Raw genomic sequence first — 127,793 nt, 5'->3', positions numbered from 1 at the left:
GGGCTAGGATCCTATTATTTACGGAAGGCCTTCTGCTCTTTCAGGGAATTCCCATGACCTTACAGGAGTCCTCTCAGGAAAGAGAGAAGTTAGATATTGTTCCTCTTTGCAGTTGAGGAAGCATCAAAGTTCTGTGACCATGTCGTGACTGGAACAGAGTGGTTTTTCTGACTCATGATGCAGTCTGGGGCCAAATCAGTCCAGAAGGTAGCAACCCCTGTAATAGAAAAACAAGCCTCTTCCCTAGGCCGCTGGCGGCAGCAGGCCTGGGCAGGAGTGAATACCGAGAACCCAACTCCCTGCGGGCCCGTGGAACAGCTGCCTGCCCTTGGCTGGCCTCCGCCATTCACTCTCCTGTTGGCCTCATTTGTGTTCTCTCTGTCTTTTGTGTCCTGTTCAGGGACCAACTTCATGTTGTGGAGTTACTCAAGGACTGGGTTCGTGTCCCAGCCACTAACATTACCCAATGACTGGCACTCTTCCAGGCCTGTAGAAGGTACTTGCACTTTGTAAATGCACAGTTAATGCTCTGCTCTAGGAAATGAGCCATCATTGCATGCTTCTTAGCGAACTGGGAGGGTTCCACTCATGTCACAATGGTGACACAGTCAGAGCTGGTCGTTAGCAATCCTCTACCTATTTCTGAACCCATTCCTGCCTAAAATTTAATTTAAATTTCAAATTTAAATTAATAACATTAAACTAAATTAAAAACAAAACAGAAACTTACTTACATACTTATCATGTGCCCAGGCATTGTGCTAAGCAGAGCTGCTGCTGACTTGTCTGTAGGCCTTGGCACATAGTGTCTGCTTGCCTAGAAACTTCTTTCTGTCCAGCCTTCTTTCCTCCTAACTTGGACTTCTCTTTCAGGGCCCAGGGGTCATCTTCTCCCTCTCTAGGCAAAATGAAGGTCCCTTGACAGATGGTCTGATAGTCTGAAAATGGTGGGAGGATAGGAACCATTCACTGCTGTGACTTCAGTACCAAATTGTGAATTGGACTCTTACAATGTGCCATGCACTAACACAAGTACCTCATAGATGTGATTGCAATCTTAAGTGACCCAAAGGGGTTTACAGCAGAAGCACTCTGGCCTGTTCTTCACAAAACTAGATCATTCAAATAATGCCACTCATTTCCTCTAACCCATAGACCAGTGTGCATGACACACTTTTAAAATAAAAGTTTTAGTATTATTTAGGTATGGCAGGGCCAACAGATCAGGAGACAATTACCATGGAAAAGACAGTTTGTTATATTCATAGAGCCCAAGAGGAGGGACATACCACACCATGGGAGGCCACACAGGGAAGCACCAGGGTCAAGGCACAGGGGAAACATGGGCATGGAGCTTTACTGTGGGTTTTTGCAGGAAGGAATAGGTGAGGCAGAGTAGGCAGGCTTAGGATCGGCTAGGCTGAATAATTCCAGCAAGCTCTAGGACACAGGGGTTGTCGCTAGTTGTCTGGTACCCAGTCCTGGGTGATTAGGGAAAGGGAGTAGTGGTCCTTAGTGCAAAAACTCAGTGGAGGAGGTTGTGGAGTGTAGGCTCTGGATTGGTTGGTTTGCATATGAAAGGCTTCTCTCAGGAGAGTCCTTAACTAGCTCTAAGAATTGGCTAGCCCTGGAAGGGTCAGTCTCTCCAGGATTAGCAAGACCCCAGATGTTAAAACATCAATAAACACAAAATAAAAAGAGGTGATTAATGCATACACTCATTGCTTAGGGCTTGTAGACTACTGAGTCTTGTAGACACCTGGGTGGCTCAGCTCCACCCAGAGAAGTGATGCTCACCTGAGTCCAACCTGTTCTGTGCATTCTCCAACCTACTTGTGCCAACAGTACTGGTTACTATGATTATAATAAGCTTGTTGAATAGTATGTAAACCAGTGAAATATGAATGCCAAAGGCCTGTTCAAAAGTGCTGTTGGTAAAACTGGATGTCCACATACAAAAGAATGAAGCTGGACCCTTACCTTACACCATCTCCAGAAATCAACTCAAAATGAATTAAAGACCTAAATATAAGACTTAAAACTATAAAATCCTAGAAGAAAACATAGGAGGAAAGCTATAATACTTTGAATTTGGCAATAATATCTTCGGTGTGACACCAGAAGCTCAAGCAACAACAACAACAAAAAAAATAGACAAATGGGACTACACAAACATAATTTCTGCATGTCAAAGGAAAAAAATGAACAGAGTGAAAAGACAACCTACAAAATGGAAGAAAATATTTAAAAATCATATATCTGATAAGGGGCTAATATCCAGAAATATGTAAGTAACTTTGTTGTACAATAAAAAGTAACTTGATTTTAAAATGGGCAAAGCATAAAAAGGAATGAAATAATGGCATTTGCAGCAACCTGGATGGAATTGGAGACCATTATTCTGAGTGAAGTGACTCAGGAATGGAAAACCAAACGTTATATGTTCTCACTCATAAGTGGGAGCTAAGCTACGAGGACACAAAGGCATAAGAATGATACAATGGACTCTGGGGACTCAGAGGAAAGGGTAGGAGGGGGATGAGGGATAAAAGACTACACATTGGGTACAGTGTACACTGCTCAGGTGATGAGTGCACCAAAACCTCAGAAATCATCACTAGAAGACTAGTCATGTAACCAAACACCACCTGTTCCCCACAAACATGTAAAAATGTAAAGCAAAATGGGCAAAGAACTTGAATAAATAACTCTCCAAAGAAGATATACGAATGGAAAGCAAACATGAAAAGATGATCAGCATCGCTAGTCATAGGAGAAGCGCAGATCAAAACTACAATGAGATATCAATTGATATGCATTAGGGTAACCACTGTCAAAAGAATAGGAAATAACGTGTTACTGAGAATGTGGAGAAATTAGAACTCTTGTGCTCTATTGGTGGAGATGTAAGATGGTGCCACTGCAAAGGAGAACAGCATGGAGGTTCCTCACAAAACTATATAGAATTACCAAATGATCCAGCAGTTGCATTTCTGGGTATATATCCAAAAGAATTCAAAGCAGTATCTCAAAGAGGTATCTGCAAACCCATATTCGTCACAACAGTGTTCTCAGTAGCCAAGAGGTAGAGGTAACCAACCTCTTGCTGATGGCAACAGATGAATAAAGAAAATGTGGTATGTACTTACAATGGAATATCATGCAGCCTTTAACAAGGAAATTCTGTCATACATTACAATGTGGATGACCCTTGAGGACATAAGTGAAATAAACCAGTCACAAGGACAAATATGTATGATTCCACTCGTATAAAGTATCACAGAAGCTACGAAAGGTAAGGTTGCCAAGAGCTGGGGGGAAGGGAAATTAGTGTATAGTGGGTATAGTGTTGCAAGATGAAAAAGTTAGGGACCTCTATTGCCCAACAATGTGAATATACTTTACTAAACTGTACATTTAAAAGGTTAAGATGGTAAGTTTAATGTTATGCTTTTTACCACAATTTTAAAAAGTAAGAAGTATCAATAAAACCATGAATTCTCTGAAAAAAAAACTCAATAAAAGCAAATTGCTTTTTTTAAAAAAATGCTATCAATTTTGGTATGAGCAAAATAACTGTAAAAGATTAAGCAGGGTGGGGAGGATAACAGAAACATGGGAGGATTCTGTACTCCATTGGCTTCACAGATGCTGAAGTTCTTACTCCATTTTAAGGAAATCGAACCTGAAATTTGTAGAGAAGACATTATAGGTTTGGTTTTTGCAAGAAAGTGGCAAGAGACTCCAGGCAGCAGACCCATATTCAACAGAAAGGCTTGGGCCTGTGTCAAGAGATTGGTGAATGAATGTGCATGTATATGTTGAGGTGGAAATAAAATGTCTAAGATCCATGGAAGTCTTTTTATGATTCCCATGTTTACCTGACATGTTCTCTTGATTGATCAACTAACAGCCCAAATTGTGTCAGATAAGAAAGTTTCTACTGTTATTGTTCCCATTTTTATAAATGAGGAAACTGAGACATAAAGAAGTCAAATGATTTGCTCAAGATTTGAACCCAAATCTTTCCGACTCCACAGTCTGTGCATGTTCTAAATCATTACACCAGCCTCACTGCCTGAATATGCCAGGCATTTGTTAAGTATTTGTTGTACAGATAGAAAGATGAGTAAGAACTAGCCCCTTCCTTTATGAAATTCGTGGTCTTAAAAGATAGGGAGGTGTATAAATAATTCATTTTATTACTATATAATAAGTAAACTTATAGAAATTCACTGACATAGCACAAACCGTTCTTTGGATTTCTATCCAAAATGTTAAGAAAGTTTTCACTTAGGAGATGCAAACCCAAATTTTAAAATTTTTAAATGAATAGGCATTTACCAGGTAGGAATGGGACAAGATGCTAAGCAAAGGGGATAGCATTTGCAAAGTTAAAGAAAGAAACAACCGTAAGGTACATTCGGAGAATATAAGTGATTCTGTATTCCTGAAGGTTGAAAGTTAAAGGACAGGGTGGTGAGAGTGTTCCCCAGGTTCAGCTCACAGAGATCATGTCAAGAAGTTTGGACCTGATCCTCTAGAAATCTTTTGGAGCCACTGAAAGAAAAATTTGGAAAGTGAATGGCTGTGTTTGTATTTTAGATCACTCTTTCAGCAAAGTAGCAGTGAGACACAAAGCTGGAAGACCAGAGGTGCTGCCTTAGTCCAGATGAAAGCTCAGGGCTCTCAATTGTTAGGGCAATAGGTAGAATTAATTCATAAAAGATTTTAAGGAGAACTGATAGGATTTCATAACTGAATGTGATGCATGGAGGCCAGCCATGGGGCTGGGTTGATACTGGTGCATTCAACCATGATGGACAATACCAGTGAAAACAGAGAAAACAGTGATTTCAGCTTTAGACTCAAGTTTGAGTTTCCTGAGGAACCTTCAAGTGGAGATACTCAACACCAGCTAGATGGTCTGGAGCTTACGGGAGAACTTGGGGTTGGAAAGCTATTTGAGATTGTCAATATAGAGATGGGGAATGAGATGCAGCAGGGTGAGGAAAGAAGGGCTGAAGACAGAACCTTGGAGAAGATTATAATGTCAAGTGGCCTGGAGAAGAGAAACCAGTGAGAAGCAGACTGAGAAAACTTCCAGAGTGGTAAGGGAAAATCCTGGAGAGAGTGGTGTCAGAGGAGGAAGGAAAGAATTGCAAGCAAGTTTGCCAATGGCCAGCCACACCTGGTGCCACAGAAAGACCAGGGCAAGCGAGCAGTGTTCACTGTTGTGACCCAGGAAGGCTGTGTGGATCCATGCCCAGATTTCAGTGGGCTAAAGTGGCCGTGAGAATTAGGAAATCAAATAGAACACAGAACACCAGGAAACGGTCAGAAGTTTGAAGAGGGGAGGGAAAAGGAGGTGATTTGGAACTAGAGTAAAAATTGACTATTTAGTAGGATAGGAGACACTTGAGCTTCTTTATGGGCTGAGTAAGCAATGGATGGGTGTCTGGCCCCAAGGGGGTAGGAGGGATCTGGGGTCTAGGTAAAGGGAACTTCCTGTCTCCTCTCCTCCTTTCTGCCTCTCTCCAAGGCCTATTCTGATCCCCTCCCCTAAACTTTTTTTAATCATAGCTTGTTGTCAACTGACCCTCCATAGGAAATTTAAGGAATAGCCCTTCCCAAGGAAGTGTTCACTTAGAAAACAGGAGATGGCCTAGGATCCCATCTGTTTCTCTTTCTCCTCTTTTGCCAGGAAGCTAAACTCACCCTATTTTGCACCCCATGCTTCTTTGCCTCCTTCATAGAAACCTAGTTCATGCTTTCCTCACAGGTAGGAAGAGTTGTCATCCACCTTGAAAACCTCTTCAGCATTGGTTAACTCATCAGCTCCTGGTGAAGCCGGGCCAGTGGGAAGGAAGAGCAAGAAGGCTGGGGAGTTGGGACCTGGGCTTCATCCTCCATCACTGGGGCCAAGTCACAGCTGGGCCTATGCAAGGCCTCAGTTTCTTCCTTTGTTATATGAGGGAGTTGACTGAGATCACTGTGGTCCCTTCTTGTAGTGTGACTGCTTGGTGTTATACACATGCAGAGGGGAGGCTCAACTGCAGGGCCTCCCTCACGTGGGCAAGTCCAAGCCCTGTGGAATGGTAATCAATTTGACCTGAATTCAAAGAGCTCAAGTGGGGAAAGGGGTGAAATAATGACCAGCCTCCTGCTGACCCCTTAGGGTCTTTCCCCTCCTCCAGCCATTCACTATCGTACACCCTGCCTCCTGTAAACCGTGAGTAGCTAGCTAGAAGGTTTGTTAGACAGAGCTCTGAACCAAAAGTGAGAAGGCAGCCTTAGAATCCTGTCATTTTCTAGCCATGATACTGATATACTCTGAGTCTGTTTTCTCATTTGTAAAATGGGATTAGTAATACCTACCACATAGTGATAAGAGGTAATTCTATAAGACTGTATATGTAACGTGCCTTGCACAGAGCCTGTCCAGTACTCTCCCTCCATCTGAATCAGGAACTTCATTTTTACATTCCTTTCAAATGATACAATTGCAATGCAACAATTCCCAAGGTAAAAGAATAGCTGTCTCTCTTGCTGGCTCTATTTTTTCTTCTCTTCTTCTTTTTTTTTTTTTCTTGACAACAGAAAGCTTCTTTTTCCCCCCAGAAAAGAGGCAACATCACCCTGTCAATGTTAAATTCTGGCAGAAATGAAGCCACTAAAATGGAAAGAGAAAAAAATATTTTGGCAACAGCCAGGAATGAGAAATTGCATAGCATTTACTGGGTTATATATATTCTATGGATACAGGATACTCTCTATTATTGGCAATGATTGTCTCTGTGGTCAATGCTTATTCCTGAAATAATTCTCTTTTCAGTGCACATGGTGGATTGATTGCACTGATGGCTTCAGTTTGTTTGTGTTAATCTCTCCCTTTGCTCTATCACTTTGCAGTTCCCCTCCATAAAGAGGCAGAGTATATATTAACCCATCTCTTGCCTTTGGAGTTGGTCATGTGGCTTGCTTTGGCCCATGGGTGTTAGTGGTCATGGTGTAAATAGAAGCTTTAAAAAATGCTGTTGTGTTTCCAGTAGTTCTTTTGGACCCCTGACGTTACCATGAAAATGTGCCAGTCCAGCCTGCCAGAGAGATGTGAGAGACATGTGGAAGAGAATTGAGTCATCCAAGCCAAGGCCATCCTAGACCATCCAGCTCCTGTCAGCAGGACATAGCCCCATTAACAGAGCCACCTAGCTGACCCATAGGCTTGTTAACAGAAATAAATGTTTGCTGTTGCAAGCCATCAGAGTTTTCTGATTGTTACACAGCAGTAACTACTCCATTCACACACATTTGCTGAAAGCGTTGGTGCCTGGGGGTGACCCCCAACTTCTGCAACTGAAATGGTGAATAAATTCCTGTAATTTGAACCTCACTGATTTTATAGTTAGCAGCCTGGAGAGTTTGTTTGAAATCTCCATCCTAGGTAATTGTTCCCTAAATACAACCGGCACATCCCTGCCTCTGCCTCTGCCTCTGTACGTTGTATTTGTCCACATTGAAATGTCCTTCCTTCTCCTCCCTGCCTATTTGCATCATACCAGATCTCCAAGGACATGACTTTAAAACCAGCCTTTTCTGATTGACCTCCTGCGACTGTTCCCTGCCTTTTCAGCCTATTAGTTCAGGTTATTTCTTGCCTGAGCCATAGATTGGATACCAGACCCATGTTTGCCATATATGGCTGTTGTTTTTTTGTTTTTTTGTTTGTTTGTTTTAATCTCAGCTGTTTGTTAAACTAGATCCCAAGTTCCTGGAGGGCAGGGCCCTCTTACATCTCTTTTATCTCCCAAGCCTTGTATAGTATCTTGAAAAGGGAAGTACAGGGCCTTTCACTTAAGACTTTAATATTTGTAGGTTGACCAGCACTGGGGGGCTAATTGTTACTTATCATTGCTAATGAATAAAACCAGAAGAATGGATGAGTGAATGGAGGGATGGATGGATAGATAGATAGAAGATAGATAGATAGATAGATAGATAGATAGATAGATAGATAATGTTAGATGCTTCCAGACCTGAATTTGTAGAATGTACCCCGTTCTACTATAATTCTCACTAGGAAAAAAAATTTTACTTTAAAATGCCACCTTTCCCCTGAAGATTTTACTGACCTCCCATTCATTCTCTCCAGATTAGATATGCCCTCTTCCTTTCCTGATATCCCTATGTGACAGTCAAGTTCTTACCTGCTCACCTCCACCATGCCACATGTCACAAGCAGCAGCTCCTTGAGATCAAGCTGTAGCTTAATTATGTATGGATGTCCAGCACATGGTAGAGTGCTTACTGCACAGGGAGTACTCAGTAATTATTTGATTATTTTATCTATCCTGCCTCTGTCTTTCTTTTAAATGCCCTACTTCAGCCCCTTATTATTGCTCATAGAGACAACTACAAAAACCTTGTAACTGACCTTCTTGCTTCTAGCCTTATCTCCCTTCTTCACCTTTCAACCTGTTAGCAATGCACACATACGGAATTCAACTTAAAAGGAAAATCCAACCAGGCTATACTCCCACTAAAAGTCTTCATAGCTTCCCTCTTCTTCAAGGTATTAATAAAAGCCAAGCTCTTAGGCTTGGCACGCAAAGCCCACTAAGATATGCCCATCCTACCTGTGTAGATCCTTCTTTCACAACAGCCTCAACTTTATTCCAACAAGATAGTGCAGCCTGTGTGTACTATTCATGCTACACGGTTACTTCCCAACTGTACCTTGGCCCCTGCCTCTCTAGATGACTCACGGACTCACCTGCCCAGCCCAGTCCATCCTGACCTTCCTTCCTGCCCACCAATTTTCCCCACCCCCATAGGTGTTCCACTGATTGTTGACACATTGCATTGTGATTATTTGATTTAAGTGGAAGCTTCCTGAGAACTCTAGCACTAGCGTAGTATTAAATTAGCCTAGGTTCAGGACCGACTGTTGCATTTAGACACTCCTCTGCCATCCTTGGTACCTGGGTTCACATCTGAGTAACAGCCCATTAGCGTTAGTAACTGCCCAGTGGGTTCTCCCTGCCTGCTGTCCAGATAGAACAGATTTATCAAGACAGGAGAATTGCAGTAGAGAAAGAGTTTAATTCGCACAGAACCAGCTAAATGGGAAACCAGAGTTTTATTACTCAAATCAGTCTCCCCGAAAATTCAGAGACTGGAGTTTTTAAGGATAATTTGGCAGGCCAGGGAGTGGGGAGTGCTGATTGGTCAGGTAGGAGAGGAAATCACAAGGGATCGAAGGGGGTTCTTCTTGCAGTCTTCCATCCCTGAGTGGGATCAAAGAGCTGGTGGAGCCAGATCACCAACCTGGATGGTGCCAGCTGGTGCATCAGAATGCAGGGTCTGAAAAATACCTTGAGCACCAATTTAGGTTTTGCAATAGTGATGTTTATCTAGGAACAATTGAGGAGGTTGGAATTGTGTGGCCTCTGGCTGCATGACTCCTAAACCATAATTTCTAATCTTGTGGCTAATTTGTTAGTCTTACTAAGGAAGTCTGCTCCCCAGGCAAAAAGGGGGTTTGTTTCCAGAAAGGGCTATTATCCTCTTTATTTCAAAATTTAACTGTAAGCTAAATTCCTCCCAAAGTTAGTTTGGCCTACAACCAGGAATGAACAAGGGCAGCTTGGAGGTTAGAAGCAAGATGGAGTTGGTTAGGTCAGATCCCTTTCACCATCATAACTTTCTCACTGTTACAGTTTTTGCAAAGGCAGCTTCATAGGGCAGATGAAGATAAACTTCAATGTCTCGTGATGGTGATGATGGTAGCTAATATTCATTGAGCACTTACTATGTACCAGATATTGTTCTAAGTGCTTTAAATAAATGAGCTTATTGGCCGGGCGCGGTGGCTCACGCCTGTAATCCCAGCACTTAGGGAGGCCGAGACAGGCGGATCACGAGGTCAGGAGATCGAGACCATCCTGGCTAACATGGTGAAACCCCGTCTCTACTAAAAAATACAAAAAAAAAAAACTCGCCGGGTGAGGTGGCGGGCGCCTGTAGTCCCAGCTACTCGGGAGGCTGAGGCAGGAGAATGGCGTAAACCCGGGAGGCGGAGCTTGCAGTGAGCTGAGATCCGGCCACTGCACTCCAGCCTGGGAGACAGAGCGAGACTCCGTCTCAAAATAAATAAATAAATAAATAAATAAATAAGCTCATTTGGCATTCACAGTAATCTTATGGGGTACATACTATTAGTATCCTCATTTTAGCAATGAGGGTTAGGAAAGATTAATTAAGTTTTCTAAGATTACACAGCTACTAAAACTAGAATCTGCATGCAAACCCAGGCAGCCTGACTCTAGAGCCTGTAACCTTCAGCACCACGTCGTGTCGCCCCACGTTCATGTTTTCCAGGGGCCTTCTCCCATTTCTCAGTCATTCCCTCTCCCAAGAGCGGAGGAGAAGGAAGGGCCAAGAAGACAACATTTCTCATGGCTTTTTAATTTATTCAGTTTACCTAAATTCTCTCATCATTACTAAATGACACATACTGAGCCAGGTTGAGGCCTATCTTTTCTTAGTTTTATCTGTATCTGTTTACTTAATCACGAAGATAACTTTTTTACTCCCAAATTTGAGTGATTGGTAAAGAGCTATATAATGTAACCAGTTTTGCTTTTCGCAAGCCATCTCTGTTTCAGTGGGCTGAAAACCACACTATTGCTTCCTCTTTACTTTGCAGTGAGAGCACAGCATTTGTCACTCAACCTCTGAATCTTAGTGACATTGCTGGGACGATAAAGGACTGTGCTGGCCCCAATGGCAGGCTTCTCATATGTGGCATCTTTCTTTCTCTTTCTGAGTAAGTTTCATAATCCTTTATGTTTCTCTTGTCACAGGAGGTAGTCAACTCAGGGTGCTAGGTGATGGAACAGGACAATTTGGTCTCTGCAGAAGCAACTATGCCATATATTTCTGATGTTAGCAATGATTTTTGACTTATTGATGACAGTTCTTGGCTTACCTAGACATCCTTGAGTTCCAGGGAGGTGCAATGCTTGGTTGAGTCCCATGCACATGATTCCATTGTTTTTTACATTTGTGTGTGTTGCCAGATCTATCAGTTTTGCTTGGTCCTGGCTTTACTCCTCTTCCTGGGCTGATCATCCCAAGAGACAATAAAAAAGCCTTGTGTGAGGCTGGGCGCAGTGGCTCACGCCTGTAATCCCAGCACTTTGGGTGGATCATGAGGTCAGGAGTTCCAAGACCAGCCTGTCCAAGATGAGGAAACCCCGTCTCTACTAAAAGTACAAAAATTAGCCAGGCGCAGTAGCAGGCGCCTGTAATCCCAGCCACTCAGGAGGCTGAGGCAAGAGAATCGCTTGAACTCAGAGGGCGGAGGTTGCAGTGAGCTGAGATCAGGCCACTGCACTCCAGCCTGGGCAACAGAGTGAGACCCCATCTCAAAGAAAAAAAAAAAAAGCTTTGTGTCCCAAACTGAGAGGAGACCTTAAGGTTTGTCTGATATTAAGGCTTGATGGAATAAATATGCCTTGCAGATATGACTGGATGGAAAGAAAGGTTATGAAAGTACTTAGTAGTTTTAGACTATGCTAAAAGAAGGTTCTAGATTTCATCTGTGAGTGGAAGTGGAAATTGACTACTGAGAGACTGAGAAATGAGCAGGAAGATTCACTTGGCTCTGCTGAGGGCCATGCACAGGGGCTTGTCTGATCTAGGGGCATTTATGTGTGTTAGAATAGGATGGAAGAAGAGGAAATTTGGAGGTAGAAGGGAGAATCAGATGAGTTGAGCAGGTAGTGGAATAGTTTCAAACCAGTTAGCAGGTACTTTTTAATGCTACAGTTTTCATTAACATCTGGTAAAGAGAATAGACCCCATCTCGGAATAATGTGTAAAATGCTTAAAATAAAGTGCATAGAATTATAGAGGAAATCAATCACATTGAAATACAGGTATCAAAATATTTTAAATATGTTGTAATGCAGTAATTTATTTGCTTCTTATTTATGGATTACATAATAAGATCTACAGGTAGGTCTGTTAACCACCAAACTTCAAAGTAATGATGAGTATAAATAACATTTCAATGTATCTTAAGTAGTTGTAATGTGATATGAAGATATCTGTGGTTGTCTACATTCGTAACTGAAGAAAATACTAAATTTCCATTAGAGGTAAAAATGAAAATAAAGATGTAAGATTATTTCTCACCCTGGTTTATGGACCCTTTAATCCTACATGTGGACCCACTTAAGAACTCTTGCTTTATAGCTGGGCATGGTGGCGCACACCTGTGGCCCTAGCTACTTGGGAGGCTGAAGTGGGAGAATCGCTTGAACCTGGGAGGTGGAGGTTGCAGTGAGCCGAGACTGAGCCACTGCACTCCAGGCTGGGTGACAGAGTGAGATTCCATCTTAAAAAAACAAAAACAAAAACAAAACAAACCTCTTGCTTTAGAGAGACTGGATGGAGCTAGTGCAGGGACCTGAATGGCTGAAATGATTGGGAAAGTAAACCAAGCTGTATTTGGTGTGACCAGGACTATGGTTGAAGAATTAAAAGAAAAGAATACAGCATTCAGCACAGAGAGGTTGCTTCATAAACATTGATTGAGTTAATCGTGCTCTTGTCTCTAGGTACATATGATAGTGTGAGGTAAGAGTCAGACCTAGGGCCTGCAGGAGAAGTTGCCAGGACCACTTGCTGGGTGATGGATGCCTGCCAGACTGACTTGGCGGGTGTTGATGGATAGGTGCACTGGTGGGATCCTTTGGGGGCTGGTGTGTTTCTGTTTTTTGGTTAAGTTGTCTGAGTGTGATTCTCAAGTGTATGTGCTTTGTGTATTTGAACTCTTATGTTTGCTACATATATAGGAGGAAACTGGGTTTACATTGTGCAATAATTCATAGAATTGCAAATTCTGTCTCTTTTTTTGGTAAGCAGTCTAGAAGGCCTGGGGGAAGGAAAGTAGTAATCAAGGCTCAAAAAGGGGAAGCTGGAAGCTTTTCCTTAACCCATTTAAACAATTACCTAAACTGGGTTATACATTTACTTCTTCTAAATTCTGACTCATCCCAAGCACTAATTTTGTGTAGAAGCACAGTTTCTATGTGAAGAATACATAAATCAGGAAGTTACTTGAAAAAGCTTTGGAAGTCTGCTGTTTGTCATTACAAATATAGAGGGGAAATGAAAGAAATTATTTAAATAATGATCAATTGATCAATTACATTGGTTAGCAAATGTATACTTTGTCCTGATTTTTTTTCAATAAATATAAGGACTGAACAATCCTGTTAGAAAATGGTGCCATATGAGATTCATGTCATGGGTCATGAGTTCTCGGAGTTAGCAGTTAGCTTTGTCTGCCTATTTCCCCCACCCTAACTAGCTGCCCTACAAATAACGGCCATTAACGTGGCAGGGTTTGCGGGAAGGGCTATTGTCTGTCTTACTGAGATTGCATTCATGAAAAATAAAACAGATTCCACTTAGTATGGATGGAAGCTGTCTCAGCCTCCAATCCAAGCATATAGGGTTTTTGAATGTGTAAAGAGAAAAAAGCTGCTTGTTATGTTGGCTATTCCTGAGGTAGGTTTTGTATAAGGTAGCATTATTTGAAACTGCTCTTTTTTTGGTATCAAAAATGGTCAAGTATGGGTCGTTTTATAAGGTTCAACCTAACTGTTTTCATTCAAATAATACTGCAATGGTAAATTTGACAATTCAAGTGATATTTTTAAAGGAAGTCAATACCATCGAGGAATTTTTAGTGTTTTGAAAGCATGATTCCAAAGTTAGTATGTCAGTGCCAAGCTTTGTACTCATCAGCCTACAAGAATATGAGCTATTATTCAAAAGTAGCTAACCCTCTGCCCATTGAAAGAGGAAGCAAGAGGGCAGTCCTCACAGGTGTTTTTCGGAGGTTGGATGATATGTACTTGAAAAAACTCAGAGAGAATATATTTATAATAAGATCCTTAAGCTTATGCCCCAGTGCATAGCCATTTGAGTTGATCTCTGCCAGTCATGCCTTCCACCTGAAAAATACCTTTGAAATCTCCACACTATTTCTTTCAGTTTTCTGAGAAAGTAGTATGTCTTAGATTGTTTGGGGTGTTGTAGCAAAAGTACCATAAACTGGGAGGCTTATAAACAACAGAAATTTAGTTCTGGAGGCTAGGAAGTCTAAGATCAAGGCACTGGCAGTTTGGTGTCAGTGAGGGTCTGTTCCTCACAGCGCCTTCTCACTGTGTCCTCACGTTGCAGAAGGGGCTAGCGAGCTTCCTGGACTCTTTTATAAGGGCACTAATCCCATTCATGAGAACAGAGCCCTCATGACCTAACCGCTTCCTAAATGCCTCACCTCCTAATACCATCACCTTGGGAATTTGGTTTCTGCATATGAGTTTTAGGAAGACACAGACATTGATACTGTAACACAGCACCCTCCCAGTCATCCCTCTACTAAGACATTACTTCATTCATCCGCCTTGCTGGCTTCACCCATTCTCCATCTCACCCCTTCCTACCGCTCCTCACCTAGCTACTTTATTATATGAATAAATTAGTGTATTCTAAATTATTATATTATAATAATTATTGCAGTGGCTCACACCTGGAATCCCAGCACTTTAGGAGGCTGAGGCAGGCAGATCACTTGAGGTCAGGAGTTCGAGACCAGCCTGGCCAACATGGTGAAACCCTGTCTCTACAAAAATACAAAACTTATCCGGGCATTGTGGTGCATGCCTGTCATCCCAGCTACTCAGGAGGCTGAGGCAGGAGAATCACTTGAACCTGGGAGACAAAGGTTGCAGTGAGCCAAGATTGTATCACAACACTCCAGCCTGGGTGACAGAGCAAGACAATCTCAAAAAAAAATAAAGAAAAAAAATTATTACTAGAAATGTGTGTGGTTGGCTGACTAGTTGGTTGACTGTTGGTTGGCTTCCCAATTTTAGATTGAGCATACATCTATGAGATATATGCACCTGACTGCCTCAGGTGGCCACTTACCTTTTCTTCCCTTTTGCCCTTTTGTGTATTCCCTTCTATCCCTTAGAACTATGTTCATTTCATCCCAGATTCCTATACTCAGTCTTTTTGTGTTCTCTGTAATGTCCTTTTTCCTTTCCCTCACTTTTGTTTTCCACTCTAGTCTCCTTACTCTTTGTCCCTGTGGAGTCACAACATGCAGCAGAGGCTCTGCTTCCTCCTCATCTTCTTATGAACTCTGTTCAGTTAACTCCATAAAGCCAGCAATCTCTCCCTGTCTGGCCCTTCCGATGTCTTCCAATCCTGTCTTTCCTTTTACTGTACCCTGGGCCCCTAGTAAAAGAACTGGCCACCCTTGTGGCATGTCTTTGTCCTTTCTGCAACACAAAATGAACTAGCCTTTAATATCAATCATAGTAAGTAAAGATATGCTTTTGGATTTCTGAAAAATGATCTAAAAAATTTGTCAAATGAAACGTTACCATTTAATCATGTTTTTTTCCTTTAGACCTAATACTTGAGATTTGTTCTAATAGAAAACATTCCCTAGTAGTCCCAACGGAAAACTTTTGGTAAGAACAAAGCTCAAATAAATTCTAATCCCAGAACCTGCTGGATTTTACAGCCATCTATTAGGAGGCTTTTCAGTAAAAGCCTTTCTTTAAGAAATGACAAAACAAAACCAAAAAACCCTCCACAGAATAAAAAGGAAGTGCTGCTGCCTCTTCAGATGCTAATTGTGGCTAGTCTTGCAACAGACCTGGCTAGGAGCTACAAATAGTTCAACCAACCAGCTAGAAAAATCATGGCACCAAGGGCAGAGCCCTAGACTTTGCGTCTCCAGCAACTACTCTGGGAACTGCCCGATGGCACCAGGCACCCTGGAATTTGAGGCTTGAGGAAGTATATGCCAATTTCTTTCAATAAAATAATGTAAAATTGTCATACATTTATTTGCTTTAAAATAAGTACACTTCGATCAGCAGATGTTTTATAGAAGTGGTCATGTTACATTGATGAAGCTAAACTTTTTTTAAGAGACTGAAGATTACTATAGAAGTTAAAGTTATAAAAGAACAATTAACTCATCAAGCGATTCCACTGCTGCTCAGCCTGAAAAAGATGTTGAACATTTGAGTTGATTATAGCTAATAACCTGTGATCTCATTTACCAGAATTGTAATACAAGGAAATACATAATGTGGTACACTGGGAACGGGAACACTAATCTCTTTTTATTCCCCTTTCTTTCTTCTACTTGCAAGCTAAGCTCAGCATTGGCCAGAGAGAAGTAACAGTTCAGAAAGGACCACTGTTTAGAGCTGAAGGTTACCCAGTCAGCATTGGCTGCAATGTAACTGGCTACCAGGGACCTTCTGAGCAGCATTTCCAGTGGTCTGTTTACCTGCCAACAAACCCGACCCAGGAAGTCCAGATCATTAGCACCAAGGATGCTGCCTTCTCTTACGCAGTATATACGCAGCGGGTGCGAAGCGGAGACATCTACGTGGAGAGGGTCCAGGGCAACTCAGTCTTGTTGCACATCTCAAAGCTCCAGATGAAGGATGCTGGCGAGTATGAGTGTCACACACCGAACACTGATGAGAAATACTATGGGAGCTACAGTGCAAAGACTAATCTAATTGGTAAGCTGCTTGTCCACTTCTGCTCGCCAGCCCCTGAGAAGCCAGAGTCTCCACCATCACAATATCTTGCAATGTGACATGGCTTTATATTGTTCCATGTTCTTTGGGAAAAGAGCCCATAAACCCTTGTGGATATTTTGGAGATATGTCACAAGAGGGTATCTCATATTCTCTAAAATTATGTTTCTTTTTCTCAATTATCTTTGCCATATTTAGATGGTGTGTGGTTTTCCCAAGGCCTTGTCCACAGCTATCCATAGATTGCTAATAGCAACAGCATTCAACAAAGCTATGAGAGTTCTCCCTGTGTTGTCTCTGCTTGGAGGCAGAAGAGTAATTTGACAAGAGAGCTGGTACCATAGGTGATAAGTCATTAACTTAGAAATGATTATTCTCTCTACCATTCTCAAACATATTTATATATTGGGAAAGGGTCATAGTCTTTGCAGTTGTCACTTTGTCCCTTTGTCTGGAATATCTGTCACCCCCTTTTCAGCTTAACAGACTCCTACATATACTTCAGGACCCAGTTTAGACACTACCTCTTCTGTGGAACTCATCTTGACTGCTTGGGCAGAATTCCCACTTTTGTTTCTTTTAGATTGTCTGTTCATACCACTACTATCAGCATGCATCCAGTTATATGGTAACTGGCTGTTTGTATGCCTCTCTCTCACCACATCCTCAGCTTCTACTCAGTGGCTAGCACTGAGTAGATGCTCGGTCACACTGGTTGATTAAATCTAAGTGTTGCTTTCATATAAGCTTAGGCTGTGTGATTTCATTTTAAGAAAACAAGAACGGTAGGGTAGTAAGACAGTTACCAAAACTTTAGTAAAGATTGCATTTGGGCTCTAAATGATACATTTGAACAGACATTATTACATTATTACAGAGCCTTATAGAGGAGCAGGTTAAGGCCCAGGGAGGTGACGTGACATGCCCAAGTCCATGTAGTAGGGACGGATGTAGGACCAGAATCTAAGCTTTCTCTGTCCCAGTGCTTTATCCCTTTAAATACATGCTTTGTGTGTGAGTAGCTAAATTGGTTACAGCCTATGCTAATGAATCAGAGTGAGGGTCAACACATTGGTGAGACATTTACTTTGCCAAGTTCCGTAGACTATACATAGATGCCAGTAGAGAAAGCATATGGATAGGAAGGCATATGGCAAGTGGAAAACCAACTCAAAGTCTGTGTGCTTTACATATGGTAGCTTGGGGCGCCATCTTCACCTAAGGAGGCCCACTGGACAAGCACTGGGCCAGTCACATTATTATCACTCCTTTGTTTCCAGTTATTCCAGATACCCTCTCTGCCACCATGAGTTCTCAGACTCTCAGTAAGGAGGAAGGTGAGCCATTAGCCCTCACCTGTGAGGCATCAAAAGCCACAGCCCAACATACACACCTCTCTGTCACCTGGTACCTAACACAGGATGGAGGAGGAAGCCAAGCCACCAAGATTATTTCTCTCTCCAAAGATTTTATATTGGTCCCTGGGCCCTTGTATACAGACCGGTTTGCAGCCAGTGACGTACGGCTCAACAAACTGGGGGCCACTACGTTCAGGCTGTCCATAGAGAGGCTCCAAACCTCAGATCAGGGTCAGCTGTTCTGTGAAGCAATGGAATGGATTCAGGATCCAGATGAAACCTGGATATTCATCACTAAAAAGCAGACCGATCAAACCACTCTGAGGATCCAGCCAGCAGGTAATTATCTTCCTACGAAATTCATGAATACACTAGGATTAGGTAGTGGGTATTTATGAGGTATGTTTTAATTTTTGTTCTCATCCTTTGTTGGCTCTAAAAAAATTGGCTAGAAAGTTTGATTTGATTTTGTATTTTTGTCATCTGAGAAGCATAACTAAGAGGGAGGACATTCAGTTTTGGCTCTGCCCAGACTCTCTGTGGGATAAGGGCTACTCAGTGCTGAGACTGATTCCACAAGCCAGTCATGGAAGTAGTTTTGTTGCCATTTTTGCCAGTCTCTGTGTTCGCACATTATCTACATTATCTAATTTAGTCGTAACCACCACCCTATGAGGCAAGTAGTTGAGTCTCCATTTTAAAAATGAGGACTCTGGGCCGGGCGCGGTGGCTCAAGCCTGTAATCCCAGCACTTTGGGAGGCCGAGACGGGCGGATCACGAGGTCAGGAGATCGAGACCATCCTGGCTAACACGGTGAAACCCCGTCTCTACTAAAAAAAAAAAAAATGCAAAAAACTAGCCGGGCGAGGTGGCGGGCGCCTGTAGTCCCAGCTACTCGGGAGGCTGAGGCAGGAGAATGGCATGAACCTGGGAGGCAGAGCTTGCAGTGAGCTGAGATCTGGCCACTGCACTCCAGTCCGGGCGACAGAGCGAGACTTCGCCTCAAAAAAAAAAAAAAAAAAAAAAAAAAAAAAAAAAATGAGGACTCTGAACCTCAGACATGCTAGATGCGCTGCGTAAGGCCACCCAGCTGGTGAGAGTGGGGCTGGCCTTCAAAGGCAGGCCTGTCTCTCTCCAAAGCCCACTCAGCACAGACAGCTGGGCCTCAGAGTAGCTCCAGTTTCCAACATGAAGCCTTGTCTTCGTCAGTGCTAGGATTTCCTTCCACCTGCCTCCTTTCCCAACTTGGAATGCAGTCACTTTCCTTTTTTATCATTTTTTTAATTAAAAAAATGTTTTTAAGGACAGGGTCTTGCTATGTTGCCCAGGCTGGCCCTGAACTCCTGGGCTCAAGCAATCCTCCTGCCTCGGCCTCCCAAAGGGCTGGGATTTCAGGCATGAGCCACCACACCCGGCCTGCTGTCACTTTTCATAATCTTTTGGCATTTTTGTCAAAGCAAGTATAAAGGCCTTGTCTGTGATTCTTGGTCTCTCCCTATAGGCTTTTGTCCAACAGGATTGGTTACTAAACTATATACTGTATACCCATTGCTAAAAGCAATGATCCAATGGTGGATCATTAAAGTTTTTTCTTTATTAAAAAGAGTGTTACTGTGTTCCACTAAAAATTGTCCTGTTGGCCTCAAGTATCCAAGTTACACTCTTGAGTCCTATGGAGCAATATCACATGTGCTTTTTAACTTCAGAAAATTCTGCTGGATATTCTTAGCCAAAAAAGAGAGTAAGAAATCACAGTTTACAGCAATTCAGTATAAAATATTTAATTTAATATATATATTTAATTTAGTATACCATATTTTAATTTTTAATTTAAAAAGCATACATTACTGTAGGCATCATACATTTGTGCATACATCTTGCTTACTAAGAGTGCCTTCAGAAAACCATGAGTACTGCCCTTCCTGGGTGATTTAAGGAAGAGTCATGAGTGTTTTTTACTCTAAGGATTTTTTTTTTTTTTTTGGTTTACCTACCAGTATAGAGCTGAACTCTCACATAAAATGTGATCCCTGTGGCATCCTTCCAGAGGGTGTCATCTCTCTCTTGTACTGAAAGGACAGAGGCTGTGGGCTAAGTACCTGCCTTGCTTTTGTTTCCCAGTGAAAGATTTTCAAGTCAACATTACAGCTGACAGCTTGTTTGCTGAAGGGAAATCCTTAGAACTGGTTTGCCTGGTTGTAGGCAGTGGCCATGACCCACAGCTTCAAGGCATTTGGTTCTTCAATGGGACTGAAATTGCTCACATTGATGCTGGTGGAGTCCTGGGCCTGAAGAATGACTACAAAGAGAGAGCAAGTCAAGGAGAGCTCCAGGTCTCAAAGTTAGGCCCCAAAGCTTTCTCTCTCAAGATCTTCTCTCTGGGCCCAGAGGATGAAGGCACCTACAAATGTGTGGTAGCAGAGGTCACGAGAACACGCACAGCTTCCTGGCAGGTGCTTCAGAGAAAGCAGTCACCAGACAGCCACGTGCACCTGAGGAAGCCAGCAGGTATGTGAAGTCAAGACCCGGCATGCATTGGGCTGCTTTCAGATGCCCCCTTGTCAGTAGAAGACCCCTTTGTGGATACAATGGGGATCTTCATGAAGAGCAGGTTTCAATCAGATCACGTTGGAGGTGGAGTGGAGTGGAGTGAAGGAAGGCACCCAAACTAGCTGGAGACCCGAGTCCTATTCCTGGGTCATTTACTTAGGCTGCGACCATGAACACACCACTTTACGTCTCTAAGTCTCAGCTCCCTCATCTGTAAAATGATGGCACACAACTAGATGGTCTTTAAGTTCCTTCTTGCTGGCTTAGAGTCTAAGCCCTCTGCCTGTGTGTGTGTGTGTGTGTGTGTGTGTGTGTGTGTGTGATATGAATAGGTTAAGAGTAAAAAGCTACACTTTGTCCTCCTTCCTGGGGAATGAACACCCGTGTTATCCTACCTTGAGACTCTGCTGGCATTTTTCAACTGCCTTCTGTTAATCTCCTACTATGTTGACCTGGTGTGGGAGATAGTACTTAGTCATAATTCTGACTCACAGTAAGAAACGAAGAGGTAATTGATAGTGGGCAGACTCCATCCTCTGCATTTTGCTGTGATGTGGTGAGACGCCGGTCCAAATGGTTCTGAGTGTCTGCAAGCACAGAACTGAGGAAACCACCCAGTTTACCTTTACTTTATGAAGGTTGGGCGACCTTAAACATGTTTGAATAATCATTGCCTTTTGTGTGGAGAAAAACAGACAAATCTACAACTAATATAAGGATTCACTAGGCTGGGTTTAAATTCAAAGTCCAGAAAGATTAATTGCCCCAACATTTTTTTTAATGTTTTAAATGTTCAAAAACTGAGCTGAAAATAAAGATGTCCTTGTTGCACTGGCTTATTGGAGACATCTCCAAAGATAGATAAATTTTCCTTTCATGTTCTCTAATACGCCACTTACTAGGAATGAAGATGCACCGATTTGGCCTGGAGTGGCAGGCCAGGAAGTATGTTGTGTTCGCTTTCACACTAAACATTTGGTCTGACTTTCTAGAATTAAGGAAAAACAATATAGGTGGGGTTTACATATTTATGCAGAGATAAGTTTCTGCTTTATGCATCTCAGCCTTCTCTGGAACATATCTGCAGGCTTTTGTAAACCTGGTATGTGGGAATTTCACCCTAAGGGGAACTTCAGGGTACACAGCTGATAATCCTATCAATAGGGTCATCTTCTAAAACTAAAAATAGTTCTTTGTATAGGCTGGAGTCTACACTGGGCTTACTATGTAGACACAGAAAAAGTTATTAGCAAATTTATTAAGGATCCTGTTTAGCATTCTGTTTTGAAAGTCAAACGTTACTTGAAGTATTAGCAACATTTTATCATTTGTGAATATTTTAATCACCCATTAGCGTTGTGAATGTGTAACTTACACACATTTCGTAAGTCTATTACTTCTTACCAAAAGGCAGTAATGGCCACAATGAACTAAGGAAACATCATTTAAAAAAAAAAAAAATCATGTTAGTTTAAACTAAACTAATCATCACTAAATCACATTACCTTAAAGTGGTGAGATTATGAGTAATAATTTCCCCTCCAATTTCTAAACTTCAGTTATGAGTCTATTTTTAACTTGAAAAAAATTAAATTTGAAAGCAGATTTGCTCTTTTAAAAACATATTTATGGACATTAACCTTCATTCTGTCTTTGTTACTTATGTATATGTATGCATAAAACAGTCAAAGACTGAACTCCTTCCTCCACAGGGAAGAATATATATTTGCAAATTTAGATCCTATTTAGATTTCTAATGCCAATTCTACTTTATTTTCCTCTTTTGCTTTGAATTACTTCTGCTTTTGCCAGAGTCTATCATTAAACACTAATGCTAGCAGCTAACCTTTACTAAGTACTTTCCCTAGCCATCCAGGCTAAGCTCTTTGCATGTGCCATTTGTTCAGTCTTCTCAACAATGCAGCAAGGTGAGCACTATTATTATCTTCATTTTTACAGAAAAGAAAACTGAGGCTCAGAGAGGTCAAATATGTTGCCCAGGGCAATTCTGACTCCAGGAGCTGTGGCCTTAAATTAGTGCTGGGCTGCCCAGAATGTACAATCTCCTGCTGTATCTCTACATTGCTCACAAAGCAACCAGGACAAGACCTTGCAGAATTCATGTTTGTTGAATGAATGTGTTTGTTGAATGATGACTTGAATTTCCTATCTGAGAGTCAAATTTACATTTATGGTTTTACACTGTAGTTTAGACATAAGAAGCCTCTCTATTTACAACAACGTGTATCTATATATATAATGTATATGTATATATACATGTATTTTCCCCCCAAGTAATTGTTTTTTATAGTAATATTGTGAACAGAGATGTAATTAACAATGTTTCTTCCTCATTCAAAACACTTACTAAACCAATTAGCTTGATTAGGGAAAGATAAGAGGAAGATCATTTTGAACTGTGAAGGTCCGAATTCTAAAAAACTAAAAATTTAAATAAACACAGCTTTATTAGTTTCAGGCTCTTATATCTACCCTAATTAATACACTAAAACATTACCAGATGTTTGGCCAACTAGATATCCTTAAGGAAGAGTTGATTTAACAAACTAATAAAAAATACGTGCAAGTGATAAATGGCTTAAGTAAGCTGGGCACAGTGGCTCATGCCTGTAATCCCAGCCCTTTAGGAGGCTGACAGGAGGATTGCTTGAGGCCAGAAGTTCAACACCAGCCTAGGTAACAAAGAGAGACCCTATCTCTGCAAAAAATTTAAAAATTAGCCAGCGTGTTGGCATGTGCCTCTAGTCCTAGCTACTGAGGCACGCGGCAGGAGGATCGCTTGAGCCAAGGAGTTTGAGGTTGCAGTGAGTTAAGATCACAGTGCTGTGTTCCACCTGCACAACACAGCAAGATCCAGTCTTTAGAAATAAATAAATAGTTTAAGGGTAAATACATCCTTCGATATTCTTTCTGCTATCTTGTTTCCACTATTTAAGTGTTTGGCAAATCTTTTGCCTGAGGGTGGTGCAAGAGGAAACAGCCCGATTTGACTTGTCACAAACTAGTCAAGTCCTAATTAATGAGATTTCACTGTATTTTAGAAAATTTCTTATTTACCTAAAACAGTATTTTTCTTCTATAATCTGTAACTCACAGCAAGAAGTGTGGTGGTGTCTATCAAGAACAAGCAGCAAGTTGTGTGGGAAGGAGAGACCCTCGCCCTTCTCTGTAAGGCTGGTGGAGCTGAAAGTCCCCTGTCTGTGAGCTGGTGGCACATCCCACAGGACCAGACACAGCCCGAGTTTGTGGCTGGCATGGGGCAGGACGGCACTGTGCAGCTGGGTGCCTCCTATGGGGGATCCAGTTACCATGGCAACACAAGGTTGGAGAAAGTGGACTGGGCCACCTTCCAGCTGGAGATCACCTTCACTGCCATCACAGACAGTGGCACATATGAGTGCAGAGTATCTGAGAAGTCTCGGAACCAGGCCAGAGATCTGAGCTGGACTCAGAAGATTTCAGTTACTGTAAAGTCTCTGGGTAAGTGTCAGAGGAAGTCCTTTTCTGCACCTGTATATCACTAGATTCATTCTGCAGTGGAATTGGATTGCGTGTTATCCTGCATCCCCCAGTGATGGTATGTGTACCCTAGGACACAGAGCATAGTCTCTGGCTACCCTCTCTGTCAATCAATCTTTAAAGTTTCTTCATCTTTGTAAAGATCATCTTTAGGGTGCAGCTTGTAAATTGTTGTTCAAAGTTAAAAACAAAACCTTATGAATCAGCTTACAGATGAGTATAGCTGAGCCTCATATCTTCTGGCTTTTGAGAGCTGCATCCCTGGGATTGCAGAGCTCATTGGAACATGTGCAAAAAAAAGGGTTCTGATACTGAACCCACGCATGGGGGTAAGGGAAGGAGGCCAGACATCTGGGGTGGGGAGTGCTCCACCCACTCAGCAGCAGCTGTCTAAGTAGCAGATTGGGGAAACACTGCCTATTTGTTGTGGCTGCTGGGAACAGTCTTAGAAGAGGATCAACTTTGCAAAATTGAGGTCAGAGTTCAGGACAGACTGTCCTAAGAATCAACTTCTACTCTATAAAATATGAAACTCCAAATGTACAAATGCATGGTCCTACTCAAAGAGGTGGCAACTAGAAAAACTTGAAAGTGCTGCATTTTAATCTGGTACACATATTAGAAATTATGTTTCATTTTTCTGTCTAGAGTCAAGTTTACAAGTTAGTCTGATGAGCCGTCAGCCACAAGTGATGTTAACCAACACCTTTGACCTGTCCTGCGTCTTGGGGACTGGTTACTCTGACCTCAAGGTGCCACTCACTGTGACGTGGCAGTTCCGGCCAGCTAGCTCTCACGTCTTCCACCAGCTCATTCGAATCACCCACAATGGCACTATTGAATGGGGGAATTTCCTATCCCAGTTCCAAAAGAAGACGAAAGTTTCACAGTCTTTCTTTCGTTCACAACTCCTAGTCCATGATGCCACTGAGGAAGAGACAGGAGTGTATCAGTGTAAAGTAGAAGTTTATGACAGAAATTCCCTATACAACAACCACCCTCCGAGGGCTTCTGCCATCTCTCACCCATTGAGAATAGCAGTCACTTTACCAGGTAAGTGTGACTTGAAATTAATCCCTGCTTTAAAAACAAACAAATAAATAGCAAGCCTCCCATTCTGGGTAAGTGATAACAATAAAACATAAAATACTTTCTCCCATATTTGTTCTGTCTAAGTAAGCACCACATAATGAATGATACCCAGGTTAACATTGAGTTAGTATGCACGGGTTGGCCATACTGGTTGTTAAAACATTGAAACACCTTCCATGCTGGCTAACTGCTGCTCTCTATCCATTCCCCTTTTTCCTCTAAGTTCCCACCATCCAGCAACTAAAGGGTACCACGTGGCACAGCAGGGGGCCTCTAGGACCTGGCTCCAGGGGAGAAGATATGTTTTGGATTGGTCACTGTCCAGGCCTTACCAGTTAGTAAACATTTGCAATGTCTCTGCTGGTGGTAGGGATAAGGTAAAGTCCACTGGAATACATCCACCTACTTATTTGTAAGGTGTTAATGTATAAGAGTCAGAAAATTTATTATTACAATCACATATAATCCATCTCATCAACTGATAATAGAGCACAGGAGTTAAAAGTGAGATACCACCTAGGCAAAGTTCTGCTGTGTCATGTATCTTCTCTCTCATAGTCTGCATTCTCTTAGGACAGAGTGATGGAGAGACATTGAATTATTTAGTTCTGACAATCACTGGATAGCAGGACAGCTTTGGATGAGCCACTTAATCTGCTCAAGCCTTAGTTACCTGATCTGTAAATTGTTAATGTGCAATTTAAATATGGTAACATATATAACATGCCGGGTACCTGACATACCAAGATGATGCTCAAACGTGGTCACTGTCATTCTCGCTGCCGCTATGCAACATTTTTGGTAATAGTAATGATCCCCTTGTTCTTGAATTCATGCTTAATTAATTTGTCCTCTCTGTGGTATTTGCAACTGCTGCCCCAATCTGTATTCTTGAAACTTCCTTTTTCCTTGGCACCATGACACAAGATTTTCTCCTCCACTGATTTATTCTTTAAAGAAAATAGTTTCTCTGGATTTTATTCTTAGCTTTGATCTATTTTCATTCTATACGCTTTCCTGCAATGGACTCATCCCTACCTATGGATACAACCTGTATGTTCACAACTCCCAAATTCATTATCTTGACCAATTTCTCTTCTGATCTCCAGACTCATATATCCAGCTGTCTCCAAGACATGTCTGCACTCATTATGTCAAAACATAAACCCCCCCATTATCATCCAAAGCTCTTCCTTCTACATTGCCCCTTATGTCCCCACTCCCCATCAGTGACCCAAGTTGAAAACCTGAGTCATCACAACTCTTATGTTCACCTTGTATCTAAACCCCCATAGTGTGACATGCAAGGCCCTTTATCATCTGGTACATCTGTGTCTTTCCAGCATCATCTCCTTCAACTTTCCATCGTGAATTTGAGCTTCAGCCACACTGAATTACTTGCAGCTCCTCAATGGTCCATGTTCCCTCTTACTTTCAAAATCTTTGGTCAAGTTGCATCTTTTGTGCAGAAATCCTTAACCTCTTCTCCATCAGAATAATTCCTATAAACCCTTAAGACTCAGCTCAGAATTATCTCCTCCAGGAAGTCTCCCCTCGCTCCTGTATTTGGGCTAGGAGACCCTGCTGTGTGCTCAGATAGGCACTTCTACATACCTCTGACTTAACATGAGTGACATGAGGAACAAAAATTTTACACTGAGGCCAGAGGTGGCTCACACCTGTAATCCCACACTTTGGGAGGCCAAGGCAGGCGGATCACCTGACGTCAGGAGTTTGAGACCAGTCTGGCCAACATAGTGAAACCCTGTCTCTACTGAAAATGCACAAATTAGCCAGTCGTGGTGGTGTGCACCTGTAGTCCCAGCTACTCAGGAGGCTGAGGCATGAGAATCACTCTGCACAGGAAGTGGAGGTTGCAGTGAGCCAAGATCATGACACTGCACTCCAGCCTGCGTGACAGAGCAACAAAACAACCAAAAATTTCACACTTGAGAAAGGTTTCTCAAGACTTATTTCAGCTCCACATTCTAAATGTGGAAGACAGCGATCAGGGCAAATATCACTGTGCTGTGGTAGAGTGGCTGTCTGTCTACAAATGGCACTTGGCACCATCTCTAAGCCTCTGTCCCTGTACTTGTCTCCCTCTAGAGTGTGAGCCACTGAGGGAAGATATCCACAGGGCCTGGAATTGTCTGGCACATAATATAGTGTGTGCTTCATAAATGTTTGCTGAAGGAAGAGTAAAGAGATCTACTGGCAACATCAATAAGCAGTTACAAAAGTAGAGTGGGTGATGTGAGCAAGACGTGAGAAGCAGACTTGGGAACAAGGATTGTCACTCATCTTTCTGACAAAGCAGAAAAGCTGCTGGGGTCAAAGATTAGTTGACTCCACATCCATACGATGTTTCTACAGTTAAGTGGCCGCAAAGATGCACACAGTTTTAATCACTCATGTACAACTTCCTTTTGTTTACCCATGTTTGAAGGCAGATACAACTAGAGTTTGAAAATTGTGAATCCAGAAGTACTCTGCATAGTAAACACACAAACACAGCATTAACAGGGCCACTTTCTCCCAATCTGATACATGAAATATGACAAAAGAGATGCTTGTGCTTAAATACTGAAACAGTATCATGTGGAAAAGAGATACTGGGTTGTCTGTGTGACATTCCCTCTACCACACCACCCCTACCAAGCACAGGTGGTACTAGGACTAGTGGATGGAAGTCATGAAGAGATAAAATTTAACTTGATATCAGAAAGCATTCTGGAGTGGCAGAGCTGTCCAAAGATCAAATGGGCTGCCTTGTCAGCTAGTGATGTTGTTCAAAAGCTGGATGAGCAGTGAGCAGGGCTACTGTAGAGGGAGTTCACCCATATGATGGCGGGAGGATGCAGTATCATACTTGACCTCTAATGTCTCTACTACCTTAACTTTCTGGTTTGTAGCAAAGTAACTGCTTCCATTTTTTAAATTTAGAGAGCAAGCTAAAAGTGAATTCAAGGAGTCAAGTCCAAGAGCTCTCCATCAACTCCAACACTGATGTAGAATGTAGCATCTTGTCCCGGTCCAGTGGAAACCTTCAGTTAGCCATTAGTTGGTATTTTTCTCCTATTTCCACTAATGCCTCCTGGCTAAAGATCCTGGAGGTGGACCAAACCAATGTTATAAAAACTGGGGATGAGTTTCACACCCCATGGAGAAAACAAAAATTTCATACTGAGAAGGTTTCCCAAGACTTATTTCAGCTGCATATTCTGAATGTGGAAGACAGCGATCAGGGCAAATACCACTGTGTTGTGGAGGAATGGCTCCTGTCTACAAATGGCACTTGGCACAAGCTTGGAGAAAAGAAGTCAGGACTAACAGAATTGAAACTCAAGCCCACAGGTAAACCTTGCGGGTGTATCCTCACAATGTCTGTCTGTCTGATGGCTGTTTTCTCTTGGGCAGCTCTTCTATGGAGTGATTATGTGGGAGTAAAAATACGACCTAAAGTCATAGGAACAGTGTCCACCTACAAATGACTGCAGGACCGGGTAGTCCACCAAAGGAGGGGAGGTCACTTAAGGTGATTCAATCTGAGGTTTTGGGGAGCTGAGGTAGAAGCAAGATCCCTTTGATTGGTTCACTTCTCAGCCTGGCAGCCTGGTCTATGCAGCTACCCAGGGTATCGTATCTCCAGATCTCTATAATAACAAGCTGTGTCATTCCAGTGGGGCTGTACTGTAATTTGGCAGAGGAAGAGTAATACGAAGCATATTTCTCCCACTGTGAACAGAAACTGTGCAACTCTATGGGGATGTGTGGAGAAATTGCTTCTCAACATTCAGCTGCCTAAACATAAGGCAAATAAGAGTAGTTAACTGTTGGAACGGCTTACTGAAGGAGTCTCCTCTTCCTCAGGAGATCTTTAAAAATGCAATGGAAGTTCCGCACTGGTCTAAGAGTGCCGCTGTCTAAATGCGAGCAGGGTTGATTAGGTCTCTCAGCATAGGTTAGGTCACCTCCAGCGTTGATTAAAATTAAATGAACGTCACAGCCAAGGTTCGGGAACTGGCCAAGATCCAACAGCACAATGCAGGAAGTTGATCTCATTTGGTGCTTAAAATACTATTTTCAAGGTAATGTTAAAAGAAAAAAAGAAAAAAAAAAAAGGATGATAATTGAGCATTACTATGTATTAGGCAATGGAATACAAAGATAAAGAAGGCACAGCCCTGGCCCTTAAGGAGCTCCCAGTCTGGTGGGACAACAAGGGCAAAACAGCAGCTTGGTATGGGATCTCTTCCTGCCCTCTGGCTTCCCTTCTTTATGTTCTTCAAGTCCCTTCTTCTCCCTGCTAAATGTGTGTGTTCCTCAGGGACAGATCCTGGGCCTGTTTTGCTTCTTATTCTTTGCTTTCCTCAGAATTTCTTAAATACTGCCCTGGTTTCAACTACCACGTTCTAGATGATAACCCTGAGATTTTGTGCTTAGTCCTGATCTCCTGAGCTCCAAGCCTTCATCCCCAACTGCCTGCTGTCCATTTCTACTTGGATGCCCCCATACTCAGCATGCCCTGAATTGCACTTAGCATCTCTGCCATCTCACCATGCTCATTTGTACTTCTGCATTTCCCATCTGTGTGATTGGCATTCTGTCTCCCAGTCATCCATGCCAAACCCTTGACCACATGTGCATGCCCCTCGTCAGGAGGCAGCCACTGCTTAGCTCAAGTGCTTCCCATGTACAAATGTGGACTCCGTGTTGTCAGATCTTTTTGCATATCTACAGATGCCTAAAATCTTTTTTGGTAACATCTCCCAGTTTAAGAATGTCCACAACTAATTCATTCTTGTTTTGTTTCTAACACAGTCTGGCTCTGTCACTCAGGCTGGATTCAGTGGTGTGATCTTGGCTCACTGCAACCTCCGTCTCCCGGGTTCAAGCAATTCTCCCGCCTCAGCCTCCAGAGTAGCTGGGACTACTGGTGGCGTGCGCCACCATGCCCAGCTAATTTTTGTAATTTTAGTAGAGACGGGGTTTCACCATATTGGCCAGGCTGGTCTCAAACTCCTGATCTCGTGATCTACCTGCCTTGGCCTCCCAAAGTTCTGGGATTACAGGCATGAGCCACTGCGCCTGGCCCAGTTCTTTTAAAATACTGCAAGTGTCAAGCAGAACATACCTGTGGGCTTGGCGTGGCTGTGGACTTCTAGTTGTGCACGTCATTTAGGGAACAAGTTAATGAAGAGGCCCCAGAAAGATGCTGAGAATGACTGGTCAGAGTTGTAAGAAGGATATTTTCTCTGAGGTTGGAAAAAAAGAAGTCAATTTCAAGGAGAAAATGGACTCCAGTAACAAAAACCACATAGAGAAAAGGACTAGAGGGTCCCTTGAACTGGGAAATTAGGCCCTGGCCAAGTATAGTGATGGGATTGGAAGCCAGATCACAATAAAATAGGAAGTAATTTGAGGCAAGGAAACAGCAACAGTATCACATAAGCTAATATTCCATGTGCTTCTCCATGAAGGAGAGAGTAAACATGGTAACTAAGAAAGAGTCCAAGATCAGACAGAATTATTCTCTTAAAGACAGATTAATAAATGTGTTAGGGCCGGGCATAGTGGCTCATGCCTATAATCCCAGCACTTTGGGAGGCCAAGGCGGGTGGATCACCTGAGGTCAGGAGTTCGAGACCAGCCTGGCCAACATGGTGAAACCCCATCTCTACTAAAAATACAAAAATTAGCCCCCTGCCTGTAATCCCAACTACTTGGGAGGCTAAGGCAGGAGAATCACTTGAACCCGGGAGGCAGAGGTTGCAGTGAGCTGAGATTGTGCCGTTGCACTCCAGTCTGGGCGGCAGAGTGAGACTCCATCTCAAAAAAATAAAAATAAAATAAATAAATAAATAAATAAATAAATGTGTTTGTAGTATAATTATAGTAATGCATGCTATAATTTCTTTATTTTGTTTGTAACTACTTTAGCCTTCATTCTAAATCCTCACCTGCTGGTTAGCAAGGGGGAAAAAGGTAAATGTCAAAATCTGTTTAAAACTTAGTTCAATCCAATCATCTAAATAGTTCCCTTGGATGGCTTTCTAACACTTGCATCAAATGTTCAGTCTCCCGGATGGCCTCCTCTCTTTCTGCGTCTACACCCAGGTAATATCTGGGTGGATGGGAGGAGAGTAATTTGCTAAGAATGAGGGGTCCTGGTGGAATACATGGCTTGAGGGAGGTGCTAAAAGTTGTAAATGACCACTTTGGGAAGTAGAGGAGGAGTGAATCAAGGATAAATAAAAGCAGCAGGCAGAGGGCCCTGCAGAAGCTGTGTGGTTTTCAATGGCAGGGTCCAGCAGGCAAGCAGTTGGGCTAAAGAAGGAAGGAGACTGGTTTCATTCCTAGCAGTGAATGTTCTGGCAAATGTGAGAGAAAAACAGGGACCAAGGACAAGGATTAAAATGAATGTGGCCGGGCCCCGTGGCTCACACCTATAATCCCAACACTTTGGAAGGCTGAGGTGGGCAGATCACTTGAAGCCAGGAGTTCAAGAGCAACCTGGCCAACATGGTGAAACCCCATCTCTACTAAAAATACAAAAATCAGCTGGGCATGGTGGCACACGCCTGTAATCCCAGCTACTTGGGAGGCTGAGGCAGAAGAATTGCTTGAAACCAGGAGGCAGTGGTTGCAGTGAGCCGAGATCGTGCCTCTGCACCCCAGCCTGGGTGACAGAACAAGACTCTGTCTCAAAAAATAAAAATAAAATAAATGCACTGATGTCTAAAGAATGTAAGGGTTTCCCAGTGAGAACTAGATTTTTCAGAGGTGGTATCCAATCTGAACATCTGCATTCTCTAATTTACTGCCATTTTATTGTCTAGGAAGTAAGGTACGCGTCTCCAAAGTGTACTGGACCAAAAATGTGACCGAGCACAGAGAGGTGGCCATCCACTGCAGCCTGGAGAGTGTAGGCAGCCCAGCCACTCTGTACTCTGTGATGTGGTACTGGAACAGAGAAAACTCTGGAAGTAAAATGCTGGTGCACTTGCAACATGATGGCTTGCTGGAGTATGGGGAAGAGGGGCTTAGGAGGCACCTGCACTGTTACCGTTCATCCCCTACAGACTTTGTCCTGAAGCTTCATCAGGTGGAGATGGAGGATGCAGGAATGTACTGGTGTAGGGTGGCAGAGTGGCAGCTCCATGGACACCCAAGCAAGTGGATTAATCAAGCATCCGATGAGTCACAGCGGATGGTGCTCACGGTGCTGCCTTCAGGTAACCGGGGGTTTATCTACCGTGAGCTCGTGGTCAGGAGGATACATGGCTCTCCTCTTATGCTCTCCCTCTCACCTATCTTTTGCTCCTTCTTCAGACTGAAGACAATTTTCAGGTTCCCTAAAGAAGATGACTTTGCTATCTCTCTCAATAGTAACTCATTTGAACAAACAAGGTCCACATGAGGTTTTGGCACAGACGCTTAAGTATCAGGAGCATCTGACAGGTCCATGTCTTTCTGCTGGGGTTCAAGGAGAAGGTGGGAGGTGAGCAATAAGCTAAGCTTACTGAGGGAAAAGGCCATTGGAGAAGTAGGGGTGTGGTCTTGGTGCCAGACACCAGGAAGCATAAAGGGAAAATCATCAATAAAGGTAACAATCCTGAGACACCAGTTAGCTTTAGTGACACTCCTTGGGAAGGACAGAATGCTGTTGAGAACATATGGGAACATCTAAGATGCAGGGATAGGTGCATCCCAGCCCAGCAGGGCTTCCAGAGGGGAAGGTGAGGCTATCCAATTTGTTCCTTGAGGGGGTCCATCATTGTTTTTCCGTGTTCATTCTTCAGCAAAGTTTTCTCCTGAGTGCCAGGCAGAAATGTTTTTTCTATCAGCCTTTTTTTTTCTTTCCAACAATTACAGGAAGTCCCATACTCGTGAGCACATTCCGTACATGTTTTCCCAGTGGAATTCATAGACTCTGTAGAATCGGCAGGTTTTGCAGTAGAATAAATAGGTAAGAACTGTAAAAAGTATACAGTCTGATGAAAAGCATGTCTTCTCTGAGGCAGATGGATCCTTCACAGCATACATATTGTTAATCTTTGTGAGATCCTTGTAAAACAGGTATATGGTTTTTAAAAGATAAACCTGGAAAGAAAACATTAAAAATTGGGTGGCCTTTGTATTCTTCAGAAAGCCTTTGTCATGACAAACTGAGGGTTTTGAGGGTAATGAATGTTGAGGATTTCCAAGGAAATCCCTGTAATGTAGCATCTGGGCTCCTCTACCTGGCTGTTCCTTTCTGGTAGTCAGGGAGGCAGTGTGGGTGATAAAAAGTCCCAGGGGCTGGAATCAGACCAGCCTAAGCTCAAATCACAGCTCTACTACCAATACCAGCTATGAAATCATACTCTGGTTACTCGTTGTGAGCCTCAGCTTTCTATAAAATGAAGATCATAATATAAATATATATAAAGTATCCAGTACAGTGCCTGGTACATGGTCAGTACTCAGCAAATGTAATCTCCTTCTCCCCTTATGCCTCCAAACATGCGGCACATACATATACACACAGGGATACACACACCTACATGTGTACATCTATGTGACAAAATAATGGTACTTGTTTAATAAATAACTATATGAGGTTCTGAGGGCACAAAAGTGTATATACAGAGTCTGTTCCCACAGAGCTTAGAGTCCAGTGGGAGAAATCAAGTCCAACATAATAGGTGTCTTCAGAGAGGTATTTCCCATAGACTATGGGAACAGAGGCAGGGCTGGGGTGAAGGGCTAGGTAGGGAGGCAATCCGGGAAGGTTCCCCAGAGTCTGGGGCTCATGAAAAGGAAGAAACTTACTTTAGGAAAATGAAAGAGTATGCAAGATGATAATAAGATGTAAAAGTTCATGTTATATTCGGGGAACTCCTGGTCACTGAGAATGGCAGGAACTGCAGTCTCTATGGTACCATGGCAAGAGATGAGACCAGTGAGGTGGAGAAGGTACAGATAGATCCCAAATGTGTCTAGAGTATGAAGCTAAGAAGGAAGAACTTTATCATGACAGTGATGGAGTGTCACTGAAAAAGTTTAAGCAGGGGAGTGACATGATCAGGTTTTCCTTTTAGAAAGTTCCCACATTAAAATGAATTGGAGGCTGGGCACGGTGGCTCACGCATGTAATCCCAGCACTTTGGGAGGCTGAGGTGGGCGGATCACCTGACATTGGGAGTTTGAGACCAGCCTAACCAACATGGAGAAACCCCGTTTGTACTAAAAATACAAAAAATTAGCCGGGTGTGGTGGTGCATGCCTGTAATCCCAGCTACTCGGGAGGCTGAGGCAGAAGGATCGCTTGAACCCAGGAGGGGAAGGTTGCAGTGAGCCGAGATCATGCCATTGCACTCCAGCCTGGGCAACAAGAGTGAAACTCTATCTCAAATAAATAAATAAATAAATAAAGAATTGGAGGGGAGGCCAACAGTGCAGGGAGAAGTATATGAAATGTTGGAAACCCAGTTGGGAAAAGGTGAAAGCCTGAGCTAAGGCAGTACCCATGATGACTAAGAAAAGAACAGGCATTAGGTATTAGGAGATGTCATCTTCAGGATTTAGAGGCTGATTCATTGTATATAGAGGGCAAATGAGCAGAAAGAGAGAATTAAGGATCAACATTTGGATTCTAGCTTAGATGGATAGTAGGGTCATTTACCAAGCAAGGTAATATATGACAGGGGTTTGGAGGGGAAGATTAATTCAGTTTTGAATAAGCTGGGCTGGAATTGAGTTCAGAGTACCTGTGAGTTATTGATAAAGATCTGTCTAATAGACATTAAGACTTCCAAATGGGATCTGCACCAGAGTTGTAGATTAGAAGTCATCCATTGGTAGCCAATAATGATGCCCAAGGGTGGAGCTCTGGGATAAACTACCGTTTCTCAGGGAGTGGAGAGCCTGTGAAGGAGACTGATAGGAGTGATAGGTTGCTGGGAAAAGAATCAGGATTTGGTGGTACCACAGACACTAAAGACAGAGAGGGTATCAAGAGGGTGAGGAGAGTTGACGGACTCAGCTCTTGCAAAGAGGTTGATTAAGATAACAGTGGGAAAGTATCCATTGGATTTGACATTGTGGGACAATTACAGAAAAGTAATCAGGGAAGTCAGACTGCAGCAAGTTGAGGAGGGGAGAGTGGGCCTGTTAATGCAGATTGTGCTTTCAAGAGCTTTGATGTCAAGGGGAAGAGAGAAGAAAATAAAATGGCAAAAGTTATCCAGAAAAAGTGAAAGTGTTTTAGTTTTGCTTTTTTTCTGTTTTGGTTTGAAGATGGTACAGATTTGAGCACATTTATGTTTTAGAGGGGAGAAAGCCAGCAGAAAGAAAGAGAGAAAGAGAGATAGAAAGGAAGGAAGGAAAGGAAGGAAAGGAAGGATTAATAGAAGAGTAGATAGGACTGACAGTCCAACATCTCACCATGCATGCGCCATCTCCTTTCTGGAATGCTCCTCCATGCCATCTTTCCCTGGTCAACACTCTCACCCAGCAACTTAACTGCCACTGCCTCAGAGACTTCCCTTATTCTTTTAGCCCTCACACCTGCAGTTACCTGTTTAACATCTGTCACACTGCTGGACTATACTATAGGCAAAGATGATGAGTGTCTCATTTGTAGCACTAGCACAGTGCCTGGCACATAGGGGATGCTCAAATGTTTACTGAATCACTGTGTAATTGCACTCCTGGTGAGTACCAGGTCTATGTGTTATCAAGATCCAGTTCAAATATAATATGCTACTTATGGTCACTTACCAGATGATTTTCCACGCTCTCTATCTGGCTATCCCAGCTTGGGCTGGGTTTAGGGCCACGCAATAGGATTGTAGAGCGTGTGGCTCAAGTGAAGGCAGGAAAGTTAAGAGACATTTTTTTGGAGAATGGACCTTGCCTTTTCTTCTCTATCTTATTTTCTTACCAATGACTAAGCCATGGCAGGGACAACAGCTGCCTCAGTCTTTTTACCTTACCTTTAGGCCCTAGACATAAATGTCTTATTCTAGAGAATTGTCTGTGATTGATAGGCCAGGCTGTAAGGCTTCCTGGGAACTGAATTATTTGTAGTGGTGTGGTACTTGTTACTATTTCCGAGCTTTTATTAGGGTAAGAGTCTATTTAGAAAGTAGAGCCTTGGGCCAGATGTGATAACAGTGTCTCTACAAAAAATTTAAAAATTAGACACATGGTTGATGCACGCCTGTAGTCCTTGCTACTCAAAAGGCTGAGATGGGAGGATTGCTTGAGTTTGGAGGTCAAGGCTGCAGTAAGCCACGATCATGCCACTTCACTCCAGTCTGGATGACAGAGCAAGACACTGTCAAAAAAAACAACAACAACGAGAGAGAGAGAGAAAGAAAGAAAGAGAGAGAGAAAGAAAGAGAAAGAAAAGAAAGGAAAGAAAGAAAGAAAGAAAAAAGAAAGAAAGAAAGTAAGAAAGAAAGAAAGAAAGAAGGAGAGAAAAAGGGAAAGGAGAGAAGGGAAGGGAAGGAAGTAGATTCTTGAAAGAGCTGTCTGTCTCTATCACATGGAAGTTTTTGGAGATGCCAGGCTACTTACCTGTGCTTCCCAGTGCCTCCAGCAAGGCCTGGCACATGGCATTCAACAAATGCTTAATGAAAGAATGAGCAGGCAAATCTTCAGTTGGGTTGAAAGAGGATGCTGTCAGTGATTCACTTATTCTGGGATGCACTTGTTACCAGGTTACCTTACCCTACTTTTATTTCTTGGCAAGAGCCAACTCCCACATGGCTGCATGTTTGGGGTTGGGTAGTAGGTAAGAGTTGGCAGCCCCCTCTTTATCTCACACCTCTTTTCTTCTGAAGTCAGTGTCTCTGAGGAAATATCAAAAAGGAGTGCTCCTTTTGCTGTGCTTGGCTGTGGGTGGAAGCACATTCTAAACTAAGCCTCATGATGAAGTGCTCTCATTACATTTTTGGCTTTGTTTTGAAGGCCTTGTACTTTGAGCATTGGCCACTTACTCAGATTGATTCAAAATGCCAAACCTTAATGGTTTGAATGTCACTAATTCTAATCCAGATATGGGTGAGAGGCAGATGGTGGGAAATGGTGACTGTGGGATCCAGAGCAAACACTGCCCTCCCAGGAGAGGTGATTTAGCAGCACAGGCGGTAACAGTTGCTAGCTGTTGGCCACTTCAGCATGGTAAGGGGCACACCTTGCCATCCTTTGATGGTAGATTGCGCTAAGCTGAGCAGCCTCATCCCCACCAGGATAGCCAAGCCCTCTGGCTGTTCCTTCATGCTGAAAAGCAGAGTAGTAGATTTATTTCCACCTCCTGTGTAGTGGCCCCATCTCGCCATCATTACCCCACCATTCTAGCAACTGTAATACCTGGTGCTGTGGACTTTCACCTCACAATTCTCTGCCTCCCATGAGTAGAAAAGGAAGTCAGAGCCCCTGGATCCACTTCAGTCTTTGCTGAATGTCACCCAGGTTTGAGGACAGGGGGACCAGAGATCTAAGGGAGAGAGAGCCTGTGGAGGAAGATGGCCAAGCCTGGGGTCCCTATGTGAGGGATCTGTAGGCTCCAGCCCTGTTCTCTCTCTGTTCTCTTGGGAGAAGGTTTCCTGTGATTTTCTTAGCTTTCTCAGTAGCATTCTAGATCATATTTATCGCTTGCTGACTCCACAAATGCTTTAGGCCCTTCATTAGATATTAGATGCTTTATTATACATGATCTCATCACAGCTGTAGAAATTGTTATCCCTATTTGGTTGATGAGGAAACTAATGATTAAGAGAGGATAAGTAACTTGTCCAATGTCAATAACAGCACATTGAAGACTGAGGATTTGAACTCAGCTCTCTTTGAAACAGAGTAGGTGCTCATTCATTACTCTGCACAAATGCCCACAGCCAGTGCTTATAATACCTGGACTCCGTGGCTCCATTCACTTGCATCATTGCAATCTATGCTTCCTTCTCGCAGTGGGCCTTCAGATGTACTCAGATAAGACTGGGGAAGAATAACTGTAGTCAAGCAGGGTCATTGGAAGAGGGGTCAGATAGGATGTGGAGCAGAGGGATGATAAAGAATTCAAAACCTAACTTTATCATTGCTCACCAATTCAAAAAACAAAACCAAATTTAGGATGAAGGATACAAATGAGATCAGAGAAAATCCAGGCCACGAACCTCTGCAGCTCTTTGCCAGCCTCATTCAGAGCTGCCAGCCGAATGTTCAGTGATGATCTGTACTTTGTGTAGCATGATGGCAGCCATCCCTGGGTTCCCATGTGTGGAATGTGCTTGTGCAATTGATTCATTCATCAGGCTCCATTGAGACCCTGTGAACAAAGAGTTGAGGAAGATAAAAAGACACACAAGACACAGGCCCTACCCTCAAGGAGCTCACAGTGCAGGAAGTGAGCGAATGTCTAGATTCATTCTTGACTTCCATCAAAGAGATGTTCTTCAACATGTAAGATTCATCGGCAATGCCAAAAATGGAATTCTTGAAGCAGAAGGTTGGTCAAGATGACCTCTAAACCTCTTTTCATCTCTAAGCATCTATAATCCCATGAATCCTGTAGCGTAACCTTTGAAGAAGAAATTGCTTATGTCATTACAATTTTCCAGTAAAAGCACAGCTACTGTTAGCATTGAATATTTCAGAACAGCCCTGATTTCAGATATCATGTCATAAATAAATGTAATTGGAAGACTACATTTAGTAATTGGTCTCTTTAAGCATGTGTCTTTCTGCTTCAATAGACTGTTCCCTGAAACCTGTGGTGCTTGCAGTCCCCTGGGCCTTTGCTTCCCTGGCTGTGTGGCCAGGAGCCACTCAGGGGCCGCTTGTGTGTGCTCCGTGCGTGTCTGCTGCTAGTGCTTCCCGGCGGACTGCAGCTGTGGGATGATCATATGCTTCAGCATGCCTTTATATAGTATCTTTTGCCCATGTGGTTGCAGTCAATCCAATTTAATTCAGATCAGCAAAAGTTACTGAGCACATGTGCTAGGCACTGTAGGGGATGTAGAAACAAATGGCACTATCAGACATACTCAAGTAACTATAATGAACAAAGGAGACGAGTAAAAGGGAACTAAAGAAACCTAAACAAAGGACTGAGCAAGAATGGGATGGAAGAGAAGAACTGTGCCTGCAGCAAGGTAGGAAGAGCTGGGAGAGTGGGAAGTGTGATGGAGCTAGCCCAGAAGGACCTAGAGGCTCAGATGCATGGAGCATGTCAGGTGGTGGCCACAGCCAGAGCAACAGAGGAAAGGAGTGGAAGGGAGGGGACCAGGGAAGGGGGAGACCCACGGGGAGGGCCAGGCTTGGGTCAGCGGGGTAAGGGGCTCCTCATTGTGGGTGCGATTGTTTTATAAGGGCAGTGCAGAGTGCAGGGCAGAGTGTGTGTATGTGTGTATGTGTGAGAAAGAGTGTGCCTGTGTGTTGGAGAAGCAGCAGTGGGAATAACTCAGTTAAAAATTCAGGACTGGCAACACTGTTGAGAACGAGGGTTGAATTATAGATATCTTTTCTGAGGAAAGAAGATTAAAGGAGAGGTTTTCTTTTTTGTTTTGTTTTTCATTTTGGCTGTTAGTTTTAAGTAGGTCATTGGAACCTCCGGTGGTTGGAAATTGCAGGGCAAGGGGGTGTTGCATTAGAAGAGCCCGTTCCAGGAGCTCTCTTCCCCCGGTGCTCAGTCTTGTGCTCCTCATGATTTCAGGGGCACACTGCTATTTGGCCCCATTATTTTTACATATACTTGCCTGTAACAATAAATCCCAGGAGTGTTTGTAACTGATTAGTACAAATAAGTTGGAGATGAATTACTCTGTTTCTCCCTTCGTTGCAGAGCCCACGCTTCCTTCCAGGATCTGCTCCTCGGCCCCTTTAGTCTATTTCTTGTTCATCTGCCCTTTCGTCCTGCTCCTGCTTCTGCTCATCTCCCTCCTCTGCTTATACTGGAAGGCCAGGAAGTTGTCAACATTGCGTTCCAACACATGGAAAGAAAAGGCTCTCTGGGTGGACTTGAAAGAGGCTGGAGGTGTGACTGCAAATAGGAGGCAAGACGAGGAGGAAGATGAAGGCAACTGAATCCCAAGAGGTACCTGCAGCCAGTAAGGAAAGGTGGGGTTTTTTTAATTTACCGGGGGTAAATCAATCTTGGTTCTGTCCTCAGTGATGACTGCGGCCTTGGGCAAGTTACCTAGGAATCAGAGGGAGTGTTCGCTGAGTGCTTATTGGTTCTACGCACTGTTAGGTGTTCCTTTGTGTCTTACCTCATCCACCTCTTGTATCCCCCCGCTTGGAACCAGATAGCATCTCTTGAAGGTTCAGGTCCCTGGGCTGCAAGGAGATAAGAGGCTCCCTCACACAGCCTCTGGAGGGCTAAATGAGATCCTACAGCTGTGCCCTGGTGGGGCTTCTCTCTCCTTCTTGTGTCAGTTGTCACACCTGCTCTAGGTAATCACTTTCCTCCAGATGAGAGGTGTAGGAAGGGGCCTGATGCCAGCAAGGCAAAAGGAATTGGGAACATGCTCTTTGTTTACCTAAAATCTGTCCCCCCAACAAGATGTAACTTCCTTCAAGGCGGAAATCCAATTTTCTTCTCCCAGCCCGCCTACAAAGGCCCACTCAAGAGCAAGCTCTGCGTAATAGGTGCTTAATTAATATAGGTTCTTTGACAAAATGATAAAACATTTGTAACCTGAGTTTGGGGTTTTTTTTGTTTATTGTTTGATAAGACTTTTTATGAATTAATTGCTGAGCAAAAACTTTTTAAAAACTCATGTAACAGTACTCCAGTCAGCCCCCCAAGGCCTCGTACCCCTGCTTCCCCCCACACCTCCATACCCCCACCAAAAGGTCCATCTGGCTCCTGGTGCTCAGCCAGTGCCTTATTTTCTTTGACCTGACAGCACTGGGTGGTAGGGAAGGTATTGTTTGGAGGAGTGGAGTCGACAGTGCCACCGTTCCCTCATACTCCTGCAGGGCTGGGGTTTAGGGGCAGCAGTAGGTCAAGTCTGGTTCCTCAAGGTTTCCTATTCTCAGTTGCAAAAAGCAGGCGGTGGGGGTGGGGTGTAACAGCTTAAAGCTTTCAACAGCTGTCCCCACTGGGCCTGCAGTCCCCTCATCTTTGTTTCAAAAGCCACTCAGGCCCTGTTGTAGCCAGAATTGGAAATCAATCAGTGCCACCTAACAGACTTGAGAAAACACATCTATTTATTATCTATGTGACCAACCGAGTTGCTTTAACACTCGTTAATTTGCATTTCCAAGGAGAGCAATTTAGTTTTAATTATTTGATCAGGCACACACGTCCTCTCCAAACATAATTAGTTCCTTCATAAGGGGATTATTGGTGGCTATGAGCACTCCTACTGTGGACCTACCAGTTCCTTAAACTCATGTCCCTTCATAGCCTGATTTAAAATACTCCAAATCCTTCCTTAAACATGTCAGCACATTTGTTTCTTGTCATCCAGGTAAGGGAGCATATTTTTACAAACAACAAAGCTGAAATGAAGACTTTTTTTTTTTTGAGACGGAGTCTCGCTCTATCGCCCAGGCTGAAGTGGAGTGGCACGATCTCGGCTCACTGCAAGCTCCCCCTCCTGGGTTCATGCCAGTCTCCTGCCTCAGCCTCCCCAGTAGCTGGGACTACAGGTGTCCACCACCACGCCCCGTTAATTTTTTTTTTTTTTTGTATTTTTAGTAGAGATGGGGTTTCATTGTGTTAGCCAGGATGATCTCGATCTCGTGACCTCGTGATCTGCCCGCCTCGGCCTCCCAAAGTGCTGGGATTACAGGCTTGAGCCACCGCGCCCGGCCGAGACTTCTTAGAAAGTGTGATGACCCTCTGCCGCTATTTTTTAGAAACCTGTATTTTAATTCAAAGGGAAAGAGTGCAGAAGCGAGCCTGGGCCGAGAATCTTGGATGGACTCTGCTGTAGCCCTCTGTGGGAGCACTCTTCCCCCCATCCCTCCTCTCTCCTCACATGGACACCTCCTTCAGCTCAAACACCTCTTCCCCTTTGAATCCAGCACAGACATAGCACAGAGGAGATGTAAGCAGACAGGGAGGGTCTCCTGGGAATGTAGACATTTAACCAACTTGAGCAATCCGCTTGTTTTACAGCTTCCTGCCTCGCTGCCTGTTTCTTCCCAAGCCCCGTGTGCAATGTGGTGACCTAGTCAGCTGGAACCAGCTCCTGAACGACCCTGGCAACTTCTAGATGAACCCAAGTGAACTTTCCTCATTACCATCCTGAAGTCACTACCTCGGGAGGAGCTACAGCTTCATGACCATAACATGTGACCTATGCGCTAGCAGCATGACTCACTAAGGCTGCGCCACTGGGACCCCTCCCTACATGCACCGATGCACTCTCTCCCCTCTCCACCACCCCATGAAACCCTCCTGTCACTTTCCTTCAGAGACACCACTTTGGAGAATATTCCCAGTGCTCTCCTTGCTTGTGACAAGTGAAACAAACTCCTTTTGATCAAAACTCATGTTCTTGTGGAGTCATTTGTTACCCACCAGGCAAACAAACCCCGGTTTTTTTCAGGGAACAGAGACCCTCAGATATGAAACTGTTCTGGCCAGAGCAGAGCATGGGGAAGTATGAGTTCCCAGGGGGTACCTGCTGCATGTCAGGCCCTGTGCTAGGAGCAAGGGGTCCTGTGGTGACTCAGACACAGTCCTGTCCCCCTGGGATGCTCACCTTGTTTGTCCTGGATGCTCTGCTTTCATGAATGGGACTTAGAGCACCTTCGATAGTCTAACCAGCTACATGGCACTGTTTGTCCCATAGGCATCTAAAACCCTCCAAAACTAAAACACCCCCACAGTATTTTCTTCCTTTTAAACTTATAGAATAAAATTTGCCCTGATCCATTTCGACAGACATTTTATGCCTCTTCTCTCTCCAATTACATACTTGTTGACTTTTGGTTTTTGAAACTTACTGGAGAGCTTTATTTTTACTCATTGATTTCAGCTTTTCCATTTCATGCCACCACCTGGTTTTACTTTCGGCTTTTTGTATTATAAATCCTCCTTGGCAAAAGGACAAGCCTCTGTCTCAGTTGACCAGCCAGGACCTATGGGCCAAATGAAGCCCACCATCTGTTTGTTTTTTAAAATATAATATATTGGAATATGGTCACTCCCATTCGCTTACATACTGTCTGTGGCTGCTTTCACAACAAAAATGACAAAGTTGTGTAGTTGCCACAGAGACCATATGACGTACACTGCCTAAAATGTTTATTACCCGGCCCTTAACAGAAAACGTTTGCCAGCCCCTGCTGTCCTGTAATGTTCTGTCTCTCTTAGCCATGTATTATGTCCCTGGGAAACTGATATGACCTCTTATATCTGAATCTCTTACATATCTGATTAATCTAATAAATAATCTTAGGCTTTCAGGATTGGCATCTAGTCCCAGCCATTCTGAACTTCAACTCCGCTGTACCAGGCTCATACTATAGATGGGAAGCTTATCACCCCACAGCATTTCACATCATCATACTGAGTACCTACTTTGTGCAAGATAAGCTGACACAGAGATGATTACGGCATGGTTGCTCTGTTCATTATTTTTATTGTATTGAAATGTATAGAAAAAAACGATTTATGGCAGAAGATGAATACAATGGTATAAAGTCATGTGCCATAATTTCTTACAATTGTACAGGATTTTTTCATCATCTCAGAATTTTACAGCATCTCTATACAAAAGGAATTGTTATTCCTGTCCAACAGGTAAGGAATTAAAGCTTAGAGAGGTTGGGATTTATCCGGGATCACCCAGCTGTATGCAGAAGAGTAAAAGCTCAAATTTAGGTCTGCTGACAAGTCCTGGACTCTTTCCACAATAAACACTATGCTCAAATCCATCGCTATGGGGGAAAATCTGGATATAATAATAGCCACCTTGAGTGGTTGTTATGGTGATCAAATCAGATAAATCAATGGAGATAAGTTTTAAAACCATATCAAGTCATAAATGAATGTCAGCATTAACCCAAGTTTTTCTAGGACTTAACCTATCCATGTATACAAATAAAATATAATCAATAGTAATAATCCAAATTCTACAGGCTTTTCCCCCAGGATATTTACACAGGGTCTTGACCATCTACGGTGTCCTTTAGATATTTCTGGGGGATTCCCCAAAACTCTGGGAATTTTTTTTGTAAAGAGATGAGGTCTCACTATATTGCTCAAGCTGGCATTGAGCTTCTGAGCTCAAGTAATCCTCCTGCAAGAGCCTTCCAAGTAGCTGGGACTGCAAGTACACACCACCACATCTGGCCCGGATTCTGTGAATTCATATGAGCTCACAAGCAAGTCCATTCCCATGTGGTTCCCTGCAGCTCTCTTGGGCTCTGCAGGCTCCCACTGCAGCTGGCGTGCTGGAGCACATGAGATGCCAAGCTGAGTGGTGTTCAGTGGTAAGCAATGAAAAGGGTCTCATTCTCTTCCTGTCTTTACATTACATTCTTCTGTAAGGATACAAATTCAAGATTGTTTGCACCTCTGTGTCTCTAAAGATTACCTTGTGAAAACTGTTCCATTAACATTTGCCCAGTATCTCCTTTCTCCATAGAGTCCAGACACCAGTAAGTCTGTGGCCAGGCTGGGAGAGACTTCATGCTATTCTCTCCATTTCCCATTCCCTGTTCCCAGCAGCCTCTGCACTAACCTCCTCATCACAGGTCCTCTTCTCCTCCAGCAGGAAGGTTATACAATTGTGCTGTTGGGGAGGCTCTACCACTTGGCAAACAGAGCCTGAGAAGTCGGCATTCCCTGTAGGCTCAGGTGGGACTTCTGTTATACTGGCCATTAATTTTTACTCCTAATAAAGTGCTACAGGCCTTTAGAAAACAGAGACAACTTCATAAAGATGTAAGTTGAATTGGGCTTTAAAAATAAGAAAATATTTTGACAGGAGAAGGGTTAAGTAGGGGTCTGGACAGAGGAAGCCCCATGAAAACTGCAGTGCACAGAATAGCTTTGGGGTTAAGTGTAGATGTATGGAGGGAAGCAATGGTAGATAAATCTGGAAAGGTAGTTAGAGCAAAATTCTGGGGTTGGGGAAGGACAGAAGAACAGATCTTGAACACGCATAATATCTTGAACTTCATGTGGTGGACAACAGTGAGCCAGTGAATGTAATGTAGTAGGGAAGGAGGATTGAAAAGCAACAGCAGAGATGATAGGTGGGGTTGGAGTGAGGACGGCAGTGGTATGAAGGTGAGTCAGGGAAGCCAGCTGGAAAACTGTCTTCACTCTTAATTTGTGTAATGGCTATAACACCAATTTTGTGAGCATTTTGAGTATAGAAAAAAATTATCAGAAAGTCTCAAGTATCTTATCAAGCTCACAGAGGTGCCTCCTATATGTTTGTTAAACACAATGACCCATTATGAGACTCTCCTTGTGTCTAATAAATGTCTGTTAACCTAGTTTCTACTAATAAGTGTAGAGATAACAGACAGTTCCATCCATTCATATTAACTGGCTTTCCATTTTTTAAATTTATTCACCTTTACATTTAATTTACTTGTTAAAAATTTGGAGTTTCTACCATATTGTCTCTTAATCCAAAGCTCCTTCTGAACCAGCTCTGACTGCCAAATAGAATGTTTTGAGTTGAAGCATAATTATCACATTAAACCATTTACCGAGACAAGAGACTATATGGGATGAGGACAGTGATTAAGAAGTTTCTATGTTATAAATAACCAGCATAGGAAAATCCAAATTTATTACTCCTATAAGGTCACATTGGCAAGGGCACCAAGAGGCTGTGTGCTTCCATTTTAAATTGGCTTTTCAATAATAGGATTCTTGGTGGACTTATCTCACCCTAGTCCCTTTCTGGGTACCTTGTGCTCCAGCCACACCAAATTACTTGCCAGGTAATTACTCCCCAGGTCTCTACCAAACATGCCCCTGATTTTGTATCTTTCATTTGGAAATTTTCTCCTTTTGTGTGATCCTGTTCATCCCACTCAATTGACTTCAATATGTGTTTATTGCTAAGTGTGTCCACATAAGATACCAGGGAAAAACAATACTGTTTGTTCTTTCATTTGCATCTTCTGGGCTGGATCATGTTCACATAGAAAGTTGTGATGCAAACCAAGATCTCAGAAAGCTCCCTACCCCATCTCATGCCCTTTAGTAATTATAAGATTTTGAGCTCCCATAATCTTATCTCGGGTCCTGTCTCCCAAAACCATACTCTGCTGGGAGGCGTTTCTTGGTGGCCTGATGTGCATGTGTGGCACACAATTACATGAAAAAGAAAGTAATATGGAAGCTATCCTATGGCACTGGTGCAAGTTTAAAGCCTGCTACCTTTTGCCTTTTATTATTTACACAGGTACTTCTTCAGTGTGAGGGGTTTTCAACATTTTCCTCATGATAACAGTCATTATTGAGAGGCCCAGGCCAATAAAACAAATACATACTACGACAATAGCAATAAATGTTCTTTGATGACGGGCATATGTATATATGCAGTGAGTTTCTAATCAAAACATTTATCAGTAATAGTTACTTAGGTACAATAATACTATAGACCAGGGATCATAAACTTAGATGTTTCAGCATCTAAGGTAGGTAAATGAAGAGAAAGTTTCGGTCTGGAGGAAATCCTTAGAGAGGGATGAAGATTAGAGCAATTGGACCATGCATATCTATTGAAAGGCACTTAAGTTCAACATAAGATACAAGACATTGTGCAAGGTAATCAAAACACTTTGAGGGGTGGAATTCTGTTCCTTGTAATCCCTGCATCACATCCTAAAGCCACCAATAAATGCTAAAACTCTGCCACCAAAATAGCATCTGAAGGTTATGCCTGTATCTTAAAATTGTGAGTTATTGGCCTAAGGTTTCTTCTAAAAGCTTCCCTGTCTTACCATTTTAAAATAGTTCTAAAATACATGTCAAATTGATTTTTATATACGGTAATTTTTGTATAAAATATGAGGCAGAATTCTCATGCACTGCTGATGGGAATGTAAAATGATACAGCTGCTATGGAAAACAGAATGGCAGTTCCTCAAAAATTAAAAATAGAATTACCATATGAGCCAGAAATTTCACTTCTGGGTATATACCCAGAATAATTGAAAGTAGGGGCATGAAGAGATATTTGTATACCCCTGTTCATAGCAGCATTATTCACAAAAGCCAAAGGTTGGTAGAAGAAACCCAGTGTGCATCAATGGATAAATGGATGGATAAATAAAATATGGTATATGAAAAAAATACAATATTAGTCATCTTTAATAAGAAAATAAATTCTAACACATGCTATTGACATGGATGAACCTTGAAGATATTATGCTAAGTGAATAAGCCAGTCACAAAAGGACAAATGCTATATGATTCCACTTATATAAGGTACCTAAACCAGTCCAATTTATAGAGACAGAAACTAGAATAGTTGTTGCTGGGCCTGAGGGAGGGGTGCTAGGGAATGATTGTTTAATGAGTTATAGAGTTTTAATTTGGGAAGATGAAAAAACTTCTGGAGATGGATTGTGGTGATGGCTGCACAGCAATGTGATTGAACTTAATATACACTGAGATGAACACATAAAAATGGTTAAAATGGTAAATTTTATGTTACATATTTTACCACATTATAAAAGTGAGATAAAGATCATGGTTTATTTTGCTCTATATGATTATCCCATTGTTCCAGGACCATATTTTTAAAAAGAGCATTCTTTCCCCACTGTAGTGGCATCCATAACATAAATTAGGTGAATGTTATGTTTTTATGTATTGTTCAGGAAATCTTTGCCCATCCACAATAGTCTGCGGTAATACATTAAATCACAACCAATCATGATTTAATAACAATTTACTACTGAGCATGATTTCTTACTACTAAGCATGATTTCTTACAGGGAATGCAAGGTTGGTTTAACATTTCAAATTTAATCTATGTAAATCAGTACATTAACACTTAATCATCTCAATAGATCAATAAAAAAAGAATTTAATAACATTCAACACTTCTGGTTTTTTTTTTTTTTTTTTTTTTTTTTAGACAGACTCTTGCTCTGTCACCTGTCACCCAGGCTGGAGTGCAGTAGCATGATCTTGGCTCACTGCAACCTTCACTTCCTGGGTTCAAGGGAGGATTCTTGTGCCTTAGCCACTTGAGTAGCTTGGATTACAGGTGTGTGTCACCACACCTGGCTAACATCCATATTTTTGGTAGAGATGGGATTTTGCCATGTTGGCCAGGCTGGTCTCAAATTCCCAGCCTCAAGTGATCCCCTGTCTTGGCCTCCCAAAGTGTTGGGATTATAGGCATAAGCCACCACGCCCAGACTTAACACTTATTCTTAATAATACTTCTCAGTAAACTAGTAATGGAGGGGAACTTTCTAAAATTGATAAAGTATATCATACTTAATGGTGGAATATTAAATGCTTTCCCCCATAGTTAGGAATAAGATGATAATGTCAACTATCACTATGTCTGTTGAATATTATACTGGAGGTCCTAGCCAGTGCAAAAAAACAAGACAAATAAATATAAAGTAAAAGGATTAGAACAGAAGTTAAACTCTTTATTTGCAGGTGACTTGATTATATTTGTAAAAAATCCAAAAGTGTCTCCAAACAAGGTTGCTGAATACATGATCAACATGTTGATCAAAAATGAGCAAAAATGCACTATATTTTTGTATATTAAAAATAAAAAATTGATAAAATAATTTGGAAATTACATTTATAGCAGAAAATATCAAATGCATTGGAATAAATTTAACAAAAGATGTACAAAAACTCTACGTTGAAAACTAAAATATTTTGCTGAGATAAAGAAGACCTAACTAAATAAAGAGAGATTCCATTTTCGTGGATTGGAAGGTTCAATATCATTAAGTTGTCAATTTTCTCCAAGTTGATCTATAGATTTGATGCAGTTGTTATCCATGGGGAGGGAGTGGCAATTTTGCTCCCAGAGGACATCTGGCAATTTATGGAGACATTTTGGCATGTCTTTACAACTTGGGGAGTGCTACTGGCATCCAGTGAGTGAAGACCAGGTCTAGTACTGAACATCCTACAATAAATGGCACAGCAGCTCTCCCCAACAACGAAGAATTGTCTGGCCCCAAATTTCAATAGTGTCAGGTTGAGAAACTGTAGTTTAATGGAATCATAATGCAAATCTCAAGAGTTTTTTTTAGAAATTGACAAGCTCATTTAGCATTAAATGGAAATACAAATTATCTAGAATCGACAAAACAATATTTAAGAATCAAAACTTGGAGGAATTATATTCTCAGACTCCAGAACATTCTACAAACTATAATAATTAAGACCATGTGGAATAGGTGCACAAGTAAACAAGGAAACCTAAGAAGCAGAATAGAGTTTAGAAATACAGATACACATACACATTTCCCTTATAGGTGCTACTATAGTGGGGAAAGGATGCTCTTTCTAATAAATGATGCTAGAGTATGTGGATACTCATATGGGGGGAAAACAAACCTTGACATCTATCTCATGTTATAGGTTAAGAGAAAAAATAGAAACATTGGACATCATTAAAATTAAACTTTTTTTTTCATTAAAAGACAATATTAAGAAAGTGATGGCTGGACATGGTAGCTCATGCTTGTAATCCCAGCACTGTGGGAGGCTAAGGTGGGAGGATCACTTGAGCCCAGCAGTTCAAGACAAGCCTGGGTAACATAGTGAGACTTCTTTACTACCAAAAAAGAGTTAAAAAAAATTTAAAAGCCAGACTTGGTGGTGTGTTCCAGCAGTCCAGCTCCTTGGGAGGCTGATATGGGAGGACTGCTTGAGCCCAGAAAGTAGAGGCTGCAGTGAGCTGTCATCACAACAGTGCACTCCAGTATGGGTGACAGAGAGAGACTCTGTCTCCAAAAATAGCAATTACATCACAGACTGGGAGAATTATATTCATAAAACATATCTGACAAAGGCTTATATCCAGAATATATACCAAACTTTTATAAATCAATTTTAAAAGAGGAGAAGCACAGAACTCAATTTTAAAATGGCCAAAAGATTTAAATATGGTTTGAAAAAGAAAGAAAAAAGACTTGAACATGGATCTCAGAATCGCCAATAAGCATACTGTTAGTTCAGGTGCTTTGAGAAGTACATGCCAAGATTACACATGAAAGGGATCTACTGGGGGCAATGCCAGTGAAGAAGAAAGCGGGTGGAGCAGAAGAGGGAAAGAGCCCTTGTCTGTCCTGCAGGTCTGACTTCTGTGAAAGGAAACAGGGAAGGAAGGAGGATTATATAAGAAAAGCTTCAGATTGCACAGCAGTTCTGAGATAATCTGGGTCAAGCTGATAAGGAGTCTCTGAGCAAAGCTTGCTTATTGAAGAAGTACTCCATGGGGCAGACACTGCCCAGCTCTAGTAGCTCTGCCATGCTTAGTCCTTGGCAGGGATCAGCCCAGGGGAAGTGTGGCCTTAGCATAAACATTTGAAGATCTGGATGCTGGAGGCTGTCAACTAGCTATGGTCTTTGCAGCAGGCTCCCTTTAAAGGAGATATGAGTGGTACAGCTCCTCAGCCACAGCATATGAAAGATGTTCAATGTCATTACTCATGAGAAAAACGCAAATTAAAAGTGAGATAACTTTATTCATATACCAGGATAGAAAATATAAAAGACTGACAATATCAAACAATGGTAAGAATTTGGAGCAACTAGAAATAGAGTGCATTGCAGGTGGGAGGGTAAATGTATTCAACCATTTTGTAAAATAGTTTGGTAGTTTCTAATAAAGCTAAACATATACCTACTTTATGACCTACAATTCCACGACTAGCATTTTCCCAAGAGATATAAATGCTTATGTCCACCAAATGACATATACAAGAACATTCATAGCTTTATTCATCATTCCTAAAAACTAGAAACAATCCCCTTGTTTATCGATAGGTGAATGAATAAATTATAGTTTCTACATATCACAGAATACTACACAGTAATAAAAATGAACAAACTACTGACATGCACGACAGCATGAATGAATCTCACAGCATTTGTTGAGTGAAAGAAGACAGACACAAAAAGTACAAAATTCAAGAACCAGCAAAACTAATCTACGGTGACAGAAGTCAGAATAAGGATTTTCACTGACGAGCAAGTATTAACGGAGAAGTGGCACAAAGGAACCTTCTGGGGTAACTGAAATGTTCTCTTTTTTGATCTAGGTTGTGGTTTCATGGGTGTATACCTATGCAAAAATTCATTGAGCTGTCTTTTTAAGATTTGAGTATTTTTTGTATGCAAATAACTCAATAACATATAACTTGTTAATAATACATAACTTATTATATGTAAATAATTTAAACCTGAGGGTTTTTTTAAAGCATTTTTCTTTCAAAAAGTAGTTGAGAACCAAACAGATGACCAATATAGAAGGAGGAGTTTTAATATAGACGGGAAATTGTAAGATTTATGTATTCAACAAGCATTTTTCTGGTACTTAGTATGTGCCAAAACATACGTCAGGAGGTAGGCAGGCAGAAATGACTGACATTGTTTCTTCCTTCAACAAAGAAAGGAGAAAGGAGTTAAGGTTTACTTTATTGAGCAGCCATCATGTGTTATAAGGATTGAATCCTTACGACAATATTGTCAAGAAGCCAAGATTAAACCATTGTATTCATCAGGGTTCTCCAGAGAAACAGAAACAATAGAATATTGTTAGGCTATGTATAGATATATAAGAGGAGATTTATTCTGGGAATTGTCTCACACAATTATGGAGGCCAAGAAGCCCCACGATATGCCATCTGCATGCTGGAGAACCAAGACAGCTGGTGGTGTAATTCAGTCTGTTTGAAGGCCTGAGAACCAGGCGAGTTGATGATGTAACTCCCAGTCTGAGGCAGAAAGCCTGAGAACTGAGTGGGGAGGGGATATAAGTCCTGGAGCCTGAAGGCCCAAGAGCAAGGAGCTCCAAAGGCAGCAGAAAGAAAATGGATGTCCCAGATCAAGAGCAGAGAGAGAATTTGCCCTTTGTCTGTCTTTTTGTTCTATTTAGGCCCCCAACAAACTGGAGGATGTCCTCTCCACATCGGTGAGGTATCCTCACTGATATAACCAAAAATAATATTTTACCAGATATCTGGGCATTCCCTAGCCCAGTCAAATAGACACATAAAATTAGCCATCATAACTATAAATCAGGAAAAAGCAGTTAAATATCATGATCATTAAGTGGCATTAAAGATCATGATCATCAAGCCCAGATGCTTTGATTCCAAAAGCAATGATCTTTCTATCACAGTAGACTCCTCAAGTCATAAAGATTCTACCACTTCATTATGGGCAAAGATCTGTAAACATAAGGTCATGAGAGGACCACTGGGACAGAAAACAATACTAGGTGCTTGTGTTGTCACAGAGTCTCTAAGTGCTAGCGTGTTCTGAAATGGGGGGATAAATTTGGACTCGGGGAGCAGGGACCCCTTTGCACTCTTTGCTCTGGTTTCGACAGATTTCCATTCAGCCCAACACATGTTGACTGAGTGACCACTCTGTGCTGCCTTCTGATGCTGTTCAAATAGACACATAAGAGCATGTTTTGTTATGGTCTCCCCTGACTGAAGGCAGATGCTACAAGTTCTTAAGTCTGTCTTTAGGGAATCTTTGTATTGTTTAATGGTCTGTCTGACAGCAGCTATTTGTACCACTCTGCTGGCAGCAGGAAAATGAGGGTTCTTCTGTTCTTAATGCCCAAGATGTGACCAGCCCAATAAAAGGGTGCTGATGTCAGAAGGGCCTGTATTCTCTAAGCATGGGCCAAATACCTTCTAGCCCTAAAGTTGACAGATGGGGCTGCTGGTGCGGAAAAAAAAAAAAAACAGAACAGAACAGAACAAAACAAACAAACAGAAAACATTGAAGCAAAACATTGAGTGGTGTTACAGGAGTCTAAAGTAACTGGGCTTTGCTTCAATATCAAATAAAGGTTACTGGCTCAGCCCAACATTAGCTCCTAACACACATAAGTGTCCAAATATTTTCCTTGAAGTTCTTTTATTGATTGAGGAAAGGCATTGTTAGGATTAAATGTGGATCATTCAAATGCAGTAAACCAGTAGATTTTCCACCTGGCAACAGAAGGCTCAATGGCAACTCCGGATTTAATAGTAGTCTTTCCATACAAAAGAAACAGTAAATACATGAGCCCTCACCTATCAATGAGATGAAATTGAAGCCACTAACTACTATCCCTTACACTCTTCTACTTAGATTTTTTTTGCTTCTTTTAGATGGTGTGCCAAATGAATACATTCAATAAATTAATACTCAGGAATGTGTGCTCTGGATTCAGACTGCCTGGGTTCAAACTCTGACAATGTCACCCACTAGCTGTGTGATCTTTGCCAGTTAATCTTGCTTTGCCTCAATTTCTTCATCCATAGAATGGGGATAATACCCATTACTTCACAGAGTTGACTGTGAGGATTAAATGAGATCTACATGTGTGGGAGTCAGAACTCATGTTAGGTGTCCTCATCATTCTTAACAAGCTAGCCATTTTAATTCTTCCTATTCCTGAAAAGAAAACGAGATACCTGCATTTTACTTCTTAATTCTTAGCACACTAGTAGAACAGGATGTGGAAACAGAATGCAAGCATGGGTTTTGCCACAAGATAGGATCATTGCTCAGCTCAAAGGATAATTTAAGGGATAGATAAGTATAAAGTTTCAGAATCAAGATATCAAGGCAGTGTGGACACAGGAGCATGTGGATAGAATTATCTGAGTGCTTTACAGTTAAATGCAAAGGTAGGATAGTTTAAGAGTTCCAAGTGAAGATATATAGTATATGGGAATTAATGAGAAATGGAATCACCAGAGACTCCTATTCTGAGGTACATGTTACCTATGTGAATTACCTGTTTCAATTTACATGTAGATTTGAGTGCAAATGACACATTTGGAGAACAACTGTTATGGAAGATACCAAATAATTAGTTTGGTAATCTGTATTAGCCTGCTTGGGCTGCCATAACAAAATACCACTGATAGGGTGGCTGAAATAACAGATACTCATTTTCTCACAGTTCTGGAGGCCGGAAGTCCCAGTCAAAGTGCCAGATGATGTGGATTTTGGTGAGGACTCTCTTTCTGGCTTATAGACAAGCCACCTTTTCATTATGTAGTCACATGACATAGCAAAGAGGGCAAGCTCTCTGGTCTCTTCTTAGAAGGGCACTAATACCATCATGAAGGGCCCATCCTCATGACCTCATCTAAACCTAATTATCTCCCAAAGCCTCCATCTCCAAATACCATCACACTGGGGCCTAGGACTTCAATATATGAATTGTGGGAAACATCATTCAGACTATAGCCAAATTGACAGCATAATTAATGAACTGGACTAGGGTTTGTCCTGTACCTATCCAAGGTGTGCACTCTTCATGTCTGTTAACATAGTTCAGATGGAGTAAGTTATCTGAGTGCTACATGTTTGGCATTTTTTATTGTGCATGTATACACTTAGGTAGGAGGATGTAGAATTTAAGATCAAAACCAGTCAAGTGAACTGAGTAGAATTTCCCCACCTGCCACTTAGCAATGCTCCAGCTCTTCCATCAGAAATAGGCAATCACTGAAGTGTCAGAAATGGTGTCATCATGAAAGAGTGTAAGGATGGAAAGGGATTGCTTAAACATGCATGCGGAGCTCTGGGTGGGAATACAGAAACCCTGGACACTTCCTCCTTCACAGCTGATCATTAATGCTGTTTCTGTCTGCCCTGAACTCAAGGAGAAATGTGGAGGGTTGAGCAGGGAGGAAGTGGGGAAAGCAGGAGAAAAAGAGAAACAAGAGAGAAGAAAAAGCGACAATTAGCACATAAAAGCGAGAAGGCAGAAATAAAAGCGAACAAACCACAGAAAAAAGAACTGACCAGCCTCTGCCCCACCCAGCTCTGCTCTGGGGCTCAAGCGGGTCTCTCTGACCCACCGTGCCAGCGGTGCTCACAGCCCCCGAAGAAACTGCTGGCCCAGAGAAGGAAGAAGGCTGAGTGCTTGCAGGAAGAAACCCTTCAGACACCAGGGGAGGCAGCAAGCCCCACCACACTGAGGCAAGGCCTGTGGGACAGCAGACAGGATAAGTCCTGTCTTACTGTGTGTGGAAAGAGGTGTGTGGGCTTCCGCTTAGAGTTAGGTGGAAGTTCAGTCTGAAAGGGAGGGTAAGAAAGTACTAAAGAGGAACAGAAGAGCTGAGAGGAGCTAGATCTTTTCAAGGGGACGTCTGCTTCTGCACCACGTGACAGTGGAGGATGCCTTGGATCTTCAGCAAAAGAGGCAACTTCCTCTTCTCCTTGAGAGACAGAGCAAATCCCTCACTTACAACATAGAACCTTCCTAGCCTTCATCCAAATGCATGTAAACCTTGAGAGCGCACCAAGAAGGAGAGGAAGGAGGCGACAGATTCTATAAGAAGTGAGACGTGACAGATGTTGTGAGGCAAATCGACGCAGGAGATGGTGGTGTGACTGAATGAATCACTAGCCTAGTGTGAGGCGAGGGCCTCTGTTCTGAAGAGCCGCCCCCCTGAGGTCTCTGGGCTGCTTCCTGTGCTGCTCACCAAGAAAATGCCATGCCAGGCTAGGCGTGGTGGCTCACGCCTGTAATCCCAGCAATTTGGGAGGCCGAGGCTGGCAAATCACCTAAGGTCAGGAGTTCAAGACCAGCCTGGCCAACACAGTGAAACTCCATCTCTACTAAAAATACAAAAATTGGCTGGGCGTGGTGGCGCACACTTGTAATCCCAGCTACTCAGGAGGCTGAGGTGGGAGAATCACTTGAACCCAGGAGGCGGAGGTTGCAGTGAGTCGAGATGGTGCCATTGCACTCCAGCCTGGGTGACAGAGTGAGACTCTATCTCAAAAAAAAAAGAAAAGAAAAAAAAAGAAAATGCCATGCTAAATTAAACTCACTTTCTTTTCTGATGTGCTGCTTTCTGCTAGGCTGTTAAGTCATGGGACGGCTATATCTGTATGCATGAACCGCAGCAAGGCCTTTGAACAAGAGGAACAACATGCACACTACGTGACTGCATGCTTGAGTGAATGACCATACCCAAGGCGTAAAGACCACGGCGCCATGTTTACCTGGAGGGGCTCTCTCCAGGTCTTGCTAAAGCACTCTGCCTTGTTGGGCATTTTTATTGGCAACTTGGAAGAAGGGAAAGAGAGCAGGCTTGTCAAGTGTTCAGTTGACACAGAATTAGGAGATGGCACTAATAAGTCAGTTGACAGGAACAAGATTCAAAGAGATCTAGATAACCTAGAATAATGAATCAAAATTAACATGAAATATAGTTAAGTTTAGGCAATTAGGTGCACCAAGTAGGGGAGATGAGCTCATGCATGAAAAATGAAAACAGTAGGTTTTGGTTGATTGCACACTTGATATACATTATTAGCATAACATACTTATTTAAAAATAGAGAAAAAAGTTTGGAGTTTTACACTGCATATATAAAATGGTCATATCCAAAATAAAGGAGATAATTACCCCACTGTATTTTTCATATTGCATTCTCTTTGGGATGCCTCAAATTAAGCATACATTCATCAAAAAATACTGGTGAAACCCCATCTCTACTAGAAATACAAAAATTAGCCAGGTGTGGTGGCATGTGCCTGTAATCCCAGCTATTCGGGAGGCTGAGGCAGGAGAATCGCTTGAACCAAGGAGGCAGAGGTTGCAATGAGCTGAGATCGTGCCACTGCACTCCAGCCTGGGCAACAGAGTGAGACTCTGTCTCAAAAAAGAAAAAACAAAATACTGGTGAGGGGGTGTCGGGGGGAGAAAAGTAATTGATGCAGTTGGACGAGTTTCTCTGGGGAAAGAGAACACACGTAAAGTGCAGAGAGGATGAAATAGACATATTCATATATTTTAAAGTGATGTAAAAATGGATCAGGTGTATTTTGTTTAACTCCAGATGACAAGAAAGTGGAAGTTTCAGACAGAAAGATTTCTGCTCAATATGCATTAGAATTAACTGACATTTTGACACACTCAAAGTGAACTTGTTATAAACAGAAGTTTCTATGCTGAATCCATTAGGGACGCTGTGGAAGGGATTTGGGAGGACACATTAGGTGGCTTTAGGGTTCCTTCTACCCTGTGATTTCATCCATTCCATTTAACAGATACGTATGGAATGTTTACATGCTGTGTATACAGGGATTAGTGAGGCAAAGAGAAATAAGTCCCTGCTTTTTTTGGCACTTACACGTATAGTCTATGGGGAAAACAGACAATGAACAGGTCAACAGACAACTATGAAATAAATGTTATGTGGAAAGCAAACCGGGTACTGAGAGAGAACAAGGAAGAACCTTTGTAGATAAAGTAGTCAGGGCAAGGCTCACCGAGATGGTGCTTGCTGAGACCTAAGGATGAAGGGCTAAGGTTTTAAAGAACTAAGGAAAGCATTCCAGGCAGAAAGCACAATATAAATGCAGGCCTTAGGGTAATATGAAGCTTGGCACACTGAGGAACAGAAAACAGGTTAGGGTGGCTGCAATATAATGGGTGGGGAGTGGGACGGCTGTCTGTGAAAGGGGAAGCAGGTAGGGACAGATCATGCAATGCCCATAGGAACCAAAAGGATGACTTCACCTTTTTCTCTAAGTGTAACAGAAAGTCACTGAAGAGTTATAAGCAGAGTAACAGAACCTGATTCATGTTTTAAAAAGTTGATGAGTTCTTTAAGGCCATTTTCGTATTAAAAAATAGCAGCAAAAACCAGAGGCTGCTCTGCTCTGGCTCCCAGGTTAACTCAGAAAGGAAAAGGAGGGAGAACCAGGAAGAACTCTGCCAGAGTTTTCTCAGCTATTAAGATCCCAGCATCCAAGGAGGTTCAAAAACTTCATGGCAAAAGTCTTCAGAGCATTGGGTAGTACTGTTTACACTCAACTTGAGAACCTGGAATCCACCTTAGTGCCATTTGTTGCTTTCCAGAAGAAATGCAACTCAGAAACAAAAAGAAAACAAAACAAACAAAAAGAGGCCGGGTGCAGTGGCTCACGCCTGTAGTCCCAGCACGCTGGGAGGCCAAGGTGGGCGATCACTTGAGGCCAGGAGTTCGAGACCAGCCTGGCTAACATGGTGAAGCCCCATTTTTAGTCTCTACTAAAAATACAAAAATGAGCCAGGCATAATGGCATGTGCCTATAATCCCAGCTACTCAGGAGGCTGAGGCAGAATTGCTGAAGCCTGGGAGGCAAAGATTGTAGTGAACTGAGATCACACCACTGCATTCCAGCCTGGACGACAGAGTGAGACTCTGTCTCAAAAAAACAAGGAAAAAAAGAAAGAAAGAAATACAACTCAGGGTGGCCACCAGAAAACAAGTACATAGCCAGGGGAGGCCTTGAGGCTCTGGGTTATCTTGAATGTGTAAAGTGGCGAAGGTTTTAGGGAACAAATGAGCAATGAGGGTTGAGAAGAAGGTTAGAATTAAGTAGAATAACCAGTATAGGGTTAAGGGGAAGAGGGAAAAAACAGCTTGGTATAAAACTTGAATTAGATACCAAAAAATTGGGTAGGAGGGCATGAAGAAAATAAAAGAAAGAAAGGATTAATCAGAGGAAGATTAGGATTGAATAGCTAGGATGAGAACTAGGCAAGTTTAAGAGGTGTTCTGATGAAGGTAGAGACGTGGCGCCTATGACTACTCTACTGCTGAGAGTATAATAACATTATACGCCATATAAAACAATGGGAGAAAAAGAGAAAAGAACATCAATAATCCTACCATCTTAAATAAGCATTATTATTATTATTTTGGTACATCCTCTTTGTTATTGTTTTCTATGTGTTTGCGTTTAATATCTTTATTGGATTTTAAAAATCAGAGCAATACATGCTAGTTGTAGAAATAAAAACTGCACCAATCTCCCAACCCAACCTCCCAGAGGTACATAAATGGAATCATACAATATGCAGTCTTGAAAGTTAATAGTTTGTTGTGACTAAAAATATTTTTCATGTCAGGTACGATGGCGCACACCTATGATCCCAGCCCTTTGGGAGGCCAACGTGGCAGATTTCTTGAGCTCAGGAGTTTGAGACCAGCCTGGGCAACATAGTGAAACCCTGTCTCTACAAAAAATACAAAAATTAGCCAGCTGTGGTGGTGTGCTCTGGTAGTCCCAGTTACTTGGGAGGCTGGAGTGGGAAGATCATTGGAGCCTGGGAGATGGAGGCTGCCGTGAGCTGAGATCACACCACTTCCAGCCTGAGGGACTGAGTGAGACCCTGTTTCAAGAAAAAAAAAAAAAAAAAATTGACATGACTATAGTCATAGTATATAGTACATTGTACAATGTTTGTTACTTAACATTATACAAATGATTACTATGTCTTTCATCTCTTTGTATTAATAACAATTAATGTCATTTTAACTTAGGTTAAAATGTTCCATACAAACATTAAAGGAAAAAGACTTTCAAGACCATTTAAAAAGAGGAAGATGATGGCTAAAAAGCACACGAAAAAGAGTGCCACATCAATAGAAAAATCCAAATTGAAAAAAAAAAATCAGATACCACTTCACACCTACTAAAAAAGGCACACAATAACAAGCACTGTTAAGGACATGAAGAACTGGGAACCCTCATACGGGGCTGGTGGAAATATAAAATGGTATAGCCACTTCGGAAAAGTGGCTTGGCAATTTCTTAAAAAGTTAAACAAACTAACCATATGACCTAGCAATTCCACTCATAGGTTATCTGCCAAAGAGAAATGAGAGCAAATGTTCATATAAAGACTTTAACGTTAGGCCAGGTGTGGTGGCGCATGCCTGTAATCCCAGCACTTAGGGAAGGTGAGGCAGAGAGATTACCTGAGGTCAGGAGTTTGAGACCAGCTTGGCCAACATGGTGAAACCCCATCTCTACTAAAAATATAAAAATCAGCTGGACATGGTGGCTCAAGCCTATAATCCCAGCTACTCGGGAGGCTAAGGCAGGAGAATCATTTGAACCCAGGAGGCAGAGGTTGCAGTGAGCTGAGATCGCGTCACTGCACTTCAGCCTGGGCGACAGAGCAAGACTCCATTTAAAACAAAAACAAAAACAAAAACAAAACAGACTTTAACATTAATGTTCATAGCAATATTATTCCTAATAACTCCAAAGGAAAATGATCTAAATGTCCACCAACTGGTGAGTGAACACAATGGAATACTACTCAGCAATAAAAAGGAGTGAAATACTGATACGTGTGCAACATGGATAAACCTCAGAAGCATTATGTAAGTGAAAGAAGACACAGGCAAGAGTCTACATATTACATGACTCTATTATATCAAATGTCCAGAAAAGGCAAACTTATAAAGACAGAAAGCATATCAGATGTTGCCTTGGGACTAGCTGGGGGTGGCAGTTGGGATTGACTACACACAGCTTTGAGGAAAGTTTTTGAGTGATAGAAATGTTTTAAAACTGGATTCTGGTGGTGATGGCACAACTTCATACATTTACTTAAAAAGTGAATTGTGGGCCGGGCGTGGTAGCTCACACCTGTAATCCCAGCACTTTGAGAGGCTGAGGTGGGTGGATCACCTGAGTTCAGGAGTTCGAGACCAGCCTGGCCAACATGGTGAAACCCCATCTCTACTAAAAATACAAAAATGAGCCAGGCGTGGTGGTGGGCACCTGTAATCCCAGCTCCTTGGGAGGCTGAGGCAGGAGAATCACTTGAACCCAGGAGACAGAGGTTGCAGTGAGCCAAGATCATGCCACTGCACTCCAGCCTGGCAACACTGCAAGACTGTCACAAAAAAAAAAAAGAATTGTGGCCAGGCGTGGTGGCTCAAGCCTGTAATCCCAGCATTTTGGGGGCTCAAGGCAAGCAGATCACCTGAGGTCAGGAGTTCAACAGCCTGGCCAACATGGTGAAACCCCATCTCTACTAAAAATACAAAAATTAGCTGAGCGCGGTGGCACAAGCCTATAATCCCAGCTACTACTCAGGAGGCTTAGGCAGGAGAATCACTTGAACACAAGGGGCAGAGGTTGCAGTGAGCCAAGATCCCACCATTGCACTCCACTCTAGCATGGGTGACAGAGCAAGACTCCATATATATATAATATATTTGTACATTTACAAAAAAAAAAAAGAAGAAGAAGAAGAAGAAGATAAAGAGCCTGCTTTGAACTACTTCTGGAATAATATTTTAAGAACAGTGAAATTTGGAATCTAATACTGAAAAAGTATTGGTACAACAAAAGAATTTGTAAAGTCTCTTGGCTTTACAAAATATAACTACATTTGTTCTCATTACAGTATCATCCTGATTGAGCCTATGTCAAAGGACAAGTTGAAAACAGTCATATGTTTGAAAGGCACGAAATGAAATGAAATGAAATGAAATTGAATTACCATTGCCTATCTTCAAACAAAAAGAATGAAACAGAAGAGGGTGGGCCTCAGTTTGGTTTTTATGTTACTACGCTGCTACCTAGTGGTCATTTATAAAATGGCAGGACTTGGGTTTTTGGTTTTTGTCTTGGATTTGTTTAGCCATGTCTGTACACCACAGCAAATACCTAAACGCTAACCGATGTGTGGGTTAAATATCTGAATGTATTGCTGAATAATTTATGCTTTATAAAAATACTATAGTGGCAAGAACTGGATTGAAAGTTTTGAAAAATGGCTTTCAGTCCCTGATCGGCTGGTGTCAGCTTTGTGACTTTGAGCCAGGTCAAAATTAATCCATGGGTACTATCCTGTTCCACAGTTTTAGGAGCAGCTCTGTAAGGTGAGTTGGCCTTGGGGCCAGCTCCTTAACTGCTCTAAACTTTAGTGTCTTCATCTTGAAAATGGGGATAAACAATCCCATCCCTAGGCTAGTTGTGACAATTAAATGTGACAATGCATATACAAGTACTATCTCAGAACATACCTCAGGAAAAGTTAGAATATGACTTTCCCTCTCAGAATGTGCCTAATGGGGAACAATCCTTTATCTGTCAATTAAAATTAGTTACTCCTTCCCATCGTATCCCAAAGCAACAAGCAAAAACACCAGAAGTTCAGAAAAGTAAATATGATTCTTAAAATGATCCACTGATTTGAAAAATAAATTTGAACAATTTAAAAAATAATCAATAAAGCATAGCAGCTGGAATTTTACAAATCACTTGAAACTTGGAAATGCTAATTATTTTAAAACAGTAAGGTAGTGACCAAGATGTCAAAAGGTGAATGTTCTAGCTCATCCTCTCATCACTGGTATCTTATGGAGTTCTGACATGTTTAAGGTATGCCAGTCAGCATAATGCTGACCACAGAAAGTATAATTCTTTCATTTTCCCAAGAATTTTTTTTTTTTTTTTTTTTGAGGCGGAGTCTCGCTCTGTCGCCCGGACTGGAGTGCAGTGGCCAGATCTCAGCTCGCTGCAAGTTCCGCCTCCCAGGTTTACGCCATTCTCCTGCCTCAGCCTCCCGAGTAGCTGGGACTACAGGCGCCCGCCACCTCGCCCGGCTAGTTTTTGTATTTTTTTTTTAGTAGAGACGGGGTTTCACCGTGTTAGCCAGGATGGTCTCGATCTCCTGACCTCGTGATCCGCCCATCTCGGCCTCCCAAAGTGCTGGGATTACAGGTATGAGCCACCTTGCCTGGCCCACCCTAGATTTTATTCAATATTTCACAGGTCAGAGAACTAGTTTTCTTCTTTAACTGAAGGGTTTCTACTACCACTTTATTTCTTCACCCATTAGGATATTTCCTTAGGATGCCAACATATCTAGATGACTAATTTTAGTTATTACTTTCCATGCAGCAGATAGATGTTTTGGCATTACTTAGTTTTTAAAACAGCTTTATTAAGGTGTAATTTAGATGTCACAGAATTCACCTATTTAAAGTGTAAAACTCGATGAGTATAGTAAATTTAATCAATTGTGCACCCATTGCCACAGTCCAGTTTTAGAACAATTCCAACATATATATATATACTTTACATGTGACCAGCTCCATACTGAAAAATTTATTGGACAATTAACCTGTGCATTTTAAACCATCTAAATCTAGGACCCAGCCTAGACATTATTTTGAATAAATCAAGCTTTAAGGAAAAACAAATTCTAAACTTTACTCAAAATAGAGATCCATAAAGCACATTCTCCCAAGGGTCTCTCCAGGGGTCTGTAGGCTAATTAAGAATACAAATTTGGCCGGGCATGGGGGCTCAAGCCTGTAATCCCAGCACTTTGGGAGGCCGAGACGAGTGGATCACGAGGTCAGGAAATTGAGACCATCCTGGCTAACCCAGTGAAACCCCGTCTCTACTAAAAAAATACCAAAAAAAAAAAAAAAAAAAAACTAGCCGGATGAGGTGGCGGGTGCCTGTAGTCCCAGCTACTCGGGAGGCTGAGGCAGGAGAATGGCGTAAACCTGGGAGGTGGAGCTTGCAGTGAGCTGAGATCAGTCATTGCACTCCAGCCTGGGAGACAGAGCGAGACTCCGTCTCAAAAAAAAAAAAAAAGAATACAAATTTGGGGGCGGAGCAAGATGGCCGAATAGGAACAGCTCCAGTCTCCAACTCCCAGCGTGAGCGACACAGAAGACCGGTGATTTCTGCATTTTCAACTGAGGTACTGGGGCCATCTCACTGGGGAGTGCCGGACAATTGGTGCTGGTCAGCTGCTGCAGCCCGACCAGCGAGAGCTGAAGCAGGGTGAGGCATCGCCTCACCTGGGAAGCGCAAGGGGGAAGGGAATCCCTTTTCCTAGCCAGGGGAATTGAGACACACAACACCTGGAAAATCGGGTAATTCCCACCCCAATACTGTGCTTTAAGCAAACGGGCACACCAGGAGATTATACCCACCCCTGGCCGGAAGGATCCCACGGCCATGGAGCCTCCCTCATTGCTAGCACAGCAGTCTGCGATCTAACCGAAACTGCAGCAGCAAGGCTGGGGGAGGGGCGCCCACCATTGCTGAGGCTTAAGTAGGTAAACAAAGCCGCTGGGAAGTTCGAACTGGGTGGAGCTCACAGCAGCTCAAGGAAACCTGCCTGTCTCTGTAGACTCCACCTCTGGGGACAGGGCACAGCTAAACAACAAAAGGGGAAGCAGCAGAGGCCTGTGCAGACACGAACGACTCTGACAGCTTTGGAGAGAGCAGTGGATCTCCCAACATGGAGGTTGAGATCTGAGAACGGACAGACTGCCTGCTCAAAGGGTCCTGAACCCTGAGTAGCCTAACTGGGAGACATCCCCCACTAGGGGCAGTCTGACACCCACACCTCACAGGGTGGAGTACACCCCTGAGAGGAAGCTTCCAAAGTAAGAATCAGACAGGTACACTCGCTGTTCAGCAATTTCTATCTTCTGCAACCTCTGCTGCTGATACCCAGGCAAACAGGGTCTGGAGTGGACCTCAAGCAATCTCCAACAGACCTACAGCTGAGGGTCCTGACTATTAGAAGGAAAACCATCAAACAGGAAGAACACCTATACCAAAACCCCATCAGTACATCACCATCATCAAAGACCAGAGGCAGATAAAACCATGAAGATGGGGAAGAAGCAGCGCAGAAAAGCTGGAAATTCAAGAAATAAGAGTGCATCTCCCCCTGCAAAGGAGTGCAGCTCATCGCCAGCAACAGATCAAAGCTGGTCAGAGAATGACTTTGACGAGATGAGAGAAGGCTTCAGTCCATCAAACTTCTCAGAGCTAAAGGAGGAATTATGTACCCAGTGCAAAGAAACTAAAAATCTTGAAAAAAGTGGGAATAATTGATAGCTAGAATAATTAATGCAGAGAAAGTCATAAATGAAATGACAGAGATGAAACCATGACACGAGAAACGTGACAAATCCACAAGCTTCAGTAACCGACTCGATCAACTGGAAGAAAGAGTATCAGCGATTGAGGATCAAATGAATGAAATGAAGCGAGAAGAGAACCAAATGAAAAAGAAGAAAAAGAAATGAACAAAGCCTGCAAGAAGTATGGGATTATGTAAAAAGACCAAATCTACGTCTGATTGGGGTGCCTGAAAGTGAGGGGGAAAATGGAACCAAGTTGGAAAACACTCTTCAGGATATCATCCAGGAGAACTTCCCCAACCTAGTAGGCCAGGACAACATTCGAATTCAGGAAATACAGAGAACACCACAAAGATACTCCTCGAGAAGAGCAACTCCAAGACACATAATTGCCAGATTCACCAAAGTTGAAATGAAGGAAAGAATCTTAAGGGCAGCCAGAGAGAAAGGTAGGGTTACCCACAAAGGGAAGCCCATCAGACTAACAGCAGATCTCTTGGCAGAAACTCACCAGCCAGAAGAGAGTGGGGGCCAATATTCCGTTCTTAAAGAAAAGAATTTTAAACCCAGAATTCATATCCAGCCAAACTAAGTTTCATAAGTGAAGGAGAAATAAAATCCTTTACAGATAAGCAAATGCTTAGAGATTTTGTCACCACCAGGCCTGCCTTACAAGAGACCCTGAAGGAAGCCCTAAACATGGAAAGGAACAACCGGTACCAGCCATTGCAAAACATGCCAAAATGTAAAGACCATTGAGGCTAGGAAGAAACTGCATCAACTAACGAGCAAAATAACCAGTTAATATCATAATGGCAGGATCAAGTTCACACATAACCATATTAACCTTAAATGTTAATGGACTAAATGCTCTAATTAAAAGACACAGACTGGCAAACTGGATAAAGAGTCAGACCCATCAGTCTGCTGCATTCAGGAGACCCATCTCACATGCAGAGACATACATAGGCTCAAATAAAGGGATGGAGGAAGATCTACCAAGCAAATGGAGAACAAAAAAAAGCAGGGGTTGCAATCCTAGTCTCTGATAAAATAGACTTTAAACCATCAAAGATCAAAAGAGACAAAGAAAGCCATACATAATGGTAAAGGGATCAATTCAACAGGAAGAGCTAACTCTCCTAAATATATATGCACCCAATACAGGAGCACCCAAATTCATAAAGCAAGTCCTTAGAGACTTACAAAGAGACTTAGACTCCTATACAATAATAATGGGAGACTTCAACACTCCACTGTCAACATTAGACAGATCAACGAGACAGAAAGTTAACAAGGATATCCAGGAATTGAACTCATCTCTGCACCAAGCGGACCTAATAGACATCTATAGAACTCTCCACCCCAAATCAACAGAATATATACATTCTTCTCAGCACCACATCGCACTTATTCCAAAATTGACCACATAATTGGAAGTAAAGCACTCCTTAGCAAATGTAAAAGAACAGAAATGATAACAAACTGTCTCTCAGACCACAGTGCAATCAAACTAGAACTCAAGACTAAGAAACTCAATCAAAACCACTCAACTACATGGAAATTGAACAACCTGCTCCTGAATGACTACTGGGTACATAACGAAATGAAGGCAGACATAAAGATGTTCTTTGAAACCAATGAGAACAAAGATACAACATACCAGAATCTCTGGGACACATTTAAAGCAGTGTGTAGAGGGAAATTTATAGCACTAAATGCCCCAAGAGAAAGCTGGAAAGATCTAAAATTGACACTCTAACATCACAATTAAAGAACTGGAGAAGCAAGAGCAAACACATTCAAAAGCTAGCAGAAGGCAAGAAATAACTAAGATCAGAGCAGAACTGAAGGAGACAGAGACACAAAAAACCCTCCAAAAAGTCAATGAATCCAGGAGTTGGTTTTTTGAAAAGATCAACAAAATTGACAGACCGCTAGCAAGACTAATAAAGAAGAAAAGAGAGAAGAATCAAATAGACGCAATAAAAAATGATAAAGGGGATATCACCACCGACCCCACAGAAATACAAACTACCATCAGAGAATACTATAAACACCTCTATGCAAATCAACTAGAAAATCTAGAAGAAATGGATAATTTCCTGGACACCTACATTCTCCCAAGACTAAATCAGGAAGAAGTTGAATCCCTGAATAGACCAATAGCAGGCTCTGAAATTGAGGCAATAATTAATAGCCTACCACCAAAAAAGTCCAGGACCAGATGGATTCACAGCTGAATTCTACCAGAGGTACAAGGAGGAGCTGGTACCATTCCTTCTGAAACTATTCCAATCAATAGAAAAAGAGGGAATCCTCCCTAACTCATTTTATGAGGCCAACATCATCCTGATACCAAAGCCTGGCAGAGACACAACAAAAAAAGAAAATTTTAGACCAATATCCTGATGAACATCGATGCAAAAATCCTCAATAAAATACTGGCAAACCGGATTCAGCAGCACATCAAAAAGCTTATCCACCATGATCAAGTGGGCTTCATCCCTGGGGTGCAAGGCTGGTTCAACATTCGCAAATCAATAAACGTAATCCAGCATGTAAACAGAACCAAGACAAGAACCACATGATTATCTCAATAGATGCAGAAAAGGCTTTTGACAAAATTCAACAGCCCTTCATGCTAAAAACGCTCAATAAATTCGGTATTGATGGAAAGTACCTCAAAATAATAAGAGCTATTTATGACAAACCCACAGCTAATATCATATTGAATGGGCAAAAACTGGAAAAATTCCCTTTGAAAACTGGCACAAGACAGGGATGCCCTCTCTCACCACTCCTATTCAACATAGTGTTGGAAGTTCTGGCTAGGGCAATCAGGCAAGCGAAAGAAATAAAGGGTATTCAGTTAGGAAAAGAAGAATTCAAATTGTCCCTGTTTGTAGATGACATGATGGTATATTTAGAAAACCCCATTGTCTCAGCCCAAAATCTCCTTAAGCTGATAAGCAACTTCAGCAAAGTCTCAGGATACAAAATTAATGTGCAAAAATCACAAGCATTCTTATACACCAGTAACGACAAACAGAGAGCCAAATCATGAATGAACTTTCATTCACAATTGCTTCAAAGAGAATAAAATACCTAGGAATCCAACTTACAAGGGATGTAAGGACCTCTTCAAGGAGAACTACAAACCACTGCTCAGTGAAATAAAAGAGGACACTAACAAATGGAAGAACATACCATGCTCATGGATAGGAATAATCAATATCATGAAAATGGCCATACTGCCCAAGGTTATTTATAGATTCAATGCTATCCCCATCAAGCTACCAATGACTTTCTTCACAGAATTGGAAAAAACTGCTTTAAAGTTCATATGGAACCAAAAAAGAGCCCGCATTGCCAAGACAATCCTAAGTCATAAGAACAAAGCTGGAGGCATCACGCTACCTGACTTCAAACTATACTACAAGGCTACAGTAACCAAAACAGCATGGTACTGGTACCAAAACAGAGATATAGACCAATGGAACAGAACAGAGTCCTCAGAAATAATACACATCTACAACCATCTGATCTTTGACAAACCTGAGAGAAACAAGAAATGGGGAAAGGATTCCCTATTTAATAATGGTGCTGGGAAATTGGCTAGCCATAAGTAGAAACTGAAACTGGATCCTTTCCTTACTCCTTATACGAAAATTAATTCAAGATGGATTAGAGACTTAAATGTTAGACCTAATACCATAAAAACCCTAGAAGAAACCTAGGTAGTACCATTCAGGACACAGGCATGGGCAAGGACTTCATGTCTAAAACACCAAAAGCAACAGCAGCAAAAGCCAAAATTGACAAATGGGATCTAATTAAACTAAAGAGCTTCTGCACAGCAAAAGAAACTACCATCAGAGTGAACAGGCAACCTACAGAATGGGAGAAAATTTTTGCAATCTACTCATCTGACAAAGGGCTAATATCCAGAATCTACAAAGAACTCAAACAATTTACAAGAAAAAACAAACAACCCCATCAAAAAGTGGGCAAAGGATATGAACAGACATTCTCAAAAGAAGACATTCATACAGCCAACAGACACATGAAAAAATGCTCATCATCACTGGCCATCAAAGAAATGCAAATCAAAACCACAATGAGATACCATCTCACACCAGTTAGAATGGCAATCATTAAAAGTCAGGAAACAACAGGTGCTGGAGAGGATGTGGAGAAATAGGAACACTTTTACACTGTTGGTGTTGTAAACTAGTTCAACCATTATGGAAAATAGTATGGCAATTCCTCAAGGATCTAGAACTAGATGTACCATATGACCCAGCCATCCCACTACTGCGTATATACCCAAAGGATTATAAATCATGCTGCTATAAAGACACATGCACACATATGTTTATTGCGGCACTATTCACAATAGCAAAGACTTGGAATCAACCCAAATGTCCATCTGTGACAGACTGGATTAAAAAATGTGGCACATATACACCATGGAATATATTCAGCCATAAAAAAGGATGAGTTTGTGTCCTTTGTAGGGACATGGATGCAGCTGGAAACCATCATTCTTAGCAAACTATCACAAGAACAGAAAACCAAACACCGCATGTTCTCACTCATAGGTGGGAACTGAACAATGACATCACTTGGACTCGGGAAGGGGAACATCACACATCGGGGCCTATCATGGGGCGGGGGGGAGGGAGGAGGGATTGCATTGGGAGTTATACCTGATATAAATGACGAATTGATGGGTGCTGACGAGTTGATGGGTGCAGCACACCAACATGGCACAAGTATACATATGTAACAAACCTGCACGTTATGCACATGTACCCTAGAACTTAAACTATAATTAAAAAAAAAGAATACAAATTTAAAATATAAATTAAGAATAAAAAATACACAAACACCAATACACATATGTATTTTGAATAGTGTATATTGTATAATTCATTATAGTTTATTTCAATAGGCATAAGTTTTTTTTCTTTTTTTAAGAGACAAGGTCTCACTCTGTCATCAAAGCTAGAGTGCAGTGGCACAGTCATGGCTCACTGCAGCCTCAAACTTGTAGGCTCAAGCCATCCTCCCACCTCAGCTTTCTGAGTAGCCACGACCCCAGGTGTCCACCACTACACTCAACAGGCATAAAAATTAATTTAAAAAATGTTTCCAGTTATGACTATCTTTCATCCAATCTCAAACTTATTTTTTTCAATCTTTTAAATATGATGAGGTGGAATAAGTTGCCCAGAGACTTAACATTTTTATCTCGTATGTTTTAAATTTATGGAAGGAATATTACCCGTTTGTGATTTGGCCGTGCACACTTTTGCGGGGTTGGACTGGAGATGCTGACTTGGGTACTTGCAGGGGAGGTGCTTCTTCCTTAACGCGATATTTAAGAGGCCCCGATTTTGCCTTGTTTTAAAAATTATTCAAGAAATAATTAATTACCATGCCCCTCCTTCTGCAAATCCTGTATTCATGGTGCACTACCTCCAATACAGCATCTATTAAAGACGTACAAATACATCATTGCAAGAATAACAATCTCGGAATAATGAAAATGCCTCTACCTGTTTGTTGTTCCTGTCTTATCTCTAAGTTCATCTAAGTTTCAGAAGGCTAGTTATGTATAAATGAACTCCACTTTGGAAATTCCATTTTTCTCTAGTCCTAGAGAGTTACTAATAACTCCATTCATTTTGACATTTAAATACTATTTTATATTTTTATTTAAGTGTTCAATACGCACTAGTTCAGTCTCCTCAAAATACTAAGTTCCTTGTGGTTAGAATAGTTGTTTCAAACTTTGTGTGTGTAAATGAATAAATTTTACATTTCTCAAGCACCTAGTCCACATCGGGCATAAAAAAGCTATTTAACAAGTACTGTTTAATTAATAAATGATACCTCAGGTTTGTCTCCCTTCCTCCGGATCCCCATGAGATGTACATTTATCACATCGCCCAGATTTACTAGACATTACAGATTTTCTGTTCTACGGCCCCCATAAGAACAGTGCAGGTGCCACACCATATGTCTAGGACATATGGTCCTCAATAGCTGCAATATGAAACTATTTCTATTGCAATAAATCTGGTATCTATTCCTCTCTTTTTGTTTACTAATAGTTTTGATTACAACTTCAAATTTTAAAAATCGAGGATGAAGCCAAATAAAAGGGAACTGTCCCCTTTCTTCTATTTAACCTCATCTTCCACTTTCAAAATTTCAAAAGCATATTAGTAAAAAAAAAGTTTGACAATACAAAATGATAAAGCAAAATTCGCCTTCACCAAAAGTCATCTATTTCCCCTTCCGTGGTTTCCACGTTGAGGCTGATAACTCGGGGCTTCCACTCCGGGCGAGCCTAGAGAACATCCAGTACACACAGGAAGCAGCTGCGCCGGCCAAATGGCGCTGAGACCTGCGCACCTGTCCACGGACCAGCCCACTCGCCAACTCTTTGACCTTGGGTGAGTCTCTAAAATTTGGGTCTCGGGATCTTCCATCTCACCAGGTTGAGTGAGGAGAGCCGTGTATGTGTAAGCACTTTGTGAAATCTAAAGCACGAGGCAAACTTAAAGCATTGGGGGGGGAAGGGCGGGGTCCTAGAGAAGTCTTTGTGCCTGCCTAAGAGAGCCTTTTCAGTTCCCCGCAGCAGCTTCCAAGGACTTCCCACCAAACCCCCGGCCGCTCCGGCTCCTGCATCGCAAATCTCGCGGCTCCGCCTGCAGCTGCGGTTTCCCCCCGCCTTCCCGCCAGCTACTGAGCTAGCAGCCCACTGCGCACGAGCGCCAGCCTGGCTCAGAGAAGCCCGCCAAGACAGGGCCTTTCAGCGCCTGCTAACTGGCGCTAGCCCTAGGGCCGCCTGTCGGTCTTAAACGTAAACAAGAGCTGCCCTTCCCTCTTCCAAGACCTGCAAATCCGAGATTCCTTTCCTCCAGAAGCCCCGCCGCCTTCTAAGTTTCTCCCCAGCCTCAGCCACGCCCCAGCTAGCAAATAACGGGTCCTCCACGCCCCCTCGCTTCGTATTTGATTTCGAGCGCGCCATACCTGAGGGCGGCTGTGATTGGTTGGAGGTGAGCGAAGTTCCTATATGATTGGCTGATAGCGGGTAGGATGGGTGACGGCCAAGGCGGAGAATTATGGGCGGGATTAAGACTGCAAGAGCTGAGTGATGGTTGGTTCCTGAACAAAGAGGGCGGAGTAAAAGGCGGAAGCAGAATTTGGGGCGGGGCCTTGTGGAACTTGGGGGACGCAGCGAGATGGAAGTAGTTAAGTGTCCGGAGCACGGTAAGGGGCCAGGGTCTCAGCGTCCCCTGGGGCCTGTTAATTTAGCGTGGCGTAATCGTTGTTCACTTTCTTCTCTCTTCAGGGACTTTCTGCTTTCTTAAGACCGGCGTCCGCGATGGCCCGAATAAAGGAAAGAGCTTCTACGTGTGCCGGGCAGACACGTGCAGCTTCGTGCAGGCCACCGAGTAGGTCTCGACCTGGGCCCCACTCCCTGTGGCTGCCTCCCGAGAGGAGCTGCCGGCTCCCCGCTGTCGGGGGCCACAGGGACGAGGAGTGGTGGGGCCCTGGTCTGCGGTATCAGGACCCTTTAAGCAGTTGGTGATCCCAGGGCAGCGTGGCGTGTTCGGAAGACGCCCAGCTAATTCTGGCTGTGTGACCCGAGGCTGGTTACTCTCCCTCTCTGGGCCGATGGTCTCCCTACCTGTAAAATTGAAGATCGGTGTTTTCCAGCTCTGGGTTTCTATTCACCTGACAGGACTTAACCACTCCCTTCTCCTGCTCAGACAGTCCCTCCCCCTTTAAAGGAGTAAGGACACACAGCAGACATGGTGGAAAATAATTTGTCAGTGTTTTGCACTAGTTTTAGGCCCGACTGTTTTTTTAAATGTTTGAGCTTAAAACACTCTAGTGATTAGTTGTTAGCCTTTTTATTTTAAAATACGAGTCTCTGCATCTAAATGGTGAAATTGATAATTCAAAGAAATTAGCGCTGGAAGAAACAATGGAGGGCCTGGCGCGGTGTGTGATGCCTGTAATCCCAGCACTTTGGGAGTCCAAGGCGAGCGAATCGCTTGAGCCTAGGAGTTCGAAACCAGCCTGGGCAACATGGTGAAACTTCGTCTCTACAAAAAATTAAAAAAAAAAAAAATTGGGCATGGTATCACACGCCTGTAGTCCCAGATACTCCTGAGGCTGAGGTGGGAGGAGAGAGTCAGAAATGTTAAGCATCTTCTCTAAAGTAAGGAAAGTTAATAGTTTGTCAAGTGTTAATGTTTTCACAATACCAAGTGTCTACATTTTCTATGTGAATTTTAAAACTACCGTCGCATCATTAAACATTTGCTCTCCATTCAGCGGAACTTGTTAGAGAAAAGTTATTTTTCCACGTGTCAGATGTAAAGTACATAATGGATATCAGTATTAGAAAAGTGTCCTTTCAGCATGTACACTAACTTCCCGTGTTTCTGTTTCATGAGTTAGATGATTTACACTGAGCCTCTCAGATATAGTACCCAGGTCAAGTTTTGTGAGATAGAAGCATTTTTACGTTTGCAGGAACTCAGCATTAATGGTGGCATAAGATTTGGTTTTACATTAAGAGAAACACTCTTATTTAGGTCCCATCTACACAAATGCTTTGCTATACAAACTAGTACAGTGGTATTTGAAGACAATTATTTGATAAACTTGATTTATTTGGAATATATCTGATAACCAAAATATAGGCCAAAAAAAGTGCCATAGGTATAGGAGAGTACTTTAAACTTGCACTCAGACCTGTTTACTCTCAAATGTTATATATATTTAAATTTTTTCATAATAAGTTGGGAGTGATTAAAAAACTTACCCAAAGCAAGAAGCATATAGGACATATTATTAGAGGTAGGCGTGTGAATAGCACTAAGTGACAGCTCTCAGGTTATTATAGGGAAAGCATGAAGGAAGAGCCTGGGGAAAATTCATACGGGGCCTTAGCCAGCCCTAATTATGTCATTCATAGAGGATCTTAGTGTAGAGGGTACACAGTGCAGTGTAATTTTAAACTTTGAGTCATCAAGAAATAGTTATGCTTTATCTCAGAAAGTGGGTAAAGATGAAAGCTAGGGACCCCTTCCCCAAAGGAATGCCCACAGCTGTGATAATGTGTGGGAATTACCCAGTTATACATAGATTCTTGATGTAAAAGCCCATGGTTTTGGTTTGACTTTAGGATCTTGATCTCTGTTCCTGACCCAAAAATGTTTTCAACTTTTTTCTTTTCTCTAGCATTCCTGTTTCTCATTGCTTATTGCATGAGGACTTTGTGGTAGAGCTTCAGGGTTTGCTTCTGCCACAGGACAAGAAAGAATACAGGTAAGGGTCCAAAAGGAACATCTAAGTATATTTGCTTTTTTTTTTCTCCCTGAAAGAGTTGCAGCCAGAGATGTACCAGGTATGTATTAGGATTGTTCTTTAAAAGTCATTTTAAAAAACAAACAAAATTTGTGTACGTATTAAGTGTCCTTTGGGCTGTCACTCCGCAACTAGTTAATCTGAGAAGTCTGATTTCTAGTAATTTTCACGTAAATGGCTCCACAGTCATCCCTCCCCAACTGTCAAGTAGCTTATAATGTCAGCTGACCATTGGCCACTAACTTGCACTTAACTTGTCAACCTTCTAATTCTGATAATAGAACAAGGTAACGGGTAAAAATGGCTGACAGGTATTTAGTACTCAATAAATGTTAGTTTCCTTTCCTTTATATGGGAATTTGGGAAGGGCAGAGAAGTCTATAGAGATGGGAGATATTTGTCATGAGTATTTGAAGATAAAGTAGGAATTCCCTAAGTGTTACAGAGAGGACATATTTAATGGATTAATATATTGCATTAGAGTACTGAGGCATGAATTATCATGGTGTTTTCAGGGAAAATTTGAACAGAGACTTTAGGAGATAAGGCTGGCCAGGAAGGTAGGGGTCAGGATGTGATAGTCTTTGTGTGATATTCTATGCACTTCAGAATTTATATATTCTAGATCCCCTCCACCCAATTGAAGGCATTTGAGTACCACCTACAATTTTTACATACCTGAGTACCATTCATACTTCTATTTTTCTTAATTTAGTTATGTGTATAGTAAGATACACAAATCTTAAGTTTTCAGCCAGTTGAGTTTTGAGAATGTGTGTACCTGCTCATAAAACCAAGATCCGAGTCAAAATATTACCCCAATAAGTGCCATCAGTCCCCTTCAAGTTAATTTCACCCCTCCCATCTCTACCCCCATCAGCATCGCTGTTCTGATTTTTATCTCTTTAGATGTGTTTTGATTGTTCTTGAATGTTATATAAATGAAATCCTACTGCATGTACTCTTCTGTGTCTGACTTCTTTTACTTAACAATGTGTGAAATTTATATAATATGTATCAGAAATTCATTTTTATTGTGGAGTTGAATTTCATTTATAAATGCACCACTTTGTTTCTTGTGCCTATTTGCCATCAGAAAATCTCAACGTATCTGTTTAAATCTTTTGTCCTTTTTTTTGCATTGAAATTTTTATCAAGTAGTTTTAGATTCACATACAGTTGTAAGGAATAATACAGAGTTATCCCCTATAGACTTTATCCAGTTTCCCCCAATGGTGACATTTGCAAGGTTTAGAAATATATCACTAACAGGATATTAATATTGGTACAACCCACCAGTTTTATTGGTAAAGGTAGTTTTACCTGAACTAATTTATATGTGTATGTGTGTGTATATTTAAATCTATACAGTTTTATCCTGTTGAGTCATGTGTCTACCACTACAGTCAAGGTCCTGAAGCGTTCCATCACAGGACCTCTCTGTTGCCCTTTCTGTAACCATACCCCCTTCCCTCCCTTCTACCCTCTTCACCCCGGCAATCAGGAATTTGTTCTTCATTTCTAAAATTCTGTCATTGCACAATTGTTACATAAATGGAACCATACAGTATAATTTTGGAGATCTTTGCCTGTTTTAAAAATTATGTTGTCTTTTTTTAAAACTGAGTTGGAAGCGTTCTTCATAAATTCTCTATACAGGTTAGGACAGGCATGGTGGCTCACGCCTGTCATCCCAGTACTTTGGGAGGCCGAAGTGGGCAGATCACTTGAGATTAGGAGCTCGAGACCAGCCTGGCCAGCCCACATGGTGAAACCCCATCTCTACTAAATAAAAAAAAGCAAAAAAACAACAACAAAAAATTAGCCGGGCGTGGTGGCACACTCCTGAAGTCTCAGCTACTCGGGAGGCTGAGGCAGAAAAATCACTTGAATCTAGGAGGATTCAGTGAGCTGAGGGAGGTTGCAGTGAGCTGAGGTCCCACCACTGCACTCGAGCCTGGGTGACAGAGGGAGACTCCTTCTCAAAAAAAATTCTCTATACAAGTTATTTGTCAGTTATTTGTATTGTGACTATTTTCTCCCAGTCTGTGGTATGTGTTTTCTTAATTGCTTTTAAAAAAGCAAATGGTTTATTTTTTTATGAAGTCCAGTTTATCATTTTTGTATGGTTTGTGCTTTTTGTCTGATCTCCAAGAAATCTTTGCCTACCCCAATGTCACAAATATTGCCAAGAATTGTCTAGAAGCTTTGTAGTTTTATTTTTGTTTGTTTGTTTGTGTTTTTGAGAGAGAGAGTTTTGCTCTGTCTCCCAGACTGGAGTGCCGTGGTACAATCTCAGCTCACTGCAACATCCGCCTCCTGGGTTCAAATAATTCTCATGCCTCTACCTCCTAAGTAGTCACCAATAGCTAGGACTACAGGTGCTGGGACTACAGGTGCTCACTAATAATTTTTTTGTATTTTAGTAGAGGCGGAGTTTCACCGTTTTGCCCAGGCTGGTCTCGAACTCCTGAGCTCAGGCAATCCACCCATCTCGGCCTCCCAAGGTGCTAGGATTACAGGCGTGAGCCACTGCACCTGGGACGGTTTTTTTTTTTTTTTAAGTAACTTTTTCACATAGGTCTATTATCTACACCTTAAATTACTTTTGTATAGTATATAAGGTAGTGTAGAGGTTCATTTATTTTTACATATATTACCAATTGTTTTAGCATCATGTTTTGAAGAGTTTCCTTTTCCCATTGAAATGCTTGGCATCTTTGTAAAAAATCAATTGATCTAATATATGTAAGTCTATTTCTGGGGTTGCTAATCTGTTCCATTGATCCATTTGCCTATCTGTACATAATTAATCAGATAAAATAGTGTGACTCTTCTGACTTTATTCTTTTGCAACATTGTGTTGGCTATTCTAGGATCTTTGCCTTTCCATATAAAATGTACAATCAGCTTTTAAAAATTTCCACAGAAAACTCTGTTGAGATTGCATTGAATCTATGTAGATCAATTTGGAGAGACTTGTTGTCAATATTGAGGCTTCCAATCCATGAATGTAGTGCATTTATTTATGACTTTAAAAATGTCGGCCGGGCGCAGTGGCTCATGCCTGTAATCCCAGCACTTTGGGAGGCTGAGGCAGGCAGATCACGAGGTCAGGAGATCGAGACCATCATGGCTAACACGGTGAAACCCCATCTCTACTAAAATTACAAAACATTAGCCGGGCGTGGTGGCAGGCGCCTATAGTCCCAGCTACTTAGGAGTCTGAGGCAACAGAATGGCGTGAACCCGGGAGGCAGAGCTTGCAGTGAGCCGAGATCACGCCACTGCGCTCCAGCCTGGGCGACAGAGCAAGACTCCGTCTCAAAAAAAAAAAAAAGTCTCTGAGTATTGTTTAATAGTTTTCATTACAGAGTTCCTATACATCTTTTGTTAAATTTATTTCTCAGTGTTTATGTTTTTTAATGCTGTTGTAAATGGAATTTTTTAAATTTCATTTTTGGATTGTATTCTGCTGGTACAATGGGGCTGGTAAGCCTTTATTGCATGAAGTTATTATATTCTACTGATACTTAAAACCATTTACGTACTACTGGAGGACCTTTACCATACAGACACTGTGGTAGGTGTTAGGAAGCCACTAACAAATTGGATTTTTGATCCAATTTGCATTAAAAGAAGAACTGTGGAGGACAGATTAGAAAGTGAAAATAGGGCAAAGAGACCACTGAAATACTAGCTACCACTGAAAGCCCACTACATACTTTTTTTTTTTTTTTTTTGTAGCGACAAGGTCTCACTCTATTACCCAGGCTGGTCTCGATCTCCTGGGCTCAAGCAATCCTCCTACCTCAGCCTCCCAAAGTACTGGGATTATGGGTGTGAGCCACTGCACCCAGCCTGTTCATTATCTTTTACCTTCATATAATTTGTTGTGATAGATGTCAATATCCCTGTTTACCAGACAGATGAAGAAACTACCATTGAGACAGGTCAGAAAGGGAATCTTTCAGGTCAGAGGACCCATGGTTATAAAGTGGCATTGCTGGGATTTAAACCCAAGTCCAACTGATTCCAGACACACCAGCTTTCTCTTAAGTGGGTGTCTCAGCTCACTGCGACCTCTGCCTCCCAGGTTCAGGTGATTCTCATGTCTCAGCCTCCCGAGTATCTGGGATTACTGGTGTGTGTCACGATGCCTAGCTAATTTTTGTATTTTTAGTAGAGACGGGGTTTTGCCATGTTGGCCAGGCTTGTCTCGAACTCCTAGTCTCAAGTGGTTCACCTGTCTCAGCCTCCCAGAGTATTTGGGATTACAGGCATGAGCCACTGCGCCTGGCCAAATTGTGTCTTATTTTCATGTGAAACCAGCTAGAAAAATGAATGTGCAGCTCTGAAGAAAGGCGTGATTGAGGCCAGAATTTTGAGAACTTGCTGTTAACATTCTTTGTACTAGATGGATGGGACTGAGAGGGGATTATTATTTTAAAATAGAACAAAAAAGTATGTTACATGTATTTCTCTTAGCCCAAATCCAGAACACTATTACTAGGAGGTACTTACTGGAGCTTTAAAAAGGTTGTCTTAGGCCTAGGTGTGGTGGTTCACACCTGTAATCCCAGCACTTTGGGAGGCCAAGGTGGGCTGATCACTCGAGGGCAGGAGTTCAAGACCAGCCTGGCCAACATGGTGAAACTCCATCTCTACTAAAAATACAAAAAATAGCTGGGCGTGGTGGCGGGTGCCTGTAATCCCAGCTACTCAGGAGGCAGGAGAATCACTTTGAGCCGGGAAAGTGGAGGTTGCAGTGAGCCAAGATCACATCATTGCACTCCACCCTGGATGACAGAGCAAGACTCAGTCTCAAAAAAAAAAAAAGGTTGTCTTAGGACAAATAAAAGTAAAAGGCAGTGCTCAACACACAACAAATTAAAAAACACTAACAACAAAAAACCAGGTACCCTGATAGGTGGTATGGACTGGACATTTAAACAGAAATAGATAAGCCTATATATGGATGATGGCTTCCTTAGTGAACATTGAGGGTGTTCAGCCAGAACCCCTGGAGAGTGACCTAGGGGAGTACCCCCTTTCCCTCAGACAGTCTGGGTTTTCTTTTTAAGAACTTAAGTATTTAACATCCTCTAATTAATATTATTATGTTTGGCTTAATATAGCCAGGAGACAGGTGCAACAGAGTAATGGAAGGGAGGTGTAAACTGAGGTGAAGATGCCCATTTTTTCATCCCTTTCTGTGTAGCTGCATTTGTGTGCAGATCTCTAACTGAAACACCAGATGGCACCACTCACCAGCATTTGACTGGCCGTTTGGCGATGGCTTTCTGTGTACAGGCAGTAAAGGAATCTGATAATCTCAGTAGAACCGGGGGAAGAAATCTTGCATTGACGTGAATGATGTGGCACACCCTGGTATACAAATGTTGGACATTGTCATTGAGCTGCTGAGTTCACATTTTCCTTTCTCTCTGTTTCTCACAGAGCTTTCACTCTCAAGGATACAGGGTCAAAATAAATGGAAATATTTCTTTGCTTAGGTGTGAGTAAAACAAGTTTTAGTTCTTTAAATAATTGGTTGTGGTATCATTCTGAGCAAACTATCGCAAGGACAGAAAACCAAACACCGCATGTTCTCACTAATAGGTGGGAATTGAACAATGAGAACACTTGGACACAGGAAGGGGAGCATCACACACCGGTGCCTGTCGTGGGGTAGGAGGAGTGGGGAGGGATAGCATTAGGAGAAATACCTAATGTAAATGACGAGTTAATGGGTGCAGCACACCAACATGGCACATGTATACATATGTAACAAACCTGCACGTTGTGCATATGTACCCTAGAACTTAAAGTATAAAAATTAAAAAAAAAAAAGAAAAATATTCACTTCAAAAAAAAATTAATTGGTTGTGGTGAGATGTTCAAAATGTTTTACTTTTAATAACCCTTGAAACTTCACATGTCTAGAAAACTCCTCGTGTTGTTGACTATTGGGTGAAATTGACCTGCGGATTATCTAGGCCTAGTATAGTGAGCAGGCTGATGATAGAGAGGCAACCAGGCGTGCACCAGACCCAGCCAGAACCTTGGGCCCCACCAGCTGTGAAGGACCCACTGAATAAAGCCATACTTATGAGGCGGTGTACAGTACCATGCACTGCACTGTGCAATGGGAGCAATCCCTGTGTATAAAGGATAGTAACCCTTTGTAATATGTGGAGCAATTACGTTTTCCCAGTTTGCTTTTTGTCTTATAATTTTGCTTATAGTATTTTCATCATATGGAAGTGTAAACTTTTAAAAACTACTGAATTCTTTCTCACTTCAGTCAAAATTACTAACTTCTTTATTTCTCACCTTCAGAGTTTTATCCCATGCTTAGAAAAGCCTTCACTTTAGGACTACAAGAATATTCATCTCTGTTTTTTTCCTAGAACATTTACAATTTCGTTTTTTACTTTTACATTTTTTTTTCCATCTTGAATGTTCATGTAAAAGAATGAGGTAGAAATTTGACTTTATGTTTTTCCAGAGCTGGAGCATGTAAAGATGTGAACTCATAATCCCCAAGGAGCCTTTGACACAACTGGAGTAAGAGTTAGACGTACTGAGATTGGGGTGCACTCTGCACGTTAGAGTGCTAAATTGAAGACGTTCAGATGCCAGATGGTTCTCTGACTCTAAGACATACAGTTCAGGGCTAGGAAGGTTACATAGAAAGTGGACGCGTTGAGACCTGAAGTTGTCCTTGAATGACCTTGACAGTTTTGATGGAGGAAAGGACAAGGAAGTGTTGAGGCAGAACAGCTTCAGCAGAAGTGTGGATGTAGGAATAAGCAGGGTGATCAGCCAGAGTGAACTTGGCATTTCTGTTGTCTATCAAGACCTTGGTATATATCAGGCTTTGCTCTGATTGTATTTTGTCTTCATCATGACCGTATGAGGTATGGACTATATCATTTTGCCATTTTACAGAAAAGGAAACTGCCACAGGGGGCAGTCAGTTAAGGTGTCTGATGTTTCAGAACTAATTCTATGGTAGGGCTGGGATTCGAACCAAGGAGGTTAGTTCTGGAGGCTGAGAGAACCGCAGCCTTGCTAGAGTGAATGCACTTGGCAATGTGATGTTGAGTTGGACGGTTACCTTTAGGAAGATGGAGGATTTGTGTTTTGGTGAAGAAGTCAGGATTGAAGAGGTCTGGCTTCCTCTGGCTGGTTGCTTCATCGTTATTGCCTATAACCTCTGTCCTAGAAAACAATTAATAAACATACTGCAGAAATTAATGCTTTTCTTTATAGTGGAATTGATATTTGCTTTCTCCGCAAAAATATATTTCCACTGCATTCTTTGTTGATTCACAATGTAATAAAACATACCAAACAAACTTTTTATCCTAAAATCAGAAAAGCCCATCCAGATTGATTTTAATTAAAAATGTAAGGGAAAGCATTTTTAGCACTGTGCCTAGCACATAGCAGATGTTCAGTGTGTTTCCTTCCTTCTTTCTCCAACTCTTGCCCTTCTCCTGAAAGTCTACATGGCTTGAGTTTTAAAGCAGACACTACAGTCATGAGTCACTTAGCAATGGGGACATATTCTGAGAAATGCGTCATTAGGTGATTTCATTGTGCGAACGTCACTGTGAACTTACGCAAACCTACTTGATATAGCCTAATACATACCTAGGCTACAGACCTGCACAGTATATTACTATACTGAATACTGCAGGCAGTTGTAACACAGTGCTAAGTATTTGTGTATCTAAACAAAGAAAATGTACAGTAAAAATACAGTATTATCTCATGGGACCACGGTTGTACATGCCATCCACTGTTGACCGAAACATCATCATGCAGCATGTGACTGTGTGGGGAAAAGAGAGGTCAGCCTGTTACTGTGTTTATATAGAAAGAAGTAAATTTAAGAGACTCCATTTGGCTCTGTATTTGAGATGCTGTTAATCTGTGACCCTACCCCCAACCTTGTCCTTGCAAGAGACATGTGCTGTGGTGATTCAAGGTTTAAAGGATTTTGGGCTGTAAGGAATGTGCTTTGTTAAACAAATCCCTAAAGGCTGCTTGTGGTTAAAGGCCATCACCATTCTCTTAAATCGCAGTAAAAGAAAAACATCTGTCTCCTGCCCGTCCCTGGGAAATGGAACCTCTCCGTGTATCTGTATGTCTTACTGCTGATTTACTCCCTTATCTTTTGAGCAATAAATACTGAGGGAACTCAGAGACCGGTGCCGGTGTGGGTCCTCTGTAAGCTGCGCACCGGTCCCCTGGGCCCCGCTTTTCTTTCTCTCTACTTTGTCTCTGTGTCTTATTTCTTTTCTCAAGTCTCTCGTTCCACCTAACGAGAAACACCCACAAGTGTGGAGGGCAGGCCACCCCTTCATGACTGTACTTATGAAATATTCTTTCAGTAAAGATTTCAAGTACTTGATATGCTTTAAACAACAGCAGGGGTTTGTTCTTGATTTATTTCTGTAAGTAGTAGCACCCACTGATGGCAGCTGGTACTTTGAATTTTATGCATTCAAAGCATTTCAGAAATTGTATTACATATGTTTAATATAATATCCTATTGCAATGAGAAAAATTAAACCAGTAAGGTTTTAAAAATTGTGAACTTGGATGGGAAAATCGTGTTTGTACAAGAGGGAGGGGCTGGACCTATTTTCTTTTTAGCTTAACTTTTATGGACTACTTGTCTATTTGGGCTTGTTCATCTTTGTTTATGTGTCCTGGTGAAGTAGTGGCGTCAAGGGACTGGGACCTGCCCAGGACTCCTGAATTAGGATGCAGACTGTTGTGATTCATCTTGTACATCATGGGACTAATTTAAGAAGTTAGAAAAAGAACAATAAATTACACTGAAGGAAAGCAGAAGGAAGGAATTAATGTTGGTAAAAATTACATTTAATGAGTTAGAAAGCAGTATATAGATAATTAATAAAGAAAATCAGAGGCTCACCTGGTCAAGAAGGATAGCACAAATACATAATATGAGAAATAAGGAGCTGCACCACAGACGTATTGAAACGTATGTGAAATGACGTATGCGCAGTTTCACTCCTTGTGCCACTGGTTTTAATAGTAAAGGATAAGAAATAGGTGAACCGCCCACCAAGAGGGTTCTGGTTAAAGATAACGAAACATCCCATACAATGGAAAACCGCAACTGGAAAAAAAATAATAAAAACAAGGGCCTTCTTTACATATATATTACTATAGAAAAATTTTCAAGGTACTAGGTAAAAGTAGAAAGGCAAGGTATTTAGCAGTATGTATGTTATGCTACCCATCTGTGTAGAGGAGGAAGAAAGAATGTATATTGACTTGAATATGCATTTAAAAATCTCTTGGAAAGGTAAACAAAAAACTAATGAGCAGTTACATGTTGGGAGAGAAGTGAACCGGGCAGATAGAGTGTGAAGGGGCTCCTCACTGTGTTTTTAATACTTATTGATTGAATACATTATCTATTTCAACAAACAAAATATTTATTTTTAAAGTTCTTATTTAATCAATTAAATTTTTTGAGGAGTTATTTTAGGTAATGACATAAATCAGTTCTATTTTATGCAGCAATACTTAATTATGTACAACAGGCAAGTCATAGTTGGGAATAAAGAGATTATATATGGTTTTTGCCCTCTAGTAGCTGAAAATATACCTGGACAGTCAGCTATATTTTATAGCTGGACAGTCAGCTTCATTGGGTTGCTGTAAATGTAATTGTGTTTTTTGCCATTAAAAGTAATGGCAGAGAGGCAGTTCATGGATTCAACAGGGAAGGGAATGTGGGGAAACCTTGCCACGCAGGTATGACTTAAACTGGGCCTTGAGGGACCAGTAGGACTTCCATAGCTGGAGCTGGGGAAGATGGTAGACAGATCGGGATGATGAGGATATCCTTTGGATGGGGAAGATGGTAGACAGATCGGGATGATGAGGATATCCTTTGGATGGAGAGTAGTACCCATGCAAAGTCTAGTAGACTGGAGGGTGCATGGCTTAGTTTGGCAGTGGAACAGCATAGACACCTCTGGATAGCTGGAGTATGGGCTGTGTTTGTGTGTGCAGAGACTTTCTTGCACTGGGATGTTAAGTCTGTATTCGCCTTCTTTTATTGGTGGAAAGAGTGTAAATATATACAGAAGTAAGATAGGGTACTGTAGCATGAACTTCAACAATTGCCAGCTCATGGCTACTCTTGTTCTGTATGTATCCTATCCACTTCACCCCGTAACCCCTGCCCTATTTTGAAAGAAATCCCATATAACATTATTTCATCTGTCAATATTCTAGTATGTACCTTTAAAAGATATAGACTTTTTTTTTTTTTTTTTTTTTTGAGACGTAGTCTCGCTCTGTCCACCGGGCTGGAGTGCGGTGGCGCTATCTCGGCTCACTGCAAGCTCCGCCTCCCGGGTTCCCGCCATTCTCCTGCCTCAGCCTCCCGAGTAGCTGGGACTACAGGCGCCCGGCTAACTTTTTTTTTTTTGTATTTTTAGTAGAGACGGGGTTTCACCGTGGTCTCGATCTCCTGACCTTGTGATCCGCCCGCCTCGGCCTCCCAAAGTGCTGGGATTACAGGCGTGAGCCACCGCGCCCGGCCGACTTTTTTTTTTTTTGAAACCAGGCTGGAGTGCAGTGGCGCAATCTCAGCTCACTGCAGCCTACCCCTCCTGGGTTCAAGCGATTCTTCTGCCTGGGCCTCCTGAGTAGCTGGGACTAAATGCACGCGCCACCATGCTGGGCTAATTTTTGTATTTTTAGTAGAGACGGGATTTCACCATGTTGGCCAGGATGGTCTTGATCTCTTGATCTCGTGATCCGCCCACCTCAGCCTCCCAGAGTGCTGGAATTACAGGCATGAGCCGCCATGCCCGACTAAGATATGAACTATTTTTAAAAACATATTTTTATGTTTTAGAGAAGGGAGTCTTGCTGTGTTGCCGAGGTTTGAGTGCAGTGGCTATTCACAGGCACAGTCTTAGCACATTGCAGCCTCTGGCCTCAAGTGATCCTCCTGTCTCAGGCTCCTGAGTAGAGGGGACTGACTACAGGTGTGTGTCACTGCATCCAGCTGGACTCTTTTAGCATACCAGTTGGTGTACATATTTTCAGTGAACTCATAAAATGTCATAAATAGTTTTAGTAGTTTTTATTTGTTTAAATCAGGATCCAAATAAGGTTCACAAATTGGAATTGATTAGTATGTCTTTTAAGTCTCTTTAGTTTTCCCTTCATCTTTTTTTCTCCCTTGTAACTTATTTGTTGAAGGGATCAGGTTGTTTGTCCTATAGCGTTTCCCACTGCCAAGATTTTGCAGATTATATTCTTCATGGTCTAGTTTTCCGCGTTCTTCTGTTGTTTCTATTTCCTATGAATTGGTCATTGGATCTAGAGGTTAGTTTTTTGTTTGTTTTGGCTTGGTTGTTTTGAGCTTTTTTGGGCAACATTGCTTTATAGCTAGTGTTGTGGCTCCCCTTCAGGGACACACAGTGTCTAGCTATCTCTCATTTCTCTGATTTTAGTAGCCAGTGCTGATCAGTGTTTCTATTTCAGTCATTCGTTACAGACTAAAAAGAATAAACCTGTGTGGGTTCTCTGGCGACCATGCCATATTTATTCTTTGACTTCTTAGCCCCATAAATGTTCTGTGCAGTAAATAATTTTTAAATGTGTACATAAAAGTAATTGGTTTCAAGTGACCTCCCAAAGCCAGTATCAAATAGTTGCAAGATGTTTTCTTGGATTAAAAATAAGCTTATCTCTTGTTCTAATGGATTTTCATAACCTTGAGTATTTGTGTTTTATACTTCATTAGATTGTTCTTCCGATGCATTAGAAGTAAGGCAGAGGGGAAACGCTGGTGTGGAAGTATTCCATGGCAGGTAGGAATTATTCATCTGTTTTCAAACCTGTTGTATTAAGACTTTTAATATGCAGCATCACCTGAAAGTACCTTGAAGTTCACATAAACGAGTTGGTCTTCATCAGACTGTCTTGAAAGATAGTTTTCTTTAAGCAAGGTAGGCCCTGTTGGGACTTTAATTCAAAGGAACATTTGGTTGTAATCAAGATTAATTATTTGCATCCTATTTCACTTAGTAAATAAAAATATTTACTAATACAAATATTTATTTGAGGTATTAAATGCAGTCAGTATTCTTTTACTTAAGAAAAAAAATAGATTTCCTTGACTAACTCTTGTATCTTTTTATAGAGGAATTTCTACTTGATATTGGTATAAGCTCCTAGAATGTTCGAACTAGGAGGAGCGTCTCCTCTGAATAGGAGAAGCACTATAGATATTCAGTACGTAAGGAACTAGAACTAGGGAGGTGATAAGACTTGTTTTGGCAGAGGTATGGCTTGAACTTACGATTCTATATTACCACAGTAAAATCTTCCTAAAGCCAAAATCAAAGCAAGTGCTTTAAGACAATTAGGTTTGGGGAAAAGTTCATCTTTTTTTTTTTTTTTTTTTAATTGAGACGGAGTCTCGCTCTGTCGCCCAGGCTGGAGTGCAGTGGCGTGATCTTGGCTCACTGCAAGCTCCGCCTCCCAGGTTCATGCCATTCTCCTGCCTCAGCCTCCTCAGTAGCTGGGACTACAGGCGCCTGCCACCACGCCCGGCTAATTTTTCGTATTTTTAGTAGAGATGGGGTTTCACCGTGGTCTCGATCTCCTGACCTTGTGATCCGCCCGCCTCGGCCTTCCAAAGTGCTGGTATTACAGGCGTGAGCCACCACGCCTGGCCGTAGTTCATCTTAAGAGAACAGTTTTTTCCTGAAAAGTATACACTGTGGCCATTGTGATTGTAAAAGCACTTTGGTTTGTCACTACTTTTCCTTGAGGTCTAGAAAAGTGTGATCATGGACAGAGAAGGCATGAAGCATTGAAAGTACCGTGAAGAAATTAGTCTTTTGTGGGTTTGGCACGTCATCTTTTCTAGATGTGGAAATAGTATCAAGAATGTTCAGGAAATACTGGACTGCTTTTACTGTGTTTCCATTTCTTCTGCAGAATAACCCTAAGTGAATTAACGCAGGAACAGAAAACCAAATATCATATGTTCTCACTTACAAACAGGAGCTAAACATTGAGCACCCATAAACATGGGAACAATAGATACTGTGAACTACTGGAGAGAGGAGGAGGGCATGGGTTAAGAAATTATTGGGCACTATGCTCACTGCCTGAGTGCGATATACTCATATAACAAAGCTGCATATGTGCCCCCTGTATATAAAATAAAAGATGAGATGAAAAGGAAAGGCATTCTAGATATGAAGTTTGCATTAATATTTTATATGAAGATTAATTATGTTGTCTTTAGGATCCTGATTCCAAAGAACATTCTGTCCCCAATAAGTCTCAGCATGCATCTGAGACATTTCATCATTCTTCCAACCAGCTAAGAAATCCATTCAAGGTACTTGACAAAAATCAAGAACCAGCTCTCTGGAAACAACTCATCAGAGGTGAAGGTAAGGAAAAGATGGCTGATGAGAAGCAAAGAGAAAAGGGAGATCAGCTTTTCGATCAAAAGAAGGAACAGAAGCCTGAATCGATGGAGAAAGATCTCTCATCTGGCCTGGTACCAAAGAAAAAACAATCTGTAGTTCAAGAGAAGAAGCAAGAGGAGAGAGCAGAGATTCAGTGTGAGGCAGAGGAGACTGGAGGCACACACAAAAGAGACTTTTCTGAAGTTAAGTCTCAACAGTGCCAAGGTAATGAGCTTACAAGACCATCTGCATCTTCTCAGGAGAAATCAAGTGGTAACAGTCAAGATGTCCAAAGAGAATCAGAACCTCTGAGAGAAAAGGATGCCCACCTTTTGCCTCAAAATGTTCACAGTCACAGCTCAATAAGCAAGCCCCAGAAAGGGGGACCCCTCAACAAGGGGTACAAGAACTGGGAGGCTAAAGAAACAAAGGCAAAGGATGGCCCTAGCACACAGGCCACCCAGAAAAGCCTGCCTCGGGGGCATTTCCAAGAGCGGCCGGAGATCCACGGTGTGCCTGCTCCTGGAGGACCAGTGGCTCAGGCTGCACCAGCAGCACCAGGGCTTTCCCTGGGTGAGGGCCGTGAAGCTGCCACAAGCAGTGACGATGAGGAGGAAGATGATGTTGTTTTTGTTTCCTCTAAGCCTGGGAGCCCCCTACTCTTTGACTCGACTCTGGACTTACAGACGAAGGAGAACCTCCAATTCCCTGATCGAAGTGTGCAAAGAAAGGTATCTCCGGCCTCAGGTGTTTCCAAGAAGGTAGAGCCCTCGGACCCAGCAGCCCAGCGTGTCTACCTTACAGTACAACTGAAACAAAAGAAGGTAACTGTTGACTCGTGTTTTGATTTTGAGGTCAGAGCATTGCTTGCTATGGGCAGATATGAGATCTCATTGCTACAGAAGGGTTAAATATATTCATATGAAGGTTTTATAGGTGTGTGTTTAGTTTCTGCCTTTTCCCCTATTTATAGTTTCAAGATTGGTAAGCCAGCTGGGTTAAAATTTTAAAAAGGTTCTGGTTTTTACACATATTTAAAAGACTATAATTTCAGAGTTTGGGCATTTCAGGCTATTTTAATCTGAAACTATTCATCTAACAGTGTGAGAGATCCATTTGATGGAATCTGTTTTGCAGAGCACACTGGCATCAGTGAACATCCAGGCTCTTCCAGACAAAGGTCAGAAGTTGATCAAACAAATCCAGGAGCTGGAGGAAGCACTCAGTGGTCTTGCCCTTTCCCCAGAGCAAGGTAAAGCGGCTTATGCCTCAGAACTCCGGGTTTGCATGGACTTTACAAGAGATATTTGGAAGCCCTTTTATGTGTTGATTCATTCACTTTTCCATTTTATTATCTGCTTCTGAGCCTTCTTTCACATTACACCTATGGTTCATAAAAAGCCTTTCTCCTATTTCCTGTGGACTCTACTTTCTTCCCCATTGTTTAAGTAACTGTTAAAATGCTACATTCTCTAGGAATCCTTCATTGGAATGGTGATGATCCCTCTCTCTTGACCTCGCCTCCACACATACGATCCCTTCACTTAATTTGCTGAACTTTAATCTGCTCTTCTCTTGTTTTCTGAGCAGGAACTAATGAGAAGAGTAACAGTCAAGTGCCACAGCAGAGTCACTTCACCAAAACTACCACTGGCCCTCCCCATCTGGTGCCTCCCCAACCCCTTCCTGGTTGTGGTACCCAACCCATGGGTTCTCTAGAACTAAAGTCTGCCTGCCAGGTGACTGCTGGAGGATCTAGTCAGTGTTATCAAGGTAAGACCCAAGGGCCTGGCCCTGCTGTGAATAGCCACCCCTGTGAGTTACGTGCCGCCACAGTAGTCACCTCTTATCCACACTTCCAGTTACCCTTGGTCACCTGTGGTCCAAAAAGAGGTGAGTACAGTACACTAAGATATTTGGAGAGAGAAAGAGACAGAAACCGCATTCACATAACTTTTATTACAGTATATTGTTATAATTTTTCTATTTTGTTATTATTGTTAAACTCTTCCTGTCCCTAATTTATTAAAGTTTAAAATAGGCATGAATGTGTGGGAAAATAAAAAAAAAAACAAAACATCATGTGTATATGGTTCAGTACCATCCACAGATTCAAGCATCCACTGGGGGTCTTACAACATATGCCCTGTGGATAAGGAGGGACTATTGTAGATGTCTTTGTGCCCACATGAGGGGAGAAGCCATTCTCAAGTCAAATCATAAGTTGCCCATATAATAAAGACTGTACAGCTCAGTAGAGCTTTGCATAGTGTTACTTAGCTTTCTGTGAGGGCACAGACTGTGTCTACCTTGTTCACCACTGTATGCTGATTAGCCAACCCAGTGGCTTGCACCTAGGAATCATCCAGTCAGCATTTGTGAATGAAAACTCTAGCTCGCATCATTATGAGGTAGGCAGACCTGCAGATATGCTCTTATTCCTTCGTGTGTGTGTGTAAGTGTGTATAAGACTGAGGAGAGTGTGTGTGTGTATGTAAGTGTGTGTAAGACCGAGGAGAGACATGAGTCAAGACTGAAGACTAATAGATCCACAGAGAGCAATAACACCCTATTAGCTAAGTGTTCCCTTCCTGAACTTTCTAGGCAACTTTGAATTCAGAGGTAACTGCAGAATGAAGATTCCAAGTAGAGCCTGAAATGTGTAATAGGATCAGTTGACAGGACACTGATCAGGAAATAGGAGCTTGGGTTGGCTGGCAGTGACTAGAAAAGCAAAAGCCAGTTGTCTCCCAATAGAGAACTCCGAGAGAAGTGGAAAGTTGAGGAGATAGTTAACAAGGAGGGTAAGAAATAGATACAGGGCCATTTCTAGCTAAGTTCACTCTAAAGGGATAACGAAAACATACTTGTGACATCTTTTAGGTAACACCTATTTGTATGCACGCCATACAAACCAAGATCACGTTCACGCAGTGTGGAAAATCACAAGTGAAGCCATCGATCAGCTGCATCGCTCACTTGAGTCATGTCCTGGTGAGGCGGCTGTTGCAGAAGATCCCGCTGGGCTGAAGGTGAGCCAGGGAAGACTACCGGTGCAGTCCCCTACAACAGTGCTCCAGCAGTCCCATGAAACTGCTGGCAGAGAGACTTTCTGAGATACCTTTCCTACAGATAGATGCTTGAATGCCTTTCCTTGCAGAATCCTCTCCTTTTATGCTTAATAGCCAAACAGTAACAACAAAACTCCTTTTTTAAAAAGTCATAAAGTTACGTATTTCTGTAGCAGTTAAAGATCCATTTGTTGAGTTGGTAGGTGCCACAAGAATGTGAAAGAATTGCTGCTTGGGGCCAGGCGCGGTGGCTCAAGCCTGTAATCCCAGCACTTTGGGAGGCCGAGACAAGCGGATCACGAGGTCAGGAGATCGAGACCATCCTGGCTAACACGGTGAAACCCCGTCTCTACTAAAAAATACAAAAAACTAGCCGGGCGAGGTGGCGGGCGCCTGTAGTCCCAGCTACTCGGGAGGCTGAAGCAGGAGAATGGCGTGAACTCGGGAGGTGGAGCTTGCAGTGAGCTGAGGTCCGGCCACTGCACTCCAGCCTGGGCGACAGAGCGAGACTCCATCCCCCCAAAAAAAAAAAAAGAATTGCTGCTTGTAATGAACTACTTGGGGTGAAAATACATATATAATATATATAAAACAGCAAAGGCTTTAAGGCAGAAATAAGTTGTACCTTGTAATATACTATACAGTACAAAAGGGATTCAGAATAAAGGAAACATCACTCTAGGTCAGTGATTATTTGTTGTCTGCCTACTTTGTGCCTTAAAGGAGTTGAAAGCCTTTAGCTAGCAGAGAGGAAAGGGACAAAACACCACAATTAGAGGAGTGGTGACTAGTGGGAAGATAAAGAGATTGGTATTCAGAAGTGGTGATCAGGTGTCATCAGTACCTGAGCCAGCAGTAGCAGGTGATGTTACTGAGTAGGAGCCTGGCATTGCTGCAGGATTAGATCTGAATAGCTCAAGATATAGTGTGGAATCACTGTAGCATTTAAGCAGGGATGGCCTATGACGATTAGTTTTTCTCACAAAGTACAAGATAAACTGGAGTACAGAAGGACTAGAAGGGGGACTCTGGTCAAAGGGCTATTGAAATTTATGACCAGTAGTGCAGACTGGGACATTGGCTGCAGAAAGGAGAGGCAAATTTAAGAGATAATGAGGAAATGATGAAATGCCAATGTAATGGCTGCTGAAAGTAGGGTCACAGGTCTGTTAAAAGCATAGAGCTGGGCGCAGGGGCTCACACCTGTAATCCCAGCACTTTGGGAGGCCGAGGCAGGCAGATCACTTGAGGCCAGGAGTTCAGGACTAGCCTGGCCAACATGGTGAAACCCCATCTCTACTAAAAATACAAAAATTAGCCGGGCATGCACCTGTAATTCCAGCTACTCGGGAGGCTGAGGCAGGAGAATTGCTTGAACCTGGGAGGCGGAGGCTGCAGTAAGCTGATATCACACCACTGCACTCCAGCCTGGGCAACAGAGCGAGACTGTCTCAAAAAAAAAAAAAAAAAAAAAAGCTGTAGAGATGGATTTTGACTGATTAAGCAGACAAATCAGGACTCTCACTTGGGGTGTAGGGGGACTCTTAATAGAAATGCCGAACATTAGATGCAACCCAAAACAAACGGGCAGACCAGGACAGTATGGTTGCATCTAATGTTCGGCATTTCTATTAAGAGAGGGTGCTGTTAAGGACTTCAAGGTGAAATGAACGGTCTACATGAGGACAATTAGAATACTGAGGGGATCACTTGCAGAAAATAAAAGAGTAGAGTGTAGAGTTGGTGTAGCCAGGCTTGGCGTAGCCTCTCATTAGGAATTTATGCTTAGCATTTGGTTATTACTTTTGTCAGGTCCCTTTGTTACTACACCAGAAGCAGGCATTGGCTTGGTTACTGTGGCGGGAAAGTCAGAAGCCACAAGGAGGGATTCTGGGTAAGTGTGGTACTATAAGAGCCAGCCTTTATTGAATGCTTAGGCATTATGCTAAACACATAGTGTTGTTTTATTTAATTCTCTCAAGAACTCTAGGAGGCAGGTACTATTATTCCTCATTTTACAGATGATGAAAGTGAAGCGTGGAAGTGTTAAGCAACTTGCTCAAGAGTACACAGTTGTAGGATCAAAGATTTTGGTTGCCAGCAGTAGAAGCTGACTGGCTGATTAAATAGAGGAGGAGTTTATTTTTTGGCAGCCCCCACAATCTTTGGGAGATATGGAGTGCCAGGCTCAAGGCTAATTTCAGGAGCCATGGGTACAGCCAACACACAAACAATAGTCTATTGCCTCCCTCTTTTTTTTTTTTTTGAGATGGAGTTTCGCTCTTGTCGCCCAGGCTGGAGTGCGGTGGTGCAATCTCGGCTCACTGCAACCTCCACCTCCCAAGTTCAAGTGATTCTCCTGCCTCAGCCTCCCGGGTAGCTGGGATTACAGGCATGTGCCACCACGCCTGGCTAATTTTTTGTATTTTTAGTAGAAATGGGGTTTCACCAAGTTGGACAGGCTGGTCTCTAACTCCTGACCTCAGGTGCTCCACCCACCTTGGCCTCCCAAAGTGCTGGGATTACAGGTGTGAGTCACTACACCCGGCCTAACAGTAGTCTATAAAAAGCATCATGGCTCCTTTGCTTCACCAAGTGCTAGAGGCAACCAGTGCCACCCCAAAGTCAGTTGTTTCTATAGCCACTCTTTCCTGCAGAAAGGATTTCATAGGGAGTCTCTTTCTAAAGCTGCTTATACCTGAATTAAAGCTGTTTATGAGTACATCTGATATATAGAGCCAGGTCATATTGCTAGTGCCTTAGCTGCAACAGAAACCAGAAAGCAAGTTTTCCACTCTGCTCTGGGGACTTGTCAGGCTAAAATTTTCTAAGATGTTCAGTTTTCAGAAGCCATGATAGATGTCCACTATGGCTGGTAAGTGACTGTGTCAGTGGTCCTCAAGACCACCCCCAGGTTCGATGATTTGCTAGTAGGACACAGCGTATGGTCATACTCACAGCTATGTTTATTACAGTGAAAGGGTATAGATCAAAATCAACAGGAGGAAAAGTCACAGGGGGGCAAAATCCACGGGAAACCAGGTACAAGCTTCCAATATCCTCCCAGTGGAGTCCCATGGGATAGGCTTAATTCTCCCAGCAGGGAGTTGTGACAACAGGCGTTCAATGTTCCCTAGGAAGCTCATTAGAGATTTAATGCCCAAGGTTTTTATTGGGGGCTGGTTACATAGGTGGCTTCAGCCTGGTATATACCAAGTTTTCCTACTTCTAGAAGGAAAGCACATGTTCAACACAAACCATATTGTTTGTACAAAACAATTTAGGCAGAGTAATCAACTCTTACCTCACATCCGAGTTTCCAGAGGCAACCTTGTAAGCAGGCCTTTGACAGGCCTAGGGGCCTGCTATGTTCATTCTTTTTCTGGGCAGTAGCGGAGCCAGAATTAAAACCGAGCCCACAGCCGGGCGCGGTGGCTCAAGCCTGTAATCCCAGCACTTTGGGAGGCCGAGGCGGGCGGATCACGAGGTCAGGAGATCGAGACCATCCTGGCTAACATGGTGAAACCCCATCTCTACTAAAAAAATACAAAAAACTAGCCAGGCGAGGTGGCGGGCGCCTGTAGTCCCAGCTACTCGGGAGGCTGAGGCAGGAGAATGGCGTAAACCCGGGAGGCGGAGCTTGCAGTGAGCTGAGATCCGGCCACTGCACTCCAGCCCGGGCGACAGAGCGAGACTCCCTCTCAAAAAAAAAAAAAAAAAAAAAAAAACCGAGCCCATGCTCTGACATTCTACTTCTGTTACGGCAGAATGATTATTTTGAGTGGGTCAGGATTGCAGTCTGTTAAAATGAGGATAACAGTACTCTGTAGAGTATGAATAATAAATTAGATAAGCTCAGTGATTGTTACAATGACAGTACCCAAAAATGTTCATTTATGTCCTTTTTTGATGAATAAGTTAAGGGAATGGGAGGCTATTGTAACTCCAGGAATGTTCTGGTACTGGTAAAGTAAGTAGTAGGATATATCTACTGGACATTTTTTACTTTTGGAGGTAACGGATCATCAAACTGTAATAGATACTGCACATTGTTCAGGTAACAACATAACATAGGGACTAGAATAAGATTCAAATGGTAAGTTTTAAATTTTACAAGACTTATAGTAAATGTCTTGGACCTAGATCTCAAAGAGCAAGTGCTAGGGTTCCGCTGAATACGGAAGATAAAGGAGCCATTAAGGTAGGCACAGAGTAGTGACTGAAGTGGCACTGACAGCAGAGAGAACAAGGGGTAAATGTCTGCCAGTGGTTTCTCCTCTTGAAGTAGGGTTGATTCTTTGCCCTAAGCAATTAACTCTCTTAATTTTGCTTTCATTTTCTAGCGGATGATATGGGCTTAGGAAAAACCCTGACAATGATTGCACTCATCCTGACCCAGAAGAATCAAGAGAAAAAGAAAGAAAAGGAGAAAAGCACAGCTTTGACGTGGCTCTCCAAAGATGGTAGACCGAAGTGCCTTAATAGCCTGCCATTCCCTATGTCATTTGAGCCACCCAAGAGGGGAACGTTTTCAGCTAAAAAAGGATACCTTTGGTCATATTTAATTACTCTACTGGAAAATCAGTATTAGATTACTCACCTATCATATCATTTCTGATGCTGAGTATACTAATTATAAGTGATCATTTTTTCCCTTTTAATATAAACTAGGCAGAATTTTATGGAGAAAGGTTAGGCTCTAGAACACTTAATTTAAGCATAATAATAATTCTTAGTTTTTGAGACAGGGTCTCGCTCTCTTGCCCAGGCTGGAGTGCAGTGGCATGAACACAGATTACTGTAGCCTCAACCTCCTGGGCTCAAGCGATCCTCCCACCTCAGCCTCCCAAGTAGCTGGGACCACAAGTGTGCACCACCACACCCAACTAATTTTTTTATTTTTTTGTAGAGACAGGGCCTTCCCATGTTGCCCAGGCTGGTCTCAAACAACTGGGCTCAAGCAGTCATCTTGCCTCAGCCTTCCAAAGTGCTGGGATTATAGGTGTGAGTCACCATGCCTGGCCAATAATTATTATTTTTGTAAATATTGGGGAAATAACCACAGGGTAAATTCAAATTAATTTTTTTAAAGGAAGATCTGTCACAGATTTACATTTTAGCCACTATAGTGGAAGCTATTTTCCGTGTTTCTGAAATTCTAGAAGTTCTAGATTTTAGACACTTTCTATCTTAGCAAATGTTTTAAAAATGTAGTAACTTTAGCCAGGCACAGTGGTATGCACCTGTAGTCCCAATTGAGGGAGGAGAGGCAGGAGAATCGCTTGAGCCTGGGAGCTTGAGGCTAACCTGGGCAACATAGCACTGTCTCTTAAAAAAAAATTAAATAAAAAGTTATAACTTTATAAGTACTTTAAAGATTGAATATGTTATGTATAGATAACACTTCATGTAAGTTGCCATGTATTCAAGTACAGTTCTCAGTTGCTTAGATAGATCAAAAATCTGTGGCATCTGTTCTCAGGGCCTCTAATGAGCACTTTTGCAGCTGGGTCCTGTATCCCTTTGTGTGTAGTAGCAGCATGTGTGAGCAGCACAGGCATACACACGCAGAGATGAGGGGCCATGGTATAAACAAATCATCACTAATTGGTTCCAAACCAATGTTTGCTTATTTTTTAAAAAATGTTTCTGTACTTAATTTTAAGGTAGAAGTATAATGAGTTATGCTTTTCAGAAAATATAACAATACTCCATACGCCTCTATAATGAATCAACTCAAGAGGAGTTAGGAAATGATCCAGCTTTCACCTCCGGCCACTCTGTGAAAGCACATTGCTTTTTCACACTGAGGTCATGTGCCACCCACTTTCCTCCCCCTATTTAGCCTCTCTTTCTGCCTGTACTTTTAGCGGAGAAAATAAGTAAGTGTTTCAGTTTAAAAGACCATTTCTTCCATTTCCCATTTCACGATAGGCTCTGTATAGAAATAAGAGCAATGGTTAAACATATTAATTGAAGGAGTACAGTCAGTCCAGAGGAAGAGGTAATGCCTTTAAGTTAAAGGCTGGTCAACCACGGTGACTCACGCCTGTAATCTCACTAAGGGAGGAGGCTAAGGCAGGAGGATCACTTGAGCCTAGGAGTTCGAGACCAGCCTGGGTAACACAGCAAGACCATGTCTCCATATATTAAAAAAAAAAAAAAAGTTAAAAGCCATTTGGTGTATGTAACTAGGCACTGATTTTTTTCCCTTCTCAAGACTCTTCTGACTCGACTTCCCATGGAACACTAATCATCTGTCCTGCTTCCCTGATCCATCATTGGAAAAATGAGGTGGAGAAATGGGTGAACAGCAACAAACTAAAAGTCTATCTCTACCATGGGCCAAACCGGGATTCACGTGCCAGAGTGTAAGTGCAGGAATACGCAGTTGTGGGGGCATTCAGCACCTCTGCTTAAGGGCCTGTGGGCCTTTACTCCCCTCCCGAGATTTCACTTAATCAGGAAGCATATTTGTGAAGGCCAAAGACAGATCTTCAGTCTCGTCACCATACAGCCTTTGCCTTGTATCCTGAGGTCTATTGGTGATCTTTTGCTGTGTCCTTGTCATTGTCCTCAACGAAAGCTGCTCTGTGAGGAGGCCTGAGATGCCTGAGCTGCCAGTCAGGCGGCAGCAGCAGCATTCCCCTAGTCAAAAGAGATGTTTCGCAAGGCCCTCATGGCTGCTGGAGTTCTGATTCCAGGTGTATATAGTGTGAATTGAACCGGCCCAGTTCTATAGAGTGTCTTGATAGAATGCTAATGATTAGTTGCTATAGGTTGATTATATTTTTATGACTTTTTTATATATGAACCATCTTAAGATGCTTTAGACTCAATCATTGAGGATGATTAGAGCTAACTGTAAATTCTTGAAGAGGGATGCTCAGAAAGGAGGAAAGAAAATGCTCCCCCGCATGGCAATCTTAGTCTTTGTCTTTTGGTTTTAAAAGAATTGTTTTCTGTTCTTAATAGCAAAGTGAAGATCTAGGTTGAATACTGGCTGCTGTAGTCAAGGATGAGAACAAAGTTATTTTTGCTTCTAAGCAATTTCTCTCCCCAGCCTCTAATCTGGATATTTTGTCTCCTAAAGAACAAGGCAGCAGTCTTTCAGGAGTAAGTTGTTAGATTGGTGCCCCTCTGTCTTATGACACACCAGTTCTCATGACTGAGAGTCGCTTCTGCAGGCAAAACGCGTCAGGGCCGCAGTGGCAGGCCTGCAGGCCTTCCCTGGCATAGATTACTGTGAGTTGCCTGCCTTTGTTCTAAATTTTTAGTTAGAAATAAATTGAATCTCACTTGATTTGTACTTTGAGCATAACTTGTTTGGTATTTAAAATATACTAGTTGACCAATCAGAATCATTCTCAACTACACTATATGATGCTAGGGTAACTTATAGACACTGCTGCCTCTCCGAATCAGGCATATCATTTTTATCAAAAGTATTTATTGGGGTTCTCTTAGGGCTGGACATGCTGGCTTATGCCTGTAATCCCAGCACTTTGGGAGGCCGAGGCAGGCGGATCACTTGAGCTCAGGAGTTCCAGACTAGCCTAGGCAACATGGTGAAACCCATCTCTACCAAAAATACAAAAATTAGCAGGGTGTGGCAGTGTGCACTTGTAGTCTCATTTACTTGGGAGGCTGAGATGGGAGAATCGCTTGAGCCTGGAAGGTGGAGGTTGCAGTGAGCCGAGATCACGCCCCTACACTCTAGCCTGAGTGACCAGGGTAGGTTACTCACCTATCATATCATTTCTGATGCTGAGTCTGATAATTATAAGTGACCATTTTTTCCCTTTTAATATAAACTTGGCTTGATCTATGATTAGCAGAATTTTAATTACTTTATTTCCATAAAATACTTTATTACTTTACTTTTGAGACAGGATAGAGTAAGACCCTATCTTGTCTCAAAAAATAAATAAAGTATTTATTGAAGTTCTCACAATATTAAGCTTCACTGGAAAAAGATTGGTGTTTCTCATTAAGAATCTTTATATGTAACAAGTATAAGCAAGATAGACTGAAAGCTTACAGCATGCATTTTTTTTTTTTTTTTTTGAGATGGGAGTCTCACTCTCGCCCAGGCTGGAGTGCGGTGGTGCGATCTCAGCTCACTGCGAGCTTGCAAGCTCCGCCTCTTGGGTTCACGCCATTCTCCTGCCTCAGTCTCCAGAGTAGCTGGGACTAAAGATGCCCGCCACCACACCTGGCTGATTTTTTTGTATTTTTAGTATAGACGGGGTTTCACTGTGTTAGCCAGGATGGTCTCGATCTCCTGACCTCGTGATCTGCCCATCTCGGCCTCCCAAAGTGCTAGGATTACAGGCGTGAGCCACCATGCCCTGCCTACAGCATGTATTTTTATATCCTAATGTCAAACTAGATCAGTGAATTTTCACAAATCCATTATAGAGTGGTGGGAAGAAAGCACCATTGATATAAGGTGAGCAGTGCTTTGAGGGTACCTTTCTCCCCTGGACTTTGGTGGCATCCATCTCAAATCATTATTAAACGTTAATTCCCAAGTCTATCCTACTTTCTCTTCTGGCCAGATCATATCAAGCATTATATTATCCCAGCCAGAGATTTTTCTTTCTGACTCACTGGATGGTAAGAGGGAGGCTGTGGTAGCTATAGAGAGCAGGTGGTAAATGATCAGAGGTAAAAGATAGGGAAACCAAGTGGGTAAAATTTACCTCCAAAAGTGTGTGTGTGTGTGTGTGTGGTGTGTGTGTGTGTGTGTGTGTGTTAAGGACACGAGTTAATGAGTTCTGCTGTTGTCCTTCCATTTGTAGACATTTTTATTGAAAGATCAACTCTGTCCCTCTCATTGTCACTCTATAGTGGGACCATTTATTGATTTCTTTGTTATGTCTATGCAGCCTCTCTACATATGACATTGTGATCACTACCTATAGCCTCGTGGCCAAGGAGATTCCCACAAACAAGCAAGAGGCAGAGATCCCAGGTGCAAACCTCAATGTGGAGGTGAGGCTGGGGGGCGGCCAGGGAAGTGGAGTTGGAGCCACAGATGGTTTAATGGGGGTGTTTCACAGCCTCTGTGGTAGCAAGAGGACCTCCCTGGAGGTCAGGAATGCTGTAAATGATCTGTATGTGGAAAGGAATTGTTCTTTCCTCTATCCCATCGCCCTTACTCCAGACAACCACCTCAGTGATAAAGGTCAGCATATGCCACAGGATTCACCTGCCTTTTAGAACGAAAGATGACTACATTGTATTTATAGGGGTAATAATCACCTGAATATAGAAAAGCCTCACTTGCTGCTATTTTTATTTTAGAGTATTTGATATTTTTAATATTGATTGTGCAGACTAGCATTTTACTACTAGTATTTTGATTTTAAGCCATCATTCCCTGCCTCCCTTTACTTCCCAGAAAAAAGGGGTTGCAAATAATAGGGCTATAATGGGCCAGGGCTAAGTGACAATTGTGAAGACCTGAGGGTCTTCTAGGGGGTCCAGGGCAGCCTCAGTTATGTGATGTAGAGGCTTTATCATGGAATTATACTCTGGAAATACAGTGTCATCCCAAGAACTCATCTTTCCGTATGTTATCCTTTTAGCCCAACAGGATATGCACAGGTTTCTTTATTTGGAGAGATCTCTAGAGAGAACATTTCTCTGGCTTATAAACAACTCTAACTTACAGATGATGAAATTTTCAGATTCCTCACGGATTTTCCATTGCTTTTGGGATAAACCCTAAATTTCTTTTCATGATGTATTAGGCTTTATTTATTTATTTATTTGAGGCAGAGTCTCACTCTGTTGCCCAGGCTGGAGTGTAATGGTGTGATCGTGGCTCACTGCAACCTCCGCCTCCCGGGTTCAAGCGATTCTCCTGCTTCAGCTTCCCAAGTAGCTGGGATTACAGGTGCCCGCCACCACACTCAGCTAATTTTTTGCATTTTTAGTAGAGATGGGGTTTTGCCATGTTGGCCAGGCTGGTGTCGAATTCCTGACCTCAAGTGATCCACCCGCCTCGGCCTCCCAAAGTGCTGGGATTATAGGCATGAGCCACTGCGCCCGGCCATATTAGGCTCTTTATGATCTTGCCCTACCTGTATGTGGCTCATCTCTCTGACACCCTGCCCCTCCCCGGGACACCTCGTGCTCAGTCGTACCGATCCCGCCATGCTCTGTCACAAGTGTTGTGTCTGTTCTCCCTCCGAATGAAATGCTTTGTCTCCACTGCTTCTCCCAGGTTAATTTTTTTAAACCTGCTTCAAGAATCTTTTCTGGATCACTCCCTTCCCACCTTCCCCCAATTTGGTTGAATGCCTCTGCCAGCTCCTTGTGCTTACATAAGTTGTAGTACTTTGTTTCTTCAGCAAACGTTGAGTATCTTCTATGGGTCAGGTGCTGTCTCGTCAAGAGCAGCCAGATTCCCACTTCAGGTGTTGAATTAGACAGTGGGACTTACTGTATCTACCTCATATTGTAGTTATCTTTACACTTGTTTTTCTCCCCTGCTAGATTTTGAGCTCTTGAGGGTAGGAACTGTTTTTTATACCTGGCTTAGCATCTCACATCTTTTTTTTTTTTTTTTTTTTTGAGACGGAGTCTCGCTCTGTCGCCCAGGCTGGAGTGCAGTGGCCGGATCTCAGCTCACTGCAAGCTCCGCCTCCCGGGTTTACGCCATTCTCTCGCCTCAGCCTCCCAAGTAGCTGGGACTACAGGCGCCCGCCATCTCGCCCGGCTAATTTTTTTGTATTTTTTTAAGTAGAGACGGGGTTTCACCATGTTAGCCAGGATGGTCTCGATCTCCTGACCCCGTGATCCGCCCGTCTCGGCCTCCCAAAGTGCTGGGATTACAGGCTTGAGCCACCGCGCCCGGCCAGCATCTCACATCTAAAAGTAGACTTTTGGAAAATTTTTAGTAAATTTAGTAAATATTTTATTGAGTGAGCGAATTTGCAGGTTCAATGCCTGGTATAGTCCTGGTCTACAGCCATTGCTTAAGTGTGGATTTAAAGAATAAAAGAAAACTCAAATTTGAAAACATTTTACTCTTAGGCATCTTATGTTCAAAGACTGAGACTCTCAAATGACTTATTTATTTGAACCAGTTGAGAGGTTTTACTCTTGGGTTTCTTAATTCTTATTTCAGTGTACCTGCTCTAAGCAAATTTAAAGGTAAAGGTGGGTCCTCCATACTTGGCTGCTAGTTCCCCTTGTTTCCTTGAGGACATGTACATTTTCCCATACTGTGGCTGGATTTCACTTGTGATTCTTCCAGGGCACCTCAACACCTTTGCTTCGAATAGCCTGGGCTCGAATCATACTGGATGAAGCTCACAATGTTAAGAATCCCCGAGTGCAGACATCCATAGCTGTGTGTAAGCTACAAGCCTGTGCCCGTTGGGCTGTCACTGGAACCCCCATTCAAAACAACTTATTGGATATGTATTCACTGCTGAAGTGAGTAAGTTCTTGTGATTGTGTAAATGTGACCCCTGTCTGTGTCCCTTCATCATGATTTCATGTCTCGTAATAAAGCCTTAGTATGTGCCAGATTATCTGGTTTAGGAAATGGCAAGCCTGTCAACCTTTAAAGAGTAAAAGAATAAATATTTATGAGAAAATAGCTGTTGATTGGTTGATATAGGACTTTGATTACATTCAGCCCTTATAAATACGCAAACATATAGGACAGCTTGAATTAAATTATTCTTGAGTCTAGTGAATGTTTTCAGCTACTTCTGCTTTAAAACATATGGTCTAGGGCCAGCACTACAATGTATTTGAAGCAAACAGAAAAGAATGCTGATTTTAAAATATTTCCTTTCGGCTGAGTGCAGTGGGTCATACCTGTAATCTCCACACTTCGGAAGGCTGATGTGGGAGGACGGCTTGAAGCCAGGAGTTCAAGATTAGCCAGGGCAGTAAAATGAGACCCCACCTCTACAAAAAAATAAAAAAATTAGCCAGGTACAGGGGTGTGCACCTGTGGTCCCAGCTGCTCGAGAGGCTGAGGCAGGAGGATCGCTTGAGCCCAGGAGTTCAAGGCTGCAGTGAGCTAGGATTATGCCACTGCACTCCAGCCTGGGTGGCAGAGTGAGACCTCAGTCTCTAAAGAAAAAAATTAAAAATAAATAAAATACTTATTTTTATTCGAGTCAGCCATAATAGGATGTGAAATTTCTTTCTTAGCCCCTGTAGCTTGAGGAGCGAATTCTAGCTGTTGGTTATATGTCTTGTGACAACGTAGGTGTTGTTAATAGGAAAACTCACATTTTTATAATGTGGTTTTGTTATTGACTTACATCCTTTTGATGTGTCCAGCAGAGGTTTGCTATGAAATTCACTTTTTAAAGTGATTGGATGACAGATGTAACAGAAAATCTGATTTGTGTTTCATCTTATATCTTACTTTGAACCTTTATTCCATTCTCCCTGACTTCTCCTTCCCTATTCTGTGCCCTTCTTCCTCAACAAAAAAGGTTTCTCCGTTGCTCTCCATTTGACGAGTTCAATCTGTGGAGGAGTCAGGTTGACAATGGCTCAAAGAAAGGAGGAGAACGGTTGAGTATTTTAACTAAGAGCCTTTTGCTGAGGAGAACAAAAGACCAGCTGGACTCTACTGGCAGACCTTTGGTAATCAAGTTTGTACCTGTCCCTGGGGGAGGCCAGGGAAGGAGCATGACTGTGTCCTTTTCTTGAGTTGAACAGCCATCTGCTTTGCTTCAGGAGCCTCTGAGTCTCCCATCCTCCTGTGCGGAGGCCCCAGGGTTGCAGTTCCTTGCCTCGTGTCACAGCAATCCAGTCATACTGTATGTTGGAGCAGTCCTGTGTTTAAGAAAGGGTAGAAGCTGCATTCCAGGAGTTGACTAGATCTGCAGTGTCAGTATGGGGAATTTGTTCTTTAATAGGTAATTTGTATAGCTTCATGCTAGCTTTTTTTTCATTTGTTCTTCCAGGTGATACTGCCCCAGCGTAAATTTCAGTTGCACCATTTAAAGCTTTCTGAAGATGAAGAGACTGTTTACAATGTGTTTTTTGCAAGATCAAGGTATGTGTATTAAAGAAGCACTTTCTCACACACATTGTTTTATTCCTGTCTTTTCTTGGGAGTGAGTTGAAGGTCAAATTTCCACAAACTTTATTTGTGGCATTATTGATTAGTTGGATGTCTGTATTCCTTTTTTTTTTTTTTACTCCATTTTTCTGCTTCTCCCCTCCCCAGCTTACCTCTGTCTCATACACACATGGAAGGCAACATTTTGAATCTACTCTTCATTGACTTCTTTGCATAGACGTCATAGGGTGTGGTCACCATATACTCAATCTGTCTGGTCCTCGTGGGGCTGCACTGAATGATGATGTCTCTTCGACATTTGACCTGTCATCCAGCATCTCACTGGAACTTTAAAGAGACTACTTTAATCCTTTGTGTCATCTGTTCTTTGCACTGTCTCTTGAACTCTTACCCTTCCCTGAATTCCAGATTTACTGTCTCCTATTTGGTACCTCTCATTTACATTTCTAATGTAAATATATTTTTCCTTTTTTACACCTTATATATATATATATATATATATATATTTTTTTTTTTTTTGACATGGAGTCTTGCTCTGTCATCCAGGCTGGAGTGCAGTGGCCGGATCTCAGCTTACTGCAAGCTCCGCCTCCCGGGTTTACGCCATTCTCCTGGCTCAGCCTCCCTAGTAGCTGGGACTACAGGCACCCGCCACCTCGCCCGGCTAGTTTTTTTTTTGTATTTTTTAGTAGAGACAGGGTTTCACTGTTTTAGCCAGGGTGGTCTCGATCTCCTGACCTTGTGATCCGCCCGTCTCGGCCTCCCAAAGTGCTGGGATTACAGGCTTGAGCTACTGCGCCCAGCTTACACCTTATATTTATTAGCTTATTTTTTTAAAAAGATTAGTTTTTTAAAGTAACTCTTTTGCATTACCTTTGGCCATTACTTCTTATGAGCTTGGCATCATTTAACAAGTCCACTTATATAATTTGTCAAGATCCCACTGCAGGCACAGTTAAGCAGGTCTTAGTGACCATTATACCTGCATTTTTTTTTTTCTTTTTAATCTGAGGCAGGTCAGCTCTGCAGTCCTATCTAAAAAGGCATGAAAGTAGAGGCAACCAATCTGGAAGAAGCCCTAATAATCCATTCAATAGAGGTAAGCTGTAGAACTCTCATAAATACATATGACTGATGATAATGGGGATTTGGATTCAGTAAAACACAGATATGTGAGGTTATGAATTCTTGGTATCAGAGATTTGACCTCAGCTAAGACCCTCAAACCAGAGTAAAATCTACTGATCTGTGAACATGAGATCTGGTGTTTATTTAACTTCTTTTTAATTGTTTCCTAAATCTGCTTTATTAAAAGGCAGGTCGTTCTATAAGGAAAACCGATATTTCGTTTGGCCTAATTGGCATGGAAGTGAGTGATAACTATATTATTGAGTCTGAGATCAAACACGGTTAAAGTAGCCCCATGTAGTTCCCAGCTCTCTCTGTATTTCTCTTTTAAATCCTGTACCATCCTGTGGCTTGTCTTCCCTCTTGGAAGTGGCACTGGAGTTTGGGTCCGAGGAGCCTAGACACCCTGAGGCAACAGACTCACCAAGATCCAGCACCGTCCACATACTGTCCCAGTTGCTGAGACTCCGCCAGTGTTGCTGTCATCTTTCTTTACTGAAGTCGGTAAGAAAAGCCCTCAGCCTGCTGTCATATAATGCTCCAGAGGGGCCATCGAGAAGTCAATTTCACTCTCCTCCAACTGGAATCCAGTCTGCTTGATCAAAGGAAATGCTGTGTTGGTTTTTCTATTTTTGTTTTTTTGGTGGGTTGGAGAAAAGGGGGCTTATTTATTTTGCTTTATTTCATATTAATCTTGATAATTCCTATGACATCAAGAATAGTGATCTTGATGTCATAGGAATAAAACAAAATAAAACATCTATTGTTTATTTTGTTTTAGATTAACTGTTTAAGAAAGGAAAATGACATTTTGTTTAAAAAGAAGCCTTTCGTGAATGCTCTGGTACTTCAGAATGTTATAAAGCTAATTTAGTTCTTGGAGTTTTCTGCTTTCAGGCAGTATTGGAGTTTTGGGTTCCAGGTATAAAAACTCAGATAGTTATACAAACTGAAAAGTTGCCTCTACATTGGATAGAGGCACATCCAAAATTAAGAGGAGTATTTTATTCATTTCAGGAGCTGTAATAATGTATTCTGATTATCAGTATCTCAACTAACTATATTCTAGCTTGGAAAAACAGAATGATTATGTCATCTGCCTGGCAAGTCTTTAAAAAGTTCCATCATTGGGTTTATCTTTAATCTGGTGAAAAAACTTGCAAGATCACACTTTAATCAAGGTGTCTTGAGGAGTTACTGATGACAAATTGCAAGACATTTTGTCTATGAAGCGTTAAACTATCAGAACATCATCAACAAGTAACAAGGTTTGCTGCCTTGACTTCCAACCTCTCCTGTCCTTTTTTATTTGTTCAGGCCCTGGATCCAATGGAACTGAAGGGTGAAGGTCTCATCCTTTCCCTGGAAGAACAGCTCAGTGCTCTGACCTTGTCAGAACTCCATGACTCAGAGCCGTCTTCCACTGTTTCCCTTAACGGCACCTTCTTCAAGATGGAACTTTTTGAAGACACGCGAGAGAGCACCAAGGTACTTTTTGTCTCCTCTATAGTAGTAGAGAGACGTCGATTCCTCACACATTTTCCTGTGTGACAGCACCTCATTTGTCCAAGTGGGAACAGCCATTTGCCAGCAGAGCTAGAGCCATTAGATTCTAGCTGATCGGATTCTCCCTCCAGTCTTAAAGCTTCATTTATTTCACAGATAACACTAAAGCCTTACTACATAGGGGGCTTTCAGAGAGTAATTTGGGACAGCCCCAGCATTGCACTGAAGCAGGTTTTCTGTCGTGGGTCACTGGGGAGCTTGCCAGGTTTGTGCTAGGGACGGGGCCTATGCAAGTGAGCATTTGTTTAGAGAAAGCTTAAAAGGAAAACAAAGGCTTCACTCTAGAGACTGTGTCATACATGTGAGTGCCAATTGCTCTGACTTTGAAAGACTTCCATATGTGAGTAGTGTTTCCTACATAGCCTTCTATCTTCATTAGTCATTCTGCTCTGTTTTCATCAGAGCTTTTTAAGGCAGAAACATTCTGCTGGAGGAGGGCTGACATATGCCGTAACCTGAGTCCTGCTTATCTGCTGGCTTGAAATGTGCTTCATCATCCTGCCTGTCTTGAAAGTGGGGCTTGTTTCTCTGTCAGCATCTCAAGCTGCCATTCTTGGGCTCAACCTCTCTTCAAAGGCTTTTCTTGAAAAAGTGTATTAATAACTAGAAAGGAGGTCACTTCCAGGGGAATGGCATTATTTTTTAAAAGAAATGCTGTCTTTTAATTAATATTTTAAAACATTTACCTAGGTCTTGACCGCTAATAACTGAGAGAAATATAAGAAGAGCATCCCATGTGGCCAGAACACACATGCTAGTGCCTTCAGAGTGAGCTACTGGGCTAAAACTTATATTCCTAATCATTTGTGTTCCTTGTTTAATTAAATGCAGGCAATATTTATCAACAAGTTTTCTTAACATATGTCCATTAATAGTTCAAACCACGTAAGGTTGTTTCAAGTAGGGAAGGAGGCTTCTTACTAGAATTTGACCCTGGCTCATGGGCCATAAATCCAGCCCTCCTACTGCAGCTTTCTCAAAACACCATGGCCAGCTTTTTCATGTGGGAGTCACAGCGCCCTTCCACAGTCTCAAGTTGCCAAGACACCAGGCACATCAGTGTCTCTGTTCTATTGTTAACTAAATAACATATGTACCTGCTTTTCTTTCTGCTGATTTGAATTGTACAGTTCTGTGACTCACTTCCTGCCTAGGCACGCACCAGAATGTTAAGATTGGAAAGCAGCCCCATGTGGTGACCACTGTAACGACATCCTAGAATGTGGGAGCTCAGAGCACCTCAGAATTTATCTGGCCTAAGTCCTTCTTTTCACTGATAAGGAATCTGAGTCCCAAAGAGGTTCAGCCATATGAGGACAGAGGAAGAACTTCTGTATATTTATCTCCTGATTGATTTACAGTCTGGTTTTCTTCCTTCTCCAGCATTCTGGGGGTGAATTCTGGGGCCCTTAGAGGCTTTTGAAAGGTTTTTCACATGAGCAGCTGGGAAGAATTAATCCAGCTGCACTCCAAAGTCATGCCCCATGCGTTCTTACTGCCAGCTCCCCTGTGGACTCAAATGCACCCTAAGGGTTCTTGGGGAGTATCCAGGGAGCCTGTTCGGAAGCTTTAACAATTGTTCCTCCGTCTGGAGGGGTCCTTTTCAACAACATTTGGTACAGGCCGTAAAGTGGGTAAAACTCTTTCACTTTCTTCTTCAGCCAGCATTAAGAGAGTACCTTCTCTGTTTTGGCCATGTGTGTACTCACAGCCCCTCACACATGGCCGAAACAGAGAAGGTACTTTCCTAATATTTGCCTCCTTGGAGTGCCTCAAGTCCTGGAAGCAAGAGATAATAAGCAACTAATATATAGTATGACAAGGACTGTGATAATAGAAACAAAAGGTGCTATGACAGTACATGGGCAGTAGGCATCTAACCCATACTTTGGGGGCTGGGAGGACCTCCACTGACACAAAAGGGTGTTCTAGGCAGAGGGAACAGAATGGATAAGATAGCCAAAGTGTAATTTATGGGAAGAATTGTGGTGTGATTGCTGTGTCGTTTGAGGAGGGCATAGTGAGAAACGAACCCAGAGAAGCAGAGGCTGGAGCAGCAAGGATCCGACAAGCTGCCTTGAGGAGCTTGGCCTTTATCCTCAGTGGGAAGCTATGGAAGGGCTTTAGCCAGAGAGGTGAAGTGACAAACTCACATTTTAGAAAGAGGTTTCTGGCTACAGAGAGGAGGGTGGAATAGAGACAGGTGAGGCCAGAGCACAGACACCATCTAGGAGACTGCTTCGCATGGCAGATGAGAGGAGATGGAGAAAAGTGAATTGCTTAAACACACAATGTTGATGTAACCTTTTCCCAGATTTCATCTCTGTTGGCAGAATTGGAGGCAATTCAAAGAAATTCAGCATCCCAAAAGAGGTAACTGCGTTTTCCAATTATCCAAGTATTGGTCATAATTATGTGAGAAAATTTGATATTGCTGAGAGTTATAAATCAAGGACTGTGAGTCATGCTCAGCAGAAAGCACTGAGGTTATAACACACATTCCCTGTGATTTCTAATTAAAATATTTGTGGTGCAAATTGAAAAGGACATCCCTACAGGATCAGGGTAAGCTAAGCATCTGAAGAAGAGTTTAAAAGTAGAAAAGCATATAAAGAAAAGCAAGGGAGTGAGCAGGCTCCAGCAGTGCTGATAATGTTCTTAAGCTGGGTACTTGGATACAAGGAGTTTCATTTTGTCATTTGCTATACCTGACATATGTGCTATACACCTGCATTTGTGTATGTGAAATAATTCAATATAAAAATTTAGAACTCTAATTAAGACAGCGTGGGGGCAGGGAGGAGCCTTAGTAGCCTGTTGTTCTGGCTGGCACAGGAAAGGTTGTCAGTGTCCATTTTGTGCAGGACCACAGATTTCTGGATGAGCACTAGGCCCCCAAATAAAAGAAGGCTGGAGTCATCACTTTAGTCTAGCTACCACTTTTTTCTGACTTCATTTAGCACTAAATAAATTGTAGAAATTATCTAGAAATAACTGGAAGCATTATAATCTTCAGACATGACCTAAATGCATGCCTTCTCTCTTAGGCAGCAGAAGCCCTTTCCTTGTCAACATTTGATAGCCAGTCTTAAGAATGATGGGTGCATTAAAGCCCTGCAGATGAGTCTGTGTAATCTGTGTTAGGGTATTTTTTATTTTATTCTTCTTTCCAGTGTCATTGTCTCTCAGTGGACCAACATGCTGAAAGTTGTAGCATTGCACCTGAAGAAGCATGGACTGACTTATGCCACCATCGATGGCTCTGTCAACCCCAAGCAGAGAATGGACTTGGTAGAGGCATTTAACCACTCCAGAGGCCCTCAGGTACAAGCTGGTCACATCAGAGCTGCATAATTAACTGTTCTGAGTTATACAAGAGAATTCTTTTTGTTTGTTTCATTTTTGTTTTTGTTTTTTTGAGATGGAGTTTCACTCTTGTTGCCCAGGCTGGACTACAGTAGTGCTATCTCGGCTCACCGTAACCTCCACCTCCCGGGTTCAAGTGATTCTCCTGCCTCAGCCTCTCAAGTAGCTGGGATTACAGGCTCCTGCCACCACGCCTGGCTAATTTTTGTATTTTTAGTAGAGACGAGGTTTCACCATGTTGACTAGGCTGGTCTTGAACTCCTGACCTCAGGTGATCCACCTGGCTTGGCCTCCCAAAGTGCTGGGATTACAGGCATAAGCCACTGTGCCCAGCCATACAAAGAGAATTCTAATATGGCAACTTAAAAATATTTACAACCTTGGCTGGGCGTGGTGGCTCAAGCCTGTAATCCCAGCACTTTGGGAGGCCGAGACGGGCGGATCACAAGGTCAGGAGATCGAGACCATCCTGGCTAACACGGTGAAACCCCGTCTCTACTAAAAATACAAAAAACTAGCCGGGCGAGGTGGCGGCGCCTGTAGTCCCAGCTACTCGGGAGGCTGAGGCGGGAGAATGGCGTAAACCCGGGAGGCGGAGCTTGCAGTGAGCTGAGATCCGGCCACTGCACTCCAGCCTGTGTGACAAGTTAAGACCCCGTCTCAAAAAAAAAATAATAATAAAATAGGAGGACTAAAATATTAAGAGCAGAGCTGGTTAGGATGAGGGGAATTGTTGTAGAGGAGGCAAGCTTTGAAGGATAGGTGGGGTTCTGGGATGAGGAAATATGGAAGGAAATGAAAGAACACAGGCATCTAATTATAGATAATAAGGATTTGGAAAGCATTAGTAGAATGATAGGCAGGAGAATTATTGTAGCAATGGAGGGGTAGGGACTGATGAAATAAACATAATCTGGTTAATTGAAAGTTTATTGAGCTGACCATCCCCAGGGTTCTAAATTACAGTATTTATATATTTTGGCAGGCATTCAGTTAATTTTTTGAGGTTGACTCACACACAAAATGTGATGTGAGAAATTTTCTCAAAAGTGAGACATGGGAGATAGCATAATAATGTTTAAAAAAATAACAGCAGAAGGAAATTTGATAGGAACACAGGGCTTATCTGTATTGATCGTGGACTTAAACCTGAGACCAAGATGTGTTACGAGACCAAGTCTGTTTAAAGTTAATGTTGTGTTTCCTTTTGAAGGTAATGCTAATCTCTCTCTTGGCCGGAGGTGTTGGTCTAAACCTGACTGGAGGAAACCATCTCTTTCTTTTGGACATGCACTGGTAATGATTCCGGATTTGTCCTGAGTTGTCACAGCACAGCAAGGAGGCTAGTGGGCTACAGGGGCAGCAGGAACTGACTTCCTATGTTGATTGCTGTGTTCGTATTGCGGAGATGCCTTGCTTTGTATCTGTCTACAGATACAGATCTAAGCAGGGTAGAGGGCTAGTTGACTCCCCTGAATTCCTGAGCTAGCAAGCCTTCAAATGACTACTCAAAATAGTTCATTCATGTTATTGTTAATCTAACATCTGTTTCCATGGAAACTAGGAGCATAGCTTTTCCTCATGGCTAATAGTTAACGTTGCTCATTTTTACCTCTTCTCCAGAATACTGTATTCCAGACACACTTGTTGGGGTCCAAGGAAATTTCAACCTTCGAAAAGAGGAAGAAGCATTACTCCAAAAAGAAAAGGAATAGGGATTTTCTAATTATGTTAGAAATATACTTAATACTTCCCCTTGGAGCTTTCGTGGCCACAAAATGAATGAGTTAGTGTGTTGCTAACAGAAAATCTCATCATTAGTACCAGTTTCTGGTTTTCCAGTTATGCCAATCAAGGATTGCTGCACCAGGCACTGTTGCTGGGGATTGTCATTGGTCTAGTTCTCCAGACAGCCCAGATTGGTACAAATAGGTCAACCTGTTATCATCTTCCGGGAGAATGGGTTTAGTTCTTACTTGGGACTCCTCTATACACATGAATGAGGAAAGCATACTAGGAATCATGCTATTTTTTTTTTTTTTTTTTTTCCTGAGATAGAGAAATGTTATCCAAGATTTTAAAGAGGTAAGCTGAAAAACTAATTTGGAGTTACAATGGGAATCAATAAAGAAGGAAACAAATTAAGTCTCCTTCATTGAATCACAGAATATTAAAGTTGAAAAAGGTAGCTATTCAAGATCATTAGCTGGCCCTTCAGTTTCCAAGTAGCAATCTGAAGCCTGGAGGGCTGAGGTTAAAGAACTTGCCCAAGGACATCTAGCTACCTAGAGACCAGACCTGAGTTTTGGTTTCATCTCTTACTTAGAGTTATCAACTGATGATAGCGATAAGAGCTGTTATTAACACTCTGACCTTAGTTTCTCACTAGAAACTAGCCAAGAAGGTATCTGGCACCAGCTTGTCTTAGGCCAGTATAACCTAGGACAAGGGTCGACAGATTTTTTTTTCTTTGAGGCTTTTCAGGCCACATAGGTCTCTGTCACATGATGTGTGTGTTTTGTTTTGCTTTGCTTTCTTTTCTTAAATCCGTTTAAAAATGTAACAATAATTTTTAGCTACAAAAACAAGCTATGGACTAGATTTGGCCCATGGTCCATAGTTTGCCCCTTCTGATCTAGTATGTTGGTTCCTTTGAGCTTTACCTGTCTTCTAACAGGAATCCGTCACTTGAGGATCAAGCTTGTGACCGAATTTACCGAGTAGGGCAGCAGAAAGATGTTGTCATACACAGGTAAGTAATGGTCCCCAGGACCCAGGACCCTTCTCAACTTGTACTTTGTGAAAGTCTTTCTTTGTTAGGTAGTGTCTTAATAGAATTTAAAGTATTTGTTGATGACTTTACTAATGATGCTCCTGAGGCATACCCTCAGGCAAACCACAGTCAGGAAAAAAACGAGCAATTTGGGGTAAGCTTGAAGTTTGTAACTGCAAAAGAAGAGCAAGTCTGTGTATATGGTGAGGGCAGTCCATGAAAGGACGCTCCTCTCTTATTTTTCTTTTTAACTTTTATTTTGACATAATTTCAGACACATGGAAAAGGTACAAGAATAGTACCAAAAAGTTCCCATATATTATGTGTGCATGTGGGTAGAAACATTTTTCTGGACCACTTGAGAACAAGTTGTAGACCTGATGCTCCTTTGTCCCTAAGTACTTAAGTGTACATTTCTTAAAATTAAGGGAATTCTCTTACATAACCCCAATAAAATGATCAAAATCAGGTTATTAAAGTTAACAAAACACTATTATCTGATCTACAGATCTTTTTAATCTCACTTGTCCTGGTGATGTCCTTCACAGCAAAAAAGAATCCCAGATTCTGGTAGCATGCAGTTGTCATAAGTTTGTCTCCTTTGATCTGGAACGATACCCCAGTCTTTGTGTTTTATGACATTGACATTTTGATGAGCATGAGCCAGTTATTTTGCAAAATGTCCTCTATTTTGGACCCCCTTGTCTTTAAAAACAACAAAACCTGCCTTAATGCTGCCAATCCCCTCTCACAATGGCCCTGTTTTTCGCTTTCCTTTTCATGACCAGGTTTCCTGAAGAATTAGGAATCACTGCCTATTTTTACTTGATTACTTCCCGTTCATTCCTCAACCTTTGCAAACTGGTTTTTACTCCTGTTGCTGCACTGAAATTGCTCTTGTTAAGGGGCACCAATGACTTCCAGACTTTGCCAAATATAGTGATTATGACAGTCTTCCTGTGTTCTCTTCTCTACTCATTCTGTACATTCCTTCCTTTACAAATTCCATGCACTCCAGTAAGTCCAAAATCTGTATCTTTAGTTCCAAAGTCTCCTAAACTTCAGATCTGACTATTGCAGTCCCTGCTAAATATCTGAATCCAAGTGTCCACATACTCATCTATTATTCCTTCTTTTATTCATTGTTCATTTGAGCATTCAGCCCATAAAACATACCTTTTGAGCACCCACTATGTAGCAAGTATAACAACATGTTTCAGGTATTCAAATGTTACAAATCGAAATTGATTTTCTCTTCCTATTACCTCAAATCTGCTATTCTTCTGTAGTCATTGTCTTTGTGAATAGTATCACTCTTTATCTAATTGTATCTAGCCAGAAACTAGACTCCCACCTTTCTCGCTTTTCCATGTACCAAGTCCTTTAGTTGTATTTTCTAAATGTTTCTGATAACCATTTCTTCCTTCCCATGCCCACTGCCAGGTCCCCCCTTCCCACTCCGCTGAATTCTGTCCTCTGCATCACCACCAAAGGGCTCTTCCTAACTAATCAGTCTGATTGTGTCATCCACTTCTCATATTCTTCGGTAGCTCTCACCTCCTATAGGATCAAATCAAAATATCTTAGCATGACATACACCGCCACCCGTGATCTGGCCCTGCCAGCCTCTTGAGCCTTTGCCATTGTGGACAACATGGTGAATGTGAACTTCCTCCAATACACCATGCTCTGAAACTCAGCCATGGTTTTGCACATGTTCCCATTCCCTGGGGTGCCCTCCTCACTGCTCTCTCTGGCAAACCCTTGCCCATCATACAAGTCTTATATTAAGAGTTAACTCTTTAATGGAGCCTTCCCTGACTACTCTGGATACATTTCCTTTTCTTCCTTTTGCACACGGCACATACTTCCATTATAACACTTACCAGGTCATATTATTATTGTTGTTTATTTTCATGTTTGTCTCGCTTGTGTCCTGCTTCAGAGAAAGACTGTATTCATCTCTCCATCCCCACACCTAGCATAGTGTAGTGAGTGCTTAATCAATACTTTTGAATGAGTGAATGAATGAATGACAACAGTGCCATTTACTTGGTTTGAAAACCCTGTTTTTAGTGTGAATTCACTAAAAAATAGATACTCTACTTAAACTAGCAGAAATTTGATAACCTTTTAGGCCTTATGGACTTACCAAGGTAGAACTTTTCGGGTGAAAGCTGGATCTCTGTACTTTTTTGGATTGGGATATCTTTTGCTTATTCTGAGTTTTTTCAATTACCTTAGCTTCAGAAAGTATTAGAATGTCAATGTCAGTCACATCCTTTCAAAGGGACATATATCTAGTCAAGGTTGTTTGGATCCCTCAAACAGGGTTCTTAACTGGACCTAAGAAGACTTAAAGGAAGAAATCTCATTAAAAACTGAAGCATAATAAAAGTTTGAATGTATTATTAGATGTGCTGCTTTGGGTTTTTGATAGTTTGCTTATTTTTTTTGTTTTTGTTTTTGTTTTTTAGATTTGTTTGTGAGGGAACAGTAGAAGAAAAGATCTTACAGCTCCAAGAAAAAAAGAAAGATTTGGCCAAACAAGTTCTATCAGGGTCTGGAGAATCTGTCACCAAGCTCACCTTGGCTGACCTCAGAGTCCTTTTTGGCATCTAACCTCCCGTGGATAAGGGCTCAGTATAGCACCATTGCTGGTTTGTATTAGGATCTGGGAATAACAACCTAATCATGAGCCTTGAACTCTGTTCTTTGCATTTCAATTTCACCATCAAGCCTTTCACCTTCCTCAAAGTGAGGCATAATCTTATCCCCAGAATTGAGGAGGGGTTATGTTAGCCAATTAGTTAACCAATTATGTTAATATGTCAATTTATTTAATGAGTGGTATGGAAACCATTTGTTTTTTTAGATAAAAGAAAATATTTTAGAGTTGGATGATTTTGGAAAACAACTCTGGCAGAATTGTACATAAGCTTCAGTAGAGTTCAAAAAACGGGCCAGGTGTGGTGGCTCATGCCTGTAATCCCAACACTTTGGGAGGCCGAGGCAGGAGGATGGCTTGAAGCCAGTAGTTCAAGACCAGCCTGGGCAACACAGTAAGACCCCATCTCTATGAAGAATAAATAAATGAGCTAGGCGTGGTGGAGCACACCTGTAGTCCTAGCTACTTGGGAGGCTGAGGCAGGAGGATTTCTTGAGCCCGGGAGGTTGAGGCTGCAGTGAGCTGTGATTGTACCACTGTATCCCAGCCTGGGTAATATAGTGAGACCCTGTCTCAAAAAAAAGAAAAAAAAAAAGCTCAAAAAGTTCTGTGTTGCCTATCTCTTCTTAGCTGATGATGGGAGAACCACTGTTACTACCTTCTCTAACACAGGCTCCATCCTATCTGTTCATCTCTTCTTGCCAATGATGTTGCTCCTGTAACCATCTTTTTGTCGGGTGAGCAGAGTCGATCCCTGCAGCCACCCTGCAGCCAGCCATCTCGGCAGTTCTCTCAGTGCAAGCAGTTCTTCCTCTCAGACTGAAGGTCAAGGAGATGCTTTGTACATGAACAGATGCTGAGTATCTGTATCATTGTATTGTTTAGTGTCAGTGTATCATGTTTAGTGTCTGCATCACTGTATCATTTAGTGTTGTATATCACTTAGTCATTGAATATTGGTTATCACCATATCGTTTAGTATTTGTATCATTTGGTTCATTGTATCATTTAGTATTTCTGTTATATCATTTCTATTATATGTAGTATTTGTATAATATTTGTGTCATTTTTAACAGTATTTGTATTTTTACAAATTTACAGTATTTGTAGCATTTAGTATCATTGTTTCATTTAGTATTTGGTACAATCTAATAAATTGTATGTGTTCATCAAACCCATTTCCTTTTCCTCCCGGGCACCCAGAGAGACTGTATTTCCATCTTGGCCACAGTCTGACGGGGTCTGCATCAATGGACTGTGGAGAGAAGTGATGTAAGTCACTTCTAGGCTGCCCTCTACCACTTTTCAAAAGATCATTCATGCTGTTTCTTCTCTCCTCAGCCTATGGGATGCAAAGGAACTGATGGAAGATTACAGGGCCCTAGGGAAGGTGAAGCCACTAGCTCAGCAGTTCTTAGCCTAGTTTTTGGCCATCAGCCCTTCTATTAGACTAGTAGAGCCTCAGTCCCGGGATGGCTTCCCCATGTGCACTTCCCCCCTCGCACCAGCTCACCTACACTGGACTATGACATGATCAAGGAATCTTTTTTTTTAAGCTACTGAGATTTTTGTGTTGTTTATATAGCAGTTTGTATCCTAATACAAACACTTGAGATTTTATACTTCAGGAAACTATTCAGATTTCCTTCTTCTCATTAGCAATTATTCCAAAAACACTTACTCTGCTAATTTCTACTAGAAAGAATCACAGTTCTTCTTACATAGAAACATTTCTCTCCCTTGAGTTGGGAAACAAGAGCCTATGTTAACCCAGTCACAGTGTGGACTGAGGCATTCGGAGCCTGTTCAAGCAGAGGTTTTATATAAGGACAAGATCTAAAGGCTTACAAAGGTAAAGATGATGGCCTGGTTGGAAGAATTCTAGTCTAGAAATGAGACTTGACTCTAGTGCTAGGTTCATCTTAGCTGGGTGTGTTAACGTTGAAAAAAATTGGCCGAATGCAGTGGCTCATGCCTGTCATCCCAGCACTTTGGGAGGCTGAGGCAGGCGGATCATGAGGTCAAGATATCAAGACCATCCTAGCCAACATGGTGAAACCCTGTCTCTACTAAAAATACAAAAATTAGCTGGGCGTGGTGGCACATGCCTGTAGTTCCAGCTACTGGGGAGGATGAGGCAGGAGAATCGCTTGAACCTGGGAGGCGGAGGTTGCAGTGAGCTGAGATCGTGCCACTGTGTTCCAGCCTGGCGACAGAGTGAGACTCCATCTCAAAATCAATCAATCAGTCAATCAATCAATCAATCAATCCTCACTTTCTCTACATTGTGATTTCCTCATTTGTAAGGCGGACAGTTTTCAGAACTTAGCAGCAACAAGGTTTCTGATAAGAAGCAAAGGAAGTAATATTGCCTTTTTGAAGTTTTGCTGTAAGATCGACACACCAAGGTAAAAATTGAGTCACTTGAGAAGCAGTGGCTTCCAGGCCAGCAAGAATGTACAAACCTGGCTCTGCCATTTGCTGATTGAAATTAGGCAAGTTGCAGATTCCTTGGACATCTCAATCCTTTCATCTGTAAAATGTGTGGATTATCATGTAGCTCATGCTCCACTGGGAATATCATAGCAAATATATATACTGTAACATGTTGGACCAGATAGATCAGTAATGTCAACTAGAAGGTGTTGAATGAACATTGTCAGTCTCCAGTCAAGCACTGTTTAGGGGAGAGGAATTATTTCAGGTTCAAGCATTCTGGCTGTTAGTTTGGAGAGGGATGCAGGGATTGTAACCTATAATCTTCAGATATTGAGGCCATTGACAAGTAGTCTACTGCAAGGTGGATGCCTCCTGGTATTTTAAAACAGCTTCTCTAATTTCCCTTGTTATTGTATGCAAGCAAAACAACCTAGTTATGTCTTGGGTAGGTGTTCTCATGAGAACATAGCCGTAAGATGCTATTGATTTGATGTGGATGCAGAAAAAAACGGAACCACTGCCTTAATGGGATGGAATATACCAAACATGCATTCTTAAATCCTAGGGCTGGGATGGAAATGTCTCATGAATTAACAGAAGTGGCATTCTGGTATTAATATATCCTATCTCAGGCTCATATTCATTTTAGTGTAAATCAGTTTCTTAAAGTCTAGGTATGACAGGGTGGGTCATTGTACCTTCTAGCGATGGACAGCATTCCACAACATAGCGGTCTAACTGAAGTGCCGCACTGAGTCCTGCCTGTGTCAACCAGCCTTCCTTCATGTCATACTACTGCTGCTGGATTTGCTTTTTACATCTGCCTGTTGCACCTGATTTGGTCATGGATGATATAAGGTAATAAACGCTTTGAAAACCGTGAAGGGCCACACAAGTGCTAGTGTTATTGCTGTGGGACAAGGTCGGGGAATATGAGAACTAGCAGCAGCACGGGTGCAGCTGAGAGCCAGATGGTGAACGTCTGTCACCAAAGTGCAACATTCCTGAGCACCAGATTTATAAGGTATTTCTTACTCGACAGAACTGACTTCATGGAAGGTTTGTAGTTTGACTTTGCCTTAGCCATGTTGATCAAATAGGAGTATTGTGCATGCCACAGCTGGGCAGAATCCTGGGCCCTTCAACAACCTCATCAGTGACTCCCATTGCATTCCCACTGCAGTGTCTCACAGCTGTAATCCCAGCATTTGGGAGGCCAAGGCAGACAGATCACTTGAGGCCAGGAGTTTGAGACCAGCCTGGCCAACATGGCAAAACCATCTCTACTAAAAATACAAAAGTTAGCCAGGCGTGATGTTGGGCATCTGTAATCGCAGCTACTTGGGAGGCTGAGGCAGGAGAATCACTTGAATCCAGGAGGTGGAGGTTTCAGTGAGCTGAGATCACACCACTGCACTCCAGCCTGGGCCACAGAGGGAGGCTCTGTCTCAAAAAAAAAAAAATTCTCTTTATGGGAGGTGACTTATTTCTCTAGCAATCCTGTGAGTGATTTAGCATGGCAATTCATGAACACTGAGTTGTTTCTTTGCTCTGATTGTCTTTTGCTCAATGAAATGGCTTTTAGGAGGGCTCAAAGGTGGAGCCAGATTCTCCTGCACTAATAGGATAAGCATGGAGACACCAGTGCTCAGTGTGGCCTCTGGTTGTCTGAAATTTCGCTATCGACTATAATACCTTGAAAGAATTAGGTTTCCAAAGTGGGAAATTGTACTGCTGTTTGTTATATAACATTTAGCCTTAGGAAAAGGGCAGGAAAAATTTAAAAGCACATCTGTAGGCACAAAGAGAATTATTATAGAAATTCAGAATTCCTAGGCATATGACCTAGACTAAAATGTTTTCATAACTAAAAATGAAACCAAGGTCATTTATAGTACAAAGTACCACAGAAGTCAGTAGTTAGGGGATGGAGATAGATATGGAAAAAGCGAGAAAAAAAAAAAAAAAAAGCAAAACCCAGCCTAACCCCCAGGGAGGGAACAGGGGAGACAGATAGGCAGCTACACAATGTTTTTACTATCTTGAGTTCTTTTTTCCCAGATTCCATAGCTAAATCCAAATGTATTAATAAGTAGAGGCTACATAAGAAAGGAAGGATGAGACTATTTTCTTGCTTATTCATACAGTAATTCAGAAATGTACATTGAACACTTTCTATATGCCAGGCACTGCTGGACACTGGAAATACAAAAGCAAGCAAAACTGAAAAACTATCCTGTCCTCCTGAGGCTTAGCATCTAAGGGAGACAGGCATTAATCAAATAACCCCGTGTGGCTGTGAAGCAGCCATGATGCTGAGTGAGTGCTACGAGAGAGGACTGTGCAGCTACGAGGGCTTATAACAGGATTGGAGCTAGTCAGGGAAGATCTGAGGAAGTGATGAAAGAATGGAAATCAATATGTAGGAGCTAACAAGGCAGAGTGAGATACTTCTTCCTATACTGTATCCTCCTCCTAATGAGCATCCACTTCACAGAACCACCTCTTCATTGAGCCAAACCTACCACACAGGGATACATTCTCTAGAGGAAAGTTGAGCAACTATTGCATTTTGGACATTAGAATATGGGTGGGCTGACAGGTATGTGTATGTTTATTATCCAAGACAGCCAAGGTGTTTAGCCTGTTGCAACATCCCAGGGGACAGAGGCTCTTATTTGTGACTCTTTTTTCTTACCTGTAACACCAGAGGCATAAGTTACATCATAATGCTGCATCTTGTTGATGCTTCAATGCTCACAATTCAAAGGTGATTTCTGAAGCACTTTGTTACACTGGGGAGAGCTACTCAATCCTCCCACTCTTTTTTTGCCTCATTTTGGAGTCTTGGGCTCTCTTGATCACTGACTCTGCCAGGTCTTTCAGCAGGCAAGACAGCTCAGTTAAATTGGGTTTGGACTCCACTGTAGTGCATGCATGAGACAGTGCCCCGATCCCCAACACCCACACACAAACTTTAAGTATTTGTAACAGAATCGTTACCATTAATATTGCTTAAAGGCTAACACATTAGCCAGAATCTAGACGTCTTATGGAAATTTTCTACTGCAATGTTACTTCATCTACATCAAGTTGTCCAATCACTGAAACCTTCTCCAACTGAAATAAATGGTAAGCTTTTTGTTCTCAATTCTGAAATCGGATTCATTAAAAGGCACATGGGGAAAGATGATATAATACAACAGGCTTCTTCATGGCAAGCAGTTCCCTAGATGAGGTAATTGGAAAATTCAAGGCTGGTCTCTCAGGTGCATATAATTTATCCAACAGGCTTGAGATAAGGCTGCTTCTTTTCCAAGTGGTATTTGTTTAAACGACAAATACTGAGGTTTGGGAGAAGGGAAGTCTGGCTTATAAAACAGATACTAAGGAGATCCAAACTAAAAATTCTACCAATTAGATCTTTATTCACTGATCATAATATGAAGCCTCTACCATCTGCCAGGAACTGTCCTACATGGGGACAGAATGGTAGTTTAAAAATATCAAATCCCTGCCCTCATAGAGCTTACAATCTAGCATGAGAGGACAGACAACAAACAGAACATACATATGTTGGCCTGTAATCCCAGCACTTCGAGAGGCTTGAGATGGCCAGGAGTTTCTGAGACGAGCCTGGGCAACATGGCAAAACCCCGTCTTTACAAAAAATGCAAAAAATTCACCGGGCATGGTGGGGTGTGCCTATGGTTCCACCTACTTCGGTGGCTGAGGTGGGAGAATCACTTGAACCTTGGGAGGCAGAGGCTGCAGTGAGCCAAGACCGTGCCACTGCACTCCAGCCTCGGCAACAGAGAGAGAGAGAGAGAGATCCTGTCTCCAAAAAAAAAAAGAAAAAAAATACAAACCACAAAACATATACATACATGTGAGATGGCGATGAAACTGGACAACTCTGAGGTGGGAAGTTGCTATTTTGTACAGAGTAGTTAATAGGGTGATATTTGACACCGGAGTGGGAACTTGAGAGGAACATGAATCATGAAGGTATCTGTGAAAAAAGCATTTCAGATGGAGGGGCAGTGATTCAGGCCCTGAGACAGTGCGTGGAGAGTTTGAGGAGCACCAGGGAGGCCAGTTTGGCTGGAACAGGGTGATGGAGGCGGATGGGTGGGCAGTAAGAGCAGGGATCCAGATCATGTGGGGTCTTACATGCTGATGTAAAGGCTCGCTTTTCTGAGATGCGAGGCCAATGGACAGTGGTGAGCAGAAGAGTGACATGAGCTGACATGTTTTAAAAGATTTCTCTGATATTGGGTGGTCAAAAAAGATAAAGGGTGGGAATTGACCACTGGATTCTGTAACCTGGAGTTTACCAGTAACCTTGACAACAGCTATTTCAGTGGAGTCTTGAGGATGACAGGCTGATTGGATTAGATCGTACAGAGAATGGGAGGGAAACTAGAGATACCAAACAACAATTCTTTTGAGGTCCTTTTAAAGAGGAGCAGAAAAGGGGGGAAGTTGCTAAAAGGGGTTGTGAAATTCTTGAAAACTCAGCCCTAACACCCAATGCGACTCTATTTGGAGAAAGAACCTTTAAGGAGGTGATTAAGGTTAAATGACCTCATGTGGGTGGGGTCCTAATCCAATAGGTCTGGTGTCCTTATATGAAGAGACACCAGGAGCACATGCACACAGGAGAAAGGCCATGTGAAAACAGAAGGCTGCCATTTGCAAGCCAAGGACAGAGTCCTCACCAAAAAACAACCCTGCCAGCACCTAGATTTTGGACTTCCAGACTCCAGAACTGTGAGAAAACTAATTTCTGTTGTTTAATCCACCCAGTCCGTGGTATTGTTATGGCAGCCCTAGCCAACTAATACAAAAGGGAAACTTGTATTTGAAGAGGGAATATTGTACCGTATTTATTTTCTGAAGTAAGCAATCTGGTAGAGGGGGAAATTACTGAAGCAATGTTCTCGGGCAGTAGCTACAGAATGGGATTTAGTACACGGGATAGAAGTTGGCTCTTGATAGGAATTTGGATAGATGTGTATATGTGGTAGGGAGGCTAGGGAAATTCTCCTCTGAATCCTTTTATATTCTTGGTGAAATAGTAAGCAAGGTCATAAGTACAGAGTGGAGGTGGGGTAGAAATTGGAGTTTGAGGGGAAGAAAGTATGAATTGTCTAGAAGCATGGGAGAATAAATGGACTGGGGAGATGTTTCAGGTTATTGGGCAATGCTAACAGCCCACTGAAATTAGTGGTCATAAATTTAAAGTGAGGCTAGTCATCACACTTTTTTATTTTTATTTTTTATTTTTTTTTAGGATCATTCAGTTGGGTTAGATGGAAAGCTGGATCTAACCTGGGTTGGAGTTTTGCCAGGCAAGAATGATAGAGGGAGACTATGCAATAGAGTGATTATAGTGATGGTCTGTAGAATCTAAGCTGGGAAGGATGAAGGGTAGGACCTGAGGTGGGTGAGAGGAACAACAGGAAGGTGGCAGAATCACTGCATTGTGGGTTCCAAAGAGGTAGACGAATTAGTAGTCAGGTTATTACAGTGGGTGACCTGGAAAGGTGGGAGGTTGTGGTTGCAGGATGCCTGAAACAGACTATGCAGAGGGTGCGGTTAGAATCAAGATCTAGGATATGTAAGGCTAAGTAGGGAAAAAATAACATTGGGGAAATTGTCATAGAACTAAGAAGTCTGTGTAGACAATAAGTTATCCCAAGATTGATAAGGAGTTGTACCAGAGTCATAGCAAGCTCAATGCTATAATCTTCAAGGAATGAAGGGGAACAATTTGGGGCTCAGTAAATGGCTGAAACATGGAGGAATAGCAAGCTGTATAGCTGAAAAGCATGAGCTCCAAGGCTGGCCAGTTTTAGAAAAAGTAGGGCTAATGCCCTAGAACAGGGTTTCTCAGCAGTGGAACCACTGACATTTTGGATTGGATACTTCTTTGTTTCAGGAAGCTGTCCTGAGCATTGTAAAATGACTAGCAGCATCTCTGACCTTTACCCACAAGATGCTAGCAGCGCCTTGCCCCAGTAGTGGCAACTAAAAATGTCTCTGAGACTTTGCCAGATGTCCTCTTAGGGGCAGAGTCCCTCCTGGTTAAGAACCACTCATCTCGGCCAGGCACAGTGGCTCACGCCTGTAATCACAGAACTCTGGCAGACCAAGGTGGGCAGATCATGAAGTCAGGAGTTCGAGACCATCCTGGCTAATCTGGTGAAACCCCGTCTCTACTAAAAATACAAAAATTAGCCAGGCGTAGTGGCATGTGCCTATAATCTCAGCTTACTCTTGGGAGGCTGAGGCAGGAGAATCGCTTGAACCTGAGAGGCGGAGGTTGCAGTGAGCTGAGATCACGCCACTGCACTCCAGCCTACGCAACAGAGCAAGGCTCTGTCTCGGAAAAAAAAAAAAAAAGAACCACTCATCTCAAAGCAGCAGTAATAAGCTAAAAGGACATATACTTCTGGGCTGAGTGACAGAAGGAGTGAGGAAGAGCAAATAGCTAATAATTTGAGAGGGTGACGGGCAGGAATGTGTTTTGGGAAGATCAGATTTGGGTTACAGAAAGAGGCTGAAGGGAATGTTTCCAGAAAAGGGTGAGAACACAGAGAACATCTTAGTATTTATGGCTACAATGTAGCCCATGTTTGTCAGCCTCAAGGAGGAAATATATTCCGCAATGATCTGACAGTCATCATCTAATTATTTCACTTCCTTTGCCTGACCCAATTCACCAAATGAGTCATCCACTTCTTAAGGGATCTTATAATGCAGATTTCAATAATTATATTTAATACATGCTGAGTTTATTGCTATATAAGAAATCAAGACTCTCAGAAGAACACACGAAATATATACAGTGAAGACCTTGGCAGGGTTGAGGCACTAGTGCTGTGTACATCCTCTCCCCAGAATTCTCAAGCAGCTAAGAAGGCACACTATGAGTGAAGGCACAGTAAGAGTCAAAGCTCCCAGTTAACTTTCTAGATATATAAACAACAGTGAAGACTACTCTAAAGACTACTCTACCAAAAACAGACCTGTGAGAAGTATGAAGGTGTCTAGATTTTCTGGCATGAGTAGAACTGTAATAAACGTATGAGGTTCTATTTCAACTCCACTCCCCTTTATTAACTTTCTATTTGTATGCCCTTGACCAAAGAGTAATCTTCAGGCTTTGGGGCAGAAGGCTGACATGGCATAGAGAGGGAAGGGTGGGACAACACCAAAACAAGATCACATTATCATGATCACGAAACATGTACCAGTAAATCCACTGAAAGTATGCTAACAAAAAGTGGACAGGATGAAAGGAGGTTTCTAATCTCTAGGGAAAATATCTAAATAATGTGTAGCTCAGAGAAAAATAAAAAAGGTCATAATAGGCCAGGTGTGGTGGCTCACGCCTGTAATCCCAGCACTTTGGGAGGCTGAGGCGTGTGGATCACGAGGTCATCAGGAGTTCGAGACCAGCCTGGCCAACATGGTGAAACCCCATCTCTACTAAAAACACAAAAATTAGCTGGTTGTGGTAGCAGGGACCTGTAATCCCAGATACTCGGGAGGCCGAGGCAGGAGAATCATTTGAACCAGGAGGCGGAAGTTGCAGTGAGCCAAGATCATGCCACTGCACTCCAGCCTGGGTGACAGAGTGAGACTCTGTCTAAAGAAAAAGGGTTATATCAGAAAGGAACTAACTAAACTACATAGACCCTTCAGTTCCAATGGAATAGATACCTCCATACTGTACAAAATGAAAAGGAGTCTCCTGTGGTAGAAAAAGAACGTTTGCCAACCTACCTTTAAGAGAAATGTAGAGGTGGTCTTTTGTGCTCAACCATCCACAAGTACAATCAGTGAGTAACAAAAGAGCACCTGAACTCCAGTGCAAGATAAGGCACTTTGTTTTTAATTCTATCAGTCTCTTTAGAATGAACGAAGGTCTGGGTCCTCTGGAAATCTCAAGTGGTGCTGACTGCAGCTTTAAAATGCTGAGTACAAACCCATCAGAGAGCCACAGTCCTAAGTAGACTCCTCAGTGCGCTCTGCCCACCTGTCCACGTACATTCAGACTTCTCATTAAACTTCCCACAGCATGACCAGTGGGGACGACCTGGGTGGCCTTTGTGTCCATGGCCACAGCCTAGGTACCCACCTACATGGGCCAAAAAGGAAAGGACAAAAATCAACCATTAGAGTGGAGTCCAGCAGTTACCATTATCATGGAAATTAGACCGACCTCCTGGCAACATGCAGATTCATGGGAGTGAAAATATCTAAGAAAGTCTTGGCAAGAGGAACAAGCTGTCTGACTGCTGTGTAGTCAGGAGGACCCTGAAAACTGATCACAGCAAATCAACTCCTAGAGTTCTAAGAATGCTGTAGTGATTAAATTTACCACCTGAAGGAGGCGAACCAGTTTGTACATTAACTGTAAAATAAATTGGTTTGGATTTTAACTGTAAAATCATTGAAATAAAAAAGGATAGGTTGGTGGACATAGAAAAAAAACAGAGGTAGATCCTCAAGTGTTTATACAGAAGGATGCAAAAGCCCATTTTACGGCCCATTATTAGAGTAAGGACACAATAATTTTTTTTTTTTAAGTAATTAGATCCTTTACCTAAACTCCCTATCCTTTCCGTCCCCTTGAAAGACCCACACCTTGTTCAACTGGTTTAATCATCCACTCCCCCAGCCATGCCTCATTTGGAATTTATTTAAGGTACTAAAAGGAATAAGATGGGTCCACAGTTTTCACACTGCTCAGGCTGCTGGAAAGGGACAGACAAACTGAGAATCTGACATAGAAGCACAGGGCTCATAGGAGCTGTACCAAAACTAACAGAACTCAGAGCTTTTAAGCCTGCTATTTCAATTCAGAACAAGGAAGCTTTAAGTCAAACTTTTAGAACAGTGGTGTCTCTATAATCACAGACTGTGCTTCCTAGAAACAGAGCCTAAGTCCAAATGTCTAGTGGCTGTGTGGTGGGGAAGGGCCTGTCACTTGATTCCCACTGCTGGCAGAAAGGCCCAGGTAGTGCTTTCTCCTTACCTGGCATGGTGCCTCCACAGGCGCAGCGAGCGGTTTTCTGGCCTCCACTGGAGCAGAAGGTGCAGCAGTGAAACACACCTGGGTGTGAGCGGTGCTTTCTCCTCACGGTCACAGTGAATGGCGAGCCCTTCAGTGTTCAGACCAAAAGCAAAGAACAGCATCTTATGAGTTAACAGGATGTGCTGAGCATCGCTATGTGCTAAACAGAGTCTGAGGCACAGGGCCTGCCCTTGGAGGGACAAGGACACCAGGAAAGAAACAGATTAGAGGGCAAGAACCCTGCTCAGCTGAAAGGGGGCAGATACAGATGCAGTGGAAGCATTACGTGGTCTGTGCAGCCCTCCTACCATGCTTTTCACCGCAGATGCTGAGTACTAGACACAGGTACTGATTTATTCCGTGTAGCCGAACCTGCTGGGCACTGACAGGAGTCACACAGAGTCAGCTGCATTTTCAGTGACATCTGTATTAGCTGGGGATTGTTCTGGCAAGATGGCAGCAAAAGCAGAATCCCATGCCACAAGCAGCTTAAGCTTTTCTTAATGGATTCTGCCTCACTCTATCCTTGTATGAAGTGTTAAGTATCGAGGTCATTCAATACATTAGTAATCTCAGACTGACTTTTCTCTGGAATTCTCAATCTCAATTCTTACGGAACCTCAGGTGTAATAAGTAGAATGTCGCAACCACAAAGATAGGACATCCTGTGGTCCCT

At 42.2% G+C, this 127,793-nt stretch overlaps 3 protein-coding genes and 1 long non-coding RNA gene across 7 annotated transcripts in view; 2 read left to right on the top strand and 2 right to left on the bottom strand.

Moving 5' to 3' along the window:
- Nucleotides 1-10,676: 10,676 nt before the first annotated feature.
- CD101 (CD101 molecule) lies at nt 10,677-42,685 on the top strand. Of its 3 annotated transcripts, none has more exons than XM_033199211.1 (10): nt 10,677-10,828; nt 16,254-16,634; nt 17,933-18,349; nt 20,133-20,519; nt 23,679-24,062; nt 24,750-25,154; nt 28,140-28,550; nt 32,036-32,431; nt 40,027-40,278; nt 42,313-42,685. In XM_033199211.1, exons 1-9 carry the CDS (start codon nt 10,786-10,788, stop codon nt 40,266-40,268), a joined length of 3,066 nt encoding a protein of 1,021 aa, XP_033055102.1. In that variant the 5' UTR covers nt 10,677-10,785; the 3' UTR covers nt 40,269-40,278; nt 42,313-42,685. The 3 variants fall into 3 exon arrangements, with proteins under 3 accessions (XP_033055102.1, XP_033055103.1, XP_033055101.1); XM_033199212.1 differs by having other exon boundaries at nt 40,027-40,291; XM_033199210.1 differs by having other exon boundaries at nt 40,027-40,301.
- LOC117076133 lies at nt 32,426-72,028 on the bottom strand. Its single transcript, XR_004434252.1, has 4 exons — nt 71,959-72,028; nt 38,360-38,511; nt 38,097-38,194; nt 32,426-33,299 (listed from the first exon to the last, which is right to left on the bottom strand). It is a non-coding gene; the product is annotated as an uncharacterized LOC117076133 (long non-coding RNA).
- Nucleotides 72,029-72,227: 199 nt separating this feature from the next.
- On the top strand, nt 72,228-115,628 carry TTF2 (transcription termination factor 2). The gene is made up of 23 exons (XM_033199209.1): nt 72,228-72,335; nt 72,418-72,520; nt 74,322-74,408; nt 86,266-86,332; nt 87,781-88,773; nt 89,087-89,201; nt 89,540-89,722; nt 90,833-90,981; nt 92,833-92,914; nt 95,364-95,483; nt 97,241-97,391; nt 99,912-100,017; nt 102,290-102,471; nt 103,494-103,647; nt 103,971-104,062; nt 105,106-105,188; nt 105,588-105,721; nt 106,535-106,705; nt 109,098-109,156; nt 109,957-110,107; nt 111,363-111,445; nt 112,827-112,901; nt 115,400-115,628. Exons 1-23 carry the CDS (start codon nt 72,308-72,310, stop codon nt 115,542-115,544), a joined length of 3,513 nt encoding a protein of 1,170 aa, XP_033055100.1. The 5' UTR covers nt 72,228-72,307; the 3' UTR covers nt 115,545-115,628.
- A 9,179-nt stretch (nt 115,629-124,807) lies between these two features.
- TRIM45 (tripartite motif containing 45) overlaps nt 124,808-127,793 on the bottom strand; it is an 11,183-nt gene continuing 8,197 nt past the window's right edge. Inside the window, exons 5-6 of one of the 2 annotated variants that reach the window (XM_033196489.1) lie at nt 127,079-127,205; nt 124,808-126,178 (exon numbers count right to left, since the gene is read on the bottom strand). In XM_033196489.1, coding sequence (XP_033052380.1) covers nt 126,030-126,178; nt 127,079-127,205 — 276 coding nt within the window. In that variant the 3' untranslated portion in view covers nt 124,808-126,029. The remainder of the gene's footprint in view (nt 126,179-127,078; nt 127,206-127,793) is intronic. The other variant, XM_033196490.1, reaches the window with a different exon arrangement.

This window comes from Trachypithecus francoisi, unplaced genomic scaffold (assembly GCF_009764315.1).
Source record: "Trachypithecus francoisi isolate TF-2019V2 unplaced genomic scaffold, Tfra_2.0 Lachesis_group5, whole genome shotgun sequence".
Classification (NCBI taxonomy): Eukaryota; Metazoa; Chordata; class Mammalia; order Primates; family Cercopithecidae; genus Trachypithecus; species Trachypithecus francoisi.
The sequence above is the reverse complement of the archived record's forward strand: the minus strand, read 5'-3'. Positions and strand labels throughout refer to the sequence as shown.

Bases quoted from the DNA above. Each gene is read 5' to 3' on its own strand.
- CD101 (XM_033199211.1), top strand. From the start codon at position 10,786: ATGGCAGGCTTCTCATATGTGGCATCTTTCTTTCTCTTTCTGA. The intron at 10,829-16,253 runs GTAAGTTTCATA...TCTACTTGCAAG, and splicing joins ATCTTTCTTTCTCTTTCTGA to CTAAGCTCAGCATTGGCCAG. The intron at 18,350-20,132 runs GTAATTATCTTC...TTTGTTTCCCAG, and splicing joins TCTGAGGATCCAGCCAGCAG to TGAAAGATTTTCAAGTCAAC.
- TTF2 (XM_033199209.1), top strand. From the start codon at position 72,308: ATGGAAGTAGTTAAGTGTCCGGAGCACG. The intron at 88,774-89,086 runs GTAACTGTTGAC...TCTGTTTTGCAG, and splicing joins TACAACTGAAACAAAAGAAG to AGCACACTGGCATCAGTGAA. The intron at 89,202-89,539 runs GTAAAGCGGCTT...TTTTCTGAGCAG, and splicing joins TGCCCTTTCCCCAGAGCAAG to GAACTAATGAGAAGAGTAAC.